The sequence below is a fragment of the Equus caballus genome, chromosome 18, assembly GCF_041296265.1.
Source record: "Equus caballus isolate H_3958 breed thoroughbred chromosome 18, TB-T2T, whole genome shotgun sequence".
NCBI lineage: Eukaryota > Metazoa > Chordata > Mammalia > Perissodactyla > Equidae > Equus > Equus caballus.
In genome coordinates, this window is record NC_091701.1 from 7482801 (window position 1) to 7626979 (window position 144179).

The 144179-nt window shown below is 35.4% G+C and overlaps 1 pseudogene; it reads right to left on the reverse strand.

Annotated features, from left to right (window-relative positions):
* Positions 1-5282: 5282 nt before the first annotated feature.
* Positions 5283-107002, reverse strand: LOC102147822 (elongin-A-like; annotated as a pseudogene).
* Between the last annotated feature and the right edge of the window lie 37177 nt (positions 107003-144179).

A 144179-nucleotide genomic window follows, 5' to 3' on the forward strand; every position in this document is an offset into this window, starting at 1 on the left:
ATGATTTGCAAATATTTTCTCCCCATTGGTGGGTTGACTTTTCATTTTGTTCATAGCTTCCTTCGGCTTGCAGGAAATTTTTACTCTGATGTATTCCCATTTGTTAACTTATTCTTTTGTTTCCCTTGCCTGAGTAGGCATGTACTCAAAAAGATGCTGCTAAGACCAATGTCAAAGAGTGTTCTGCCTATATTTCCTTCCAGGAATTTTATGGTTTCAGGTCTTACATTCAGGTCTTTAATCCATTTTGTGTTAATTTTTGTGTATGGTGCAAGATAATGGTCTACTTTCATTCTTTTTCATGTGGCTGCCCAGTTTTTCCAACATCATTTATTGAAGAGATTTTCCTTTCTCCATTGTATGTTCTTTGCTCCTTTGTTGAAGATGAACTGTCCATAGATGTGTCGTTTTATTTCTGCGCTTTCAATTCTGTTCCATTAATCTGTATGTCTGTTTTTGTGCCAGTACCATGCTCTTTTGATTACTATTGCATTGTAGTATATTTTGAAGTCAGGGATTGTGAAGCTTTGAGCTTTGTTCTTTTTTCTCAGGATTGCTTTGGCTATTCGAGGTCTTTTGTTTTCCATATATATTTTAGGATTCTTAGTTCTATTTCTGTGAAGAATGTCATTGGGGCTTGCCAATTGGTGCAGTGGTTGGGTGTGCATGTTCTGCTTCAGTGGCCGGGGGTTTGCTGGTTTGGATCCTGTGTGCAGCCATGGCATTGCTTGTCAAGCCATGCTGTGGCAGGTGTCCCACATATAAAGTAGAGGAACATGGGCATGCTTGTTAGCTCAGAGCCAGTCTTCCTCAGCAAAAAGAGGAGGATTGGTGGCAGATGTTAGCTCAGGGCTAATATTCCTCAAAAAAAAAAAAAAAAAGGAATGTCATTGGGATTCTGATTGGAATTGCATTGAATCTGTAGGTTGCTTTAGTCAATATGGATAGTTTAACTATATTTATTCTTCCAATCCATGAGCATGGAATATATTTCCATTTCTTAATATCTTCTTCAGTTTCTTTCAATAATGTCTTATAGTTTTCAGTGTGTAGGTCTTTCGCGTCTTTGGTTAAATTTATTCCTAAATGTTTTATTCTCTTTGTTGCAGTTGTAAACAGGGTTGCATTCTTGACTTCTGTTTCTGCTAGTTCATTATAAGCATATTGAAATGCAACTATTTTTTTGTGTGTGTGTGCATGAGGAACATTGGCCCTGAACTGACATCTGTGTCAATCCTCCTCTATTTTATGTGGGATAGCACCACAGTGTGGCTTGACGAGTGGTACCGGGTCTGGGCCTGGGACTTGAACTTATGAACCCTGGGCCACCGAAGCAGAGTACGTGTACTTAACCACTTGGCTAGCCCCTAGAAGTGCAACTGATTTTCGTAAGTTGATTTTGTACCCTACAACTTTGCTGTAGTTGTTGATTATTTCCAATGGTTTCCTGATGGATTCTTTAGGATTTTCTATATATAGAAACATGTCATCTGCAAACAGGGAGAGTTTCATTTCTTCCTTTCCAGTATGGATTCCTTTTATTTATTTTTCTTGCTTTGTTTCTCTGGCTGAAATCGCCAGTGCTATGTTGAACCAGAGTGGAAAGAGTGGGCACACTTGTCTTGTTCCTGTACTCAGAGGGATGGCTTTTAGTTTTTCACTGTTAAGTTTGGTGTTGGCTATGGGTTTGTCATATATGGTCTTTATTATATTGAGGTATTTTCCTTCTATACCAATTTTATTGAGAGTTTTTATCGTAAATAGATGTCCATAATGTTTTTATCATAAATGGATCTTGTCAAATCCTTTCTCTGCATCTATTGAGATGATCATGTGGTTTTTATTCCTCATTTTGTTAAGTGGTGTACCACATTGACTGATTTGCAGATGTTGAACCATCCCTGTGTCCCTGATATAAATCCCTCTTGATCATCTTGTATGATCCTTTTAATATATTGCTATATTCAGTTTGCCAATGTTTTGTTGAGGGTTTTTAAATCTATATTCATCAACAATATTGGCCTGTAATTTTTCTTCTTTGTGTTGTCCTTGCCTGGTTTTGGTATCAGGATAATATTGGCCTGAGAGAATGTGTTAAGAAGCATTCTGTCTCCTCCAATTTTTTGGAATGGTTTAAGAAGGATAGGTATTAAATCTTCTTTGAATGTTTGGTAATATTCTCTGGAGAAGCCATCTTGTCCTGGAATTTAGTTTTTGGGGGTTTTTGATTACTTTTTTGATCTCTTTACTTGTGATTGGTCTATTCATATTCTCTATTTCTTCTTGATTCAGTTTTGGGAGGTTTGATGAGTCTAAGAATGTATCCATTTCTTCTAGGTTATCCAATTTGTGGGCATATGGTTTTCCATAGTATTCTCTTATAATCCTTTGTATTTCTGTGGTATCCATTGTAATTTCTCCTCTTTTATTTCTAATTTTATTTGAGCCTTCTCGCTTTTTTTCTTAGTGAGTCTGGCTAAGGGTTTGTCAATTTTGTACATCTTCTCCAAGAATCAGCTCTTAGTTTCATTGATCCTTTCTACTATTTTTTTCAACTCTATTTCATTTATTTTTGCTCTAATTTTTATTATTTCCCTCCTTCTGCTGACTTTGGGTTTTGATTGTTATTCTTTTTCTAGTTCTGTTAAGTGTGGTTTAAGATTACTTGTGATTTGTTTGTTGTGGTGGGCCTGTATTGCTATGAATTTCCCTCTTAAAACTGTTTTTCCTGCATCCCACAAGAGTTAGTATATTGTGTTTTCATTTGTCTAAGGGATTTTTAAATTTCCTATTTGATTTCTTCATTGATCCAATGGGTGTTCAGTAGCATGTTGTTTAGTCATCACATATTTGTGCTTTCCCAGCTTTTTGCTTGTAGTTTATTTCTATTTTCATAACATTGTGGTCAGAAAAGATGCTTGATATGATTTCAATCTTCTTAAATTTATTGAGGCTTGCCTTGTTTCCCAATATATGGTCTATCTTTGAGAATATTCCATGTTCATTTAGAAGAATGTGTATTCTGCTGTCTTTAGATGGAATGCTCTCTATCTATCTATCAAATCCATATGATGAAGTTTTCATTTAAGTCCACTATTTCCTTGTTTACTTTATGTCTGAATGATCTATCCATTGATGTAAGTAGAGTATTGAGGTCCCCTACTATTATTGTGTTGCTGTTAATCTCTCCCTTTAGGTCAGTTAATAGTTGCTTTACATACTTTTGTGCTTCTCTGTTAGGTGCATATATTTTTATAAGTGTTATATACTATTGGTGTAAAGTCTCTTTTATCATTATATACTGACCCTCTTGGTCTATCTTTGTCTTTTTCATCTTGAAGTCTGCTTCATCTAATATAAGTATGGCAACACCTGCTTTCTTTTGTTTGCCATTTGCTTGGCATATCATCTTCCGTATCTTCACTCTGAGCCTATATTTTTCTTTAAAGCTGAGATGTGTTTCCTGGAGGCCGCCTATTGTTGGGTCTTGTTTTTTACTCTATCAAGCTACTCTGTGTCCTTTGATTGGAAAATTTAGTCCACTTACTTTTAAAGTGATTATTGATATGTTAAAGCTTAATACTGCCATTTTATCTCTTGTTTTCTGGTTGCTCTATATTTCCATTGTTTATCTTCCTTTGTATTTCTGACTGTCATTTCATTTTGGTAGCTATTCTGGATGTTTTCTCAGTTTTCTCTTTTTTAATGTATTGTGGCTCAGCTCTGATTTTTTTCTTAATTGTTACCATGTGGTTTGTATAAAAGATCTTGTAGATGAGATACTCCATTTTCTGATAGCCTCTTATCTCCTTTAGCTTAAGCAGCATCCATCCCTCTCCTCTTCCCCTTCTGAGTTATTCTTCTTACTAATTATTCCGTTTTGTGTTGTGAGTTTGTGACAAAGTTGAAGTGTGTAAAATTACTTTTGATGCTTTCCTTCCTTTTATCTTTTAAGTTTTAATTAACCATTTGCTACCCTGTGCTGATAGAGAGCTGCAGTTTTTTGATTTTATCTACTTATCTCCTTACTCAAAGCTTTTTAAACCTTTGTCTTTTGTTTCAGGTATGAGGGCAGCCTTAATCATTCCTTGTAGGGAAGGTCTACTGGTGTTGAACTTCCTTAGCTTTTGTTTATCTGGAAAAGCTTTTATTTCTCCATCATATCTGAAGGGCAGTTCCACTGGATAGAGTATTCTTTGCTGAAAGTCTTTGTCTTTCATTATTTTGAATATATCATTCCATTCTCTCGTGGCCTATTAGGTTTCTGCCAAGAAATTTTCTGAAAGCCTGATAAGAGTTCCTTTGTAGGTTATTTTCTTCTGCATTGCTGCCCTTAATATTCTTTCTTTGTAGTTGACTTTTGCCAGTTTTAGTATTATATACCTTGGAGAATGTCTTTTAGCTTTGATGTAATTAGGAGTTCCATTGTCTTCATGTATTTGTAAGTCTTGTTCCTCTCCCAGGTGTGGGAAGTTCTCAGTTATTATTTGTTTGAACAAGCTCTCTGCTACTTTCTCTCTCTTCTCCTTCTAGAATACCTATCATCCTTATGTTGCTTTTCCTAATTGTGTCAGTTATTTCTCAAAGCATTCTTTCATGTTTTTTTAATCTTAGTTCTCTCTCCTCCTCTACCTGAAGCTTTTCTATATTTCTATCCTCTTAGTTCTCTCTCCTCCTCTACCTGAAGCTTTTCTATATTTCTATCCTCTAAATCACTAAATATTTCCTCCATAATGTCAAATCTATTTTTTAAGGATTCTAGATTATTTTTGTCTCATTAGTTGTGTTCTTCATATCCAGAATTTCTGCTTGGTTTTTCTTCAGGAGTTTTGATCTCTGTGGTGAAGTATCCCTTCTTCTCATTAATTTTATTCCTGAGCTCATTGAACTGTCTTTCTGAGTTTTCTTGTAACTCATTGAGTTTCTTTATGACAGCTATTTTGAATTCTCTCTCATTTAGGTTGTAAATTTCTGTGACTTCAGGGTTGGTGTCTGGAGATTTGTAACTTTCCCTCTTCTCTGAATTGTTGCTATAGTTTCTCATGGTATTTGATGAACCAATCTTTTGCTGGTACATTTGTGATAGTGTCATGTCACAGATTCTACCTGCTACCACTGGAAAGAAGCAAGAGTTGTGTTTCTGATTCCACCCTATCTGCTGGAAGTTGTGTGAGTACAGTGGGTTCTTATTCCTGCCAGGAAATTGATTTCACACAGGCTCAGGGCTGCCACTGCACCGAGGCTCATTCCCACTTGTGTGTGTGCATCAGTATTCTAGGTGCTCACATCAGCTGAGAAAGGTTTCTCATGTGCATGTAAACCTGCTGCTGCATCTTCTTATGGTCACACTGGCCACTGTGCTCAGTGCTAGGGGCTTCTTCACAGTGGTCAAGCCTGGGCCACTCATTAGGACCACAGCAGCAAGGTGGGCTCTCCCACAGGCTAGGAAAGCATTCACGAACAGGCCTAGGTCTGCCACTACACTTCCCACAGTTGTGCAGAGGCCCATGCCCACTTTTGGGGCTGCAGCAGTACTATAGATGCTTGCTCCGGCTGGGAAAGCATTTTTGTCTGTGCACAGGACTGCTTGAGAAATGAAGGGGAATTCTCACCTATCCCCACAATTTCCCAGGGAGCCAGTAGATGTACCTTCAGATGTATAGCAGCATGGCTCTCTCAGGTGTCCTGTTGTGCTGTGTGGGTATCCTCTATTAGTCAATGAATGTCAATTTTGTTTCACTTCAAAGGGGGAGAGGTAATGGGAACAGCTCACTGGGACATGTTGCTGATGTCTTACATTTATACTTTTTATTAAATATTTTGTTTAAAGATAATTGTGGGTTCACCTGCAGTAAGAAATAATACAGAGAGATCCTATGCACCATTTACCTAGTTTTGCCCAATGTCAACACCTTGCAAAATTATAGTGCTATATTATAATCAGGATATTCTCATTAATACAGTCAAGATATGGAACATGTCCATCACCACAAGCTTCCCTTCTTTAACCACACTCACTTGTCTTCTGTAACCACCCCTACTTAAGCCCTGGTAACTGCTATTATGTTCTCCCTTTCTATAATTTTGTTATTTCAAGAATTTTATATAAATGAAATAATGTATTATATGACATTTTAGGATTGACTTTTTTCACCCACCATCACTATCTGTACATTCATGCAGGTTATTGTGTATATCAATCATTCGTTCTTTTTCATTTCTGAGCGGTGTTTACGTGATACAGATTTGTCAAAGTTTGTCTAAGCATTCATCAAATGAATAACTGGGTAATTTCCTGTTTTAGATTATTGTGAATAAAGCTCCATTCGTGCAAAGGTTGTTGTATGAATGTTAGTTTTCTGTTCCCTGGGATGAATGCCAATTACGCAGTTGTATAAGAAACTGTAAAATCGTTTTCCAGAATGGCTATAACATTCTACATTCCAACAAGCAAAGTATGAGTGATCTAGTTTTTCCATGTCCTTGCCAGTGTTTGGTGGTGTCACTATTTTGTTTTAGCCATTCTAATATCTGTACAGTGTTATCTGATTATAGTTTAATTTGCACATCCTTATTGGCTAACACTATTGAACATATTTTCATGTGCTTACTTGCCATCAGCATATTCTCTTCAGTCACACATTCTGTCTTTTGTATTCTTCTGTTTGGACCATTTGTTTTTAACTACGAGGTTTTGAGAGTTATTTATATATTCTAGATACTAGTTCTTTGTCAGATATTTAGTTTTCAAAAATTTTCTCTACCTATGGCTTGTCTTTTCTTGGGGAAAATTTTTAAATTTTTGTGAGGTATTGCTTATCATATTTTCCTTTTATGGATCATGATTTTGATGTCAAGTCTAAGAATATTTTGCCTAGGCCTAGATCATGAAGATTTTCTCCTATTTTTAAAAACCTTTTATAGTTTTATATTTTACATCCAAGTTTGTAATCTATTTTCAGTCAATTTTTTGAGTAATGTGTAAAACTTAGGTCAAAGTTCTGTTTTGTTTTGCATGTGTGTTGTTTTTTGTGCTACATATGTCCAATTGTCCAGCATTCCTTGTTGCAAAAGTTATCTTTCTTTCATGATATTGCTTTTACACTTTTGTCAGAAACTAGTTGGCCATACTTATGCGAGTCTATTTTTAAGTTATTTTTTCTGTTGCATTGATCTATGTGTCTGTCCACTGCCAATGTCACACAGTCCTGATCACTATAGCTTTTGTGTTAGTTTTCTGTAGCCACTATCACAAATTACCATAAACTCTATTGCTTAAAGTAATGTAAATTTATTCTCTCACAGCTCTGGAGAACAGAAGTCCATAAATACATATCTTGGAGCTGAAATCAAGGTTAAGCATAATTATATTCTCTCCAGAGGCTCTGGAAGATAATCATATCCTCGCTTCTTCTACCTTCTGGTGGCTACCAGCATTCCTTGACTTGTAGCTACATCACTCTAATCTCTGTTTCTGTAGTTACATCATCCCAGAATTACATTCTTTCTTTATCTACCTTTCTCCTACAACGACACTTGTGGTTGCATTTACTAACTGCTGGATATTAATTAATCCAAGATGTCACTATTAATACTAGTAATATTAATATTATTAATCCAGGATACTCTCCTCCTCTCAAGATACTTAATTACATCTGGAAAGACACTTTATTCCAATTAAGGTAAGATTTATACATTACAAGGATAAGAATGTGGATATCTTTGTGGAGAAGGGGGCATCTTTTAGCCTGCAACAGCTTTATGAGTCTTCACACTTGACCTTCTGACCTCCCCCACAATTTTTAAAAATTTTGTATTCTTTTATTTTTATTTTTTTTTGAGGAAGATTAGCCCTAAACTAACATCTGCCACCAATCCTCCTCTTTTTGCTGAGGAAGATTGGCCCTGAGCTAACATCTTTATCCATCTTCCTCTATTTTATATGTGAGACACCTGCCACAGCGTGGCTTGATAAACGGTAAATAGATCCACACCGAGAATAGGAAGTGACAAACACCGGGCTGCTGAAGCAGAATGTGCGAACTTAACTGCTGCACCTCCAGGCTTACCGCTTCCCTCCTCCTTTTTTAATATAACAATCTTAATTATTTCATTTACACTTTTGAGAACTGCATCAGACAGTGTGATAATTCTTGCCTAAATCATCAAATAAAATTTAGAATACTCGAGAAGAGAAGGAAAGCCTGTTGTACTTGCTGAGAATTTCACATGCTCTTTTTTCCTTTCTGATTTTTCAAAATTTCTCCTTTTATCATTTTCTTTCTGTTTAGAGAATTTCCTCATTTCAGCGTGACTTTGGTGAGAAAGTCTCTTAGTTTTCCCTCATTTTGTAGGTGTTGATTTCTCCTTCATTCCACGAAGGTATTTTCACTGAACATAGAATTTGGGGTTGACGGTTCTTTTTTTTTCATCAATTAAAAAGTCTTAAGGAATCCTCCATGATTTCTGATTTAAAAAAAATCTGCTGTCATTCAAATTGCTGTTCCTGTAGATAATATATTTTTTATCTGACTCCTATCAAATTTTTTTTCACTTTGCATTTTCATAAATTTGACTATGAATTGTCTTGGTGTAACTTTCTTTTATCTTATCATGTTTAAAGTTTTCTTAACTTCTTGTTTTTGTAGGTTTATATTTTTTGCCAAATTTGAGAATTTTTCAGCCATTATTTATTCAAGTTCTTGTTTAGCCTTGCCATCTTTCTCCTTTACTTCTGGGACTCGGATGACTAAAATGTGAGCTTTTCCCTCATAGTCTCACAGGTCCCTGAGACTAAGTTTATTTTTTTTCCAGTCAATTTTCTCTGTATTTCAGATTGTGTAATTTCTGCAATTCAACCTTCAAATTTGCTGAATTTCTTCTCTGTTCTCTCCAGTTTGTTATCCAGTTTGAGCCTATCTGTTTATGTTTGCCTTTTTCTTTTTTTGGTTCTTTTTTTTTTTTTTTTTGGTGAATTTTTAATTCTAAAATTTCCACTTGGTTTTCTTTATATCTTCTATTTCTTTCTTCAAACATTCTATTTATTTGCTGACATTTTCTACTTTTTCATTTGTTTCAAGCATGTTAGTCATGTCTCATTAAAACATTTTTATAATGGCTGCTTTAAAATATTGTCAGATAATTCTAATGTCTATGTCATTTCAATGATGTCATCTGTAGATTCTCTTTTCTTCTTCAGTTTAAGATCTTCCAGTTCTTGGTATGACGTGATATTTTATTGAAACCTGGGACATTTTGTGAGTTATAATTTAAGGCTCTGAATCGTTTACAATTTTATGTTTTAGCAAGTGTCCTCTGGCAGCACTAAGGTGGGTTTAGGAGAGATACTCTCTCATTATTTCCAGGTGAGGGGTAAAAAGCCAGAGTTTACAATCAGCTTCCACTGACATCAGGAGACGAGTTCCTTACTAATGCTCAATTGGAACAGGAGTTCAGGTTTCTCATTGTGCCTTTAACCTGGCTCAGAGTACTAGGGGCTGTTTGTTACTGCTTACCACATCTTTCATTGATACTCTTGAGCGGATGGCCTTGTTACAAGTGAAAGATGTAAATCTTCCCTCTCCAGGATTCCTCTCACACCACCTCAGTGGGGAGGATGAAGTTCATCTCACTACTATTAGATGGAGATGGACATCCAGAATCCCAACATGGTCTTGATGACAATACAGATGGGATAGTCTCATTTCTGGGTGGTGATGAAAGTTCTAGGCCTCTAGTAGGCTTCGTCTAGGACCATCCCTACAAGGACATGGAGGGGCACCTCATTATCACTATTTAGGAATGGAGTGTCTCCCCATCTGACTTCAACAGACATTGATAGGAGACATGCCTCATTACAGCTCGGCAAGGCTAGGAATCTGGGCTCCTTGCTTGACTTTGCTTGTGTGAGTATGGGTATGGTATGTGTGTGTGGTATTTGACTGGGGTAGAATGATCATTGTCTAAAAGTTTTCTGTCCTGTGTGCCTTTTGTTTTCCTGCTTCTTTGGCTAAAGACACCAGACTTTTTTGTTGAGGATCTTTTTTTCCTCATCTGTGCCATTGCTGTTTCTGGGTTGCCAGCTTCTCCAGTATCCAGTCTGGGATATATGTGGCCAAAAGGAAAACAAGGGAAATACTACTATGTTGTGACTTGAGTCCCTAGCTCGCTAGACACTTCACTCCACCTTCTTCACTCCACCTGTTTGTTTTATACATAATGACAAGGGTTTATGTTGTACTTAATGGAAGGAATAGAGAAAAGTACATGCATTGTATCTTCTTAAAAGTGGAAGTCCCCTGATTTTTTTAAGTTAAATTAAGTGTTTGTCAGGGGAGGGGAAACACTATTATTATGAACATTTCCATAATTTTTAATATATAATATTCTAATTTAGGTTGTATATATTTTGCAGTTATGGTTTTGATCTACTGTTTACTTAAAATAAATTAGGATTTTTTTTGGTTTACATTTTTCAAATAGTTGAGTGTTTTTACTCATTGACATTTTACCAATTAAATACACACTGATGATCCAAATGATATACTACTATGTCATTATAAGAAAGAATAAGTAAGACTTACAAGTTCTAATATGGAATTACCTTTGTGGTATTAATATGCAAATATAATGAGTTGAGTGATAATATTTTTCCTAAAATAATTTCTTAAAGTAATGTAGTTTGAACTATTTCTACTAAACTTTCAGCCAAAAAGCAACTAAAATTTTCTGAATATTTTAAATTTTTACTTGGAAGTATGGAAAGACTAAAAGATAGTCTAGGTAATCTGTCCAGAGTCAAAGGAAAAGTTAGAATCCAGAGTGAGGAGTCCTAAGAAGTTTTTGTTCTGAGGGCATTTGCTGATCTGACAAACATGAACTTTGTTTGCCACAAAGCTCACAATAATCAGATGTCAAACACCTCAGGCCACTCCAAGGAAGTTAGCCAATTGGAGATCCTCCCAGATCAGGCTGAAGACACAAAGGAACTGTAATGTAAGGTAAAGATGAACCATATATAAACTTCTCTCCATCACATCAAGAATTAGGAAGCATAAATACTGTGGCCCAGAACTGAATAGGATGGAAACAGCCATCCTGAGATATTATAAATGTAAACAGACCCTATGTGGTCCACAAACAGCAACAAAAATCTGAAACAAAAACAAAAAAAACTGAAGCCATGAATTTAGTTTAAAATATTTCAAGTGTAGTTCTACCAGGTGCTTGTTAGAAGAATAACTCAAATTGTGAATTTAGTTTTAGAGGGCCTCTGAAGCTTTAAAGATTATAGATAATTTTTTAGAGAAAGGAAAGGAAGTTTTATCCTGGGCATCAACCAACACAAATGATCTTTCGATGATGAGGGTACATGTAAGAAAAATATCTAAGCAGACAAAGGAAAAGCCCTAAGAGAGAGAATGAGAACAAGTTAATACACACATATGTGCACACAAACACACATAAACGTACATAGAGCAGAATGAGTGTTGCAGAGACACTGGCTATAAAATAGCTATGCTTGCTGTGTTTAGGGAAAAAAATGTTTAGCTTGAAAATTTCCCTAGGAACTGAGAAACTATAAAGTGTGATCAGGTAGGTTTGAAAAGCAAAAAGCCCAGTTGATCTTCTGAAAAATACAGTAGCCAACTCATAAACGGATGAGTCTGACAGCAGAATAAATAATGCTCATAAGAGAATTTCTGAAGATAAATCAGAAGAATCTTCCAGAACGCACCACAGATAATGAAAAGATAGGATAAAGATTAAGAAACATGGAGGAGGAAATGCAAAATGATTGGAGTAGAGAAGGAACTGAATAGAGGCAGTATTTGAAGATATAACGGGTGAACAATTTCTAGAAGTAGTAAAAAAATTAATCTAGACTTTCAACTAGCACCGCAGACTCCAACGAGGAGAAAGATAAAAAAACTACAATGAAGCATCTCTAGACAAAAACAAAACAGAATGTTAAAGACAGAGAAAATCTTAAAAGGAGCCAGAGATAGAAAGGCACATCCATTTTAATACAATGATAGAATAGCAACATTGATAAGAGGTAGCAAATAATAGAAAATATCTTTACTATCTTACAAAGAACTGCCGACATAAGATTTTATACCCAAGGAAAATTAGTCTTTAGTAGAAGCAACAAATTAAAGACAATTTCCAACCAACAAAATTAGAGAGTTTGAGAACAGCAGAGTCTCATTAAAAGAAATTTTCAAGAAGACGCTTTAGGCAGAAAGAATGTGATTCCAAATGCAAAACACATGATGTAAAAATAATTTGGAAGAAAGCTAAATTTATGATTAAATATGAATGAACATTGAGTGGATAAAACACAAGGAATAATGTCATGTGGAGTGTCTTAAAATAACTAAATAAAATAATTAAAATACCATTGGAATGATATAATTTGGCAATGGGAAAAATAGAATGGTTCCTTAAAGTCCTTAATCTGTCTGGAGGATGTTTAAAGTGTTGGTTAATCTAGACATAGCCAATTTAAGGATGTGTGTCAAATGTTCTAAGTCAACTACTGAAAGTATACAGTGCATAACTTCCAAATTATTAGAGAGGAAAAACAGAATAATAAAAGATTTAACGCAAAAGAAGTCAATGAAGTTTACAACAAGAAACACGGAAAAGTTGAAACAAATAGAACAAGCAAATAAATATAAAATGCTATGCTTATTTCTAAAATTTATCAGTAATGATGTTAAATACAAATTATATGTTAAATAACAAAGATTAGATTTTTGAAACACCAAACATGTGCTATTTAAATGAGATACATCCAAAAAATATGAGAATAAAAGTTTGAAAGAAAAAAGTTGAAAAAAGATAAATTGTGCAAATAGTAACTAGGACAAGCATGTACAGATTTATTAACTCAAATAAAATAGACTTTAAGGTGAAAAAGTAATGGAGATATAAAAATTGTCGATTCTTTGTAAACATTCATTCAATATAAAAAATAAATATTTTAATTTGCATGTATTTAATACCATGGAAAATTTTAATCCAATACTTAACAAAATTGCAAAGAGAAATAGACAAATCTATTATCATAGTAGAGGAGTTCATTAAACTCCTTTCAGTAATACACATAAAAAGCAGACAAAATATCAGCCAGTATATAAAAGTCAGTATAGAAGACAAATTTAGATTTGACCTACTGTGTGTGGATACATGTGGGTTAAATTGTTCAAAACTGAGCCCTTTAGGCTGGGCTTCCAGAGACATAATTTATCTTCTGCAGAGATCCATGCAAATAAATTCTAGCTGAAATGCTAAAGCAATCTATCCTGGTAGAGTTCTGAGGCTGGATTCTCAAGTCATTGGTTCAACACATCAAAGATTTATAAAAGCAGGGCTTGAACGCCAGCCTCCTGATCAAGTCAGGGATCATGTAACCATAAACACTTAAGTGGTAGCACAGAATTGGGAGCCAATGTTATCTCTCTTGTACTCGACTTCTAGAAGGCTTAGACCCCATCCCTTGATTCTTGATCAATCATGAAGCTTAAAAATCCCACAAACAAATTAGAAAATTCTTTTCCTGGAGTCTGACATATGGCCTTGTGAGATTCCTGTAAACTGCCCCCAGAATATGGCAAGTAATAGGGAATCTGCATATTTGCTATCTCCTGTTTCTGTATCTAAATACTTATTGCCCAGAAGAGGTATCGTGGGTGCTGTCTGCTCATTTGCCTTGTTTATTCAAAAATGCGTAGAAAACACATTATTTTCAAGCTCATACTAAGCATTTATGAAAATTGAGTATTATACTGAGTCATAAAACAAATCTTAGTAAATTTCAACTAATTTAAATCATACAGACAGGACATATTCTCTGATCACAATGTAACTGACATAGAAATAAAAACCTAAAAGATAACTAGAAAGATTCAGATATTTGGAAATTTTAAAACACAGTTCTAAATAAATGGTGTATCAAAAGTAAATTTTTGAAATGTTTTCAAGTGAATGATAAGAAAAAATATTAGAAATGAAAACTTGTGTGATACAGCTAAAAGAAATTAGAGAAAATAATTAGCCTTAAATATATTTATTAGAAAAGAAGTTAGTGTTGAAAACTAATGAGCTAAATATCCATTTCTAGCAATTATGAAAAGAACTGCAGTATAAACACAAACTATACACGAGATTAATAGAGTTAAAAATATAAATTAATGATACAGAAAACAAATATACAATGGAGTGGATCAGCAAGCCAAACGTAGAAATATTTAAAAGGGATAATAAATTGCAAGATTGCTCAATAACGAAGAAGACAGAAATAAGCAATGTCAGGAATAAAAAAATAGATATTGACAAAGATGCTGTGCATATTACAAAAGAGTATATTTAAATATTTTCAAGTTGATTTGAAAATGTACATAAAAAGACACACTCATAAAGATGTAAGTTACCAAATTGGACACAAAAATTATGATAAATTAACTTTCCCAAACAATCTCCTTCATCAAATGACTTCCATGGCCAATTCTATATAACATTCAAGGAAAAAATAATTCCGATCAGACATACATTTATTCTGGGAGTGGAAAAAAAATGTGAGACAGTTTCTTGACTCATACAATGAGGTGAGCATAATCTTAATACCAAAACTACATAAGGAGAGGAGAAAATTCAAGCAAATCTCACTTAAGAATGTATTAACAAAATGTTAAAATAGGAAACAGATCTAACAAATAAAGAAAGAGAACATATTGAAAAGTATGATTGTTTATTGGGGTACAATTTACAGACTATAAAACTTAATAATTTAACCATTTAAAATGGTACAAATCAGTAGCTTTTAGTACATTTACAGTATCCTGCCACTATCACCAATATCTCATTCCAGAACACTTTCATCATCCAAAAAAGAAAATTATACCCATTAAGAAGTCACTCCCATTACCCATTATTCCTCCAACTTCTGGCTAACAATAATTTGCCTTCTTTCTTTCTGGATTTACCTATTCTGACATTCCATGTAGACGAATTCATACAATATGTGATCTTTTGTATCTGATTTATTTTAATTATCATAATGATTTTGAGGTTCATCTGCTTTGTTTCATGTATTCATACGTTGTTGCTTTTTATGGCTGAATAATATTCCATTGTATAGATATACTGTATTTAGTTTATCCAATGAAAAATTTTTCAGACATTTGAATTGTTTCCATCCTTTAGCTATTGCAAACAGTGTTGCAAAGAACTTTCATGTACACGTATTTGTCTCAATATTGGTTTTAATTTCTCTTAAGTATACTCCTTGGAACAGAATTGTTGGGTGATATGGTAATTCTATTTTTAACTTTCTGAGAAACTATCAAAATTTTTGCACAGTGACTAAACCATATTACATTCCTATGAGCTATTCATGACTGTTCCAATTTCTCCAAAAATCTTTGCCAGCACTTTTATGTTACTTTTTTTTAAAAAAATTATAGCCAACCTAGTGGATGTAAAGCAGCATATCACTGTGGTTTTGATCAGCACTTATTTGATGATATTGATCATTTTTTCATGTGCTTATGCACCATTTGTATATGTTCTTTGGAGAAATATCTAATCAGATTCTTTACTCATTTTTTAATTGGGTCATTTGTGTTTTTGGTGTTGAGTTGTAAGAGTTATTTATATATTGTGGATACCGGACCCTTATCAGATATATGATTTGCAAATATTTTCTCTCACTTTTGCATTGCCTTTTCTTTTTCATGATAGTGGTTTTTGATGCACAAGGTTTTTAATTTTTATAAAATCTCACTTATCTGACTTTGGTTCATTTGTTGCTTGTGTTTCAAGTATTAAATCTAATAATCCATTGCAAAATCCAAGGTCATGAAGATTTACCATATGTTTTCTTCCAGGCTTTTATAGTTTTAGCCTTCATATTTAGATCATTGGTACATTTTGAGTTAATTGTCATATATAGGGTAAGATAATGGTCCAACTTCATTTTTTTCATGAAGATCATCCAGTTGTCCCAGTACCATTTATTGAAAATACTATTCATTCTCCATTGGATGGTCTCGGCACACTTGTAAATCAATTGACCGTAGATGTACATGTTTATTTATGGACAGTCCAATGTACTCCATTTATTTATATATCTATCCTTAGGCCAGTATCATACTTTCTTGATTACTCTTGCTTTCTAGTAAGTTTTGATATTGGGAAGTGTAACTCTTCCAAATCTGCTTCTCTTTTTAAAGATTTTTTTGAATATTCAGTGTCCATAACAATTGTATGTGACTTTTAGGAAGACCTTATCCATTTCTACAAAAAGGCCAGTAGGACTTTATAAAGCTTGTATTGCATCTGTAGATCAATTTGGTCGGTATTAACATCATAGCAATATTTATTTAGTCTTCCAATCCATGAGCATGAAATGTCTTTCTATTTATTTGTCATCTTTAATTTACTTCAACATTTCGACATTTTCCATGTACAAGTCTTTCACCTCCTTGCTTAAATTTATTCCTAATAATTTCATCTTTTTGATGTTTTGTACATTATGTTGTTTTCTTAATTTCCTTTTGGGATTGCTCATTACTAGTGTATAGAAATACAAATGAGTTTGTATGTTAATCTTATATCTTGAAACTTTGTTGAATCATTTAATATCTCTAAACATTGTTTGCTTGAATTCTTAACAATTTTCTCTATATAAGACCATGTCATTTGAAAATAGGAATAGTTTTATTTCATCCTTTCCCATTTGGATGCTTTCTAGCACCTAATTGTCTTGGCTAGATCTTCAAATATAACGTTGAAGTGGTGAGAACAGATATCCTTGCCTTTTCCTGATGTTGAGGAAAGTTTTCAGTCTTTTAACATTAAGTATGATGTTATGTTTTTCACAGATGATTTTTACAAATTGGTGAAATCCCCTTCTATTCCTAGTTCATTCAGTTTTTATCACAGAAAAACACTCTTGAATTTTATTAAATCCTTTTTCTTTATTACTTGAGATCATCATGTGGTCTCCTCTCCTTTATTCTATTAATATGGTATATTACATTGATTAGTTTTCTTATGCTGAACCTGTGTTCCTGGGATAATGCCCATTTGTTGTGAGGTATAATCCTTTTAAGTGTACTGGATTTGGTTTACTAGTATTTTGATGAAGGTTTTTGTATACCTATTCACAAGAGATTTTGGTTTATAGTTTTCTTTTTATGTCTTTGGCTTTGAGGTCAGAGTAATTTGGTCTCAGAGAATATATTAGGAAGTGTTTCACCCAATTCTATTCTTTCTGGAAGAGCCTGGGAAGAACTGGTGTTAATTATTATTTAAAAGTTTGATAGATTTCTCCATGGAACCGTTTAGTCTTAGGCATTTGTGTGTGTGTGTGTGAGGAAGATTGGCCCTGACTTAACATCTATTGCCAATCTTCCTCTACTTTGTATGTGGAATGACACCAAAGCATGTCTTGAAGAGCAGTGTGTAGGTCCATGCACAGGATCTGAACCCGCAAACCCAAGGCCACCAAAGTGGTGTGCAAACTTAATCACCACACCACCAGGCCATCTCCAGTCCTGGGCTTTCATTTGTCGGGAGTTTTTTGTTTACTGACATAATCGCTATACTCTTTAAAGACCTGCTCACATTTTCTATTTCTTCCTGAGTTAGTTTTGGTAGTTTGTTGCTGCTAGGAATTGTTCCATCTCGTCTAGGTTATCTAATTTGTTGGCATATAATTGTTCAGAGTATTCTTTTATAATTCTTTTTATTTGTGTAAATTCAGTAGTAATTTCCCCACTTTCATCCCTGATTTTAGTTGAGTCTTTTTTCTTTGCCAATCTGGCTAAAGGTTTGTAAATTTTATTAATCTTATCAAAGAACCAATGCTTGGTTTAATTAACTTTCTCCATTTTTTATTCTCAATTTTTTTTTTTTATCTCTGCTCTAATTTTCATTATTTCCTTCTTCTCTCAGCTTTTGGTTTAGTTTGTTCTTTTTCTGATTTTTCTAGTGTAAAGTTAGATTGATTATTTGAGATCTTTATTCTTTTTAATATAAGCATTTACAGCTATGAATTTCTTTCTTAGCATTGCCTTTGTTGCATCCCATAAGTTTTGGTATGTGATGTTTTCATTTTCACTGGTCTCAAGATATTTTCTAATTTCCCTTGTGATTTCTTCTTTAACCCAGTTGGTGTTTAAGAGTGTGTTATTTAATTTCCACATATTTGTGGATTTCCCAACTCTTACTGATTTCTAGTTTCATTCCTTTGTTATTGGGAGAGATAATTAGTATTATTCCAATCTTTATAAACGTATTGAGGCTTGTTTTGTGGCCTAATATATGGTCTTCCCTAGAGAGTGTTTCAAGTCCCCTTGAGAAATATGTGTATTCTGCTGTTATTGGTTGAAGTGTTCCATAAATGTCTATTAATCTGATTATAGTATTTTTCAAGTCTTCTTTTTCTTATTTTTTTGTCTAACCATTATTGAAAGTGAGATATTAAAGTCTCCAACTATTATTATTTAATTTCTCCAGACCATGATTTTAAGATTTTATCTTTGTTTTTGCCTTTCAATAGTTTGATCACAAGGTATTTTGGTGTGTATCTCTTTGAGTTTACCTTACATAGGCTTCACTGAGTTTCTTGGATGTGTAGATCCATGTTTTTCATCAAATTTGGTAAATTTTCTGCTATTATTTCTTCAACTATTCCTTCTGCCTTTTTCTTTCTCTTCTTCTTCTGGGACTTCCATTTTTGAGTATGTTGGTATGCCTCATGGTGTCCTACAGGTCTTTTTGGCTCTATTATTCTCTCTTCATTCATTTTTCTTTCTGCTACACAATTGACCTATCTTCAAATTCACTGATTCTTTCTTCTGCTTGCTCAAATCTGCTATTGAACTGCTACAGTGATTTATTTTTATTTCAGTTATTATACTTTTCAACTGCAGATTTTCTATTTGGTTACTTTTATTATAATTTCTATTTCTTTCTTTTTTTCCTATATTTTCTGAGACATTGCTCTCATGGTTTCCTTTATTTGTACTTGGTTTTCTTTAGCTCTGAGCATATTTTAAATAGTTACCCTAAAATATTTATCTAGCAAATCCAGTGTTAGGACTCCCTATGGGATAGTTTCTATTCTTTTTTTTTTTACACTTTATGGACTATACATGTTTGCATGTTTCCCAATATTCTGTTGAAAACTACATTTTTAATATTCTAATATGGCAACTCTGGAAATAAAATTCTCACATCTCCTTAGGATTCATTGTTGATACTTATAGCTGCACTTTGTTTAGTGACTTTTGAGAACTAATTTGGTAAGGTCTGTATTCTTTGTCATATGTGACCAGTGAGGCCTCTATTCTATATGCTGAGAAGTGAACTAGTGAAATTGACAGAGATTTCCTTAAAGGTTTGAACCAGAAAATTAAAAAAACAAGAAAAAATAATAATCTCCCAGTCTTTGCCTATTGTCTTTGTGTGTATTGAGGCACACCTGCAACACTCAGCCTGGCACTTTACAATTTTTTCTTAGCCTTCACTTCCTGCGTGTGCAGAGCCTGAAAGTGAACCAGAGGTGCAGGCCTGGAACGTCCTCAAATATTTTCAGATCCTGCATCCAGCCCTGGGCATTCCCGTATCCTTCTAGATTGTCACGTATATGGACCAGCTTTTCAAAGCCCTTATTCCCCAAATCATCTCATTATTTAGCTTTTCCTCCCACACTTTCCATTTGTTTATTGTTTGTCCCAACTGTTAACTCCTGCCCATATAGCAGCAGATGAAACATTTGCTTTTAAATGTTTTTCACAGAAACTCCATGAGTTGTTGCCTCAGCTCTGAGTGAGTTCGGATTTAGGCAAAATAAAGGCGAGCTCCTTGAGTGAGTCCTTCCGTGAACCACCACACAGCTCAAAGGAAACAAGCACAATTCTTTGAGAATAAAGTCCATTCTATTTCCTCCAGTACTGAGAACCTATACTGAGAACATAGGCTGTTGTCTTCAAGGGCACTGACAAAATAGGGAGAGGGCCACGTGACCAGGGTAAATTAAAAGGCCACAAAGATCTCTTACCAAGTTTCAGTTGTCTTTTCTTGAGTAACAATTGCCTGGTCACCATAAATTGTTTATTAGTTTCCAGAGTTCTTGTAAAGTTAATTCTGACAGCTTTTGCCAGTTTATTCATTGCCTTTGTGGTGGGATAGGTTTTTGGTGTTCCTACAGCACCATTTTGCTGATGTCATTAAATTATTGTTTTTTCAGTGAATAATTTTTAAATATTATCAAAATTGGTTCAATATCAAATATTTTGGGGTCATCTTAGGAATGAAAGAGTGTTTAAAATGACAAATATACTTAATGCAATTTGCTACCATGTTAGATTGAACGAGAAAAATAATGATGATATAAATATATTCCAAAAAGCTGTTGATAAAATTCAGTACCTCTTCATTGTAAAGGGATTTTTTACGATTAATAAGAAAAGAAATCTTTCTTTATGCACACACTCATACATACACATAAACACACCCCCTCAGCTACAATCATATGGATGGGACATTAAATGATTTATCCTTGAGTCAGGAACCTATGCAGTATGTCATAACCACTGCTATTCAATAGTTTCTGATCAACAGGGTGGAACAAAAAAAAAGACAATAAAATATATAAATATTGTAAACAAAAGAAGTAAAAATGTAACTTATTCTCTATTTTACTGTGTATATAGAAAATCCAAAGATTCTATAGATTAAGTGTAATAATTGATAAGAGATTCTCAGGTTTTCTAGATAAAACGTCTCTATGCAAAACCTGTTTTATTCCCATATACAAAAATTCAGCAAATGCACTTGTTGAGAAACTAATGTAGATTCTCCAACTGTTTCTCACTGATGCATTTACAACACTATATTGTAAAATCTTTACTGATGTAAGTATTGTAACTCAAAATGCAAGATACTTATCCTTTTCCAATGTTTTATATGATTCAATCATTTTTTATTAATTGCATAATCAAATAACCCAAAGACCTACTTATTACTTTCATTGAAAATCCATCTCTTTCATTTATTGGAATGTACTTATTAAATTAAATTGACGATTGTCTCAAATTTTTCTATTAATCAGTGTTAATCAGCACTTTTGGCGCGATCTGAAAAAAATTTGCGTTACAATACTCTTTTTGAAATCAGAATAATATACATATTTATTTAATCACCTGTCTTTATTATTTTTTGTTTTATTTGTATTTAATTTTCTATTATTGCTGTTTCTTATAACCAATTAATATTTTATCTAAAATAACTCAGTACATTATTGGCTTCATGTAACTTCTAGTGTCGGCTGATTAGCACATGTTTACACCTTGGGAAAACTTTTGACCCAACACCTTCATTATGTGCTATAGATTGATGAAGTAGCATAATCCTAGAAGTCATTCCTACACCTAGGTGACTAGCAATCACTTAATCCATACATGACAATGACTGCCATCAACATGAAGCAATTATCATTGAGCACAGAAACTCAAACATCATTAGCTTCAAGGTATATCTGCCCCTAAGGAAAGCAAGTAAAACCATAATGATACATAGCAGATTTGCAAAAATTAAATCTTTATAGCTAAGGGAATTCCCATGCACTGCTGGCACTGCTGGTGATGGTGCAAAGTAGCATAAAAATTTGGGGAAGCAGAATTCCATTACTTAGTAACCTTGAAGATAAATTTATCTTGTGACTCAGCGATTCCAATTTTTTAGTATATCCTTAAGATAACTATGCACATGGGCATCAAAAGACTCGTACAAGGATGTTTTTGGAATCACTGACTATGAAAGTCACCTCTAAAAGTAGTGTCTATCATCTATCAAATGTCTATTTAGATGGAACAGATGAATTGTGAAATCTTAAGTAGAGGGAAATGAATGAACTACAGCTATGCACAACAGCATGGATATGTCTTTCAAACTAATATTGAACAAAAGAAACAAGTTGAAATTGCATACAGACGATATGATTCCATTCCTGTAAATTTCAAAAACAAGCAAAATTAACCTATGTTGTTTAGGGATGCATTTATAGATGTAACCATTGTAAAGCAAACAAATAAGCTTTATATTATATCTCAGGATTGTGGTTTCTTCTGGTGGGTGAGAGGGAGGGGTTTATGATTAGATACAGTTATCAAGAGTAGGGGGAGTCTATGGTTCTGGCAATGTTCTATTTCTTTATCTGGATGGTAGCATGCATGTTTATGGATACCTGTTTGAGTTTGCATATCTATCTTATACACTTTTCTGTAAGTATATTTCACAATCAACACAATGTAAAAAATATACTCTGGGTATATGCTGATTCCACCATCTGCTCTCTTGACCTTGTGCACACATGTTGCTTCTAAACAACTCCGTATGCAATAGGCACCTAAAACTCCAAATCTGCTATTTCCCTCTCTAACCTGTCCTTCTCTCAGCCTTTCCTACCTCAGTCAATAACAGTATTAATTCAGACACTTGGGCTCAAATATATGGAATTATCTAGGATTCCTCCCTTTGAACTCATAGGATACTTCCAATGCACTACAAAATCCTTTTGGCTCTGCTGCTACTTATCATTTCACTGCTACCTTCCCTAAATCATACTCACGTGCCCTTATGTGATTACATTTTACCTAGTGAGTTATCAACGCACTGTATTTCTTAATTCATTTCTCTGAACATTTCTGTAACCTTAACATTGCTTTCCCTTGAAAAGACCTCATTTCACTTAGCCTTCTCAAAAGTTGAGTGTTTTCTTTTTATTTTTCCAGCTTTATGGAGATAGTTGATAGACAACATTGTGTAAATTTAAGGTGTAACAACTGTACAACATGATGATTTTATGTATGTATATATTGTGAAATGATTACCACAATAAGATTAGTTAACACATCCATCACCCAACACATTTCCCCTTTTTGAGTGTATGTATTTGGTGAGAACTTTTAAGATCCACTCGCTTAGCAACTTTCAAATATACAATGTAGTATTGCTAACTATAGTCATCATGATGTACATTAGATCCCCAGAACTTATTCATCACATTACTGGAAGTTTAAACCCTTTGACAACCTCCAGCCATTTCCCCCTCAACCTCACTCCTGGCAAACACCAATCTACTTTCTGTTTCAACGACTTTACTTTCTTTCTACATTCTACATATAACTGAGATCATACAGTACTTGTCTTTCTGGACTTATTTCACTTAGTGTAATGCCTGAATAGTTTATCTATGTTACCACAAGTGACAGGATTTTCTTCTCTTTCATGGTTAATATCCTATTTATATAGACATTTTCTTTATCCATTCCTCTGTCAGAGGACATGTTGTTGGTCTCCAGGTGTTGACTATTGTAAACAATGCTTCAGTGAATGTGGAAGAGCAGGTATCTCTTCAAGATAGTGATTTCAGGGGCTGGCCCTGTGGCCGAGTGGTTAAGTTCGCGCACTCCGTAGCAGGCGGCCCAGTGTTTCGTTAGTTCGAATCCTGGGCGCGGACATGGCACTGCTCGTCAGACCACGCTGAGGCAGCGTCCCACATGCCACAACTAGAAGAACCCACAACGAAGAATACACAACTATGTACCGGGGGGCTTTGGGGAGAAAAAGGAAAAAATAAAATCTTTAAAAAAAAAAAAAAAAAAAAAGATAGTGATTTCAATTCCTTCAGGCATAAATCCAAAGTAGGATTGCTGGATCATACAGTAGTCTATTTCTAATTTTTTGAGGAATTTCCATACTGTTTTCCATAGCGGCTGTACCAATTTGGATTCCCATTAACAGTGCACAAGTTTTCCCATTTATCAGCATCCACACCAGCACTTGTTATCTTTTATATTTTGATAACAGCAATTCTAACAGGGGTGAGCTGATATTTCATTATGGCATTGATTTGCATTTCCCTAACGATTAGTGATGTCAAGCACCTTTTCATGTACCTGTTGGCCATTTGTATATCTCCCTTAGAAAAGTATCTATCCAGGTATGTTGCCCATTTTTTAATTGAATTATCTGATTTTTGCTATTGAGTTGTGTGAGTTCCTGGTCTTTATTGCTTTTTTATTTGAGGAAAATTTTTGCTGAGCTAACAACTGTGCCAATCTTCCTCTATTTTATGTGGGATGCCACTACAGTATGGCTTGATGAGTGGTGTGAGGTTTGTGCCCAGGATATGAGCCTGCAAACCCTGGGCCACTGAAGCGGAGACCACAAAAGTAAACCACTACGCCACTGGGCCAGCCTCAGTTCCTTGTATGTTTTAGATATTAACTCCTTATTAGATATAAGATTTGAAAATATTTTTTCCCGTTCTGCAAGTTTCCTTTTCATTTTGTTGATCATTTCTTTTGCTGTGCAGAAGCTTTTTAGTTTGATGTCCTACTTATTTATTTTTGCTTCTATTACTTGTGTGTTGAGTGTTATAGCCAAACATTATTGCCAAGACCACTGTCAAGGAGCTCTTTCATTAAGTTTTCTTCCAGGAGTTTTATGGTTACAAGTCTTACATTTAAGTATTTAATCCATTTAGAGTTAATTTTCATAAGTGGTCTTCGGTAACTGGACCCAGATAGGGGTCCAGTTTCACTCATTTATATGTGGGTATCTAGTTTCCCCAACACTGTTTATTGAAGATACTATCCTTTTCCCATTGTATATTCTTGACAACTTTGTTGAACATTAGTTGACTGTATATGCGTGGGTTTATTTCTGGGCTCTCTATTATGTTCCATTGGTCTATATGTCTATTTTCATGCCAGTACCATAGTATTTTGATTGCTATAGCTTTGCAGTATAGTTTGAATTCAGGTAACATTATGCCTCCAGCTTTGTTATTCTTTATCAGGATTGCTTTGGCTATTTGGGGTCTTTGTGGTTCCAGAGAAATTTTAGGTTTATTTTTTCTATTTCTGTAAAAAATGTCATTGAATCATGATATGGGTTGCATTGAATAGACAGATGGCTTTGTGTACTATGGACATTTTGACAATATTAATTCCTCCAATCTATGAACATGGATATTTTTCCATTTATTTTTATGTATTTTTTTCATTTATTTATATTCTTCTTCAATTTCTTTCAATAATGTCTTATAAATTTCAGTGTACAGATCTTTCACCTCCTTGGATAAATTTGTTCCTAAGTACTGTGTTGTTTTTGCTGCTATAGTGAATGAGATTGTTTTATTATTTATTTTTCAGATAGTCCATTGTTAGTGTATAGAAACGCAACTGATTTATACATATTGATTCTGTACCCTGCAACTTTGCTGAATTTATTTATTAGTTCTAACAGTTTTGTGGTGGAGTCTTTACAGTTTTCTATATGTTAGATCACGTCATCTGAAAACAGAGAATTTTCCCTCTTCCTCTCTGATTCAGATTTCTTTTATTTCTTTTTCTCTGGCAAGGACTTTTCAGTACTATGTTGAATAGTTGTGAGAATGGGCACTCTTGTTTTGATCCCGATCAGAGGCAAAGCTTTCAAACGTTCACTATTAAGTATGATGTTAGCTGGGGGCTTGTCATATATGGCCTTTATTATGTTGAGGTACAGTTCTTCTATGCCAAATTTGTATACACTTTTTATCATGAAAAGATGTTTAATTTTGTCAAATATTCTTTCTGCATCTATCAAGATGATCGTATGATTTTGATCTTTCATTCTATTAATGTGATATGTCACAGTGATTGATTTGGCTATGTTGGTCCATCTTTGAATCCCAGGGATGAATCTCAGTTGACGATGGTGTTTAATCCTTTAAATGTGCTGTTGGATTAAGTTTGCCAGTATTTTGTTGAGAATTTTTGCATCTGTTTGCTTCAGGGATATTGGCCTGTGGTTTGCTTTTCTTGCTTCCTTGTCTGCTTTCAGTATCAGGATAATGCTGCCCTCATAAAATCAGTTTGGCAGTGTCTCTTCTTCTTTACCTTTTATAAAGAGTTTTAGAACAATTGTGTTAATTCCTCTTCAAATATTCAGTAGAGTTCATCTGTGAAAACTTCTGATTCTGGGCTTTTCTTTGTTGGGAGGTTTTTCTTTCTCCCAGGATATTTCTGAGTCAATCTCATTATTTATTATTTGCCTATTCAGATTCCCTGTTTCTTCTTGATTCAGTCTTAGTAGGTTGTGTTTTTCTAGGAAATTATGTATTTCTTTAGGTTGTGCAATTTGTTGGCCTATAGTTGCTTATAGTACTCTTTTTATGATGTTTCCTATGTTTGTGTTTCTGTTGTAACATATCCTCTTCCATTTCTGATTTTGTCTGCATACTCCCCCTTTTTTACCAGTTAAATCTAGCTAAAGATTTGTCAATTTTATTTATCTTTTCGAAGAACTAGCTCTTTTACTCATCTTTTCTATTGTTTTCCTATTCTCTATGTCATTTATTTATGCTCTAATATCTATTATTTCTTAACTTTTGCTAATTTTGGACTTAATGTATTCATCTTTTTCTAGTTTCTTGCTATGTAATGTAAGGTTGTTTTTTGAGATCTTTCTTTTTTTCTTGATTTATGCGTTTATAGCTATAAATTTTCCTTCTTGAACAGCTTTAGCTTCACTCTATAAGTTTTGATTTCTTTTCATTATATCTCAAGACATCGTTTATTTCCTTTATGATTTGTTCAGGTGTACATTGTTTAATTTTCACATGTTTTTCAGTTCTTCAACTTTCCTTCTTTTATTGATTTCTAATTTCATACCATTAAGACTGGAAAACATACTAATGTAATTTCTATGTTCTTCAATTTGTTGAGACATTTTTGTGGCCTAACAAATGATTGATCCTAGAAAGTGTTTTGTTTGCACTTGAGAAAAATGTGAATTCCTCTGCTGTTGCATGGAGTGTTCTGTATGTGTCTGCTAGGTCCATTTGCTCTACAGTGTTGCTAAATCCACTGTTGCCTTATTCATTCTCTGTCTGAATGTCCTATCCATTGTCAAGAGTAGGGTATTAAATTCTCCAACTGTTATTCTATTGCTGTTTATTACTCTAAAAATTTTACTTCTGTTCATATCTGCTTTATGTATTTAGATGCTTTGACATTGCATGCATGATTCTTTACAATTGTTATATCTTCTTAAGGAATTTATTTATTTATTATTATATAATGACCTTCTTGAGTCTTATAACTAAGTTTTGCTTAAAGTATATTTTGTCTGTAATAAGCATATCTACCCCTGCTTCTCTTGCTTACCATTTTCTTGATAGATCCTTTACCATCCTTTCACTTTCATCCTATGTGTGTCCTTAAAGCTAAAGTGAGTCTCTTAGAAGCAGCATATCATTAGATCTTTATTTATCTATTCAGCCATTAGAAGTTTTGCAAATGTTGAATTTAGCACATTTATTTTAAAGTAATTATTGATAGGTAAAGACTTACTGCTATCATTTTGTTAATTGTTTTATGCTTGTTTTGTAGAGCATTGTTCCTTTCTTTCTCTCTTGCTGTCATCATGATTTGATTATTTTTGTGGTAGTATTATTTGACTCTTAATTATAATGTTTTGTGTATCTACTACAGGTTTTTCTTCTACAGTTGCCATAAGGCTTACATAAAACATCTTATAGTTATAACATTCCATTTCAAGTTGATAACAACTTGACTTTGGTAGCATACAGAAACTTTATACTTTTACTACCCCTTCATATTTTGGGTTATTGATACTACAATTTATGTCATTTTATATTATGTATTCAGTAACCAAAATTTTAGTTATAGTTGTTTGTTTTCAAAATTTTTTATCTAGAATTAGAAATGATGTGTGTACCACCATTACAATATCAGAGAATCTGACTTTGACTATATATTTACCTTTACTGCCGATTTTTACATTTCTCATGTTTTTACAATGTTAGTTAACATCCTTTCATTTCAGCTTGTAGAATACCATTTAGCATTTCTTGCAAGGCAAGTCTAGTGGTGATGAACTCCCTCAGTTTTTGTTTGTTTGAGAAAGTCTTTACGTTTCCTTACTTTTCAAAGAACAGCTTTTCTGGGTTAGTATTCTTTGTAGACAAGTTTTTTTTTTTTTTCTTTCAACTCTTTGAATATATCTCTCTCCTAATCTGTAAAGCTTCTGGTGAGAAATCCACTCATCATTTTATGGAGGCTCCCTTGTATGTGATGAGTTGCTTTTCTCTTGATGCTTTCAAATTTTTCCCTTTGTCTTTGACCATTTAATTAAAAGGTATCTCAATGTAGCCCTTTATGGGTTCATTCTATTTGAGGTCCTTTGAGCCTCATGAATCTAGATGTCCATTTCTATGCCAATTTTGAAAATTTTTCATCTATTATTTTTTAAATAAAATTATTTCTCTCTTTCTTCTCTTCTTCTAGGAGTCCTATAATGGCTATATTTTCTCTTGATGGCATCCAATAAGTCTCATAGGCTTTTTTCATTTTTTTTCTTTTTTTGGCTCCTCTGATTGGATAATATCGGATGATATATCTTCAACTTCATTATTTCTTTCTTTTGCTTGGTTGATTCTGTTGTTAAAGCTTTCTATTTAAGTCCTCAATTCTCTTATTGTAATCTTCAGCTTTGGGATTTCTGGTTTTTTTGTGGTTTCTATTTCTTTGTTGAACTTCACTTTTTGTTCACTCGTTGTTTTCCTAATTTCATTTAGTTGTCTGTCTGTGTTTTCTTGTAGGGTTGGTGAACATACTAGAAAGAGTATTCTGAATTCTTTGTCAGACAGTTTATAGAGCTCCATTTTTTTAGTGTTAGTAATTGGAGGTTTATAACTTTCTTTTACGGTTCCTGATTTTTTATGATCCTTGTATCCTTTTGTTGGTATCTGCCCATTTGAGTAAGTGGTCTCATCTTTCAACCTTTATAAGATAATTATGGCAGTGAAAGATTTTCACCAGTCAACTCAGCTTGGGATACTGGATGGGTCAGCTGAGGGCATCTTCAGGGCAAGCAGTGCTTTCTATTGGGGTCTCTAGTTGGGAAAGGCCACTGCCCACATTCTGAGGTCAGGGGGCAGACGTGCCACTGGCTGGGCTCTGCAGTTGAGTGGGCCTGCTGGCTGGGCTCCACATTCAAGTGAGGCTGTTGGGTAAGCTTTCTGGTCTGGAGGAGCTGCTGTCTGTGTTCCATGGTCAGATGGGGCCACTGTCTTGGTTTCATAATCACCTTTGGTAAAGCAGTGTTGCCCTCTGTGTTCCCTGGCATGGAAGTGCCGCTGATTAGATTCTGCAATTAGACAATGCCGTTGGCCATGCTCCACAATTGCTCCTGTTTGAGTAGGCCCTCAGGCTGTGCTGTGCTATATAGTGCTGCTGGGTGGACTCTGTATTCAGATATGGCTGCAGGCTGTGCTTCACACTCAGACGGGGCTCAGACTGTGGTTTTTAATCAAGTGGGGCCACAGTCTGTGCCTTAACATTGGGTGAAGCTGCACCCTGGGCTTTGTAATCAGGTAGGTCATTGACTGTGCTCCACTATTGGGCAAGGTGGCAGGCTGGACTCTCTACTTCGGCAGGGACTCTAGCTGTACCCTAGATTTGGATGTTGTTACAGACAGTGCTCCATGATCAAGCTGAGTCACTGTCTAGGATTCTTGATTAGGTGGGGCTGCATGCTATACTCTGCAATATAGCAGAGTCACTGGCTGGGCTCCCTGCCTGGGTGAGACCACAGGATATGTAAGTGTTTTCTATACTTCTATCCATGGCCTGGTGGTAAAGCAGCTGCCATTTAAAAATATGCTGGTTTTAAATCACCCTCCCTTTCCTCTAAAACCAACCCATTTTGAATTGCTAGTCAGGAGACTATGCCACCCAGTACTCCACATTTATTTGCATTTCTTGGCTCATTCTCCTCTTTCATTGAAATTCTAACTCCTGAGTAAATGTTATTTTCTGCAACTAATCCTGTGTTGATTCTTGGTGATTTCCAAATATATATATTCAATCCCTCCTAAATTCTGGTCATCCAGTTCCTTAAACCTTTACTCTTGGGTATATGTTCTATTAGTTATACCTAGACATGCAACACACACACACGCACATATATATATATATAACACATGCAACCCCTCACAATCCCTATACGAATTTCTTTTTTGGCCAACATTTTCTAACTGTCCAGTTCACTCCGTCTAAGTACCTCAGTCTATCAAACCTTGGACACCAGAAGGAATCACAATTTATTGGTCTTACTACAGTTTCACTGTCATTCACCTCACCTCTCATCATTCCGTGACTTCCCTTCTTAATAGTTTAAGTCATATGGTCAATCATCATAATCTCTCCCTTGACTACAACCTCAACTTATCCTTGTCCCATGTTCATTAACCTGAAAAATTTCAATCCTTGTTAAATACAGTTCAAACTCTGGTGCCTAACAGAATCATCTGACTCTAGCTAAAGAAAAACTCACAATGATTCTAATTGATTTTACCTGAAGCACGTGGCCACTCATGTCAAGTGTTCTCCTAATTCTACCTCTATTATCCAGGTTCACTATACTTTCCATTCTTGTCTATGACTATTTCATTTATTTTCTTTTCTTCTCAGTCCTCCAGTACTTCCTCCTACTATCCTTACTCTTAGACATTAACCTTGTTTCTTATTTCAATGAAAAAATGAAAGTAATGAGAAGATACCTATGAGACTCTTTCCACACATGTAACCCCAACATATATCTGGATCCTTAAAATCTATATTCCTTCCTGTTCCTATGGTGAATCATCCTTGCACCTAATTAAGTACTTTTTCATACATTGCTTAGCAAATTGAACATTTACTTTTATAAAGTATCTTTTTAAATGTAATGTCCATTTTACAATTAGATTGTCTATTTCTCATTGATGTGTAGACATTATTTACACATTCTGAATATGAATATTTGTTTTAGCCTTTCCAGTCTTTCTGTATTATGCATCGAATTTCACAAATTATGTCTTTGGATAAACAGAAGTTATTAAATTTGATATAAAAAAATTACTTGTCTTCTCCTGTATGATTCATGCTTTTTGCATCCTGTTTTAGAAATTTTGCTTGTTTTGCCTTTTATAAGGAGATTTACAATCCATCTCAAGTTAATTTGGGGGAATGGTGTGAGATAGGGATAAAATTTCATTATTCTCCATATTATCCAGGAGTTCCCAACATTGTTTATTGACATTATTTTATTTTTACTTCTCTGAAAAGCTACCTTCATTTTAATTTATCTACCTATACCTGGATCTGTTTCTAATCTCTCCATTCTGTTCTGTTGGTCTAATTGCCTAACTTATGCCAGTATCTTTCTGTCTTAATTACTGTAGCTTTATGAGAAATTATTATGCTTTTTAAGACAAATCCCTCCACTTAGATCTTCTGATGAGTGTCTTGGCTATTCTTAGTAACTTTGCATTTCCGTATTGTACTGGATGCACATTATACCCTTTATCATGCCACTGTGTACCTTAGAGAGCTGATTTCTACAGATTGTAGCAGAAGCTTCCATGTCATCCAGCTTCTAGTTAGGTTTAAAGACTGGGAGGCATAACAGATTAGAGTGCAAGTGGTGAGCGAAATTAGGATCTTGATTTTCCCAGTTTCCTCTTTTCCAGGTTGTCATGATCTGGCTGCATCATTCCAACTCTGGCCTCAGTTTCTGTAGCCAGCCCTCTCGTATAATTACCTTCTTTGAGGTTGATTCAGTAACAGTTTCCACTCTTTTTGCCCTTTCAGGAAACTTTATTGGAGGAATAACAACATCAGCAGCAAATAAAAAAGCTCATGGCCTCAGCCATATAACTGATAGTGAAAATATATATGTAAATCAATTAATACACCATCTGTCTTTTTCTCTATGATTCATGCATTTTGTATTCTCACTTAAAAAAATTTTATCATTTTGCCAACTATATTTAGGTCTATTCCATGCCAAACTGATTTCAGGAAATGGTGTGAGGTAGGGATCAAGTTTATTTGTTTTCATATTATGTTCAATGATTGTAACACCACTTACTGCAAATTTGTCCATTTCGTGTGCGTTTGTGCTCTTCAACACCACTTTTGTCATAAGTTGTTTACATAGGCCTGTGGTTATTAGCATGGGTAAAACAGAAAGTCACAGAGGAGCATTGGTTAGTTATAAATAGGTGGTATAAAGTTTCAGGACAAGCAGACAGATGAGTGTCTATATGAGCACAAAGGCAAAAAAAGGGTGATGAGTTTTGAGAATTATAAATGTGATTATAACATAGGTATTTGGTATAAACTAATAAAAACGAAGTTGAAGTAGAGAGGTTTTGAGAGATTTCATGTACAGGTTCCTGATCAACTTATTCTACTTCTTACTACAGAGTAGTGTAACCCACTGTCTTTCCTTTTTGACATGACAAATTAAAAAAAGATGTGTATGTGAATATATAAGTTCCTTCTCCTTACTCTCTTATTTTTACTGATTTATTTTTATTTATTTCCTTATTTTTTGAGCCCTGAGCTAACATCTGCCACCTATCCTCCTCTTATTTTTTGCTGAGGAGGACTGGGCCCTGAGCTAACATCTGTGCCCATCTTTCGTCTACTTTATATGTGGGATGCCTGCCACAGTGCATCTTGACAAGCAGTGCATAGGTCAGCACCGGGGATTCAAACTGGCTAACCCTGGGCCACTGAAATGGAACATGCAAACTTAACTGCTGCTCCACTAGGATGGCCCCTATTCTATTTTATTTTTATTTGCATTAATATTTTTTGGCCTTACCTGAAATTTTATTGTAAAAGCTCCAGCGTTTTTGTGTACAAATTTTATAGGTCAATTAATAATGTAAAAAGTAAATTTGAATTGTCTCGAAGTTATTAAATTCCTAAATAAATTCTACATTGAAATAAATATAGTTTGTAGGAAAGGAATCAACATTTCAACCAGTGAGAATTAGTTTCAAGGCAAAATAGCTTAGCCATGTGATCATATGTCTGCCCAATTTTTTCAACGTGAGGGATTGGATGATTTGTTTGTGTGGTTATTTCTAAGATGATAAACGTGATTAGAATGAATTCTCCCTCTGGGTGTCTTTGTATGTCATAAAGCATAGAAACACTGACTACTATTAGAAAGTCAAAATCTATGAATAAATTCAGAGTTACAAAAAGGACTGGGCACTGTGAACATTTTATTATTCAATATGTTTTTTTGCTAGTGGCATATCTACTTGTTCCAAAAGATCCATGTTTCTCTAAATGAGGCAAACATTAAATATCTAATACTTCAAGCTTTTCTTTATACAAGCAAATGTTCTTAGGCACTTAACAAATAAAGAATATAGATCTTTGCCGAAAACATAAGAGCATGATGTTTTAAGGAAATACTTTCAAGCTTTGAAGGGAACCAGGGAACAACACAGTGGAAATATTGTTTGTCTTTTTTCTCTTTCTTTCTTTCTTTTTTTCTTTCGTTCTTTCTGGTGCACAACTCTCTTAAAAATTATTCTATTGTGTAGTACAGAGATTGTAACAAACAATTATGATTAAAAGGTGATCTTGAATTTAATTTCAGTGCAATAATGGTGAAAATAAATGGACTATTCCAAGAGGAAAACCTTGATAAAACTTAAAATGAGGCGTTGAGGCTATAAACACACTGCCAATGCATGTATATAAAAGAAAGTAATAAAGATTACTTTCCAAAATCATATATGGATGTACGTGTTTTTTGAATGATCTTGCTTATACCTTCCCAATTCTGTACTGTCACTGATAAGGTGAGGGATCAGGTGGGAAAGATTAGTAAGCTTTCATTTGTCCTTTTAGTTGTTTTTGTTCTACATCTGTTTTTCAAAGCTTCCAGTACTTCTAATTCACAATTTGCTTTTTCTTGCAAAACGTTCTTGCAAAGAGCATGAACTTTGAATGAGATATGGTTTCTGCCTTGTTATAACCTTGATTTTATAACCTCGACACAACCTTATGAAAACCACTTAATACTTCTGAGTCCCAGTTTTCTCATGTGTAAAATGAAGATTACTGGGGTTACAATATTTTAACATTATATTTATTATAATATTTTATAGTATTAATATGTAATATATATAAGTGGGGATTATAAAACAGTATTTAATATTTTTCAAAGATTTTGTGAAATGATATATTAAAAACTCCTGTCACATAATAATTCGCCCTTTTTTATTTTCTTTATTTATTTTTAGGTTTTTGTTTCTACTTCCCTCAAACAATCATCAATTAAATATGTCTAGACTACAGATTATATATATGTATTTTTGCTTAATTGATAACTGTCAACTGTAGTAGACTATGTCCAACAACCTAGGGAATAGGTTGTTACTGGCAGGGAATAACTCATTCAGGAAGAGAATAAAAACCTGAATTTAATGGGTTATCATAACAATGAAGAAACTGTCAGGCCTGACTCCCAAAGCAGCTCTTCATCCAAGTTCTGTATGCAGGAAAGGGAATGAGTTTGCAACTAACACCATTTTCAGTTTAAATTTCCATTTATTCGTTCTTCACACGTTCAACAAATATGTGAGTACCTCTCGAGACTCAGACCTTGGACGACAGTGAATAAGGCCAACTTTGGGCCACTTCTCATCATGGAGGAAACACAGGCAGAAAACTATATCTATTTAATTTCTATCAAAAGATATACCACTTACTATGGTGGATGTGAGTGTTTTAGTTAATTAAACTTGCTAGTATAATTTTGAGACAACAACTATTTTAGATCATCTTTATTAATCCTGAATTTTATTATATACAGACCTTGAGATTTTAAATCTCAAAGATTTAAATCTCAACCAACTGTTTGATTTTAAAATGTTTTTTTCTTGCCTTTGCAAAGTCAGTAAAAGCCACATAGGTTACTAGAAGAGGGCCAGAAAACTAACTCACATGGCAAATAGGTGCCCATGATGTTGAGCACATGAGCACATATGACCTGTAAAAGCCAAACACTGAGAGTGTGGATGTGATTCTTTTTTAACTAAGGAAAAATAATGAGAGATTTTATCATTTTAATAAGCACATTGCAAGGCCTGGAAAACTGAAGGGAATTAAAACTAAGATGAATTTTATGCTAATCTATTAAACACTGGTGGATTTCCCCAACACGCATATGCCTGCTCCCCAGACGTTGACGTCAGAGACTGTACAAGTTTATGACATTGCAGGATTAATTTGTACATTTTGAAGAAGGAGCTTGTCCATTTGTTACTGAGTAATTTGTACAAACATTGTTCTGTGATAATCGTCCACATTTTCAAATATTTTAGGTAGGAAATTTCACAAAGCTGAGAATAATAACCTTAGCTACTAGTTAATGATTGATTCATATTGTCTCTTTTTCTTCCAACTTTCATTCAAATTAGGTATCACTAGATTTATTTAAAGTCACTGTAACTTGTGTTAAAAGGTTGCTGTATAGATTGTGTGTGTGTGTGTGTATGTGTGAGGAAGAGTTTTGCTGAGCTAACATCTGTGCCAGTCTTCTTGTATTTTATGTGGAATGCCACTGCAGTGTGGCTTGACGAATGGTGGTCGGTCCATGCCCGGGATACGAATCTGTGAACCCCAGGTGGCTGGGGTAGAGCACATAAACTTAACCACTACACCACTGGGCGAGCTCCTAGATTTTCTTTTTATTCTGTAAATAGGGTAACTATATATCCTAGTTTGCTCTAGCCAGTTCCATTTTGCACTTGTTGTCCTGGCATTCTATCTGGCTTAGTACTTGTCCTACCATCTTTCACTATCAAAAGTGTCATGTTTTTGACCATAGGATATTTGGTCACCTTACGACAATGAAGTGTAATCCAAATCACATATTCTGGCACCTAAGATATTAATTAAATCTTGTGAACAGAATGTGTTAAATAACTAACAATCTTAAAATAAGGGTTCTTTAAAATCTGTAGAACCAAATTAGAAACTTTAGAACCAGACTATGAATAAACTTTAACGTGAAGCACAAAATAGATTGGCTTTCACATGAGGAAAAGCTGCAGGATTATATGAATTGAATAGTAAGATGTGATGTAATCCTATAAAGGCGATTAGATATTACATCTTCTGACTTTGTAATTGGCAAGCTGTGTGACCTTGACCAAATCACTTTACATGAGCCTTCTTCCTTCATCTGCAAAATGTAAAATCAGAGTGGCAATTTAAATATGAGGTGCTCTAAAATATCTTGTTTTAATCCTCATAACAACCAGTTGAGCTAAATTCTAGTATCCCCATTTTACAGATCAGTAAAGAGAGGCTTACACAACTCTCTTCACAATCACACATCTAATATGTGGCAGAGCTAGGATTCAAACCCAGTTCTTTCTGATTAAAAACTCCTTATTCTCTCCAGCATATATGAATCCCTGTCCAAAAATGAAATTAAATTATATCAAAGCATATCTTTATCATGCAAGTTATGCAGGTTTGTGCTACAATCTTTGGAGGATACAATGGTGCCTGTGTCTGTGCTGTTGCTTGCACCCTCCCTAGTTAGGGAATAAGACATAGTTAGTGAACAGGTAAAGGACAGAAACACATGAGAGTTTTACAAGCACAGAGGGTAGAGGACAACAAATCCTTGCATCCAGAGGCCAATGTGTGATTCATACACAAGAAAGGTAAATAAACATAGCTGGTAGGATTAAAAGTTCAGACCAGATGTTAGCATGAAATGAAAGAAGAATAGAACACCAGGGCCAAATTTGTATAAAACTCTCAATGGCAAGATTAATCTAAGAAGGCACACTAGTGTTTGTATTGTTTAGTTTCATCAGAAAATTTGAATTTAACAATAAACCAAGAAAAATTGTAACTTGATTTTCCTCTAATATAGAGTTTAATATGACCCTTGGAAATGATTTTCCTTTGTTGTTTTATAAAAGGAACAACATTCGTGTTGCATAAATTGGAAGAAGCAGCTATGTGGCCATCTGTGAGATAAGTATAAATTCAATGATCAAGCCATGTGGAAAAAAGTTAAAGCATTCTGTGTACATGTGTTCCTAAAGTGAAAGTAACTATCTGCCATTTTACACATACTTCTCAAGGTATTCATTACAACCAACAGAATATTTCTATCATATTTTATGAGAGAGGAAAGGAAACTCTCAGTGTGACTGTCCTCTCATTTATAATAATAATCCTTGTTGCTAAAGTGTGTGTGTGAATGTGTGTGTGCTAGGCATTACACTAGACACATTAGAAGACAAACTCTTTTAATTTGCACAACAGACTCTCAGAGGAGGTTAAATACTTTGCCAGATGAATTTAAAGAAAAAAGGGATTCAAAATGAGTAAGCCTGGCTCCCAAATCCATGTTCTTCCCCTGTCCTATGCTTCTCCTTAACTGTGAAATAATGGGATTCAGTTGACTGCTCCCACCTAACTTCTCACCTAACTTCTCACATCTGTTCCACCCCTAAATGCATGCCTTAAGTAGCAGTTTTAGATTTGTACTCTTCCCCTCTGTCTGTGTGAGTGTATATCAAAGAAAACACACATGCACACACACAGACGTGCGCACACAGAACGTTTCACTCTTTTCCCACATAGCTTGATCATTGAATTTATACCTGAACAGATAGCCACATAGCTTCTTCCTCCAATTTATGTAAAACAAATAAGTAAAAACAAACAAAAACACCACAAATCCTGTAACCTATTTCTTGATACAGTAAAGTCTCATGATGCAGATAACAGAATTTGATGATAAATTTTATTCCATCACATCACAATGCATAATTAGATGGATGTCATGGATCCTGCAGTTATCTCTTGTGGCAAAAGATTTTGCCTCAGTGTCTAAAGTGTACTTGATTTCCTGTTCTCTCTGGTTTGCTTTCTATATCCATATGAACTCCAAGTGTCCCTAATTCCTCATGGAGGTCTCTGACTTCTAAATTTTTATGCTTTTTAAAAATTTGTTTGAGACAGTATAACTGTTTTCAAATATAATATTCAGTCAAATATTCTTTTTACTTTCATGTGTTTTGAATTTAAATCGAATACTTTTTTGTTAAGAAACACAGCAAAACACAACTTTTATTTCTTTTTTTGTCTGGATAAGGTTCATTACTCTAGTATATTGTTTGTTAAACTCAGTTTTTAAATATCTGGATCCAAATTAGTTATAGAATTTGTAACAGAGGTTTTATTTTAGGAGATGAAGATGGATAAAACCAAACCTAGTAATATCACTTGAATTTCCAATTCTGATAATTCTGTTTTTTTAATAAGTACTCATGGGTCCAGAAAGCAGAGTTTTGTGGAATGAGCGTGAGCTTTGAATTCAGACAGAATTGGATTTGGATTCCAACGCTGAGGCTTAAGAGAATTTACTAAATTCCCCAGGTACTGTAACCTGTAAGAAGTCAGTTTTCTTATTTGTTAAATGGAGATAAAATGCTGATTTAATAGTAAGAAAATATATGATTCATGGCCTTGGGAGATGTGTGCTTAATAGATTTGCAATTGCCAAGTCAGGGAAGCTAGGTTTTGCTGCAAGAATGAACTATGAAATTTGTTTCTTCAAACAACAAAGGGTTATTTCTTACTCATATATCATATCCTCTGAAAGTGAGCTGAGTGCTCTCTCTCTGTCATCTTTGTTCCAGAACCCAGTCTGTTAGGGCAGCCTTTCTCTGGAACATTGCATGTCTCCATGGCAAAAGGAACTATAAATGACAATCACTGTCTATGTCTACAAACAGTTGAAATGCTGTTGTTGCTTCTGCTGACAAGACATGAGCAAAGCTTTGGAAGGATGAGGGAGTGTAATATTACCACGTGCCTAGAAGAGAAAGAACTGGAATACTGGAAGAGCTGTAAATATTTCCACATCCCTTTTCTCCCCCATCTCCTGATTGTAGGAGTAATAATAAGATGGATTCACAGTTATATAGACACCAACTACAACTGCCAGAAAGCTTAACTAAAAACCTCATCATTTCCACGTCTATATCAACAGCAACTCAGACTGCTTATGCACTACATTTTAGCTCAGCACACAATTTATGTTAAAGAAGAGATATTTGTGTATGCAATTCAACCTAATATAAACTTACAATAAAAACTAGGGTTTGCGTGACCCTAATAATGTACATTTTCTGTGTGCATCTCACTTTTCTTGATCATCAAAATTAAAAACTCTTGTGCTCCAAAGTGTACCATGAGAAAGTAAAAAGTCAAGCAAGAAACTGGGAGAAAATATTTGGAAATCATTTATCTAACAAGGGACTTATATCCAGAATATGTACAGAATGCTTATAACTTAATAATATACAAACATATAACACAATTTAAAAATGGGCAAAGGCATTCAATGTATGAATGGCCAATAAGCACATGAAATAGTATAAAACATGACTAGTTATTAGATAATTGTAAATCAAATTCACAATGTGATACCACTTCACATCCACTAGGATGGCTATAAATTTTTTTAAAAAGTAGAAAATAATAAGTGTTGAAGAGATGCAGAGAAATTGTAATCCTTAGAATTTGCTGATAGATATGTAAAATGGTACTATTATCAATGGTGCATTCGTAAACAGATTGATATTTTCCCAAAATGTTAAACATACAATTACAGTAAAGACCCAGCAATTCCCTTCCTAAGTTCTTACCCAAGAAGGTGAAAATATATTTCACACAAAACACATGTGCATGTGTGTTTATAGCAGCATGTTTAAAAATAGATGGCTACGGGAAAACTCAGATGTTCATCAACTGCTAAGTGGATAAATACAATGTGGTACATATATTCTTGGAATATTACGAGGCCATAAGTAAGGATGAAGTTCTGATACATTCTACAACATGAATGAACTTCAAAAACATTATGATAAGTCAAAGAAGCCGGTCCTAAAAGACCAGATATTGTATGATTCCATTTCTATGAAATGTCCAGAATAGGCAAATCTATAGAGGTAGAAAATAAATTATTTATTTCCTCAGGGTGGGATTTGGAGTAGGAAATGACGAGTAACTGCAAATGGGCATGATATTACATTTTGGAGTACTGTAAATGTTCTAAAATTAGATTGTAGATATGTTGACACAAGTCTGAAAATAAGCTAAAATCCATTGTACATTTAAAACAGGTAAATTACATGGCATATAAATTATGTTAGTACCCTCAAGTCAATTCTGAGCCCTAGCCACCCTGTGTACAGCACAGCAGAACTATGGTCGGTCTTTTTGTGCCATCCTCTCATTTTCTGATCCTATATCAGACAGTACTCTGCTGTTATTCATAGGGTTGTCATGCCAATTTTTTCTGAAGTGGGTGGCCGGGTTTTTCTTCCTAGTCCATCTTAGTCTGGAAGCTCCCCTGAAATCTGTCCACCATAGGTTACCCAGCTGGTATTTGAATATCTTTATAAAGCTGTTAAATCTACACAGGTTTCCTTTTGGGGGAGGAGATTCCTTTCTATCATATATTAGTAAATCTATTCATTAAATATTTATCATATTGATCTCTAATATTATTATGCAGATTTTCTTCACCCAAATTATTTGTGTTTAAAAACTACATTTCAAAAGCCACAAATGATACAAATTTCATCTGAATTTGTTGACCCAAAATAAGGTGATAAAAAGGAAACAGTTTAAATGAAATCTGAATTTATCCACAGAATATTATCAGCTTGCTTTCTGAATGTTAACATATTACTATTGAATTAGATCACTCATCATTAGCATGTTAATCAGAAATAATAGAGTACTGTGAATGGAAGCCCCTGAGGAATTCATGAGTCTGTCTTCAATATTTATGGGCACCTGCTGTGAATTTCGGAATCCTAGAAGGGAGAAGAGAGAATAATTCCTCTTTAATCAGTCCACAATCTTTCAAAGCATTTCTACCATTATTTTGAACCAGCTTCCTTGAGAATATTATTTCTAGCTTATCCCCCAGCATCAATGACAATACAAAATTCTCTTAAAACTGACCAACTATGGATTTTCAAAAAGTAAAGAACATAGCCCTCCAGATGTGGGTTATTTTGAATATATGACACCTACTTTGATTGCCATCTAAGTGAAAAAGATGCACGTGGAATCATACATCAGGAAAATATTGGCTGTGATTGAAAACAATGCTTCTCTGAGTATGTCACTGAGGTAATCTTCCTTTACATGTTTTTTTAAAGCAAATATTCCAAATATGAAAAAAATCTTTATTTTTCTGTTATTTATACCCTGGATGTCATTTACTCTGGCAAAGGATATTAGATAGTCATTAAATTTGCCTTGCCCTACATCACCTATATACAGGTTTTTAAAAAAATGTTTATTTTTTAATTTTAGTTTTAAAATTATCCTATGGTAAACAGAATATTTTTATATATTTTAACACACCCATAGATTCTTAGAAACTCCACCACAATCAGGAACCAAAACGTATTCATCACCTCAAAAACTCCCTCATGATATCCCTTAATAGTCGCACTACACCTCCCACTCATATCCCCTGAAAACTATGGATCTGTTTTCTGTCACATGAGTGAATCTTTTTGAGACCGCCACATAAACGTTAACATACAGCAGGTAACTTTTTGAAACTGACTTCTTTCACTCAACATAATGTCTCTGAGATTCAATTAAATTGTATACAACAGTAGTCTGTTCTTATGTCGTTCCTTGGTGGTACTCCATTGTATACATGCACCACAGTTTATCCTTTAAACAATGAAAGTCACTTAGGTTATTTCCAAATTAAGATGATTTTAAATAGACCTGCTATGAGAATTCATGTACGAGTTTTTGGGTAAATGTAAGTTGTAATTTCTCTTGGGTACATACCAAGGAGAGGGCTTGGTGGGTCATATGGTAACTGAATGTCAAATATCATAAGAAAGTGCCATCTGTTTTCCTGAATGGCTGTAACATTTTTCTTTCTCATCAGTAATTTATGAGAGTTCCAATTAATTTTCACCATCATTTCATCCATTCCAGCATTTGGTACTATCAATATTTTCCTCCTCCTGTTTCTTTCTTTCTTTCTTTTTTTTGCCATTCTAATAGCTTATGCATAAGTTAATCACTGTACACTGAACTTGATATCAGGATGTATGTGTGTTAGCTTTGCCATGAACTTGGCTCCCTTTCCCAACCTTGGTTTTTGTGTGTGTCAAATGAAAATTGAGATCTATTTTCTGGTTTGTGGAGCTGAGTTAGATAGATACAAAAGTATTTGAAAAAGGATAAAGTTTACATATGAAATATTCTTATTTTTATGAAAATCATTTGTATTGTAACTGTTAATTCTTATTTTAAAGTAGACAGAATATCAATGATTAACCTTTAAACATGTCTAATGAGGTTATGCGATTTTGTGGCGATGGATAATGGGAGGTTTGACATGATTTATCAGATTTTTATTAGGTTTTCATTGAATCTGGAATGAATAAATATTCTTAACATGTGTAAGCATCTAAACTGAAAGGTGTTAGATATGACTGTCAGGGGTCTGCAAGTTTTAAAAATTGGAAGTCAGAATAACAAATATGTTTAAACATTAAACAAATACAGAAATAATTGCATCTTGAGAGATCAGAGTTATATCATATATGCATATTACTCGGGGAAAACTGTGTACATGCTTTTGTAAAACTTTGATTCTGCTTTTTTCTTTTCTCTCCTTAAGGAAAATTTCTAAATTTCTGTGTTTTTCTTTAAGTTTATGTAGTTTTGTCACTTTCACAGAAAACATCGTTAGAAGAAATTTGTGACTTTCCAAACTGGGTTACAAAATCTGCTGCCACTTCCACTTGGGCATCACAAATGTTTCCAACATGCCATTTGTCTTATTACAAAGCTCATTTTCATTTTGTCAGAAATGACACACATCTTGGTTACAAAAGGTCTAAATTTTGATCAAAATATTAGAGCTCAGTTTTTCTTTATCTTATCCAGCCCACTGCCCTCTGCTATTTTGGCTAATGGCAAAAACCTTTGCTGCTCAAAACCTATCAAATATGGCAGGGATATAGAATAGAAATTTTTATAGAAATGTTTGATTATTGTAGCCACAGTTTACTTCCAATATTTGTGGGCAAACTTTCTGACTCAGATTGTCTGTATAACATCTTCTATCAGGCACCTACGCTGTTTTGAAAAAATTCTGGATTTAGAGTTAGAAGGTATGGTTTGAGGCCTGCCTCTATGATTTATTACCTGCTAAATGTTCATCAAATACCAAAATTCACATAAGTAAGAGTAATAACAAAACAATTATCATCTATTCCACAGAGCTATTGTGAGAATGAAAATGATATGATGTATATCAAAATGAGTTGTAAACTGCATTATTTAAAATGCATTTTTTAAAAATGTAGATATAAGTATTAATATAACATTATTGAAGAAGTCTACCATAAGCCTTAATTGCTCACTTGTTCACACCCATCTGCACTTCAATTCAAAAACTAATATTTATGAAGCGCATATTAGATGTCTAGTATGTTATACTCTTCAGTAGGTGATATGAGTTCACTTTTGTTGAAGGTGTTTCATATCTTAGTCTTGGGGGTTTGATGGTGGAGTTGGAGAAGTGCAGGCTGATGAAGAAGAGAGAAGAACTTCTCATCAAAACACAAAATAAATAAAGTATAAGCCTAGAAAGCTTTACATCATTAAGATGATTGCAAGAATAATACTTTGAGAATATTTATTTCTGATCAGGCGCAAACTCAGTATTATCCACCTACCTCACTCTATCTTGTTCTCCACTCTCTAAAACCCTCGGTGTGTGTATGTGCAGTAGGTTTGACCAAAACTAACATGATAAAAGCATTCCGATTGTTTGTTCCTCTTCTCTTCCAAAATCTTCTGATTCAAGAAGACTTCAAGATTATAAACAATTCAAATTCCTTAGGATCTCCAAAGTGTCCTCTTTGTTTACCCAAATAACAGTAGAAATTGGCTCTATGAAAAGTTAATATATATTCACATGAGCATTATCTTAATGAATAAAATGTTTGGGGTTGCAGTTTCAAAATCTCCTAACTCTCCTGACATCTCCAGATGTCAAAAAGAGTAATCAAATCAGGAAGCTCACATGCGAGGAAACAAACCTTGCCCAGAACAGTCTTACTGAGTAATGTAAGTTATCAGCCTTGGCAAGAGCCTGTGCTGTTTGCACAAAAGCAATCCATCCATTTGTAATCAATGGAGAGGAGAAAACAATAAACATGCAAATGTACTCCCACTCTTTACAAATAGATTTCTATACCTTTTCAGTAAAAGAATGGAAGAAATAGGAACAGAGAGACAAATGCAATGTTTAATAGGCTCTAGGATGAAAAAAGAAAACTTGAAAACCTATATATTATAGCCTGAAATTATTGCCTAAAAATATAGACTCTCAGAATAACAAATTTCTGCTAAGATATAATTCGTTATTAATCATTTGTTTCTATCATAAATTTCAGACAATAAAACTATCCTCATTCATAAAAGCTTAAAACAATAAAAGAAAATATAATAAGAATGATTAATATTTTAATCCTGTAAAACATATCCAAATTTAATAGAGAAATTTTAATACATATAGTGGCAAATTCAATAAACAAAATACTTACAAAATAGAAAACATACCTCCTTGATAAAGTCATGGAATGTGTGGAGTGTCACTAGCAGTCAAAAAATAATAATTTTGGCATGTTATTATCCACCAATCAAAGCAAATTTCTAAATAATAGATTCAAAAATGGATGCAATAAGGGAGTAATGTCAGCAAAATAGTGGACTAGAAAACTCCAAGCTCTTGTTTCCCTAACAGACACATCAAAGGAACAACCAGAAGCTATTTAAACCAAATTTATTAGAGGTTTGGAAAACAATCAGAGGTTTACAGCATCCAAGCAAATACCCAATCAAGAAAAAGTAGTTTTCGAAGTAGAAAGTTTTGTGGAATTTTTATTCAATTTGCTCTACCCCCTCCTTAGTGCAGTGCTAATATTGGTCCTTGGTGGCAGCAGCTGGCTCCTGTTATCCCCCCTTGAACTGGAGAGAACGGAAGAGATTTTATTTGAAAATTATTGTAGAAGTGTGTTCTAACTGGACAGCAGGATACCTAAAGAACTGAAGCAAGGGGATCAACTCTGGTCTGTATAACTCAGAAAACAGAAAGGAAAAGTGGCAGGCACTGCTCATAAAAATGATAAGGTGGCCACAGGTGCCAGGGAGAAGAGACTTGAGGTGAAGATATACAAAAGGCCATCAAATGCCCAGAGGAGAAGCTGGAAGAGAGAATTTCTGTTTCTCTTTGAGAAATTAGGACATTCAAAAACAGCTCTGTAGAGGAAGGAATATGGAAAGACACAAGGCCCAGGTACATATGCTCAGAGAAATACTGAGAAGACCAGTTTTTACCTTGGACTGATTCCTAGAATCAGATCAAGCTTAGCTAAAGGGTGAAGGAAGACCCCAACACAGGGCTGGTCTGCAAAGAATGGGAAAGCTTGCTGTTCTTTTTTCTTTGTGGTAGTTTTTTGCTTGTTTGTTTGTTTTACTTTATTTCAACTCCTGATACTAAAGAAACCTCTGTCCTTACACTGGCTGAACATGAACTAAAGGAATAGAGATTTCAGTGATCATGCTTGATCAGTAATAATCTTCACAAAAAAAAATATACGGGAGGCCAGCCCAGTGTCACAGCACTTAAGTTCGCACATTCCGCTTCAGCGGCCCAGGGTTTGCCAGTTTGGATCCTTGGGTGCGGACCTACGCACCACTTGTCAGGCCATGCTGTGGCAGGCGTCCCACATGTAAAGTAGAGGAAGATGGGCATGGATGTTGGCTCAGGGTCATTCCTCCTCAGCAAGAAGGAGAGGAGGATTGGCAACAGTTAGCTCAGGGCTAATCTTCCTCAAAAAAAAAAATGGGGGCCAGCCTGGTGGCGCAGTGGTTAAGTTCACACGCTCTGCTTGGCTGCCCAGAGTTCACAGATTTGGATCCTGGGCGTGGACCTATACAATGCTCATCAAACCATGCTTTGTCAGCATCCCACATACAAAATAGACTGACACAGATGTTAGCTCAGTGACAGTCTTATTCATCAAAAACAAACAAACAGAAAATTGGCAAAGTCTCAAAATAGAAGGACTAACATAGACTTTAATAGTGAAAACAAAACAAAAAATTCAAACCCTGATGAAGGGGGAAATCTGGTTTCCATAGTTAGCACATTGCAAGAATCAAATGCCCAATTTTCAAGAAAATTAATAAGGCATACAAAGAAACAAGAAAACACAGCTAATACAAAGGAACAAAATAAGTTGACAGAAACCATCCTTGAAGAAGCCCAGACATCTGATTGAATTGACAGAGATCTTTAACCATTTGTCCTATATATTATAAAACAGCTAAGGAAAAATGTGGACAAAGAAGTAAAGAAAACGAGGGAGACATATGAACAAAGTAAGAATACAATAGAGATAGAAATTATCAAAAGTAACCTAGGGGCTGGCCCTGTGGCAAAGTGGTTAAGTTCAAGCGCTCTGCTTTGGTGGCCCAGGGTTTGGCCAGTTCAGTTCCTGGGGGCAGACATGGGACCCACTCATCAGGCCATGCTGAGGGGGCATCCCACATAGCACCATCAGAGGCACTCACAACTACAACTACATACTGGGGGCCTTTGGGGAGAAGAATTAAAAAAAGAAGAAGAAGAAGAAGATTGGCAGCAGTTGTTAGCTCAGGTGCCAATCTTTAAGCAAAAAAAAAGTAGCCTAACAGAATTTCTGGAGCTTAAAAGTACAATAAATGAAATAAAATATTAACTAGAGATTTTAACAGAAAATTTAAGCAGTCAGAAGAAAGAATTAGAAAACTTGAAGATAGGAAAATTGATGTGAATGAGTCTGAGGAACAGAAAGACAAAACACTGGAGAATCATGAACAAAGCCCAAGTGATGTATGTGACGCCTTCAAGCTGACCACGCCATGTTTGAAGTCCCAGAAGAAGAAGAGAGAGAGAAAGGAGCAGAAAGATTATTTGAAAAAATAATAGCTAAAAACTTTATAAATTTGAGGAAAGACATAAATCTACAAATTCAAGAAGCTCAGTGGACTTCAAGTAGGATAAATTCAGAGATCCACGTTGAGATCTATTACAGTCATGCGTCCCTTAAGAATGATAATATGTTCTGAGAAATTCATCATTTGGTGATTTTGTCATAAGAAGATCGTAGAGTATAGATACACAGACCTAGGTGGTATAGCCTACTGCACATCTAGGCTATATGGTATAGCCTGTTGCTCCTATGCTATAAAACTATACAGCACATTACTGTACCGAATATTGTAGACAATTGTTACACAATAGTAAGTATTTTTGTATCTAAATACATCTAAACATAAAGACTTACAGTAAAAATACAGTATAAAATGTTGAGAATGCTATACATGTATAGGGTGATTACCATAAATTGAGGTTGCAGGACTGGAAGTTGCTCTGGGCCAGTCAGGGCGTGACTGTGAAGGCCTAGAACATTACTGAACACTACCGTAGACTTTATGAACACTGTATACTTAGGCTACACTAAATTTATAAAAAAAAATTTTTCTTTCTTCAGTAATAAATTAACCTTAGCTTACTGAAGCTTTTTCACTTTATAAACTTTTTATTTTTTTAACTTTTGAGTCGTTTGTAAAAACACAGCTTAAAACGCAAACACATTGTACAGCTGTACAAAAGTAATTTCTTTCTTTGTATCTTTATTCTATAAGCTTTTCCTATGTTTAAATTTTTGTATTCTTTTACTTTTTAAACTTTTGTGTTAAAAACTAAGACATAAACGCACACATTAGCCAAGGCCTACACAGAGTCAGGATCGCCAATATCACTGTCTTCCACCTTCACATCTTGTCCCACTTGAAGGTCTTCAGGGGCAATAACATGCATAGAGCTGTCCTCTCCTATGAGAAAAATGCTTTTGTTTGGAATACTTCCTGAAGGAGCTGAAGTTTTAATTACACCGGCATCACCACAAACACGTGAGTAGTGCATTCTGCTCCGATGTTACTACAGCTAAAAGGTCACTCGATGATAGGAATTTTCATCTCCATTAAAATCTTCTGGGACCACTGTCATATGTGTGGTCTGTTGTTGACTGGAATGTTGTTATGTGGTGCATGACTGTATAAGCAAACTGCCAAAAACCAAAGACAAAGAATCTTGAAAGCAGCAGGAGAGAAATGAGCCACCCCAATAAAGGGATTGCCAATAATATCAGATTTTTTTATCTTCCACTTTGGGGGCTGGAAGGCAGTAGGATTATATATTTAAAGTGCTGAAAGAAAAAAATAGGTCAACTAAAAATTCTACATCTGGCAAAAATGTCCCTTTAAAATGAGAGAAAAATTAAACTATCTCTAGATAAACAAAGGCTAAGGTAGTTCATCACCACTAGACATGCCCTATAGGAAAAGCTAAAGGAAATCCTACAAGTTGAAACAAAAGGGCACTAGATGGTAACTCAAATTCATGTGAAGACATCAAGTTCTGTGGTAAAGGTAAAAATGAAGGCAAATATAGAGGCTAGTATTTGTTATAACTTTGGGTTTTAGCTCCAATTTAAATTTTCTACAGGATTTAAATGTCAAATTCATTAAAAATAATAATAACACTATGTTATTGGGCATAAATGTGTAGAGATGTAATTTTCGACATCAGTAACATAAATGGGGGCACAGGAGAACATCTTTTGTTTGTCTTTGAAGTTAAGTTGGTATCAATTCAAATTAGATTCATGTAACTTTAACATGTTTTGTAGAATTTCCGTTTCTCATCAAAAAGTATCTATAGAATATACAATCAAGAAAATGAGAGCAAAACTAAACATGTCACTAACAAAACTAAACTAAACTGAATATCAATGAAGGAAGTAATAGAAGAAATGAGGGACAAAAAGATCTACATAACGTACAGAAAACAAATAGCAAGATGTTATAAGAAAATTCTTATTATCAGTAATTGCATTAAATGGATATGAATTAAAATCTCCAATCATCGGCAAGGATTAGTCAGACAAATCTTTTAAAAAATCCAACTATATACTGCCTACAAGTAACTCATTTTAGTTCTAAAGACTCAAATATGTTGAAAGTGAACAAATGGGAAAACATATTTCATGCAAACTGTAACCAAAGAACGTGAAGTTGACTACACTTATTGAAAAAAAGGACTAAGTTAAAAATTCTTACAGGATACAAGTAAGCATATTATATGTTGATAAAAAGATCAATAAACTAAGAAGACATGGAAATTATAAACATACATGAACAAAACTTCAGAGGCTCCAAATATATGAAGCACATATTGCCAGAATTGAAGGGAGAAATATATATTTCTATAATAATATTTGGAGACTTGAATACTCCAATTCCAATAATGGATAGAACATCTAGACAGGAGATCAATAAGGAAGTAGAGGCTTTAAATAACACTATAAACTAATTGGACCTGACAGATATATGTATAGAAAACTTTATCTCATAATATCTGACATTTTTCTCAAGTGCATGCTGAACAATCTTCAGTTTAGACCATACCGTAGTCCACAAAACAAGTCTTTAAAAATTTGAAAATATTTAAATTATACGAAGTATCTATTCTAAGAATATTGGAATGAATCTGAAAATAACAGAATAAACACTGAAAATACACAAGTAGAAATTAAACAACACATGGAAACAACCAATCAGTCAAAGAAGAAATCACAAAGTAAGTTAGGAAATACCTTGAGACAAATGAAAACAAAAACAGAACATACCAAAACTTATGGGATACAGTGAAAGCAGTGATAAATAGGAAAGTTATAGCTAGAAATGTGTATATGAACAAGAAGAAAGGTGTCAAATCAGTAATCTAAACTTACATCTTAAGGAGGTAGAAAAAGAAAAACAAACTAAACCTAAACGAAGCAGAAGGAAAGAAATAAGGATTATAGCAGAGGTGAAATAGATAATAGAAAATCAAAACCAGAAGTTTATTCCAGGAAAAACTCAAGAAAATCAACAAACCGTTAGTTAGATTGTCTGGGAAAAAAGAGGGAAGACTCTAATTACTAAATCAGAAATGAAAATGGAGATGTTACTACAGACTTTACAGAAATAAAATAATTATAAAAGAATACTATGGATAGTTGTACACCAGCAAATTGGATAACCTAGATGAAAAAGACAAATTTCTAGAAACACACAACCTACCAAGACTAAATCACGATTAATCGAAAACCTGAATAGACTTATATCTAACAAATAGACTAAATCAACATTCAACACCTCCCAAGAAAGCAAGCCCTGGTGCAGATGGTTCAGTAGTAAAGTTACCAAACATTTAAGAACTAACACCACTGTTTCTCAAACTCTTCTAAAAAAGTGAAGATGAGAAAATACTCCTAAACTCACTCATTAAGGCCAACATTACCCTGAGACCAAAGCTAGATAAAGATCTAAAAGAAAACGATTAGACCAATACCTCTTATGAATATTGATGCAAAAATCCTCAACAAAATAGTAGTGAATCAAATTCAACAGCATACCAAGTGGCTTATAAACCATGAGTACGTGGAATTTATTCCTGATTGCAAGAAAGTTTCAACAGGCAGAAATTAATTGGTGTGATATAAGACATTAATAGAATGGAAGGAAAAAAGGATCATCTCAATAGAGGAATAAAAAGTATTTGAGAGAATTCAACACTCTTTCATGATAAAAATACTAAATAAACTGGGAATAAAAGAAAAGTTCCTCGACATGATAAAGTCCATATATGAAAAACCCACAGCAAATGTCATACTTAATGGTGAAGGATGAAAACTTTCATCCTGTGATCTGGAACAGGAAAAGGATGTTGGTTTTTCCCGCTTGTATTCTACATAGCCTTGGAGGGGCTAACCCGTACAATTAGAAAAGAAAAAGAAGTAAAATTCACCTGGAAGGGCTAACCAGAACAATTAGGAAAGAAAAAGAAGTAAAAATTCACCTAAAGGGAAAGGCAGAAGTAAAAATATTCCTGTTCACAGATGACATGGTCATATGTGTAGAAAATCCTAAAGATTCCACACAAAACAAACAACCAAGAAAACCTATTAGAACAAACAAATGAATTCAGGAAATTTGCAAGATACAAAATCAACACACAAAATTACTTGGGTTTCTAGACACTAACAATTAGCAAGCCAAAAAAAAAAAAAATTAAGAAAACAATCCAATTACAGTACACTAATAAAGAGTAAAATACTTAAAAATAAATGTAACCAAGCAGGTGAAAGAGTTCTATGCTGAAAACTGCAAAATCTTGCTGAAAGAAATTAAAGCAGACATAAATAAATGGACAAACATCCCATGTTCTTGGATTGGAAAACTTGATAGTCTTAACATGACGATGCTGATCAAAGTTATCTACCGATTCAATGGAAACCCTATCAAAATCCCAATGGCATTTGTAGCAGATGTTTTTGAGGGAATTAAAATCTTCCTCTGTGGTCCACCTCATTAACTATTCTGCTAACAGACAATATTGATGCAAAGCTGAAATAATAAGATCATTTTAATAATTGTTTTTATTCATTTCATGAAATTTGTATTCCTTATCGAAAGCTGTCATTCACAAACAAGCAACTCTAATGCAATTTCACAAGAGAGTTCTGTCCAAACAGCAGAATAAATGTGTAAGTTACTTAGTCTAATAGTCTTTTTTAGGAAGCTGTATAAGGGGACTACACCCTATTTAAGGGTTATTTCAAATATTGCTACCTTAGCCTTACCCTCGTTTTTTTTTTTCTGTTGTGTAACTCTTCCTCTTAAATGCAGATATTCTGTTTGGTATTTCTCTAATCTTAGGTTGTTGGCCTTAAAAATGTCCCTCATTATTTTTTATTCTGCTCTGTTCCTACATTTATTTTCCACACGCTTTTCACTAAAATGTTATCAGCATTGCATCTTTCCCCTAATCCATTCTTTTCTGACAGGCAGCCACTGTTTCTAACCAAGCGTCCGGTTTCCTTTGGAATAAATGATCTTAAGTCAGTTATCCTAGGCTGAATCTGATTCACAGACATGTTTTGTTTTGCTTGAACATTTTAGTCTGCAAAACATTTTGCATTTTAATTAATTACCAACATAAAAATCTGGGAAATTTACATCAAATAAAGATCTCCAGTTTCTCTTGAAAAGGAAGGCCTGATAACAGAGGGTCCTTGTGGAAGCGGTTGGTCAGAGCTGAGAGGAGGTTGTCCTTTATATGTGATGCATGTTCTCTCCAGTGCATCTGGTTGCATCACACTGGCCTTACTTCAGCCAATCTGCAAAAATTGGTTGGGTTACCTGCCTCTCTGTGAGCACTTGACTTTTGTGAATTCCTTGCCAACTGTCTCTGAAGGGTGTTTAAGAAAGAATTCTCAGAATCACTGAAGCACTCTTGCCACCACTAGAATATCCATGGTTTCTTCAAAAGGAAAAGCAACAGCACTCATTTGAAGTTGTAAGTTCTTTTAAATTAAAAGATATACACTCAAATATACACACATCAACAGTGTCATTATTTTATATTTCCACTACATTTACTGTTATGGGATTATCCTATTGCACATGTAAGACTATTACATTTTCTCATGTTTTATGAGAGGTACATGAAATATGAACTTTGGTCTGTGGTGATAAGCTATGTAATAAGTTCAAATAAGATGCACTATGTTTTTGATTCATTTCTTTGATGTATTTATTGTCCTGGCTTTACCAATTTCATTCCTTTGCCCTTTGGTAAGAAAATCCCATTGTTGTGCTGCTGTTACTGTGCTGTTGTTAACATCTCACTTCATACCTCGTCGTGGTCTCTGCTTCATGCTCTGAGAAGAAATCAGTGAGTTTGACCCTCTTGAAGTATTTGGCTTGATAATCATATTCTATATGGTTTCAAGCTCCATTTCTCACCTCTACTTCAACTTAAGATTTTGAGTTAGAGATAAAATCATATAGGATCGTTAAAATAAACACGTCCTTAAAGCATACTGTGTCGGGAAAGTTTCACTGACACTTTACCTTCTCTTTGTACTGTTTGAATATTTCTGTTATTTCTCTGGTTATTTTTATGACTTTTCAGAGATGCCAAGTTAATGGCTCTTGAATCCCCTTAATTGAACATACTAAATATTATCCCTGGGCATTTTGAGAGGTAGAACAAAATATTGCCACTACCCATAGGTGATGACAATAAGAATAAATGCCATTAGATCGTTCTGGAATAAATTGAATCAGCCCTGCAATGCTGTTATTAAAAGATGTTATGATTGTGCATTGTACGATCTTCAGAATATAACTCTTTTTCAATGCCTGAGACCAGCCAAACCCTGAAAAGGATCCCAATCAAGATTTGAGACTGGATATCATGTGAGTTTACAAGCACCTGGTTAAATATAAACTGATTTCTTTAAAAAAATTATTTGATTTTCAGAAATTCTCTCTTTAGTTAGTATTAGAATTTCATAAGCATCTGCGTTCTAATGCTTGTGTGACATGAAGGTTATTTTATATCCAGGCTCTATTTTAATTTCTAAGAGTATCCAATTCATTTTAACAAATGAGGACATGCCTTATTTCAGCAATATATATCTAGATTGTGCTAAGTCTGTCTAAATCATGAAAAGTAATGAGATTGCTAAGGTGTGTATATGTGTTTGCATGTATGTAAATGTGCAAAACTAACTCAAAAAGCTTAAACTCTCATAACATGATGCATTAATGATCTATTGCTGTGCATATGATTGCCCAAAATGTAGTAGTTTGAACCAACCACATTTATTATTTCACAGTTTCTGTACATCAAAATCCAGGTGTGGCTGAGCTGTGATCCTCTGCCTCAGGGTCTTTCATAGACTGCGATCAAGAGGTCAGTAGAGACTGTGGCCCCATCTCAAGGCTTTATTGGGAAAGGATCTGCTTTCAAGCTTACTCATGCTGTTATTGGCAGGATGTAGTTTCTTGTGAGCTGTTGGACTGAGGGCCTTATTTCTTTGGCTGTTGACCAAAGGCTGCCTTCAGATTCTTCCCACATGGGCCTCTCCATATAGCAGCTAGCTTCATTACAGCCGGCAGCCTAGAGGGCCAGAGAGAAAGCAACAGATATAATTCACATTCTTTTATAAAACAATCTTAAAAGGGACATCCTATCACTTTTTTCTTATTCTACTGTTTATGGAAGCAAGTCACATGGTGTGGCTCACACTCAAGGGGAGATGATCACACAAGGGTGTGAAGATCAGGAGGCAAGGATCATTAGGACCCATGTCAGAAACTACCAACCACAGGTAACGTTTTTTTCAAATAGAAGAACTGGAGAATGTTCTAACCTTTGCAAATCTAATAGTCTGAGAGATATTAGTTTTTTATTAATTCATTCAAAGGCTTTTCTTGACCAGGCTGTTGACATGTATTGGAAAAACAAAGGTGAGTAGAACACATGATTCTTTTCTTCAAGAAGTCCATGGCTTAGGTGGGAAAGAGATATAGTAACAGATCATTATAATATCACACAAAAGGTACTATGAGAGAAATAGACACCAAAGATCAAAGAGGACAATATTCAAACTAACTTGGGGGTGAGTTGATGGGGGTTACAAAAGACAGGGAATACTTTGCAGGTGAAAGGGCAGTGGACTGGAGTCTTAGAGAAAGAGACAATTCATTTTACATATACATATTGAGAGAAAGGGAAGAAAATGGGCAAAGTCATGGTGTGAAAATACCAAGGTGTGTACAGAGAAATCCAAGTTGAAAACAATTCCAAGCTTTACAGAGTTGCTGGAGAATCAAGTACACACAAAGAATTGAAATTGATGAGGTAGTAGAGGGCCAGAGAACGGGGAGGAAGGTGTGTGTGTTTGTGTGTGTGTGTGTGTGTTTTGTGAAATGAAATGAGGTGGTGGAAAGTACCCAATTTGTAACGCCACCTAAGAGTTGGGACCATATCTTTTACACAATGGTGAGCCAAAGAAGCAGTTTAGATACCAGGATGGTCTAACCAGGATGATCAGATTTGTATTTTGACAAATAATTTATGTAGAAGACACTTCAAAAAGTGCTGAATTGTGCTACAGTCTCTGATGATTTTGTTTCTTTTCTTCATGTATTTGAAATAAACATAAAAAATCTAAACATCCTTTAACTTCCATTTACTTCAGTAGAATGTCTTGTTCTCCCCCACTTTCCTTGCATGCCACATCTTTGGGTTTGCCATTCCCTCCACCTAAAATAGCCTACAACTCTTTTCTTCTTTGAAGGGGCAGCCTTTCATGAAGATTAAAGGATTATGAATCAAAAAAAAAAAAACTGCTCTGCTTCATACTGGCTGTGAAATTCATCTTAGATTCTTCATCTTTTCGATGATGACAGATAATATCCACCTTACAGTATTATGAAAATTAAATGAGATACGTCACGCAAAATACCTATACCCATCTTTAATGCCTGGCAAGCAGCAGTAATCTCTTATTCATCTTTTAAGCTGCGTATCCCACATGCTTCTCTGATTTCCCCAGCCTACAAATTCTCCTTTTTGGGAGCACACGGAACATGCTCCAACTGCATCATAAATTTGGCTCGTATATATATATTTTTTTCTTGAGTATTTGTTGAATCTTTTGTGTACGTAGTTCATAAATATAAATTCCTAAAGATCTTATTTTATTTGTATTTGTATCTCCTTGATGGATCGCTCATACTTACCTTACATAAAATAAATTTGCTCTTTTTATCTCTCTACACAGATAAATGTATAAATGAAGAAATATAATAGAGACTGATGGATAGACTATAGGTAAATAATTAGATATTTAGATAGATAGTTTATTTAAAAATATGTATATATAAAATGGTTGCTATGTGCAAAGCACTGTTAAAACACTTAACAAATGCATATAAATGTGTTTGTTAGTTTACTAATTTCTTTCATTATCTAAGGGATTAGAAAAATATTAACTATTAATCCTGTGGGATGATGGCAGCCAATTTTTAATTCTAAAATGGAGTTTGCACTTTAAGAAATATACAATGACTAAACTCAATGAATATGTCCTGACCACTAAGAGAAGTATTTTCTAAGTAATTTTCACAACATTCCATGGTGAGTATTATTTATTACCTTTTACAGATTTGTGGAGTCTTGGACTGAAGGAGAGAAAAGGTCAACTCTTCTCCCATGACTTTGTGTCTCTGTTCTCCTATCAGAAGTGTAATGCCTGGGCCCGGTCAGTCTGATTGCAGAGCAGGATCATGTCTCTGAAGGTTAGACAAGACCACAGAGGAAGACATGAATGAAGGACACTGTGCTGCTCACAGCTGCTTTGTAGCGCCTATTGAGAGCACAGGTGAGACAAGCTCCTGTCTGCTCTGTGCCATGTGATCCTACCTACCAGCCTGGGCTTGGTATTGGAAATCAAGTGTGTACATTTGGTTTAGGTGGTTCATATATATCTTTTATTTATCAATTTTAGGATTATCATTAGATCAAGATGCAGATGCAATTGAAACAAGACAAATGCTATGAGGAATAAATTAACATGTGGGCAGATAGAGTAGTGAAATCTCTAATACTCTGAGAATCTCAGATGATGGGAATTTCAGAAACTGACAAAAACACAAGCGGGAATTACTATTGGATAAGAGCCCTTGGCAAAGCCCTTGTGTCATAGCTTATGAGGAGTATTTGTTGTATTTACGGATCAGGCAAGGCCAAGCACAACCTCTGGGTCTATTTGTGTGTATACGTTTAGCGGAGAGGAAGGTGGTGGAGGGAGTTGAAACAAACAAAACAAGATAAATCATATAACCTCAGGGAATTTGAATTCAGAAAACCTATATTTAAATTCTAATTCTCTTGCTTTCTAGCTATTTGGCTTTGGGCTATTTTTTTTTCCAACTTGATACTAATATCCGTCACTTGGAAATGAATGCAATTATGCCTACTTTGCAGGGTTATGAGTATTTAATGACCTGGAATATGTAAAATGCCTTGCACAGTGTGGGGCACAGACCAGACGTTCAATAAGAATTTGCCTTTGCTCTCTTCTACCTGTGCCGATCACATTGGTATCAGCCCAACAGCTGACTTTAGCACGGGAGAACTGCTCAACTGACATAGAAACTAGACCAGCTCAGTGGAATCAGTAGGTGGAGGCTTCATAAATCTTGTTTGGTGGTGACGGCATGATAAAGATTGTGCTATTAGCATCTCAGATTTGGATGCAGGGAGCCTTGGCTTCCACAGAAGTGTGAACCCAAGCGCTTCTGGCTCCCTTAGAGAGAGAGAGGAGGATGGGTGGAAGTAGTGAGGCTTTCCATGGTCATTTGTTAAAATGACTTTTTAATGATAGCACAAACTGTTTTCACATCTTAGGTACATAGCAGAAATGAAAACATAAATAAATCACATTCTTAAGCTCTTGGCACAAAACCAATGGAAGAACTAGAACTACTTAAAAATGAGAAAAAAAGATGTAAAATTTCCATTTAAATATGCTCACTGACTTTTCATTTGCATACAATTAGTTAACTAAAGAACAAACGTTTCCAAAGGTCAGAAGACTCCTTTTTACAAATGCAAAATTCCATTTTTATAATAATTGCAAATTTAAAAAATCCCTTATTGGTAATTAATGTAAGATAGACATAATGTGTTCTAAATTGAGACTCAGTGACTTCCAAAAAGTTTGGAGGAGAAAAACAACATTTTATTCCTCTCTGTTATTTTAAGGTGTTATGTTGGACCATTTACTGATATTTGACAAATGAAAATTGCTTAAATTATGTAAATATTGCTCAAGTTTAGCTTTGTTTCTAGCTCATTAAGAATACTGACCTCACCTGCCTTCATGAATAGCCTCACTGACTTAACTTGAAGTTTTACATTGTGTTTTGTCAGTAATTCTTCTTTGTGCCTTAATCATGTTGCCTCAGTTAGAGAGACCAATGATGCCAATCTCATCTTCTCCCTCCTCTTTTTATTCTCAAGAGTGCTTGGCATTAACTCATGGTTTTCTTCCTATGCTATTTCAATGCTTCTTAGATTTTAATTCGTTTGGAAAGGGCATGGCTTGTTATGATGGTGATGGTGTCTTTCTCTTTGTGGACTTTTGCTATGATGACCCCAACTCAGATGCACAATCCATTTTGAGAAAAATCTTGGATTATCAAGGTATGTTCTTTCTCCTGTAGTATATCAGGGATATTTTTACTTACTGAAGTCAGAGCAACATCAATTATCTTTCCATAGCAACATATAATTGCTATTTATTAGTGGATAATTGGGGAGAAGAGGACAATCAATTTAGAGCAAATGACTTATGTCTTTAATCTCTTTCTTCCCCTATAAAATGATAATGTACATGTCTACTTTAAAATGTTGGTGAGTATTGACACATGGCCTTGAATGCCAAAGGCACAGTGCCTGGTTAACAATAGATGTATAGTCTATTTTGGTTTAATTCTCTTTCCATGATGGCCGAATAAACGCAGACCTTCATGCCAAGAAAAGGGTTTGGGTGGAAGAGGAGGACACAAACATTAGCTTAACCCAAATAGAAATTGTTAGGACAATCATAAAGCAGAAAGGAGTAAAGTTATACGGACTTTGATTTCAGAATTAGAACTACAGGTAAAAATGTGTTAAAACAATGTAATGTTAGCTAGCATTTAAGTGTATGTTTTCTGGTAGTTGGCCCCTGGCTTTTTTCAGCAATTTAGAGGGGAATTATGCTAAATAAACCACATACGTTTTTAATCTATCTCAAGACATGAAATCAATATTTTCCACTAATCTAAGGAAGCATATATTTGAAAGCCACTGAATTAAGGAGTGGAGCCAACTTTTAAAATATCCAGATGCTTGAAGTTATTCTAGATACCTTATCTTTCATAGGATCAGACAGATTCCTTGATCTGAGACATTTATTCATTCCAGCCCCTGCCTCAAGGGGACCAGGTTGAGAGAAACAGTAAAACATCAGCTAAGTCATATCATTTATGGGCAAAAATGAGGTTTTGACTAAAGTAAAGAGGATAGTTTGTGCCTAGGTTCACCTGATTGAAATTATTTAAACAGTTTCAGAACATTTTCAACCATAACAGAAATATTTCACTAAGTATTGAGTCTTCTACTGTGGCTATTTGAAGACCAGCACATGGCACATAGTCAGGTCTCTCAACAAACGCTAACTATTCTGTGTCAACACAGTCAAAATTCAGAGGAGGATGAGCTGCGAGAGGAATTCATGAGGATCCAGTGAGCTGCTTCCGCAGGTTTCCTTAGACACTTATATCCTCAGTGAACGTGGCCTTTCCGTCTCCAACACCAGCTTTGGAGAACTGTCTTCTTCAGGCAGAGCATAGTTCTTCGTGAAAGCTCACCTAATTAGGTCATGTCAACACAAGATAATCTCCTTTTTTTTTTGGGGGGGGGGGCAGATTAGCCCTGAGCTAATTACTGCCAATCCTCCTCTTTTTGCTGAGGAAGACTGGCCCTGAGCTCACATCCGCGCCCATCTTCCTCTAATTTATATGTGGGATGCCTACCACAGCATGGCTTTTGCCAAGTGGTGCCATGTCCACACCCAGGATCCAAACCAGTGAACCCCGGGCTGCCGAGAAGCAAAACGTGGGAGCTTAACCGCTGCACCACCGGGTGGTCCCTAATCTCCCTTTTTTGATGTCAGTTGTGTCATATGAGATAAGCTTCTCATGGGAATGACTGTCTAATCATACTGACAAACCCTGGGGATTATAGAGGGTGTGTATCCCACAGGGCAGGAATTGTGGACACTATCTTAGAATTCAGTCTGTACCATAGATGGGGCACCTGACATTGCCTTCAATTGATGTCATTTTCATCTTTATGAGGTGGGCAGTTATAGGACCAGGAAAAGAAATTGAAGTTGGGAACTGTCTCTGTGCTAGTGATACAAAAATGGTTGATTTATTTTTCTAAAGGTGAAGCAGTTTTCATTTTACTGGGTTTTTGAGAGTTGAGCTTTACAAATACTTTAGGCATAACAAAATTTTGGGGAATATCCAGATTACATGAAAAAACAAAAAAAGCAGTTCTCAAGGGCATCAGGGTTTCTTTTGAACAAAGGAAAGGAGAAGAAAAAAAACCAGGGACATGTTACTAAGGCTAAAGGAATAAAAGCCAAAAATGAACAATGCAATTTCACAAAGGTGAGGGGTGCTTGTAGTAGCCAGGAGAGCATTAGAGCATTACATGAACATTTACAGGAGTGGTTGAGGATAGTCAAAACACTCACAAATAAACTGTAGTGAGCCCATTTTTTGGTATCTGACTGCTGACAGCTTTTTCTTTTTAACTACATTGAGTGCTTTTGGTTTTAGGTAAAATTGTGATATAATATTATATAAATTTCAGTTGCACAACATTATAATTCATCTGTATATACTACAAAGTGATCATCAACAAAAGTCTAGTTACCATCTATCACCATGCAATTGACCCCTTTCATCTATTTTGCCCATCCCCACCAACCCCCCTTTCCCTCTCTGTTCTTTGTATCTATGAGTTTGTTTTTGTTTTGTTTTGTTTGCTCATTTGTTTTGTTTTTTTAGATTTCACATGTGAGGGAAATCGTATAGTATTTGTCTTTCTCCATCTGACATATCACTTAGAATTATACCTCCAAGGTCCATCTATATTGTCACAAATGGCAAGATTTCTTTCTTTTTTATGGCTGTATGTATTTCATTGTATATATATATATATATATATATATATATATATATACACACACACACACATAATTCATATATATGTATACCACCTCCTCTTTATCCATTTATGGACACTTAGACTGTTTACACGTCTTGGCTATTGTAAATAATACTGCAATGAATATAGGGGTGCATATATATTTTTGAATTAGTGCTTTTGTATTATTTGGATAAATACCCAGAAGCAGAATATCTGAATCATACGATAATCCTATTCTTAAATTTTTGAGACATCACAATGCTGTTTTCCACAGTGGTTGAATCAATTTGCATTCCCACAAACAGTGTACAAGTGTTCCTTTTCTTCACATCCCTTTCAACACTTATTATTTTTTTCTTTTTAATAATAGACTTTCTGATAGGTTTGAGGTGATATCTCATTGTGGTTTTGATTTGCATGTCCCTAGTAATTGGTGATGTTGCACATGTTTTCACGTTCCTGTTGCTTATCTGTATGTCTTCTTTGGAAAATGTCTATTCAGATCCTCTGTCCCTTTTTTAATTGGATTGTTTGTTTTTTTGGTTGTTGAGTTCATGAGTTCTTCGTGTATTTTGGATGTTCACCCCTTATTAGGTATTTGATTTGCAAATATCTTCTCCCATTCAGGAGGTCGCCTTTTAATTTCCTTCTTTGGGCAGAAGTTGTTTAGTTTGATGTAGTCTCATTTGTTTATTTTCACTTTTGCTTCCCTTGCCTTTGGAGTCAGATCCACAAAACTATCACTAAGACTAAGACCACTGTCAAGGACCTTACTGCCTATGTTTTCTTGTAGGAACTTTATGGTCTCAGGCCTTACACTCAATTCTTTAAACCATTTTGAATTAGTTTTTGTGCACAGTGTAAGACAGTGGTCTAGTTTCATTCTTTTGCACGTGGTTGTCCAGTTTTCCCAAGACCATTTATTAAAGAGACTGTCCTTTCTCCTTTGTATATTCTTGGCTTCTTTGTCATAAATTAATTGTCCATACATGAGTGGATTTAATTCTGGTCTCTCAATTATGTTACATTGATCTGTGTACCTGTTTTTATGCCAATACCATACAGTTTTGATTACAATAGCTTTCTAGTATAGTTTGAAATCAGGGAACTGATACCTCTGGCTTTGTTCTTCTTTCTCAAGATTGTTTTGGCTCTTTGGGATCTTTTGTGGTTCCACACAAATTTTAGAATCATTTGTTCTAGTTCTGTAAAAAATGCCATTGGAATTTTGATAGAGATTTCATTGCTTTGGGCAGTGTAGACATTATAACAATATTAATTCTTCCAATTCATGAGAACAGAATATTGTTTTCTTCAATTGTTTTCATCAATATCTTATAGTTTTCGATGTATAGGTCTTTTATCTCCTTGGTTAAATTTATTCCTAGGTATTTTATTCTTTTTGATGCAATTGTGAGATTGTTTTCTTAATTTCTCTTTCTGGTAGTTTGTTATTAGAGTGTAGAAACATCCTATGTTTCCATGTATTGATTTTATGTCCTGTTACTATACTTATTTCATTTATTAGTTCTAACAATGTCTTGGTGATGCCCTTAGGGTTTTCTATATATAGTATCATGTCATCTGCAAATAGTGACAGTTTTACTTCTTCCTTTCAAATTTGAATGCCTTTTATTTCTGTTATTATTATTATTATTATTTTGCCAATTGCTGTGGCTAGAACTTCCAATACTAAGTTGAATAAAAGTGGTGAGAGTGGACATCCTTGTCTTTTTCCAGATCTTAGAGGAAAAGCTTTCAGCTCTTTACCACTGAGTATGACGTTAGCTGTGAGTTTGTCACATATGAACTTTATTACATTGAGGTACATTCCCTCTATACCCACTTTGTTGAGAGCTTTTACCATAAATGGATGCTGAATTTTGTCAAATGCTTTTTTGTGCATCTATTGAGATGATCATATAATTTCTATCCTTCATTTTGTTAATGTGGTATACCACATTGATCGATTTGCAGATGTTGAACTATCCTTATATCCTTGGAAAAAAATACCATTTGATCAAAGTGGATGATCCTTTTAATATATTATTGAATTCAGTTTGCTAATATTTTGTTGAGGATGTTTGCATTTATGTTCAGTTCATAAATGATATTGGCCTGTAATTTTCTTTTTTTGTGGTGTCCTTGTCAATTTTAGTATCAGCGTAATACTTGCCTCATAAAATGCATTTGGAAGCATTCCCTCCTTTTCAATTTTTTGAAAGAATTTCAGAAGGGTAGGTATTAAATCTTCTTTGAATACTTGGTAGAATTCAACAGTTAAGATGCCTGGTTCTGGACTTTTGTTTGTTGGGATGTTTTGATTACTGATTCAATCCTCTTAGTAGTAATCAATGTATTCAGGTTTTCTATTTCTTCATTATTCAGTCTTAGAGGATTGTACGTTTCTAGGAATTTATCCAGTTCTTCCAGGTTGCCTAATTTGTTAGCCTATAATTGTTTGCAGTAGTTTCTTATGATCCTTTGTATGTCTGTGGTGTCAGTTGTAACCTCTTCTCTTTCATTTCCAATTTTTTTATTAGAACCATCTCTCTTTTCTTCTTGGTTAGCTGAAGTTTTCCCAATTTTGTTTATCTTTTTAAAGAATTGGCTCTTAGTTTCACTGATCTTTTGTATTGTCTTTTCACTCTCTATTTCAATGATTTTTCACTCCGATTTTTATTATTTCCTTCCTTCTACTTACTTTGGGCTTTGTTTGTTCTTCTTTTTCTAATTCCTCTAGGTGTAATGTTATACTTTTTGCTTGAGGTTTTTCTTGTTTCTTGAGGTAGACCTATATTGCTATGAATTTGCTTCTTAGAATCACTTTTGCCGCATCGCAAAGGTTTTGGTATGTAATATTTCTGTTTTCATTTTTTCTATGTGTTTTTTGATTTCCTCTTTGATTTCTTCAATGACTCATTGATTGTTTAGTAGTGCATTGTTTAACTGCTGACAGTTTTTTAATTATTATCCTTTTCTCTTTTCCTTGTGCCCAATCTCTGGGAAAGTCGATAAGAAAGCCTTGGTGCTCTCTTCTTTTGTACCAGTGGAAGATTCTAACCACAGGAGTCCTACCTGCACATGAGAACTCTCACACCAGTCCCACCCCTAACCATAGTTATCACCCAGGCCACTCTCCTTTTCTTGCTCTCTCAAGTAATTTTGGAATTGCTTGAGAGGTATTCCCTGCTCTCCTCAGAGACCTCAATTATGTAAGTAATAAACCTTTTCATAGCATCTTGGTATGTGTATGGTGTCACCAATCTTGATGAACTTTCACTGGGGCTTCCTCTTGCTTTTCCAGGATGACCATAACATATGCATATGCACCTGAAATTTATTTGGTCAATTAGCATGTACTAGAAAGAAACTCTTCAGTTAAATCATTGTAGCCCATGTCTTTCTTCTGCCTGAAAAGCCCAACTTTCTTCCTCTTTATCCTCTGAATCCTACAACATGGAGATTATCCAATCATTTTTTAACGTTCTTCTCAAGGAGATCAAACCAATGATACAAATTCACGTTATAAGATACCATAATTTTAATCAGATTTATGAGGCAAACTTTAAAAAAAGGAATAAAATCCAGTTGGTATGAAATGTGGGCATTATTCATACAATACTAAGGGAGGTTTAAAAAGCTATAGGTCTTTAGGATATAGTTTAAAAGCATGCATTAAAAATCCTAAACAATGCATAGCACTTTGACTCAGAAATTTCAAATTTATGAATTTACAATGAGACAATAATAATAAGAAATACACAAAGATATTGGAAACTTTATATTGATTAAATAATATATGTATATACTAAGTTAGTGAGGTTAATACTACTAGAGACAGAATAGAGAAGCTCTATGTGACTTTAGTCTCACATTTAGAATGGAAATCAAGGTCTTGGTCTTTTCTCCAAATATGTATCCTCAGAGAAAAAATTGAAATAAAAGTATTCTCATGAAAATCCTCTAATAGTTAAATGCAAATATTTTAAAATGTATGAATCAGTTCAAAACTATTTTTAGTTTAAAATATTAGAAATCTAAAAAAAAAAAATGGAATGGAATTATCTTGACCTCTTTCTATGTCTGAGAAATTTGATTGATCAAAATTATGTTAACACTATGGTATATTATAAAGTAAAAATGAAAATTTTAATTTCAGTATAAATAGTCACATGTGGCTAGTGACTACCGTTTTGGATGATGTAGATCCTATGCTGTTGTGTGTGTGTGTTCCTTATACAGTCAGCCAACAAATACTTCCTTATTGCGTACTGTATACCTATCACTATGCAAGGTATATGGTCTTTCCAGAAAAGAATGTCTGGGAAACTACACACTCAATTGGCAACACTGGATGATTTGGGGTTATTATTTGTCTTTAGTTTTTGTTCTGCTAAATTCTGTTCTATATTTTGTAAATTAGTAGTTCTTAATGAGTCTTTGAAGTCCCCAAGACACTTTTAGGGGTCTTCAAGCTAAAAATTATTTTCATAATAAAATCAAGATGCTATTTGTGTCTTTCACCGTGTTGACATTTGCACTGATGGTGCAAAAATGATGATGGGCAAAGTTGATGGGCCTTAGCAGAAATCAAGCAGAGCAACCAAATTTAGTGCTAGTTGTTGTTGTGTTCTTCACCACCATGTACTTTCAGCAAAATTAAAATGCCAGTTTCACTTAAGAATATTCTTGATGAAGTAAAAAATAATTATTTTCAATTAATTAATTATGCCTCAATAGTACACATCCTTTTAATGTTTTGTGTGGAAAAATAGCATCAGGACACATGAAATATTTATGCTTTATGTTGAAATTCATTGGTTGCCTCCAGAAAAGAACTTGTGTGATTGACTTGCAACCTAAACTTGCTTCTTTATTTCATGGAAACCAATTTTTACCTGAAAGAATGACTAAGAGACAAATGATGGTTATTCAGACTTGGATATTTGACAGACATTTTGATGAAAATGAACATAGTGAACTTTTCACCTTAAGGACATAAATTGAAGTATTTTTGTCAATAATAAATTCCAAGATTTCAAACAAAAATTTGATTTTGTAAAACTTGTATTCGCCAACATGAATATGACAGTGTCACAATATTCAGAATTTTGCTGATTAGATTGGTGATGCTATTAATGATTGCGATGTTTTTGATATTGTATGATAAAATGTGTCAAAGTTTGGGAGATCTGCATAAATTATTGAATTGATATGTTCTAAATGACCAAATCAAAATGTTACAAAATCAGGCATGGATGAAAGAGTTATTCTAAATGCAGGATACACCAATTAATTTTAGTGTAACAGATTTCAAAATTTTTTAAAATGTTGTTAGATGCTGTCTCGTAACTAATCTTAAGAAACTACCTTTTGTTAAGTTCTAACGTAGTATCAAAGAAGGTTATTCACAAGTATCTGAAATGCCTATTCAAATAAATTATCTTTTCCAACCACATGTCTATTTCATTTGAATTTTCTTCATATACTTAGACCAAAAAAAAATACTGCAATTGGTTGAACGCAGATATGAGAATATGAATGTCTTCTTTTAGACCAGACATTAAAGAGATATGAAAATGTAAGCCAATGGCACTCTCTTCAATGAATTGTTCTTTTTTAAAATATAGTTATTTTTCATGAAAATATTATTAATAATATGTTTACCATTACTTTAAATAAATTAAATAATTAAATTTTTAAAATTTTACTTTCTAATGATAATATTGATAGCTATAAGTCACATAAACACTCTTCAGGGTGCTCAATAAAATTTAAAGAGTGTAAAGCTACCTTGAGACAAAAAAATAATTAGAGAAGCACTGTTCTAAATGACTAAGAAATAAAGGATATGATAAAAGTCATCTATAAATCTCCTCCTTTATGAAACCTTGTGCTACAAAGCCCTGCATGTAATTTCTGCTCTTTGCTCTCTTTACATCTCATACATATATCATGTTCCATGTACTTTTATGTCATTATGTCAACTGAATTATTAGCTCTTTGAGAACAGAGCCCAAAACTAACTCCTCATTTAACAGTGTGTCTGACAGCGCCTGGCAATGTGCCTGGTCTGAAGTGTTTGCTTACGAAGATTTGTTGAACTCAGTTAATCTTGGTCACTTTTTTTCGGACTTATTTTGACTATTTAATGGCCTATAGACATAGATGTAGTCTCAGAGAATAGGTTTACAATGGGGAAATACTCACTTTATCATCGATAGTTAACTCCCTTTTGTACTACTTTTAAAGAGAAAGATTGCATACAGAAGTCACTTATTCAAAGAGTATTTATTTGAGGTAATGACAGTAGCTGCAAGGTCTGTTGCTTCTTGTATTGCTCTGGCACAGCCTTAAAACTCAAATAGAGCAGTCTCCCTTTCCTGTGAGACTCCATTGCAAAACCCATCCAGTTGTCAATGCTGTTATACACATGACTCACATGAATTACCTCCATGCACACACAGCAATTGGAATACAGTGAGATGGCGTCATTATACAGCCCTTGGCATTGCAGGGTAGGTACAGTGGGAAGAATGTCCCCGTTGGGGTTCAACTGTATGTGAAATTAGGGTCAACAGACAAATGTCTGTATTTTCTATCTATCTATGCTTAAGAGGAGAAATGGTGAATATAATGTAATAAGTTGTTTGCTTTATATATAATTTTGTTGATAAAATAGGACCATCTCAGTGCTTCATTACAGGCTTGGGCACCCATGGTGACCACTTTCTGAAGTTTCATGACTTCAAGAAACATATATAGCAAAAAGAGAGAGAACTCTCATTTTATTCATCAGCAAGTGTAGGACCTTGAGATGAGATTATTGTGCATTATCCAAGTGGGATCAATTTAATCACTCCAATCCATAAATGTAGAGAACTTTTCCTGGCTATAGTCAGAATATCCTTTGAGAAGGAGAAAACTAGAGTCTTCAGGAAGGAATTTAGCCCTGCTTGGACCCTGACTTTAGCCCAGTGAAACCCATGCCACCCTTTTCCAGAAAGGTAAGACAATGCATTACTGTTGTTTTAAGTCACTAAATTTATAGTAATTTGTTACAGTACCAATAGGAAACTTATATACCCTCATTCTAGGCAGTTTATGCAAACCCTGTTATATTCTATCCAAGACAGTCCTACAAATGCAGCCATTAGCATTCATTTTTATCCCGTAGTCACCACAAACACATCTTAATTAATCCCTCCTTTTGACTGCCTCATGTTTGAGTCATGCCTTTGTTATTTTAACTTTTTTCCAAGTTAGGCAATATTTGTTTGTATGTCAATTACCTCTATTGAACCCTTTGATGCCAGAGCTGACACTTGGGTATCATTTTATTGTCAGGGAACGTGGAAAGATGCCTGGTAACTAATTTTAGTAAAATTAACTATCTCATTATTTAAATTTGGCATAAAAGTCAGATCTTCTGTATAAAATAATCTTTTTACATGCTTTTATTATTTATGAATATAATTTATTTTTTCTTATCCATGTGATAAATAATTTTTCTCTGATCTAAACTTCCTATAGCAGGTATTGTTTGTGTTGCTTAGTATTTATGTTATTTGTAGAGTTTTCTTTTTCTATTTGGCTCAAATCTTTTGATTCTCCAGCTAAAGACACAAGGATACTGGCAAATGTTTTAGTTCTCTTGAATTCTCCCACTTTAATGTTCACAGATGAATTAAATAACTTTGTTTAATGATTTCTACATGAGGGTAGGAATCATCCCAAGGCATTTTACTCATTATCAGGTCCAATTTAAAGGTAAAAAATTGTATTTTTTAGAGGGGATTCCTTATACCTTTGAACAAACCTATTTGATAAATATCCAATTTAGTATATGTTCAGTGATATAATGGCAATTCCTTAAGGACAGATGTTTAAAATATTATCTGATATTCAAAGAGGGAGGCACACAGCACATTAGGAAGATTACAGAATGAAAACAGTTACAATTGTAGGGGGAAAGCTGTCAATTAAAAATAGAGAAATGTATGAACATTTCTATTTATAGAGAACCTTAAGGTGCTCTACGTGCCTTACTAGTTGTAAGTAGGAGACACAGAAATCTATTAGCATTTTAAGAGGAAAGATGTCATATAGATGCCAGCTTACTGTTATAACTGACAAAGAAATTGAAGAAACATGTTTAAGGAGCTGCCTCACTCACTTAAGGGGTATGATCATTAGCCTCCTAATGAGTGCTTGTGAATTATGCAAATGTTCTTCATTATTGATATAACGTAGTCACTTCATTGGATTTTGATAACATGTCAAAACATCTTGAACCTCACCTATCCAAGGAGCTCAATTCACCACTCTTTCAGTTTCTACACAGCTCACTGGCACCCTAAAGTTGAGAAAGTCCAAAGTTTTTGCATCATATCTAAGCCCTTTCATAGTCAGTATTAATCTGCCTTCCCTGGGCTGGTCTCCCTTATGAGAAAGGGATACTTTGAGAAGGAAGGGTGTTCAGAAGTGGCACTTAGGTAGAGGAAATTGTCAGGTGCTAGAACAAGCCAGACACACTGTTTAGGGTGGTCCTTAAATAGACAGCATCTTCAAGGATACACATTTCATGCAGGATGTTTGCGTTTTGTGAAGGATTCGGGCTGTGTTATGATTACATTTTTGCCCCTTAACTAGTAACTATGTTCCTTCTGCACAGAGACCATACATTTGCTTAATATTTTTTTAAACTCTGAGATCGCCTAAACAGTGCTGTAGATATAGTAAACAATCAATGAACACCTGTTACATGACTTAGTTTACTTAGCCTATAGAAACTATTCTCCATATACAATTTAGGAAAGTTATTGTACTGAGATTGATATGTTTCTATGTCCATCTCTTTCAGTATGTATTTCATCTCAAGAAAGTACATGGAAAGGACAAGCTATGTGTTAGTAAATTGAAAGAAAAATTTATCCAGGAGAAAAGCATTCTAGACTACATTCAATACAGCCTAATTAAAAGCAGAAGAGAATAAATTGCTTTGCTAAGGAACACAGTAATACCTCACACGCTAACTTATAGGTGACCTTTGTTGATTGGTTTAAAATCTCTGGCTGTCACATTTACAAATGAACTCCAAAAAAACATAAAGAACAATTTGATGGCACTAACAAAGGGCAGGATCTATGATGACCATTGCCAGAAGAAGGGACATGGAATGATCCGCACATGACTCAGGTTAACATCACTTTAGTGCTGTGTTCATGTGTAACCCCAGGGAGAAGAGAGTGCTTATTATGATCTTGGAGGAGCATAAAAGGGACAATATAGTTTAAAGGGAAACAACTGGAGTGTGATCTAATCTCCATGTTCCAATTTACTTATGTATAAAACATGCATAAAAAATTAAACCTCACTGAACAGTTTGTCTGCTTTCTGTTCCTGGCATGCCTCAGCCCTACCAGAGCAGCAGTCCTGGCTTCAGAGAAGCCAGGGATGCCTTTAAATAATAAATAGATTATTTAGAGAACTGCTTTTATAAATTTAATATTAATTTGACTACATAGTGGTAATTATGTCTGAATCATAAATATATCCTCATGTTCAGGCCCCCCTGTTGATGCCACTTGACCCCCCCCTTAACTATGACAGCAGGGGTGGTGGAGCTCTGCACCAGTTTGGGGAGTGACATCAGATTAAATTAAGCACTCATGCATTTATGGATCAGCGTAGAAAAGCAGGAGTACATCCATAAGGGATGAATAATGAATCAGAAAGTCCCTCTGTACTTCCTTGGTCATGTGTAGATAATGCAAACTAGTGGCCCTGCATAAAACTCCCAATATGTTTATAATAACAAGAGAATCTCCTTTAAAATTTTACGTTATATGTTTCAATATTTTTGTAGAAATTATTCATCAGCAAAGGCATATTTTTTCTACCAGTATTATTTTCTATCAAAGACCTATTGTTGTTGTTATAAACTGAATTCTTCCTATGCACTCGGGACTGTGCTAAGCAAAAACAAAGAAACACCTCTCAATCTTTAAGAAGTGAAAAGGTCATATATGACCTCAAAAGACATTAGGATGACTACTATAAAAAAAAAAAAATAAAAGGAAAATTAGTGTTGGTAAGAATGTGGAGAAATTGGATCCCTTCTGCACTGTTGGTGAAAATGTCGAATGGCGGAGCTGCTGTGGAAACAGTATGAAGGTTACTCAAAAATTAAAAATAAAACCACAACATGATACAGCAATTCCACCTCTGGGTATATATCCAAAAGAACTGAGGCAGAATCTCAAAGAGATATTTGTACCATCATGTTCATAGCAGCATTATTTACAACAGCCAAGAGACGGAAGCAATCCATTTGTCTATCGAGAACTGAACAGATAAACAAAATGTGGTATATACATATAATGGAATATCATTCAGTTTTAAAAAGGAAGGAAATTCTGATACATGCTACATCATGGATGAAACTTGAGGACATTATGCTAAGTGAAATAAGCTAATCACAAAAGAACAAATAACTGTATGATCACATTCGTTTGAGGTATCTAGGGTAGTCAAACTCGGAAACAGAAAGGTGATGGTGGTTGCAGGGGTTGAGTGGAAGGGGAATTTGGGAGTTGTTAGTGAGTATAGAGTTTCAGTTTCATTAGATAAAAAGTTCAGAAGATTAGTTGCACAACAATGTGAATATATTTAACACTTTGAACTGTACACTTAGAAATTGTTATGATAGTAAATTTTGTTATACACTTTTTATCATAATAACTTTTTAAAAGTGTGTATTGATAATTAAGTCATATACACATGATACAATTAGAAAGTTAAATGATTGAGCATATGGTTAGACACTGTCTATACATAGTTGGTACATACGGAGCTAATACTTAGCTGATATGCACTGGGATCAGAGTACCAGCTGTTCTGATTGATCAGCTATTCATTATAAGCCATTCAATCTGGTTAGATGCTGCTCACTCCTTATCAGTACACAAACACACACACACACACAAATATTAAACATTCACATTCATTGTATCTCACTCTTACAGAGCTGGAGAAAAGAGGGAAGGAGGTAGCAAAAACAGAAATGGAAAAGCCTGATCCTCTCAAGTAAAGAAACAAGACCTGAATACATACATTCCCTAGGAGAATCTGCCTGTGGCAGGGTAAATGGATAAGAAATAGAGCCACCTGGTCTCCATTAGTCCAAAACACCAGGTGCCAGACATAGGGAGTTGAAATCACACTGGACACCAAGAGGGAGGGAAGCAAGACTAGGGAGTAAGGAGGATGGTTTGAGAGATTTTAAAAAGAGATGAAGGAGTGAGTGACCTCAGCATAATTGAAGTGAACTCTTCCCTTACTCTTTCTCCCTTAAGATACAAGGAAAAGGACCTTCATGAAACAACAGAGGACACGCATACACCATAGTAGACATCTGAGAGATCCACACAGCCATACATCTGATGGTTGGGGTACTGGAGCTCCCCAAGAAGCAGTGGAAGGAGGCAAGGGGAGCACCTCTTCCTCACAGGAGGCAGCGATCTAGGGTGTGGGACTTCACATGGCAGCCGGTACCTGAGCCTGAGAGGAGAAGTGTAGAAGGCAGCCCTCTACAGAAATGCTTCCACTCTAAGAGTTTCCTCACAGCTTGTGGAAATTCTCCACAATGAGGTAGCTAAGAAATTGTGGGGATGTCCACACCAAGCCAAGCAGCCCAGGTGGGCAGATAGTGAGTGCAGAGAGGGGACACAGAAGTGCACAACACTAGAAAAGCACCCCTCCTCCTCTCCAGTGTGGTGCACAAGCTGGGCCCATCAGCCAGAGCAGGGAATAGCTGCCAGAGTGCCTATGCACATGTGTGTAAAGCAGCAGCAGCCAGCATGAAGACAGACAGACCCTATTGGCAGAGCTCCAATGGACAGGCCTAGCTGCCAGGGGACATGGTAGTCTCAGAAAATACAGCTCCTGCCCTCCCAAGTGGTGGCAGGTGGAATCTGCAACCAGATATGTCCACTATGCAACAGAAAAAGTCTACCCCACCAAACAGCATGAAGAGGTATATTAACACTCCAGACCAGAAGGAAAATGAAAAGTACCCAGAAATCAATCCTGAAGTCACAGAAATTTACATCTAAATGACAAGGGATTCAAAAGAGTTATCATAGATAAACTCAACAAGTTACAACAAGACTCAGAAAGACAGTTTAATGAGCTCAGGAATAAAATTAATGAACAGAGGAATTCTTCATAAAAGAGATTGAAAGTATAAAAAAATCAGAAATGTTGGAGATGAAAAACACAATGAATGAGATAAGGGAAAATCTGGAGTCCTTAAAAAACAAAGCTGATATTATGGAGGACAGAATCAGCAATTTAGAGGACAAAAAAGTAGAAATGCTGCAGATAGAGGAGGAGATAGAACTAAGACTAAAAAGAAATGAAGAAATTCTCTGAGAAATATCTGACTCAATTAGGAAATGCCATAAGGATTAGAGATATTCCAGAGGGAGAAGGAAGGGAGAACGGAGCTGAGAGCTTGTCCAAAGAAATAATAGCTGAGAACTTCCCCAACCTGGGGAAGAGGCCAGAATTACAAGTAAAAGAAGCTAATATAACTCCTAATTACACCAGTGTAAAAAGACCTTCTCCAATGCATATATTAGTAAAACTGGTAAAAGTCAATGACAAAGAAAAACTCTTAAGGACAGTAAAGTAGAAGAAAACCTACAAAGGAGCCCTTTTCAGGCTTTCAGGGGACTTCTCAGTAGAAGCATTATAGGCTAGGAGAGAGTGAAATGATATATTCAAAATTCTGAAAGACACAAAGTTTCAGCCAAGAATACTCTATCCACTGAAATTATCCTTCAGATATAATGGAGAAGTAAAAACTTTCCCAGATAAACAAAAGCTGAGAGAGTTCATTGTCACAAGAAATGATCAAGAAGGCCCCATATCTCAAAAAACAGAAAGGGTTTATAAAGCCTTGAGCAAGGAGTTAAATAGACAAAATCAGAAAATTGCAACTCTCTATCAGAACAGGTTAGCAAACACTTAATTATAACATCAAAGATAAAGGGAAGGAAAGCATCAAAAATAACTATAATCACTTCATTTTAATCACAAATTCACAACACAAAATGGAATAAGTTGTGACAACAATAAATTAGACAGAGAAAAGGAAAAAGATGGAACCTGCTTAGACTAAGGAAATAAGAGGCTACTAGAAAATAGACTATCTCATCTACAAGATCTTTTCTTTTTTTAAGAGAGATTTACTTTATTCCAATAGGTCTGTTGCCCAGCAATTTAAAATGTGATTAGCCAGAGATATTTTCTTTATTTCACTTGCAAAGCAGTTATTTTAGTATCCTACAAGATCCTCAATATAAACCCCATGGTAAACACCTAAACAAAAAATCAGAACAGAGACACAATGATAAATAAAGACAAAACTGAGAAAATCATCAGAGAGAAACAGTAAAGTGAACTGGCTGTCAGAAATACATGAGATGAGAAACAAGAGAAATACAGAACAATCAAAAGATAGGAGATAAAATGGTAGCATTAAGCTCTCATAGATCAAAAATCATTCCAAATTTAAACAGATTGAACTCTCCAATCAAAAGACACAGAGTGGGTGCCAGCCGAGTGGCATACTGGTTATGTTCATGCACTCTGCTTCAGTGGCCCAGGGTTCACTGGTTTTGATCCCAGGCATGGACCTACACACTGCTCATCAAGCCATGTTGTGGGGCATCATACATACAAAAAAGAGGGAGATTGACAACAGATGTTAGCTCAGGGCCAAAGTTCTTCAGCAAAAAATATTTTAAAAAAAGAGTGGATGAATGGATTAAAAAACAAGACCCAACAATATGCTGCCTCCAGGAAACATGTCTCAGCTCTAAAGACAAACACCAGCTCAGAATGAAGGGACAGATGACAATACTCTAAGTTAATGGCAAACAAAAGAAAGCAGGTGTTATCATACCTATATTAGAGAAAGTAGACTTCACGATCAAAAAGGCAATGAGAGACAAAGAGGGACAGTATATAATGATAAAGGGGACACTCAACCAAGAAGACATAACACTTATAAATATACATTCACCCAACACAGGAACACCAAAGTATATAAAGCAGCTATTAACAAACCTAAAAGGACATATTAACAACAGCATAATAGTAGTAGGGAACCTTAACACCCCATTTACATCAATGGGTAGATCATCTAGACAGAAAGTCAACAAGGAAATGATGGCTTTAAATGAAAGACTAGACCAGATGGACTTAATAGATATATGTAGAACACTCCATCCAAAAACAACAGAATACACATTCTTCTCAAGTGCACATGGAATATTCTCAAATATAGACCACATGTTGAGAAGCAAGGCAAGCCTCAATAAATTTTAAAAGATTGAAATCATACCAAACATCTTTTCTGACTGTATTGATATGAAACCAGAAATCAACTATAAGGAAAACACTGGGAAAGTGACCAATATGTGAAGACTAAACAACAACCTACTGAACAACCAGTGGATTATTGAAGAAATTAAAGGAGGAATCAAAAAATATCTAGAGACAAATAAAAATGAAAATACACCATATCAACTCATATGGGATGCAGCAAAAATGATCCTAAAAGGGAAATTCATAGCAATGCAGGCCCTCCTTAACAAATAAGAAAAATTTCAAATAAGTAATCTTAAAGTACACCTAACAGAACTAGAAAAAGAAAATAAAGTCCACAGTCAGCAGAATGAGGGGAATAATAAAAATTAGAACAGAAATAAATGAAATTGAATCCCCTACTGCTCTCTCCCAAAAAACAGTAGAAAGGTTCAGTGAAACTTAGAGCTGGTTCTTTGAGAAGAGAAACAAAATTGACAAAAATCCTCAGCCCGACTCACTAAGAAAGAGAAAAGGCTCAAATAAATAAAATTAGAAATGAAAGAGGAGAAATTACGATGGATACCACAGAAATAAAAAGGATTAAGAGAGTACTATGAAAAACTATGTGCCAACAAGTTGGATAACCTAGAAGAAATGGATAAAGTCATAAACTCTTACAATGCCCCCAAAACTGAATCAAGAAGAAATAGAGAATTTGAATAGACCAATCACAATTAAAGTGATTGAAACAGAAATCAAAAACCTCCCCAAAAACAAAAGTCCAGGACCAGATAGCTTCCCTGGAGAATTCTACCAAAGATTCAAAGATTTAATACCTCTCTTTCTCAAGCTATTTCAAAAATTGAAGAAGATGGAATACTTCCTAACCCATTCTACGAGGCCAACATCATCCTGATCCCAAAGCCAGACAAAGACAACAACAAAGAAGGGAAATTACAAGCCAAAACCAATGATGGATATAGATGGAAAAATCCTCAACAAAATATTGGCAAACCAAATACAGCAATACATTAAAAGAATCATACACCAAGAGCAAGCGGGGTTTACACCAGGAACAGAGGGATGGTTCACCATCTGCCAATCAATCAATGTGATATGCCACATTAAAAAATGAGGAATAAAAATCAAATGATCCTCTCAATGCATGCAGAGAAAACATTTGATAAGATCCAACATCCATTTATAATAAAAAATACTCTCAATAAAATGGGTATAGAAGGAAAGTACCTCAACATAACAAAGCCCATATATGAAAAACCCACAGACAACGTTATGTTCAATAGGGAAGAACTGAAAGCCACCCCTCTGAGAACAGGACCAAGACAAGTGCGCTTACTCTTACCACTCCTTTTCAACATACTACTGGAGGTTTTGGCCACAGAAATTAGGAAAGACAAAGAAATAAAAGGTATCCAAATTGGCAAAGAAGAAGGGAAACTCTCGCTGTTTGCAGAGGACATGATTCTATATATAGACAACAGAAAAGAATCCATGGGAAAATTAATCAACAACTAGAGCAAAGTTGAAGGGTACAAAATCAACTTACAAAATTCAGTGGCATTTCTATACTCTAATAACGAGCTAACAGAAAGAGAACTGAAGAATACAATCCCATTTACAATCTCAACAAAAAGAATAAAATATCTAGGAATAAATTTAATCAAGGAGGTAAAAGACCTATATAACAAAAATTATAAGACATTATTGAAAGAAATCAATGATGACAGAAAGAAATAGAATGATATTCCATGCACATGGATCAGAATAAACAGAGTTAAAATGTCCATATTAGCAAAAGCAATCTACAGATTCAATGCAATCCCAATCCCAATGACGTTCTTCACAGAAATATAAGAAAGAACCCTAAAATTCATAAGGGCAACAAAAGGCCCTGAATAGCTAAAGCAATTCTGAGAAAAAAGGACAAATCTAGATGCATCACAATCCCTGATTTCAAAATATACTGCAAAGCTATAGCAAGCAAAAGAGCATAGTACTGGCACAAAGACAGAAACACAGATCAATGGAACATAATTGAAAGCCTGGAAATAAAACCACACATCTACAGACAGCTAATCTTCATCAGAGGAGCTAAGAACATAGAAGGTAAGACACAAAACCATAGAACTCCTAGAAGAAAATGTAGGCGTACATTTTTTGACATCAGTGTTAGAATCATCTTTTCAAATACCATGCCTATTAGGGTAAGGGAAACAAAAGAAAAAATAAAAAAATGGAGCTAAATCAGACTAAACAACTTCAGCAAGGCAAAGGAAATCAGGGAAAAAACCAAAAAGGGATTCCATCTATTAAGAGAAAATATTTGCAAATCATATATCAGACAAGGGGTTAATCTCCAAAATATACAAAGAACTCATACAACTCAACAGGAAAAAACAGACAACCTGATCAAAAACTGGGCAGAGGATATGAGCAGACATTTTTCCAAAGAAGATATACAGATGGCCAACAGGCACATGAAAATATGTTTAACATAACTAATCATCAGAGAAATGCAAATTAAAACTATATCACCTTGCCCCTGTTAGAATGACTATAATTACCAAGACAAAAAATAAGAGATGTTGAAGAGGATGTGGAGAAAAGGGAACCCTCATACACTCCTGGTGGGAATGAAAACTGGTGTAGCCACTATGGAAACAATATGGAGATTATTTAAAAAGTTAAAAATAGAAATACCGTACAACTCAGCTAACCTAGTATTGGGTATCTATCCAAAGAACTTGAAATAAACAATTCAAAGAGACTTACACATCCTTATGTTCATTGCAGCATTATTCACAGTAGCCAAGACATGGAAGCAACCCAAGTGCCCATCGACTGATAAATTTATAAAGAAGATGTGGTATATGTATATACAACGGAATACTACTCAGCCATAAAAAGACAAAATCGTCCCATTTGCAACAACATGGATGAATCTTGAGGGTATTATGTTAAGCAAAGTAAGTCAGACAGAAAAAGACAAACACTGCATGATTTGATTCATATGTGGAAGATAAACAAACACGTGGACAAAGAGAACAGATTAGTGGTTACCAGAGGGGAAGGGGGTTGGGGGATGGGCATAAGGGGTAAAGGGACACATATATATGTTTACTGACAACTAAAATGTACAACTGAATTTTCACAGTGTTACAAACTATTTAGACCACAATGAAATATTAAAACATTTTTAAAAAGTGATGAAGAGATACTGGAGAAGTTGTAATATGTGAGGGAACTGGATGAGAGAGTTGAGGAAATTGATGAAGGGAGGGAAAGACAAGAAAGAGAGGAAGAGAGAGGAGAAAGAGAGAGAGAGAAGAGAAATAAAGAGCATACTTTCCCCCTTCAGGATGTTTGAGAAACACAAAATCTTGAGGTAATGTGAGATTATGTTTGGCCACTGAAATATCATTCTTGCATATTTTACATTCCTCTGCCAAGTGTTGAAAGTATGAATTACAGGAACAAGCTCTGCATCAGCTGTGAATCCTGATACAAGTGGTCTAATAAAGAGGAGCCCTGGTTTTATAATCAAACAGACAAGGTTTGAACCCTCACTCCATATCTAATTACACAGTGACCTCTTATAACACCAAAGCAGGAGCCAAAGTCTTTCTTAGTCTTTGAGTTCCCATTTGACGAGATTATGAACAACTGAGGAAGTTCCCTTCTGTTACTACTATGCTGAACTTCTTTATCAGGGCAGTGTGTTGAGTTGTGACAAATGTTTTTTCTGAACTATTGGGGTGATCATATGGTTTATATTTTTTATATTTGTTAATAGTGTGATACGTTGCTTGATTTTCAAATGACAAATCAATCTTGCATTCCTGGAATAAACTATACATGGTCATTAAATCTTTTCCCTTTAATATATCATTGGATTTGATTTGCTAAAACTTTATTTAGGATTTTTACATTCATATTCAGGAGGAATATTAGTCTCTATTTTCCTTTTATTTTGGTTTTGATGTTAAGGTAAATCTGATCTTAAGAATGAAATACGAAATATTTAATCCTCTTCCCTTTTTTGGAAGAGTTTGCATACAATTGGTATTAATTCTTACTTGTTTGGTATACTTTGATCATTTCTTGTGATCTTTATTTTTCTTCTGCTTTCTTTTGGTTTAAGTAGGCTTCTTGCTCTAGATGTTTAAGATAGAAAATGAGGACATCGATTTGAAACGTTTTTTATTCTCTAATATTGTTGTTTAATGATGTAAAATTCTCCTATGAATTGCTTCAGCAGCAACCCACAAGTTTTAATACTGTACCTTTTTATTTTGACTCAACTCAAAATATATTCTAATTTCCCTTTTGATTTATTATTTGTCCTGTGGGTAATTTAGAAATGTGTTATTTAATTTCCAATCTTTGGGGATTTTCCAGAAATCTTTTGGTTATTTCTAATTTAACCCTAATGTTGTCAGAGAACATAATTTATATGACTTGAATCCTTTTAAATTTATTGAGAGCTGACATTTTTGTTCTAGAATATATTCTATCTTAAAAATATTTCATGAGCAGTTGAGATAAGTGTATATCCCGCTATTCTGGGATGGAGTGTTCTATAAATGTAAATTAGGTCAAGGTTCTTTATAGTGTTGCTTAAGGATTCTATACCACTGCTCAAGATCTGGCTGGATATAGAATTGTAGGTTGACATGTATTTTTTTCCTTTTAGTGTTTTAAATATCTTTCTCCATTATTATCTCCATTACTATCATGCTTTGCTTATGATGAGAAATTTGCTCTCATTATTACCCCTTTCCCTATGAATATAACATATTTTTTTCTCTGCTTGCTTTTAAGATTTTCTCTTTTTTATTAGTTTTAAGCAATTTTATTACAATAGGTTTTGGTGTATTTTTCTTCATAAATATTGTGCTAGGGTTCATGAAACTCCCAGATATGTGGGTTAATAGTTTTTATCAAAATTTTGAAAATTTCACCGTTTATGTATTCAAATAATTTTTTCCCAACCCCTTGAGGACTCTATTTGCATGTATATTAGGCTGCTTGAAGTTCACTTACAGCTCAGTGAAGCTTTATTCATTTCTTAAAATTATGTTTTTCTCACTGTGTTTCATTTTGTATAATTTCTATTAGTATGTCTTCATATTCACTACTCATTTCTTCTGCAATGTTTGATATTTATTTAACCTCATTAAGTATATTTCCATTTTGGACATTAAAGTTTTCATCTTGAGAGATATGTGTTAGGTCTTTTATATCTCTCCTTAATCATCTGAATGTATGGAATATAGTTATAAATATTTCATGTCTTTGCATGCTAATCCTACCTGTCAGTCTAAGTCACTTTATTTTGGGGTGAAAGTTTAGTTCTGAGCTAACATCTGCCATCAATCCTCCTCTCTTTGCTGATGGAGATTGGCCCTGAGCTAACATCCGTACCCATCTTCCTCTAGTTTATATGTGGTACACCTGCCACAGCATGGCTTGATGAGCAGTGCATAGATCAATGCCCATGATCTGAGCCGGCAAAACCCAGCTGCTGAAATGGAGCATGCGAACATAACTGCTACACCGCTGGGCTAGCACCAATCTGAGTCATTTTTGATTTTTGTTTTGTCACATCAGTAGAGGTCATATCTTCTAGCTTCTTGCATGCCTGATTATTTTGATTGTGAGCCAGACACTGTTAATTTTAGCCAGTTATTTGTTGGATGTTTTGTTTTCCTATAAACGTTATAGAGGTTTGATCTGGGATGCAGTTAAGTTACTAGGAAATAGTTTGATCCTTTCAGATTTCGATTTTAATATGTGTTAGTTAATAATGTACATGGGACAACAAAAGACCCTGAATAGCAAAAGTATTCCTGAGAAAAAAGAACAAAGCTGGAGGTATCACACTCCCCCATTTCAAATTATACTACAAAGCCATAGTAAACAAAACACCATGGTACTGGCACAAAAACAGACACATAGATCAATGGAACAAAACTGAGAGCCCAGAAGTAAACCCACACATTTATGGAAGGCTAACATGTGACAAGGAAGCCAAGAGCATTCGATGGAGAAAGGAGAGTATCTTCAATAAATGGTGTCGGGGAAACTGGACAGCCACATGCAAAAGAATGAAAGTAGACCATTCCCTTACACCATGCACAAAAATCAACTCAAAATGGATTAAAGACTTGAATGTAAGACCAGAACCATGAGACTTCTAGAAGAAAACATAGGCAGTATGCTCTATGACATTGGTCTGAGCAGCATATTTTCAAGTCCCATGTCTGACCAGGCAAGGGAAACAAAAGAAAAAAATGAACAAATGGGACTACATCAAACTAAAAAGTTTCCGCACAGCAAAGGAAACCATCATCAAACCGAAAAGACAAGCTAACAATTGGGAGAAGATATTTGCAAACCGCATATCAGATAAGGGGTTAATATCCAAAATATACAAAGAACTCATACAGCTCAACAACAAAAAAAACAACAATCCAATTAGAAAGTGGGCAAAAGATCTGAACAGAGATTTCTCCAAAGAAGATATACAGATGGCCAACAGGCCTATGAAAAGATGCTCAACATCCTTAGCTATCAGGGAAATGCAAATTAAAACTACAATGAGGTATCACCTCACTCTGGTCACAATGGCTATAATTAACAAGACAGGAAACAACAAATGTTGGAGAGGGTGTGGAGAGAAGGGAAACCTTGTTCACTGCTGGTGGCAGTGCAAACTGGTGCAGCCACTTTGGAAAGCAGTTTGGAGTATCCTCAGAAAATTAAGGATAGCTATACCGTATGATCCAGCTATTCCACTGCTGGGTATTTATCCAAGGAACTTGAAAACACAAAGGCATAAAAATACTTTCACCCCTATGTTCATTGTGGCCTTATACACAATAGCCAAGACTTGGAAGCAACCTAGGTGCCCATCAAGGGACGAATGGATAAAGAAGATGTGGTATTTATACACGATGGGCTACTACTCAGCCATAAGAAATGACGAAATCCGGCCATTTGTGACAACATAGATGGACCTTGAGGGTATTATGCTGAGTGAAATAAGTCAGAGGGAGAAAGTCAAATACTATATGATCTCACTCATAAGTAGAAGATGAAAATGAAAAAAAATGCATAGCATTGGAGATTGGACTGGTGGTTACCATTGGGGAAGGGAGGAGGGGAGAGGGCAAAAGGGGTGATCAGGGTCACATGTGAGGGGATGCACTATAATTAGTGTTCGAGTGGTGAACATGCAGAATTCAAAATATGATGTACACCCAAAAAAATTAAAAATAAACGTCAAAGTAGAGGCTGGCCCAGTGTCATGGTCATTAAGTTCATGTACTCCATTTTGGCCGCCCAGGGTTCACTGGTTCAGATCCAGGGCATGGGTCTAGCACCGCTTAGCAAGCCATGCTGTGGCAGGCATCTCACATATAAGCTAGAGCAAGATGGGCACAGATATTAGCTCACGACAAATCTTCCTCAGCAAAAAAAGGAAGATTGGCAGCAGATATTAGTTCAGGTTTAATCTCCCTCAAACAAAGAATCAAAAATGTAAAAATAACACCCAAAGAGACCATAAGCAAAGTTAAAATATAAACTATTGACTCAAAGAAAATATTTGCCACATAGTTACCAAAAGAAACTTATGAGAAGGTGTTCAACCTAACTGGTAATCAGAAAACATAAATTATATTGAAATACAATTTCCACTCAGATTGTCAATGAAATTTTTTGATAGTATTCAAAGGAAAAAGACTTTACATTTACTGGTAGTAAGGGGGTAAAGAATACTGGCTCTTGAGCAGTTGCTATCAGAATTGAAAATCTACATCTCTTTATCCAATAATTCCACTTATAGAAATCTATCTTTCAAAAATAGTCATATGTGTGTAGAACAAAGATTTGTATACACAGTTTTATTATAGCATTGCTTATAATACGAAACAAAACAACCAACAATCATAACAACCCACAGAGGAAACAACCCAGTTATCCACAAATAGGTGAATTATTCAAACACTTTATAGTGCATTCTCATGATTCAGCATCATTCAGTCTCTAAAGAAATAAGATGGCTAATGTTAGCTAACATTTATTAGCACTCAATCCATGCCACACACTGTTAAGTGCTTTGCATATTCTTTTATAATTTTGTTTTCTCTAAATCCTGAGATGGGCACTGTTATTATTCCTATTTTATGGGTAAAAAAATAGAATTTAGCAAAGTTAACTAACTTACCAGTTTCCATAGTTAGTAAGTGGTAGAACTGGGCTTTGAATTCAGGCATCTGATGGCAGAGTGGAAGCTATTCACTGCTAAGCTATGCTATCCCAGTGACACTACTGTACACGATATTTTGTAAAGTGAAAAAAGCAAGTTGCAGAGCAATGCATACAGAATAATCCCATTTTTGTAAATATGTCCTTTATATCTGTGTTTGTTTGGCATGTGCGTTTGTGTGTGTGCCGTTGTCTTCTGAAGTGAGATTAGAGGGATGGAATGAGGAGTTCCTTCTATGTTTAATTTTATACTATACTGTTTGGTTTTCAAACTAAGGGACACATTTTCTTTGTATTAATTTTCTAATTATAATGGTGAAAGTTCTTTATAATTCTACTTCCCAGAGAACCATAGATGTGTGTGTATTTTAAAGTTATTTTCCTCTGCAAAGATCTATACACATACTATATTCAGTAACGGGGTCATACTATCCATGATGATTTGTCTCCCCCACAGAGAGTGTTATAATGCTATTTCATACAGTTGTCCCCCTTTACCTGTGGTTTTGCTTTCTGTGTTTTTATTTACCTATGGTCAATCACAAACCAATAATATTAAATGGAAAATTCCAGAAATAAAAAATTCATAAGTTTTTAAAAAAAAAAGAATGTACTGAGTGGTATTCAGTATTATACCCAATGTCCCATGATGAATGAAGTTTGACATTTTTCCTCCTGAAAACAGACAAAAACAATTCATAGGATGGTGTGAGTACCATGTACTGTTTCCTCTGTTTATCTTAGGTGGCTCTTTTCCAAGCCTTGGGATGCTTTGTTTTGTTTTGCATGAATGCTCTTATCAAGACTCTGCTGAAGAGGAGAAATCTTGAAGATCTCCAGAATTCTCTCTGTGTGCAGTTTCTTTCCTTCTGGTAACCTGTCTTGTAAATTTTAGCTGTGTTAGTTTTCCCAGACTCTCAGATATATCTCCTTTACCCAGGTAGACTGTCTGATTCTATCTGGGTTCCCACCAACCTGTGCCCATCTTGGAACCTTAACCATTGGACTCTAGATTAGTGTACATGTATGGAAGTGGAAGAAGAGAGATTTTCAGATTTAACCCCTACAAATAGGTTAGCAGCCAGCAAACTTTGCCATTTTTCTTCAGTTTTTTTTTTTTTAACTCTACTTCACTAAAAAAGTTTACTTAATTCTTGGATATTCCAAAAATCCCAAACATCCACTTTTCACTTTCTCCATACTATGAACTAGTTTTTAGAGATTATATATGAGCCAAAGCAACCTTATTTAACCGGAGAAGTGGGATAAAAGGAAAATGATAAGGTATGTAAGTGACTAGTCACAAACTCCTAATTTAAATGCATGGGCAATGAAGCAAAGAGAATAAGAAAAATGATGTATGAACAAAATAAGTATATAAATAAAAAGATACAAATTTCATAAGGGAGCTAAGAAGAAATTCTAACCTGAAAAGTACAATAATTGAAATGAAAAACTTATTAGAGTGGTTGAAAAACAGATTTGAGCAGGCAGAAAAAAAAAGGACCTGCAAACTAGAAGACAGGTGAAATTATTGAGTTTGAGGAGCAACACAGAAAAAGAATGAATAGTAAGCAGAGCCTGAGGGACTTGTGAGACATCTTCAAGCAGATCAACTCATACATTATGGGAGTTCCAGAGGGAGAAGAGAGAAACTAGCAGAATGAATATGTGAAGAAATAGTTGCCAAAAACTTTCAAAATTTGATCAAACACATGAACATATACATTTAAGAAACTAAACAAACCCCCAGTAGGATTACGTCTGCTAGATCCAACCTAAGACACATTATACAAATGTTGAATGGCAAAGAGAAAGAAACGAACCTGAAGGCAGCCAAAGAGAAGCAATTAATGAAGTACAAGGGATCCTCAATAAGACTAACAGCTGATTTCTCATGAAAAACCTTGAAGGATAGAAGTTTGTGGATGAAATATATAAAGCACTGGCAGAAAAAGAAAAAAAGCAGGCAGGAACTCTATGAGATGCAAAAACCATCCTTCAAAAATGAGTGAGAAATTAAGACATTCACAGAGGAACAAAAGATAAGGGAATGAGTTACCACTACACCTGCCCTACATAAAATTCAAAAAGGAGCCCTTCAGGTTGAAATGAAATGACGCTAAACAGTAACTCAAAGCTACATGAAGAAATAAATATCTCTAATAAAAGTAAATACATGGGCAAGTATAAAGATCAGTATTATATTTATGAGTTGTAAAAAAATGCACTTTTTAGGTCCTACAGGATTTAAAAGACAAATGAATAAAAATAATCATAAATATGTTATTGGGTACACAATATTTAATTTGTGACAACAATATTTGTGGAGGAGGACAGAGATGCATAGGAGCAGAGATTTTGTATGCAGCTGAAATTAAGTTTGAACTACTTTGTTATAAATTTAAAATATTAAATGTAACTCCATGGTAACCATAAGAAAATATCTAGTCAGCCCAGTGGCACAGTGGTTAAATTCATGTACTCCACTTTGGTGGCTTGGGTTCACCAGTTCAGATCCTGGGTACAGCCTACACACCATTTATCAAGCCATGCTGTAGTAGGCATCCCACATATAAAATAGAGGAAGATGAGGACAGGTGTTAGCGCAGGGCCAATCTTCCTCAGCAAAAGGAGGAGGATTGGCAACAGATGTTAGCTCAGGGCTAATCTTCCTCAAATATATATATATAAGATATCCATTAACTAAATGAGAAGGAAAACAAAAGTCTTCCCTCCAAAAAGGAAATCAAATAAACACAAAAGAAGGCAGTAATGGAGAAAATAAGAGACACAAAACTACTATAAAATATATAGAAAAAATATGTTTTAAAAAATCTAACCAGAGGAGTAAGTCCTTCTTTGTCAGTAATTACTTTAAATGTAAATGGATTACTTCTCTATGCAAAAGTCAGAGATGGCTAGTTTCTAGTCTGACATGTAAGAAGCATGGAAATTGCCACTCCAATCTAACAAGTAAAAAGCTGAACCAACTAAAAACTCAACAATATTTCTTAGACCTGTCAGAAAAGTGAGTTCAAAGGACAAACGACTGTCACAAAAAATAGAGAGAGATAAGATAACACAGAGAATCAGAACATACTGGAGCAGAAACCCTATGGGAACCAATAGGAGAAATGAAACCTTGAACTGTAACTGGGAAATTGTTGGAGGCTTAATGTGAACAAGTCTGAGGGTAAAAGCTCCAGGGTGACCCAATAATAGGGAGGCTTCACACTTCTGTGAGTTTAACCTCCAGGAACTCTATCAGGTTCTTACAGTGAAGATCTGAGAAAAATCTTCTATGCTTCAGGCAGGGGGAGGGGAAAAGTAGCTATTTTGAAATCAGTAACAGAAGGATAGCTGGAAAAAATCTCAAAATACTCAGATTAACCATCATACTTCTAAATAAAACATGAGTGAAAGAAAACAACTCTGAAGAAAAATTTATCAATGATTTTGAACTAAATGAAAATGAAAATAACTTATCAAAATTTGTTATTGCAGTAACATCAGTGTTACTCCAGTGTTATTGCAGTAAAATCAGGGCTTAGAGGGAAATCTATAGCATTGATGCATATATTAGAAAAAAGAAAGATCTAAAATAAATAATCTAAAATTCTAACTTAGGGAACTAGAAAAAAAGCAAATCAAATCCAGAGTAAACAAAGAAAAGAAATAATTAAATTAGAGCAGAAATCAATGAAATTGAAAACAGAAAATCAATATGGAAGATCAATAAAAAAATGTTATTTGAAAAGATCAATAAAATTGATAAGCCTCTAACCAGGCTAAGAAAAAAAGAAAGAAGACACATCACCAATATCAGAAATGAAAGAGGAGGCATCACTACAGAGTCCATGGACATTATAATGATGATAAAAAGAATATTATGTTGGCCAGCCAGGTTGTGTAGCAGTAAAGTTTGTGCACTCTGCTTCAGCAGTCCAGGGTTCACAGTTTCCAATTCTAAGTGTGATCTAGCACCACTCATCAAGCCACACTGTGACAGCATCTCACATAAAATAGTGGCAGACTGGTACAGATGTTAGCTCAGGAACTATCTTCCTCAAGTAAAAATAGGAAGATTGGCAACAGATTTTAGCTCTGAGCCAAGCTTCCTCACATACAAAAAATATATATCATGAACAACTCTATGTCCACAAATTTGTTAACTCTGATGAAATGAACCAATTCGTTGAAAGACGCAATTTCCCAGAATTCACACAAGAGAAAATAGATCATATAAATAGGCCTATATCTACTAAAGTAATTGAATCCATAATTAGTAACCTTCCAAACAGAAAATGTCAGATCCACATGGGTTTACTGATGAACTCTATCACATAATCATGATAGAAATTACACTAATTCTCCACAACCTCTCAAGGAAGATAGAAGCAGAGGGAATACCAATACTTCTTAACTCATTCTTTTAAACCAGCATCAACCTAACACCAAAACTAGACAAAGACATTACAAGAAAGTAAAACTACAAACCAATACCTTTCTTAAACATGGATGAAAAATCCTACACAAAATGTCAACAACTTGAATCCAACTATGTATGAAAAGAATTATACAACAGAGCCAAGTGGGATTTACCCCAGGTATGCAAGGGCAGTTAAATATTTGAAAATCATTAATATAACCCAACACATCAACAGATTAAAGAAGAAAAATCATATCAATAGATGCAGAAAAAGCATTTGACAAGTCCAACAGCTACTCACGATAAAAAAATCTCAATAAGCTAGGAGTAGAGGGGAACTTCCTCAATTTTATAAAGAACATCTCCAAACACACCTACAGGTAATATCACACCTGGTGATGAGAAACTAGAAGCTATCCCATTAAAATCAGGAACAAGGCAAGCATGTTCCCTCTCACCACTCCTTTGTGATATTGTACTGGAAGTCATAGATAATCCAAGAAGATAAGACAAAACAAGACAAGGATAAGAAAGGGAAGGGAAGAAATGTATACAGATGGGAAAGCAAAAAGTAAACCTGTCTGTGTTCATAGAGGACGTGACCACCTATGTAGAAAATTCAAAATAATTGACAAAAAATGCTCTTAGAATTAATAAGCAATTACAACACTGTTTCAAAATACAAGATTAATATGTAAAAGCCAATTGCTTTTCTATATACCAGCAATGAACAAGTGGAATTTTAAATTAGAAACACAATGTCATTTACATCAGCACCTCCAAAAGTGAAATATTTAGGTCTAAAGCTAACCATATATGTTCAAGATCTATAAGAGGAAAACTACAAAACTATGATGAAATAAATCTAAAAGAACTAAATAAATGGAGAGAGATTTCATGTTCATGAATAGGAAGATTAAATATTGTCAAGATGTCAGTTCTTCCCAACTAGATGTATAGATTCAATATAATCCCAATTAAAATCTCAGCAAGTTATTTTGTAGATATTAATAGACTGATTCTACAGTGCATGTGGAAAGGCACAAGACATATAGTAGCCAACACAGTGCTGAAGGAGATCAAAGTCAAAGTATTGACACTATCTGACATCAAGACTTACTAGAAATGCATAGTAATCAAGACAGTAGGGTATTGGAGAAAGGCCAGACAAATAGACAAATTAAACAGAATGAAGAGTCCAAAAATACGCCCAAATAAATATAGTCAACTGATCTTTGGAAAAGGAGCAAAGGCAATACAATGGAGCAAAGATAGTCTTTTCAATACATGGTGCTAGAACAACTGGACATTAACATCAAAGAAAAAAGTCGTATAGACACAGACCTTACATTCGTCACAAAAATCGACTCAAAATGGATCATAGACCTAGATATGAAACACAAAGCCAGAAAATTCCTGGAAGATAGTATAAAAGAAAATCTAGATGACCTTGGGTATGACAATGACTTTTAAGATACAATACCAAAGGGATAATCCGTGAAAGAAGTAATTGATAAGCTAGACTTCATTATAATTTTAAAAACTCTGCTCTATGAAAGATACTGCTGGAATGAAAAGACAAGGCACAGGTTGTGAGGCAATATTTGCAAAAGGTGTATTTCATAATATGTTGTTATAAAAAATATACAAAGAACTCAAAACTCAACAATAAGAAAACAAGCAACTGGCTAGCAGATTTCTAAAGATAACAAACAACTCTCTAGCAAGGGTAATTTTCAAAGACAAATCAACAGATCCAGAACCCACCTCCTCACCATCATCTTTATCAGGCTTTCACTCCCTGGGCCACTATCCACCTGCCCTAATCACCCCAGGGCCAGGTACAAAATACCTAAGGACAGTCCCTGTGCCCCAGAGCCCACAGAAATGACTCCAACTAGCCAATCCTAAATCTGCTTGTCCTATCTCTCCCTTTATTTCCTGAGGAAACCACAATAAATTCTCTTGCCTGTGGTTCCTGCCTCTCCCTTTGCCTCCAGACAGACGCTTATGCTTCACCATGTGCCCTATCTGTGGCGTGGCATGCCTTCTCTTGAAAACTATTAGTAACAAGTTACCTTTTCAATGGTGAACATCTCCTCCTCTGGATCTTGGCCTTACTATACATCAAATTTTCTACTAATACACTATACTTTAAAACACATTTAAAGAAGAGTTCACACCAACCTTATCAAACTCTCACCAAAATAGAAGAGGAAGCAACACTTCCTAACTCACTTTATAATCCCAGCATTATTCAGAAGCCAGAAAAAGACATTGCAAAGAAGAATATAACAGACCAATATTCCTAACAAATATAAATGTGCAAATCCTAAAAAAACAACTAGCAAACTGAATCCAACAACATATTGAGGAGATTGTATATCATGACCAGATGAAATTTATTCCAGGAAGCAAATTCAAGAAAAGAGAATCAATCAAAGTAATACACCACATTAATAGAATTAATGGAAAAACAAAACTCTACATGATTAAATTAGTTGATGCAGCAAAGGCATTTGATGAAATAAAATACCTTTTTATGATAAAAACACTCAGAAAACTAGGAATGGAAGTGAACTTCCACAATATGATAAGAGGCACTAATGAAAACCCCACGACTAATATTGTACTCATTGGTAAAAGACTGCAATATTCTCTAAGATCAGGACCAAGACCAGGATGCCTGCTTTCACCATTTCTATTCAAAATTGTACTGGAAGTTCTAGCCAGGGCACTTAGAAAACAGACAAAATAAAAGCAACCAAGTTGGAAAGAAAGAAGTAAAACTATATCTATTCACAGATGGAATGATCCTATATACTACAACAAACCCTAAAGAATCCACAAAAAAAGCTACTAGAGCTATTAAATTTAGAGGAGTGGAATGATACAAAATCAAAACACACAAAAAATCAGTTGTGTTCTTTTGCTCTTACAATGAATACTCTGAAGAGGAAATTAAAGAGCAATTCCATTTAAAATATCATACAATAGAATAAAATATCTAGGAATAAATTTAACTGCAGGGGGAAATACATGTACACTGATAACTGCAAAACACTGCTGAAAGAAATTAGGGAAGACCTAAAATTAATTTAAAGGTACCCTATACTTCATGGGTAGGAAGGCTTAATATTGTTAAGATACCAAAACTACCTAAAGTAGCAATCTACAGATTCAGCACAATCCTTATCAAATTTTTGGCAGCCATTTTTTCAGAAATGGAAAAGCTCATTCTTAAATTGATATGAAATTACAAATCAAGTGTACATAAAATGATAAAATCAAACAAAATATACATTCAATGGAATATTGTTCAGCTATATAAATTAATGAAATTCTGATGTATGTTACAACGTAGATAAACCTTAAAAATATGCTAAATGAAATAAGGCATACACAGATGAATAAATATTGTATGACTTTACTGATATAAAACATATAGCATAGACAAAATTCATACAGATAGTAGATTAGAGGTTACCTGGGGCTGGTGGGAGAGGGCAATGGATAGAGTTTGTGTTTGGAATGATGAAAAAGTTTGGGATTAGTGGTAATGGTTATACAGCATCATGATTGTAATTCATGTCCCTGAATTGTTCACCAAAAACTGATTACAATGGAAACTAATATGTTATATACACTAAGTAAAAAATGTAAACAAACAGACCTCTGTTTAAACTCTTGCTAGTCTTTGTTGCAATTTTAATATTAGTCTCAATAAATTTAAGAAGATCAAAATAATACCATGCCTCTTTTCTGACCACAAAGGTATGAAACTAGAAATCAACTACAGGAAGAAAATCAGAAAAGCAACAAAAATGTAGACATTAAACAAAATGCTACTGAACAACAATTGGGTTAATGAAGAAATCAAAGGAGAAATAAAATATTCATGGAGACAAATGAAAATGAAAATATACATGCAAAAATCTGTGGGATACAGCAAAAGCAGTTCTAAGAGGGAAGTTTATAGCAATCCAGGCCTACCTCAACAAAGAACAAAAATCCCAAATAAACAATCTAACAGCACATCTAAAGGAACTAGAAAAAGAACAACAAACAAAGCCCCAAATCAGCAGAAGGAAGGAAATAATAAAAATCAGAGCATAAATAACTGAAATAGAGACTAATAAAACAACAGAAAAAATTAATGAAACCAAGAGCTAGTTCTTTGAAAAGATAAACAAAATTGACAAACCCTTAGCTAGACTCACCAAGAGAAAAAGAGAGAAGGCTCAAATAAATAAAATCATAAATGAAAGAGGAGAGACTACAACAGACACCTCAGAAATACAAAAGATGATAAGAGAATACTATGAAAAGCTATATGCCAACAAATTGGATAATCTAGAAGAAATGGATAAATTCTTAGAAACATGCAACCTTCCAAAACTGGACCAAGAATTGGAATAGACCAATTACCAATAAGAAGATCGAAACAGCAATCAAAAACTTCCCAAAAAATAAAAGTCCAGGACCAGATGGCTTCCCTGGTGATTTCTACCAAACATTCAAGGAAGACTTAATACCTATCCTTCTCAAACTCTTCCAAAAAATTGAAGAGGAGGGGAGGCTTCCTAACTCATTCTATGAAGCCAACATTATCCTGATACCAAAACCGGACAAGGACAATATAAAAAAAGAAAATTACAGGCCAATATCACTGATGAACATCAATGCAAAAATTCTCAACAAAATACTAGCAAATTGAATACAACAATACATTACAAAGATCATACATCATGATCAAGTGGGTTTTACTCCAGTGATGCAGGGATGGTTCAACATAGACAAATCTATCAATGTGATACACCACATTAACAAAATGAAGAATAAAAATATAAAAATCACATGATCATCTTGGTAGATGCAGACAGAGCAGTTGACAAGACACAGCATCCATTTATGATAAAAACTCTAAATAGAAAATTATAAAAGGAAAATACCTCAACATAATAAAGGCCATATATGACAAACCCACAGAAAATATCATTCCCAATGAGAAAAACTGAAAACTACCCTCTAAGAAAAGCAACCAGACTAGGATGCCCACTGTCACCACTCTTATTTAACATAGTATTGGAAGTCCTAGCCAGAGCAATCAGGCAAGAAAAGGAAATAAAAGGGATCCAAATTGGAAAAGAAGAAGTAAAACTGTCCCTCTTTGCAGATGACATGATTTTATATATAGAAAACCCTAAAGAATTCACTAAAAACCTTTTAGAAGTAATAAATGAATGCAGTCAAGTTGCAGTATGCAAAATCAACATACAAAAATCGGTTGCATTTCTATACACTAACAACCAACTATCACAAAGAGAAATTAAAAATACAATCCTATTTATAACTGCAACAAAAAGTATAAAATACCTAGGAATAAATTTAACCAAAGAGGTGAAAGATCTGTACAACGAAAACTATAAAACATTGTGGAAAGAAATTGAAGAAGACACAAAGAAAAGGAAAGATATTCCATGCTCTTATATTGGAAGAAGTAACATAGGTAAAATATCCCTACTTCCTAAAACAATCCATATAGATTCAATGCAATCCCTATCAAAGTTCTAACAATGTTTTTCACAGAAACAGAACAAGGAATCCTAAAATTTATATGGAACAACAAAAGAACCCGAGTAGCCAAAGGATTCCTGAGAAAAAAAGAACAAAGCTGGAGGTAACACACTCCCTGATTTCAAAATATGCTACAAAGCCATAGTAACCAAAAAAGGATGGTACTTCTACAAAAAGAGACACACAGACCAATGCAACAGAATTGAGGGCCCACAAGTAAACCTACACATTTATAGACAGCTAATATTTGACAAGGGAGCCAAGAGCATACAATGGACAAAGGAGAGTCTCTTCAATAAATGATGTTGGGAAAAACTGGACAGCCACATGCAAAAGAATGAAAGTAGACAATTATCTTACACCCTGCACAAAAATCAACTCAAAAGGGATTAAATACTTGAATGTAAGATCCAAAATCATGAAACCCCTAGAAGAAAACATAGGCAGTATGCTCCTTGACATGGATCTTAGCAGGATATTTTCAAGTACTGTGTCTGACCATGCAAGAGAAACAAGAAAAAAATGAACAAATGGGACTACATTAAACTAAAATCTTCTGCACAGCAAAGGAAACCATCAAAAAATTGAACAGACAACATACAATTGGGAGAAGATATTTGCAAACCATATATCAGATAAGGGTTAATATCCAAAATATACAAAGAACTCATACATCTCAACAAAAAATAAAACAACAACCCAATTAAAAAATGGGCAAAAGAGTTGAACACAGATTTCTCCAGAGAAGATATATGGATGGACAACAGGCATATGACAAGGTGCTCAACATCATTAGCTGTAAGAGAAATGCAAATCAAAACTGTAAGGAGATATCAGCTCACTCCTGTCAGAATGGCTATAATTAACAAGACAGGAAACATCAAGTGTTGGAGAGGATGTAGAAAGAAGGGAACCCTCTCACACTGCTAGTGGGAGTGCAAACTTGTGCAGCCACTGTGGAAAACAGTATGGAGTATGCTCAGAAAATCAAGGATAGATCTACCACATGATCCAGTTATTCCACTGCTGAGCAATTATCCAAAGAACTTGGAAACACAAATGCATAAAGATATATGCACACCTATGTTCATTGCAGCATAGGTGCCCATCAAGGGACCAATGAATAAAGAAGATGTGGTACATATACACAATGGAATACAACTCAACCATAAGAAATTATGAAATCCGGCCATTTGTGACAACACGGATGGACCTTGAGGGTATTACGCTAAGTGAAATAAGTCAGAAGGAGAAAGTCAAATACTATATGATCTCACTCAGAAGCAGAAGACAAAAACAACAACAAACAAACACATAGCAGCAGAGATTGGATTGGTGGTTATCATAGGGGACGGGTGGAGAGGGGAGGGCAAAAGGGGTGATTAGGCTCACATGTGTGGCAATGGACTATAATTAGTTTTTGGGTTGTGAACGTGATGTAATCTACACAGAATTCGAAATATATTGATGTACATCTGAAAGCTATATATATATATATATATAATCCAATGTTATTGCAATAAAAAATATTTGGTTACTTAGCTTCTCTTATTTATTCATTTAAAAATTGAAATAACGTTTTCTCCTTATATGCTGAAAGACATAAAGTAATTCAATCACATAGCATATGCAAGGTGTCTAGCAGAGTACCATGGTATACTGGATGTTCCATATATAACCATTTACCTTCTTCTCTTTCCTTACTTTCCCACTTTTATGTTTTTGCATCAATTGGTTAATTTGTTTTTATAAAATGACTCAAACTTCCAGTACCTTTTTTGAAATGAACTTTGTTGTTGTTTTATAGTAGTTTTAGATATTTTTTCAAAGATGTGAAGAGAGTTCCCATACAACTCACACCCAGTTTCCCCAATTATTATCTTACACTGTTACATTTGCCACAATTAGTAAGCTAACTTTAGTTCATTATTACTAACTAAAGTCTGTACTTCATTTAGATTTACTTAGTTTTTAATCAATGTCCTTTTTCCTGTTCCAGGATCTCATCAGTATATTACATTATATCACTTACTCATCATGTCTTCTTAGACTCCTCTTGGCTGTAGCAGTTTCTTAGACACCCTTTGTTCTTGATGACATTGATAGTTTTAAGGAGTAATGGTCAGGTATTTTGCAAGACAGTCCTCTATTAAAATGTCAGGTTTTTTTTTTTAAGATCGCATTAGAATTTTAGATTCGGGGCATGAAAACTGAAGACAAAAATTGCCATTTTCATCACATCACATCAACAGGGCATCACCACGACTCAAAACAGTCAATATTAACGTTGATCACCTTGCTAAGGTAGTGTTTGCCAGATTTATCTAAAGTTATTCCTATCCATCATTTCGATACTGTACTCTTTAGAAGGAAGTCACTATGTGCTGCCCACATTTATGAGGTTGGGAGTTATGCTTCACCTTCTGGAGGATAGAGTATCTACATAAATTATGCGGAATTCTTCTGTATGGGAGATTTGTTATTTCCCTTCATTCATTTATTTATTCAATTATTTATCTATATCAGTATGAACTCAAGAATATTTATTTTACACTGTGAATGATAATCCAAGACTACCTTATTTTTTCATTGCTTGAATTTATATAGCTTTGGACATTGAGAGCTCTTTCAATTGGCTCCTGTATCCCTTTAGCGTACTTCCATAACTGTGTTTATTTGAACAATTTCTTACTCTCTGGTATTACAAGATGCTCCAGGTTCATCTTGTCTATTACCTGTTCCAGCCCTATAGTTAACAATTTCTCCACAGTGAATTGATTCTTTCTTTTTAGGAATGGTATTAGAAACGAAGATCTGGGCACTAGGTATGCTCACTGCTATTAAGGTATCATTTCTTCTAGGCTCTCAACTGACAGGGTGACAACATAAAAGTATATATAATAAATAACCTGTGTATACACATGTATCTATACATAAATATTTCTTTGTATATATCAATTTGTTTTAATATTAAACAAAACATGTTTATATTAATGTCACCAACTCTAATCCATTATCATACGGATAATTCTAGCCATTTCCCTTTGCTTAAAAGTAATTTTCCACCCCAACAGCATGAAAACAGTTTCACACCATCTGCCATCCATTACATAATTTCTCATTTCCAGTATAAACGTATAGTGGTTTTAGAATTCTTAACCCATACCTCTGTAGGAAATAACTTTATCAACTAGAGCAGTGCTTATGTAAGGTTACATTTATCTTTAATATTATTTAATATTACACTCATTTCCTAAGATCTTACATGCCATTTTTACCCCTCACCCTTCTAGTGAGATTGCTTCATACATTTGTAATATAATACTGTTACATCCATTTGTCACAGTCTTTATTCCACCCTTGAATTTCTCAGACTTCTAAATTATAGTGCATAACTTGTGTACATTAAGTTTCACTCTTTGCCTTGTAAAATCCTATAAGTTTGGAAAAATGCCTAGTGTCAAATATATACCATGACAATATCATAAAGAATAATTTCAGCATCTTAAAAATTTCTCTGTGCTTCTCCTATTTAAACCTCCATTGCTAAGTGTGTGTCCAACGCTGACCTGTGTAATCTGTTAGGAATTTTGGCATTTATAGAATGCAATATAAATAGAATCATACATTATGTAGACTTTCACATTGATGCTTATCAATATGCATTTAAAATTCATCCATATATCTGCATGACTTAATGGTGTATTCCTTTTTATCACTGAATCACACTCCCTTGTATAGATATCCCAGTTTGGTTATCTATTCAACTATTGAATGCCATCTTAATTGCTTCCAGTTTTGGGCTGTAATGAATAATGCTGTTATAAAAATTTGCATGCAAGTTTTTATGTGGATGTTTATTTTCAAATTATTTGGGTATATACCTAGTAGCATGATTGCTAGTTCATATGGTAAAACTATGTTTGGCTTTGTAAGAAACCGCCAAAGTTTTTTCCAATGTGGCTGTACCATTTTCCATATTCACCAGCAATGAGCAATGGTTACTGTCGCCCCTCATCTTTGACAGAAATTGTTATGATTAAGATAGTATTGAATCTATAGATCAAGTTTAGAAGAACTGACGTCTTAATAATATGGAGTCTTCTCATCTTTGAGAACAAAATCTTTTAATTTCTTTAAACCTTTGATCTTCTATCAGTGTTTTGTAGTTTTCAGCATACGGATTTTATATCTATTTCAAAAGATTTATCTCCATGTACTTCAAGTTTTGGTACTTTTATGAATAGTATTTTTTAAATACTAATTTAAAATATTAATTTCTGGTATATAGGAAAGCAATTGGATTTTATAAACCAACCTTGTGTACTGTGACCTTGCAATACTCTCTTATAATATTTTTGTAGATTGTTTTCGGATAGTCATGTTATATCCAAATAAAGACTACAAGTAGATTTTGATACTTTAAATTTTTATTTTTAAAGATTGGCACCTGAGCTAACAGCTGTTACCAATCTTCATTTTTTTCCTTCTGCTTTGTCTCCCCAAATTCCCCCAGTACATAGTTGTGTATATATATATATTTTTAGTTGTGGGTCCTGCTAGTTGTGCTATATGGGACACCACCTCAACATGGCCTAATGAATAGTGCCATGGCTGCTTCCAGGATCCGAACCGGCAAAACCCTGGGCCGCTGAAGCAGAGTGTGAGAAGTTAACCACTCGGCCACGGGGCCGGCTCCAAAACTTTAAATTTCTTATATTTTCACACTTTTATTTTATTTGAGAATGTAGTATTAATAGTATTAATATCAGTAATAATAATATTTAGAACCTATAATATTTTTATGCCACACTATTATAAACATTCTCCATATGTTAATTTTTCGTGTAATTTCTTCTATTATAAGTTCTCTCCAGTTTTTACTGTGATTATATATTTAAGTAGCAGCCTGGAAAAAAACAATATATGTGTTACTGCTTGCAAGTGAATAATTATTTGCCCAACTCTGATTCTGAGGAAAGTCCAATCATTAAACCTCCACAACACTTCAATTCTCAAACAAGTTTCCTAATATTAGCTCATTTTTATTAATATATATGTTTTTATTCAATAGCCATTTTTCATGCCTACTATTTTTGAGGCTTATTAAAATATATACAATATATAAAATATTGTATTTTCAGACTGTTTCCAAACACAGGCAGGTTATCAGCTGTAAACGTGGACATTCTTAACATTTTTATTTTAGCCTGATTTGATCAAGGTACTTTGACTTTTTGTTAAATAAATGTTTTGAAACTTCAGAAATTTTAAAATCTCTGTTCTTTGCAACTAAGCTAAAATGTATCTATGATTCTCAAAATGAAAACAACACAACGGACATTACCTTAAAAGAATTAAGAACAATTTACTGATTATTTTGTATATTATGTGCTGATGAACCTACAAGTGACATGTGGGAAATGCCATTTAAAGCAATGGTGTTAAAGAAAATCGTTAATTCAAAGTAAATTGGGGGCTGGCACCATGGTGGTGTGGTTAAGTTCGTGTGCTCCACTTAAGTGGCCCAGGATTTGGCTGGTTCGGATCCTGAGTGCAGACAGGGCACCACTCGTCAGACCACACTGAGGTGGCGTCCCACATAGCACAGCCAGAGTCACTCACAACAAGAATATACAACTAGGTACTGGGGGGTGGGCTGGGGGAAAGAAGAAGGGGAAAAAAAAGATTGGCAACGGTTGTTAGCTCAGGTGCCAATCTTTAAAAAGAAAAGTAAATTAGGACCCAAGAAGCACTTTCTCCAAAATATCCTTGAAAATTAATCACTAAAGAATCACACTTCTAAGTTTTTCATTAGTGTGTAAACTGTCTTCCTGAATAGATTTCCAGGTCTAAAGGAAACATGGTATTTCATTTTGTAGTTGCTAATACCATGTTCGTTAAAAACAGGGATTCCATAAATGTTGATTGTGTGGCTGTCGAAGGAGGACACAAGAAAGTCACTGGCAACAATTTGTAACTTGTATGAATATCATTCCACTAACTCAGATACACAAGGAGCATAGCTTTCTCTATTCATCTATTTAATTTGACTTTATTTATATTTTCAGCTTTTATTTATTTTGAGAGAGAGGAACACGTGGAACAAAAATACGTCTGCATCATAGAATTCATTCTGCATCCAGTAAGTCCACTTGTTCTTCTTCCTGGGGTGAAGACAGTGCTTTACCCTTTGGTTGGAAAGAGGCAGGAAATGGATTAATTGGACTGTAACCTGGGTAATGGAGTGTCTGGCAAAATTATTGATGCATCTTGGGGAACTTCTCTAACTTGGCACAATCGGTTCCCGTTGGCTATAGCTTCTCTGACTTGTTTTCCTTCACTTTAGGTACTTTCTGAGAGGAGTCCATGTCTTTACTACTGCCTTTAGAATTTTTTTGTAAGTCCTTTTTCTCCAAGTCCAGTGACTAATGTTTTAACAATCTTTAGTTTTCTTCTGGCACTGGGCATGGCTCAGGTATGCCTCAAAAGACACTGAGCTGCTTGAGTTCATCATCCTTATCTGCCTCCTCAACTTCAGGGAGGGAGCCCACTGACCTTCTATCCAAATTAGAAGTTTATAGTTTTCATTGTTGAGTTTTTAGGTGGTTAGAAACCTTCTCTTTTACCTTGGACACATCCTCTGACCCCCGCCCCCCCCCCCCACTTTTTTTTTGAGGAAGATTATCCCTGAGCTAACATCTGCTGCCAATCCTCCTCTTTTTGATGAGGAAGACTGGCCCTGAGCTAGCATTCGTGCCCATCTTCCTCTACTTTATATGTGGGACACCTACCACAGCATGGCTTGCCAAGTAGTGCCATGTATGCACCGGGAATCCGTACGGGCGAACCCTGGGCTGCCAGCAAAAGTGGAATGTGTGCACTTAACCGCTAAGCCACTGGGCCGGCCCCCACCTTTTCTGTGTCTATGCTCTCTAGACTTTGTTTTTTGGGTTTGGTTCTCTCTGAGACTTTGTGCTTTGGCTTTTTGAGGTGGTTGTCTGAAGCAATGTCCAAGAAGATAAAAATTTCTTAATGTTGCTGACCTCTCTTTCCTTCTCTTTATTGACACCCCCAGAGGTTGGCTTCTCCTTCGTACTGTCCCCTGAGAGAGACTTTTGGTTCTCTTCTTTGGAGATGGCCTTGTGTGATTGCTTGCTGATCAAAGCAGAGAACTTCTCACTACCCTTGGCATCAACGGGAGTTTTTCCTTGTGGGAAGACTTGGGCTCCTTGCTTTAGCTCTCACCCACTTTCCTCTTGGGTTCACTCAAGTGTGGCTTTTGACTGAGTACCAGTCTGTCCTGAAAGGTGGTGGTGTGGCCAGGCTTCTGACATGGAACAATGGGCTCCTGGTCTTCCCCCAGGGAATCTGTAATAGTCCATGAACATTTTATGAGGACTGGTAGATGATGGAGGTGTCCAAATATGGCTGTAATCAGAAAATACCTGGTCTGGAGAATAAGAGTAAGAACAAACTGGTGAAACTCTATTGCATCTCTTTTTCACGTCTCTCCTCTCATGACTGAGGAACTTTGTGAAGTCTCTCCACCTCTGAGAGATTTCTGGGTTTTTTTTCTGTCTGTCACCAGGGATCAACTACTGTAGTCTTTCTAATTTTCTTGGTAGCCCCCTTCCATTTCCTCTTCCTTCTGAAAAGCATTCCTGGGGCACTATCAGGAATTTATCTTTTCCACTGTGTCACTCAATCTTTGGCAAAGCCCCCGATGTGATCACATTTTCACAAGCTGTTTACTGTCATCATGATTTCATTCTCTGCAAGAATGGCTACTGTAACAAGCAAGATGATGTGTTTCTTCAATTATTTCCGTAGTTTCTTAGGAACCAGATTCGCTGCCAGGTGTGCTTACAGCTTCTCCACAACTTGGGGTGCCAATACCACCACCAGTACTGTCAGTGGTGGGACCTCTTTGCTGGAACTGCGTCATTATAGTACTCCAACTGCAGCTCTGTTCTCCGTTCATTCCTGGAGAAGACCAAGGTGTGACTGGCCCCATCTGGGCTTCACATCTGGGAGTTCACATGCCAGGAGCACATAATGGAAATACCAGGAGAAAAAGAAAAAGAAAAAAACAGAAGAAATATTTGAGTAATAATTACTCAGAATTTCCCCAACTCAAAGTCAGAAACCAAACCACAGATCCAGGAAGCTCAGTGAACACGAAACAGGATAAATTCTTCATTTCTGTTATAGTGTTTTTGATCTCTAGCATCTCTTTCTGGTTCTTTCTTAGAATTCCCCAGTCTCTTACATTATATGTATGTTCTTGCATGTTTTCTACTTTTTACATTAGAGCTCTCAGCATAAGTGCCTCTCAGGAACCCCCACCCCCACTTTGGTGGGACAGGATGACTGGAGGGAGCTGTATTTCTTTTTCTCTATGTGAAAGGCTAGAGCAGGCTAGAGTTGGATATTTCCCTTCCCACAGGTCTGTTAGGCTCTGAAATACACTCAATAGGTTAGGAACTGGAAAACAATTTCCCTTGAGGGCAGATCTTGTTAAGAAGAGCAGAGTGCTCTAGCTTATTTCCAAATGGTCACTTTTCCTTCCCCCTTCCATAATCATGAAGGGGTTTTTCTCTGATCTTCACTGTGAGAACGCAGTAGAACTTTAGGAGGTAAAACTCACAAAGTGTGCATCCCCACTGGAGTTTTTAACTCACAGATTTTCCACACCAAGCCTCCAGCAAATTGCAGTTTAGGTTTTGCTACGCAAGCATTACCTCAGTAGTCAGATACTACCTCAGTAGCTGACATCATCAGCTTATGTTCTCGAGAGGCCTAGTTGTGTTTTGTTCCTTTGAGAGCCCTTGCATAATATTCTCCTGTTTCTATCTGAATTAAGTCTAAGATAATTTCATGTGTGTGTAACCTTGACAAAAATAGCTGGACGCTATCTTGCTGACTCAGGAAGAAGTCAAATTATGTTGACACTGAGGCTGAAAGGTCCATAGAATGCTCAGTACAAAATCCAGAATGACTACGATTGTGTGTGTGTGGCAGATGGTAGAAATGAGTGTTCTGGAGAGGAGGAAGAGAACCCTGAAGTGGTTAATTAGACAGGATTCTGGAAAGCTAGGCTACAACAAGAATGCAGAGCAATTTGGACCTGTGAAACATTGGGACACTGTCAAAGTTAGTCTGCCTACTTAATACCTCACATAAGCACCAAAAAGTGTTTACAAATCCATCTTTCCCAACTTTCAAACCAAGATTCTTTCTATTATTCTGTATTTTCTCAAAAATTATTGAATTTAGCTTTTATCCCATTTTTAACGGCAAGAGAATCCCCTAACAAAACTGCCAATTTTTCTAAATAAGTGATATTTTCAAATTCCGTCAGTATGGTGAGTTGTATCCATTTATGTGGGAGCCTAATGTGCCCATTCTTCGGGCTACCCATCAGTGAGCTTGACTTCAGAAGATTCTGAGACACTGAATAGATACAAGCAAAAGCCTGACTTGAAAATGGGATTGGGTCTTGTCTGTGGTAATTAGTAGGGTTGATGCATCAGGCATGGCTGATAGAAGAATTTGCAATGAAATCTTGGAATGAATAAAGGATTTAAAGAAAAAGAACTATGTACAACATTCAAATCCCAGCTCCACCACTTACCAGTTAGTTCCAAACAACAAAAACCAAAACCAAAAATATAAAAATGATCTGCTCCTCAGAGTCTATTTAATGAGGATGAAAAAATAATATTCACCTTTACTTTACAGGGCCATGCATCTATTATAAATAAGGCATATGTCAGGAGCCAGATTCATTTCTTATAATTTCAAGTTCTGAGTAAATAAAGATAACATTTGCCTTTTAGCTGGCTATAGACTTTGAGTTAATAAAAGATTCCCAATAATCCAATTTTCCAACAATATATTTTATCAACATAAACAAGGATGGGCATGGGGATTCTACACCTACAGTGCTCAGCAAATATTTTTGGTTTAAAATAAATTGAACACAAATTAAAGATATAGGGGCCAGGATGGTGGACTTTCATAATTCCATTCATGAGAGAAAATAGAGTTGTTTATTAACTATGTGTGGACTAATACTGCCATACAGGGAAAAAAAGTCCTTGTAAAGCTAATCTAACAAGCTAAAGCATATTTATTCATTAGAAGTCTTTGATGTCATTCCTCCAACAAGCTGAAGATGCTGTACAGGAAATTTTTAAAGCATGGAATAGTCAAAAATAGCACTGAAATAGTTGGACAAAGAAAGTTGGGAAGGGTAAATCAGTGATGATTAAGAAAAGTTGGGAAGAGCAGGCCACAGCAACTTTTTAAAATTAATTTTATGCTGTGAACTTTAACACATACAGAAAATTCTATGAACATATATCTGACCTAGCAAACTGCTCTAAAGTTAATAGACACTTTATATAACTGCCTCCATCAAGGGAAAGAGCATTGTCAGCGCTGCCAGAGGCCTCTGAATACCCCTTCTGGATCACAATTTCTCCTCCCCTGGAGGTAGCCTTATCCCACCTGGAATGGAAATCATTTATTTGCTTTGTAATACAGGCTTACCAACATATGGTGCATCCACAAGTGAAACTATTCAGTTTTGCATGTTCTTGAGTTTTATATAAATGGAGTCATGCTATGTGTATATTTCCATATTTTAATCAACATTAACATGTTAAAATATCACTGTGGACTCATGATGTATTTTCTCTCCAAAAAATAATATATATTGATTAGCTCTGTCCACTGACAATGCCTAAAATTAATGACCAAGTCAGTAACAATGAGCATCCCTTGCACTTAGATAATATATAATATAATATACTATTCTACCTAAAGGAACAAAGATCCACCTCTTAGATAAATGGCCAATTCCAGATCTAGAGAAAGAAACGTACTAGATGAGCCTGGAATGACTTGTTACATCTGAAAACGAGGATGCTATGGCACAGTGGGAGGGGAAAGCACGTGCAGGGCATGGGAATGAGGAGGAGCTTGGTATTTTAAATGAATTCAGGAATAGATAAATGGTGGATGCATGGATGGATGGATGGAAGTTTGGATGGATGAATAGTTAAATGAATATATACTCTGTTAAACTGCATTGTAGTCTTCGTTTGAGCCTGTTTATCCTATGAAGATTTTAAGCTACAGGTGAGATTTTTACCTAGTCCATAGAGATTTTCCTGATTTCATTTGGTTCCATTTGGTTCCAATTTGGTTGACAGGTATCAATTCTATTCACATAATCAGAGCAACTGATTCATGAAAAAGAAAAATCCTAAGAATTAAGAAATTACAGCATAAAACATATCCCTAATATTTCCTAATGATTATTTTAGGAAGCTATGGTCATTAGTTGTTGTTTTGCTTCACCTAACAAAATTAATTCTTTATGCCCAGTGATGTAACACCCTTGCTTAAAACCTTTCAATAGCTCTGCACTGCCCACAGGCTATGATTCAAGATCCCTCCGTAGCTCTGATTCTCTGGATCCTTCCCACCTCTGCTGTCTCATCTTTCTTCTGCCTTACATTTTATTGGTCAGAAACTCCACACCACTTTATTACTTCCCTGTGTATGCTGTGTAATTTCTCTTTTCTGTGGTTTTGATGGGAATCATACCCACTGCCCTCTGGCCCTACCCTTTGTCCCAAATAGTTAACTCCTAACGTGCCTTTAATTTGCAAGACAGGCTCCTGTAGGAAATTTTGTCTGACCCTTCTGGTTATTGCAACTTGCCCTCAGAGATGCTGTTTATTTTTCTAAAACCTAGAAAAGGGTCTAGAGTGAAATCTTCAGGAAATATTTATTATGTTTTGTAACTAATGACACATAGCTTTTGTTTTTAATTTTGAAAATAGGAAGCCTTTTATTATTTGAATCAGTTGGTTGCCTGTAAGGGATATTTATTTAAACGTATACATAATTTTACATGGATTCCACACATATAACTGTTTACAATATAACTCAAGATTTTTTAAGTCATTATATCTAGGAAAACCCAGGATCTCAGATTAAGAGAGCAGACTTGTTTACAGGAGCAGAACTGTAAACAAGCCCTTGAATTAGGATTAAGCAACTGTTTGGCTAGGGTTTCTATACATGAGCCTAGGATGAGTCCTTAGCCAGAAAAGGCACATTCCTGCACAACCATTTAGACAATCACCAGAAGCCTTCACATAAAACAATTGCTTTGGGTAACATAAAGCAAAGTAATCAGCTTGATAATTTATCCTGAAATGGAGTAAATCAACTACATTTTTGGGCATCCTATAGCCATAGATTGTAAGGCTTTTTCCCGTACCCTTAATTTCATACCTTCTTAAGCCCAGTGAGAAATCTCAGTTGAACTAGTTCTTTTTTCCTTTCCGGTAGAATTTATTATAATTGTTTTTATTGAAATTTGTTTTACCTCCTGAAGTGCTATGATATTGACTGTGTGTATCAATCAAAATTTTATTGCATTATCTTGTAACCTTTTAAAATAATTGATCAGACAATAAAAATAAAACTGGATGTTAATTATGTTGAGGAAAGTTTTACTTCCTCTTCAACATGATACATTTTTCTTCCCTGGATGCTTTGAGATTGCTAAGAATAATTTGATGATACCAATAATAAATTTGGGGAACTTTGTTGAGTAGATATAAAATGACAAAGTTAACTGCATTTATATTAAAGCATTTTCCTGCTCATCAGAAGTGAGATGAGAAAATTAATATGTAAACCATTAAGTTATACCCAGACGTATTGTGTTCTGCAACAGAAATAGATATTTGGTGATGTTATCACCAACATTTTATTGCAATCTAAAAGAAAAATGCTTTATAAAAATTACTTGACTATATTCACAAGATGTTCATTAAAATATTATATATTTGAAAAGTATAACTCATGAATTATATGTTACCTTATTTTCTATGTCCTTTTTATGTCTTTTACATATTTTCTACATTTTTTTTCTTTTCTTGACTGTTTTGTTAAAGCATTTTCATTTGCAGTGGAAGAGTGTATAAACTGATTCATCAGGAAAGTTTTGATTATTGTGATTATTTTGTTTTTAATTCTTAGCTACCTTGACAGTAAAATTATATTCTGGAACTAAATGTTATGCTTTTTAAAAAAATTAAAAAATAAAACCACAATTTCTTGCTCCTTGGAGGGTTTTATGTTCAAATCAGATAGAAGGGAGTTCAACATAACTGAGGAAGTTATAGGACATTTCTGGGCTTAAAGTTTCCCATTTATGAAATTAAGATATATTAACCCCTATCTTAGAGTAGCATCATTGTGAGATTAAGTGGACTCTTCTGTCCTTCACCAGATTGTTACGTAATGTTTTTGGTAATGTTACAAAACACAGTGGCTTTGGGATCCCATCCTTCTTGACTGTTGAAAACCCATTTTCTACTAGGTTTCACAAAACCATACATTTCTGGGTACACCTTGGAGACAGGCCTAAATGAAATCTAGTTATTGTTTACACCTTGACCATCCATCTGGTTCTGGGGACTGATCTTTTTCATCTTGGCAGTTCTCATTTTGCTTTGCTGTGGTCATGTCTGGGAGTTCCTGGACTGAACTTTCTGTAGGATATTATTGTTTTTCCTATACTATTTCAAAGCTTGGATGGATAGTTTGTCTCATTCCAACAATATCAGCTGAGATCCTGGAGGATCTTTTGAAAAAGACTCAGTGATAATGGAAAGTAAAACCTTCACAGTAGTTCACACAAACCTAGACGATACAGGCTACTACACACCCAGGCTATATGGTACTAATCTTATGGAACCACTGTCATATATGAGATCCATGATTGACTGAAATGTTGTATGCAGTCCATGCATGACTGTACATAGTCCAGCATCATTACTTTCCTAAATGATGTCATGTGTAAAACATTCAAATTCCAACCCAGGTTGAATCATAGTAAACTCTTTATAGCTCCTTTTCCCAATCGCTTCCCTGACAGAAAAAAAGAAGTATCATTCGTGACCTTCTCTAACCATTTCCATCTCAGCTTCTCATTTCCCAGGATTAACTGCCCAAACAAGAACATACAAACACGTCAAGATCTTGCAATACGGGTCAGAGTGAACACTATGTGTCAGACAAAAAAAAAAAAAAAAATCCCTACCAAGTAGACCAAGACTTAGCTGTAACAATTAAAACATATGTAAAACTATGTACCTCATCAAATCACATCTGACTTAATAATAAATTTAGTTTTATTGCTTACTAGGTAGAAACTGCTTATAGCTCCTATGCACTATTTTTCCCCTCCACCATAATCTACCAATATATATTTCAATTAAAACTTAAGGTCTTAGTTTCAGGCTGATCAACTTTTATATGATTAGCAATATTATTTGTAACACCCATAACACAATATTTTGGTAAATAATAGGTACTTATTTGAATAATATAATGATAGGTATTATAATTTTATTTTATATTTAAGTAAGAGGTCTCTTTGTTGTTTGGTCTTTTTTTAATTTAAAGAGATAGGAAATGAGATATGCTTTAATTTTTAGCAGAAAATGTGGATTTCTGCATGCTCTTGGGGATGGTTTACTCTGGGGATCTCTTTCTAGGCTGTAGATTTTAAATAAAAGGGGTGTGGGGTCAGGATTGTAACAACCTCTGGGAAATCAGGCTGGAAATCAGCCCCACCTAGAGGGGTTTAAAGGGAGGAGAATACGACTAACAAAGACAGAGCTAGAGGAAAAGTTTAGGCAATGAGGAGTAAGCATTTCTTCATCAGCTAAAAAAGCAGTATGCGGCTAGAAAAGGATGACAAACAAAAAGGCCTGTAAAGACTGAGGGGGAAAAGGGCAGGTCAGGTGTCAAAATGTCCCAAATTGGACAAGAGAGAGAATGCAGGACCCATGTCAACAGAAACGCATTCTGGATTTCCAAGCTAGAGTTTCCTTCTGGGTTTCCCATTTGAAGAGGACCTGATCCTACGTGAGGTTGGCAGGAGACAGGGGCGAGTTATACAGTTCCCACGAAGGGGGTGGGCCCCAGAAGCTGGGAAATTCTTGAGACCACAAATGTGCACATCGGTTTGATTGTCACTTACTACCCTCAGGTCTCTACATTTTAGCTCTTACTGCTTCTAGAATTATTTTCAACATTGGTTCTCTACTATTAAAGTATACAAGATATTTTGCAAAGTAATTTGTAAGACAGCTCTTGAATAAAATAAAGCTTCAAATTTGGCAATATTGCTATCTTCTAGAAAGTGAATGGATGGAAAATATTGTAAACTATATATTTTTATAGTGTGTGTATTTAAGTGCTTAGATTTAATCTCCAAACGGAGTAAAGTTAAGCTGTTCACTTTGATTTAGGTTTAATTAATAGTCTTCAGTCTTTCATTTAGAGAGAATTTTATTATTGATCTGACAAAGTATTTGTGCTATTTAAGTGTTTTGTGGGGAAAAACAAGACAATTAAGCGGGATACGTTGGAACCACCTCGAAAATTGCTTGCCAAATTGCCTTACACACAGCATAAAGGTTTGAAATATAAGGAACTCAGAAGCCTACGCCAAACAAAGATGACTGAAAAGTCTCACACATAACATAAATCACATGGAGGCAATCTGAGATTTTTTAACACTGTTTTCTTCTGCTTTACAGTGTTTAAATATATTTGTACACTTCTTTATCAGTGTTCCTTTTTCAATTTTTGATTCTTTCTAATTTCTGCAGAGATTAGGCAGCACCATATTTTCTGCATGATTTTAATGTCATTTTTGTAAGTGTTTTGCATAAAAGCTTGGTGATTTTTAAAAAAGTAAAGATATGATGTTAATGATTAATTATGTATTCACATTTACAATTCTCAGTGTCTACAATATAATGTTTTTTGTCAAATTTCTTTTATAGACTTAAGTACATTTTGAAAGCTTTCTATTTGCATGTAATGCAAACGGTTTTGTTTTTAAAGAATTTCGATGTTAGTTTTCAATGCTTTTTTATAAATGACTCCTTTTTTTTCTAGTCTATTTAAAATATTCTTATTCCCACACTTGAATTTTGATGGGCATTAATTTTGTCCTTGCGTAATCACAGCCATGGTAATAATAGTTTTCAGGCATTTAACACTTTGTAGTATATAAAATGTTTTTGTATTATCTATCAATTTCTTTTATTCATACCAGATGTGAGTCAACAAAGATTGTGGCACGTTGGCATGTATATCATTGATTGATGTAGAAGACTTTCACCTGCTCCCTTTTTCCTTATATTAATATATGATATTTATATACGTATATCTAATATATAATATATAAAAATATATAAAAGCATTCATGCACACTCACTCACACAGTTCATGTTTTGATATCTTGCCTAATGTTAGTACAATTCCTTGTTTGATCTTGTTCCAATTGTGTCTTTTCAAGTCTGTTTCTAGACCAAACTTGGATTAAGTTAGAAATTTCTAGGTATCATCCAGCTCTATTTTTCTGCCACCAGGAACCAATGATCAGAAACTCCTTTCACTTCTTTCAAATTCGAATAGCTTATGATTCATTATTTTCTTTCCACTCATTTTTTTTAATCAGATGTTGGACAACTTAATCAGTTAGTTCTTAGATGGAAGCATCTTTATCAATGAATGAAAGTCCATTAGCAATCTTACCTGGAGCGTTAACAGTTTTTTGGCATTCCTTTTGTCTTTTGCAGGTAACTTCTTTGTCCTAATTAGATTTCAGAATTTGAGCTGGATCTTTTAAACTTTACAATACTTATTTGGTATGTGTATCACTCAGAGTTCTATTTCAATTTCAGCTCCACCTTCTCTGTGCTGACTTTACTTTTAGATAACTTATTGCTTTCTGACAAGACAATGGACATCAGTTCCATAGCATACAGTTTCTTATCTTCAAGGTCCACAAAAAAAAATGCAAGCATACACCATCTAGAGAAGTCAAATATAGGGGCCAGCCCCATGGCCCAGGGGTTAAGTTCATAGGCTCCGCTTCAGTGCACCAGGGTTTCGCGCGTTCCAATCCTGGGCGCAGACATAGCACCGCTCATCGGGCCATGCTGAGGCTGTGTCCCACACAGCACAAGCAGAGGCACTCACAACTAGATATACAACTATGTACTGGGAGGCTTTGGGTAAAGAATAAAAAATTTAAAAAAAAAAGAGAAGATTGGTAGCAGTTGTTACCTCAGTTACCAATCTTTAAAAAAGATAAAACCAAAAATCAAATATGTCCATGCTTGGCACTCATTACTATGAAACGGGGCATATGACCATTCTTGGCCAATTGCAGTTGCCTGGAAGATGAGATTGGCTTATGCCAATCAGGACCTCCCCCTGCAAACTGGAGAAGGATCTGCCTACCCCAACTCTGGTTTGAGAGAAAGAACGGTGGCACACTGTTTGGCTAGGTTGAAAAAGTAACAAATGCTCCACATAATCATACATTTTTTTTTCCTTTTAGACTAAGTTTTTGATGTTTATCAATGAAACAAAGTGCTAATTTTGTGGCATAAATTTTCAAAGAGAAATCTATTGAAAGATGAACTCAAAGGAAATATATGACCTAATATGCAACTGTGCCAGAAATGGGTAACATTCATGCTTCCTCTTCTGTAGCACTGAGTTGCCCCTGAGAAGGAGATTCTCAGTTAAGAGATCAATTTCCCAACTCTCTTTGCATGTAGGTTTGGCCCTGTAACTAGATCTCACCTGTGGAATGCAGCACAAGTTATATATGCTATTGTAGCTGTGGGGTTTTTAAGAACTTTGTGCTGTCTCTATTCTCTTAATCTGCCATCTGGATGTGAAAAACTCTAAAGCACTAAAATATTTTAAAGCCATAAAATGGAGTGGCCTGGGTCTCTGAATCACCATATGGTGGTAAGCCACCTCCACCAGAAACACCTGCAATGAGCTATTACATAAGGGAGAAATAAACTTATGAAAATAGGGGGTTTAATTATTGAGTAACTGCTGGTACTCTAATTAATACAAAATCAAATGAAGATGGAATAATTTCTATACCAGCTATTTCTAAGTATCATTGTTCATTCTGTTATTAACACATTACTGGGAGAATGAACAAGTAGATGGACCTTATTTCTTTTCACAATATTTTTTCTTTTGAAATGGAAATGAATCCAATTTTAAAAACTAAGTCTCTGGAGGATAAAAATATAAGTTTCTTTTTACCATGCATCCCATTATAAATAGAAATTACTATTTAGAATAATTATCTCAGCATTCTACCCACAAGCAACTTAAAATTGTCTCATCTCAGTTTAAAGGAAATTCCAGACAGATGGCAGAGGCCTACAAGTGAATAGGGTTTGGATATGTGCAAGGAATTGTGAATGATTATGACTCAGGATGTCTTGAGCCTCGACTATGAAAAGAGAAGTTTGAGCAATGATGCTGCAAAGTTGGCAGGGGTCAGATCATGAAGGGCATGAAGACCAACTTAAGGAGTTTAGATATACCCTGAACAGAACGGAGCCACTAAAGGATTTTGAACAAAGGAGTCAGGATTTTGTTTTAGTAAGGTCACTCTGGGCTTTGAGTAAAGAATGGCTAAGTAAGTACTTCTCTCTGAAATAAAATTAAAAAAAAACAAACAAGAAAGGGAAAATGCCATCTATGAGAACTATAAAAACCCACCCAATTGCAATCCATAATTTAAGAAATTCTCTCAACTGTAGTGAAAATTGGTCAAGTAAGGCAACTGAGAAGAAATTCATGCCACAGAGACTTTAACACAGATCTCCAAAGGTTATATGCATATTAGGAATCCATTGTTAAGATCAACTGGTTCTGGGTGAGTGGAAAAAGTTTCCAGAGCTTTCCAAACTTCTCTTTTGAAACTGCAGAGGAGCATGAAAGTTGTAGCTGAATAAAGAAATAGGCAGGCACTACATTTTTACAAGACAAATTTTGCAGGAAGGAGGATAGCAATTACTTCTCCAGTTGTGTATCTTATTTTGCTAAAGACAAATCAGTACTAAATGGTCTCATAAAGGACTTGTGAAAGGTAAGGCATCATTTCTACCCAAGTGATTTCTTTCTGGCCCAGAGAAGACCCAAGCCCATGGGGCTGACTCCTGATAACAAGGGTTCAGAGACAACGGAACAGAATCCAAAAGTCTCTGGGCCCGATTAATTCCCTTAGACTCTTATTCACTGTGTCATCAAATGAGTGAGGCATAAAAGACACCCAAAATATATAATAAACAGACATGTATGAGCATGGAACCCATGTAAAGATAGTGCAAAAAAGGTGATTAAACAAAAAGACCACAAGATATAAACAAGATAAATTATACTATCAAGTCAAAGTGTAATATGCACAATATTGCTTCACCCAACCTGCCTGTTACTGAGAGAATTGTTTTGAGAGAGGCCATACTGGAGGCAAAAAGCCCAGTTAGGAGACAGTTTAAGTAAACTGGACGCATCCTAAACTAGGATGCTGACAGTGAAAATTGATACAACAGTGCAGATCACTGTTGTCTTCCTTTGTCTTTCAGCTTTTTTGTGTGCAAAAGACTTGGGTTCATATCTGCCATATTCTCAGGCTCCAGTTTCACAAGGGTGCAATAAGAATAAAGAATGTTCAACCCTTTGCCTGGGCAGCTTGAGCAAAATTTAATTAGTAGGCAGTTTAAAATAATAAACCAAAGAAAATTTAGGGTCTTTATGAGTAGGGGTAATTCTCTGATATGGTTGTCTCACTTATGACAAGAAGAATTACAAAATGATTTCTATGGCCCATCCTTCCCTAAATGCCCTGACCAATAATGAGGGCTATATCTTTTTAATAAAAGATGCCCCATTCCAAAAATACTCCGCAGTATTCTTAGAGAAACTCTTCTGTTTTGAGATTCATTTAATAATCTGTAAGGTTTGGTCGATAATTTTCTGAATCTTTTTGAGAGAAAGAAAGTTCCTCCTAGATAATATTATTAACTGCTGATTATTTTGCCTCCCTCCAACTACAGTTTCTAGGGTGGTCCAATTATATTTCCTTTATTGAATACTTATGGGCTGGCTAATTTCAGAATTCAGAATTTTTAGTCGCTTACAAAAGAGCATTATACAATTTATTTTGTGACAAGCCATTAGGGTCTGGAGCAGAATCTCATATTAGAACTTGTTAATATTTCTCCAGCAAAACAAATTAACATGCATTCTATGTAGGATAAATAAGGACTATAAATAGCTTGCATCATTTCAGGTCAGGTGTTAACATAAAATGAGTTTGCAGCGAACTCTTATTGGATTTTTAAAAATTATTACTATGTGATTTTGTAAACACAGTTGGGAAAGGTATTATAGATCTGTTTCACGCAAACCTAATGTGGCCATGCCACTCCTTTGCTTCGAATCCTTCAGTGGCTGCCAATTACTACATGATAAATATCAAAACTCCTAAAACGGTAGGAAAGATTATCTGTGATCTGATTCCATCTTGCTGAGCCAGAATTATTTTCGACCAATTCTTGCTTTGAAGTTTATATTTTAGCAATAAGAAACTTCTTATAATTCCTTATATGAGTTACTCCTTATATTTCCAATAAAAAAGCATACTTTTTTATCACTTCCTTTGATTTGCTTTATGTGGACTGCCAATCTTAGCTCTCATTTTTCTTTTGCTACATAACTTCAGCACATATATTAAGGGTCATCCGGATATCAGTGTCTCCAGTAAAGCTGCCCTGACAGAGCCCCTTGCCATTCACCCATTCTCTTTACTACTCCCCTACCCACTCACACACATACATGGCACACTTTTACATACACAGGAGCCCAGGTGAGTTCAGTGTCCCTATCCCTAATCTGTCATCATTTGTGAGTAAGTGAATGGGTTTACTATAACAAGAAAAATTTTGTGCTTCTCTATTCTATTGTGAGGAAATGTAGAGAGAAGAAATGCCTTTGCTAGTGTCTGCAAAGGTTGCCACCACCCCCCCCCCCCCCCCAGGACTCTTGAGTCATTTGGACAATGTTAATTGCCAAACATTACACTGGGCTCATCAATATGTTGCCTGTGTGAGCGTCCAATATATATACCAGCAAGTCTCTGAATCATCTAAGCGCTTATATCTTTAAAAGTAGCTTACGTTAGCAATAACTGTCTCACAGAAGACATTTCTTTAGGATAAATGAGCAGTTCTCGTTAATGGGATTTTTCTACCTAAAACCATCAGCACCACCAAGCAGGTCATTTGTCTCCCCAAATACCCTATAGAACAACTGTCATTGTTTAAATGCAGTGCATTTTAAATAATTGAGTTTTAATTTCAGCAGAGTTCACTGAAAAACACATCAATATGACTATGTAGAGCTGAGACAATAGGAATTGGGTGTAAAACACTTCACATGTCCGTGTTTTCATTTGGTCTATTATCAGCAGAACGAGCATGGCCTGAGCTATGTTTTAGTGAATGAAATGTCTGGTTATGGAGTATGTTCAAGGTTTAGAACAGTATAATTTTGTTTGGTTTTGCTTTAGGTCTACCTGGCCAGCTCTGACTAAAGATCTGATGACACAACCTGAGGCTAGAAAGCTATGGTTAATGGGTGAGTGTTTTGGATTATACACCCCTACTTTGCTCCTTGCCAGCCTAGGACCCTGACAAAGTTATTTAATGACTTGTTCCTCTCCCTTTCTCCCTCCTTTCCTTCTTTCTTTTATTCAAAAAACATTTTTAGCACTAATATGTCACAACGTTTCAGCACTAGAATTCCAAATTCAATTAAGATGTTGTCTCTGCTTTCTAGTAGTTTATTAGAAAATTAGGAATAATCCTAGCTAGTTCACAGGATTTGTTGATCATATGATAAAATATGTGGACCCTAGGAGGTGCTTACAAATGGTAGCTCCTTGTTCCTTTCTCTCTCTCTCTTTTTTATCAGTTAGGATGTTTGATATCTTAGCAATTTTTTAAAACTTTTTTAGGCCTCAAAAGAGGAAAGATATTACTCAGATTTCTGTTAATTGATGTTTTGGTAGAGAAAAATGATTGGTTGGGGGAGATGAGTTTAACATAATTGTTTAGTATCAAAGATACTAAATGTCTTATCTCTATGACACTAAATGTCTTATCTCTAGACATTTAGTTTTTATCCATGAGATTGGGATCTAAAGCTTTATCTCATAAGATCTCAAAACTGAATGGGTCTTACAGAATTTTGCAGGGGAGGACACTGAGACCCACAGTGGACTTGTGAGGTAAAGAAAACGAGTGATTCACAGCTAGTCAGTGGCAGGCTATAGGGTGCTTACTCTTTCCCTAGTGCAGCTAGATTACACTACGTCATCTGAAAGTCAGTGAAGTAAACCAAGATAGGGAGAGGAGATGAGTAAGGAGGATTTGTTAGATAAAATTTGAAGTCCATGAGATTGGAATCTATATGAGCAACACCAGGTGATGCCAGGTCACCAGGTGATACTGTAGTGAGCGTGACTTCAGAAGAGAGAATCTCTATTATTATTACACTGCCATGAATTATAAATTCCTGGATACATAGGTAATTTACTAGCCAAACAGAGGCCAGGGCCAGTTAAATGATTTCACCAACAGGGCCTCAATATTTAATTTTTTTCCAAAGTAGTGTTAAGTCTATCCAAATTTTAATTGAGCTGTATCTATAATATTTTTAAAAAACAGGTGATTATTTAAAGTGCTGTGTAATGCAAAAGGCAGAGGATGAGCGGCCTGATGGAGGAAGCCAGGATTTAGTCTACGGTGGTTGATGCGTGGAGTTGATCTTCATTATCTGACATGCTCAGCGCATCATTCTCACGTTCTTTTCCTGATCCCTAAAGTAAACTTTATGGGCTTCCAGCTCAGCTTCCAGTCAGACTCAGAAACACACAAAAAAATTTTGTAGCTATTAGGTAAATTGAGAGATACTTGAGTTCCACACAAAGTGAGATTACGTCTGTGGATAAGAAGAGAATTGCTGCAAATTAAACTTTCTAATTTTGAAGATACTTGAAAGCATAGTGGAAGCTACTAAAGTCAGTTCTGAAGTGATTTAAGACATTGAAATCCCAACCTCCTCTTTCTGCCCAGTAAGCTTTGCAGGCAGCAACAACACAGTTTCAAGCTATAAAGAGGAGCAATGTTTAAGTGTTTGTTCTAACTTTGCAAAAAAATTGTATTTCCTTGTCAGTACCATTTTTATTCAGACAGGATAGAGCAAGAACACACACACCCTTTTTCATAAGGGACTTGTTCCTTCCTACATGGGTGTTTGTGTGAGCTCTTTCCTCGACCTGGAATCCTTTGGCTTCTCTCTCCACATTTGTCTTTATCTCTTCTGTTCTTCTGTGATTTCTTTCTCCTTTGACTCCCAACATCATTTATAAAGTCTGCTCTACTTCTTTAAGGCCTTATTCATTTACAGTCTTGAACTGTCATCTGCATAGAGACAATGAAGAGGGAGTAATTTGAAACATGAGATGTTTACTACATTGTGATTCCGCTTCTAATTAGCTTTTCCAACCTAAATTTTTCACCTCCAAGATGATAAAAGTGTATGGATTAACTGTGGGGTAGGAGGAGTAAGTGAGACAGTGTTTATCTGTGTGTTCATGAGTTTATTTTACTTTTCACTTGTGTATAATTTTCGAGGGAAGGGAAAGTTTCTCTTGGCCATGTATAGAGTACCTGCAGTTCTAAGTTAAAAAATGAATGCTTAATAAATATCTGAATAATTTACTTAACTACTCTAACCCTGTGTAAAGTTATAAAGGTTTACCTGTACAACCTTACACCACCTCAACTATGAATCTGAAGGCCAGAAAATGAGATGTACATCCATTACCTTAACCTGTACCACCACTTCACAGCCCTTCTTTCTTTCACAGGTAAGAGTGACTGGAAGATGCACATTCCTGCCCTTAGCCTCCTTCCTAACATTAGAATGCAAGGTGAATGGATCCAGGCTGTATAATTTGCTTTGAATAATAAATCGCATTCACATGCATATATCCAGTAAATGCTCTTGGATGATAATGGCATTGATAATGACTCACACCAAAAAACCATTGAATGCAAGCTGGAAGGATCAAGTTTATGAAGTAAAATTGAAAGAATTAACATGCTTATTCTGGCCTAACAATAGCTAGGGGGAAACTATCCTTGAGCATTCTTATTCCATTCCATTTCTGTGTGTATCTGGTACTTGTCGCAACAGCCCCAGGCACGTTACAATGAGGAGAGCAACATATGGCATTTGAAGAGTGTCGATGCCAAGGAGAGAGCATGATTTACAGGGGCACTGTCAGGGGAAGTAACAGAGCAAATACTCATGCTAAGATCAGGAAATTTATTCCAGAAGATAGTTAGATCCTATTTCTGTGAAGTCTTTCCTTTTCTCATTATTTTTATCATAATCTCCTTTTTCTACTTTCTTTCTTCATTTTTAAACATGCTGCCTATTGAAACAGGCTGTATTGCCTAAGGATAATAGCTAAAGTTCTGTAACTTCCTGTAAAACAGATTTTGATGAGATTGAAAGAAACACAGACAGTTTAACGTCTGTTGAAACATTGCTATGTAATGAGCAAAGGGCAGACAAACAAGTTATAAATGATCAATTCTAGTCCAATAAATTATTTGATGTCATATAGAAAGAGAAAATATAAATGTTGGCTCATTTTTTTAAACAACTAGATACATTCATTTGGATATATACTCATGATTATTGGAAAATATTGATAGTAGTTTTAATCCTCATAGAACCCTAAAATTAATTTAGACAACTCTTTCCTTGGTAAATATTAAGACAGTGTTCTCACTCAATATTTACAAGAGCATGCCTTTTTGTCAAGGAAAATAAAAGTTTTAGAAGGGAATCCAAAATTTGGGAAATCATATTTTTTTTAATCTCACTAGAAATTTCTCAGAGCTCCATGGAAAACAAGGCTGTGTCCTAAAGAGTTTAATTAGAGTTGTGCTAGAAAGAAGACTCTGTGACAAAAAATGTTTGGAAAAACAGCTTGTTCCATGTGTCTCTTGGAGATGCTTGCTTAAGAATGAGGTGTCTCCAGCAACTGAATAGGCTTATTATAGGAAAAAGGAATGGCTGTGGTCATCCCATTCTATTCGAGAGTTGTATTACTAGGACATCAAACCTGAGAGGCAGGTTCTTTTTTATAAAATGTAGATAAAAAAGATCAACTCTGGGGGTTTTGAGATATTTAGAGAAACTGTAACTGTGCAATCATATATTAGGCAGATAAGAGCTGGAGCCTTTGATTCTTCTTTGTAAAATAGGCACAATAATACTTAATCCATAAAGATGTTTGGGGGAATTATTTTGACAATATATGTAAAATACCGTTTAAGTGATGTTTCAGATGATTCAAGGGTTTCACTACTGGAGATGTTTCTGGCCTTAAGTTTTGAAAATAAGCTAAATGACGTATCTTGTATTTAGATATATAAAAATTACATATCTTTTCTTCTTAGGAAAAAACAGTGTTATTTCTGATCCATTCCTTGGAAAAGAAGGCTGTGAGTTAATGTATACAATACAATTCAGATAAAGCACTTGTCTATTTAAAATGTCTTGCTAACTGAAAAACTTCAGCAAGATTAACATTTTAACTGACAGCCAGGAGTCTGCTTAGTCACAGTTCAGGGCTGATTTGTTAGCTGAAAACTATCGTAACCAATAATAAATACTCCTACAAAAAACAGTCTTGAATATATAGGATCTAAATATGCATGAGGTCATTTTGTTTCAAGCATCATAACTCAGACTAGCATCTAAATTCTTCATGGAGATTACATTTCATTTGTCAAAGTTTGTAGGACAGAGCCAAAATTGTCCAGTTCTATTCAGAACCAATGAATATTTTATATTAGTTCATCTGCAAGTTGGAAAAGATTACATCTTGAGGACATTAAAATTAACAAGAGATTAGTGCACAATAACAAAAAAGTAGCTTCACTTTGAAGTTAAAATTATGGGAAAGACTTTGTTCTTGGCTTGGCAACCTGCCAACAAAGGCACAACCCTGTTCAAGGCTGCTCTACCATGTTATTTTCCTCAGGCCATAGGTCAACAAAATTTTATCGTATTTATTTAAATAATAAGTCTGGAAATTGTTTATTTGATGAAATGGCTGCTTTTCTAAAAGGTGCTCTGGGGCAGAAATGATGAGGCTCAAGACAAGATGAGCTCGTCTTCCATAATTACACAGGACCCCGAGAGGGAGAAAATTTCTAGACATTGAGAGTTCAAATTTTGGTGTGTACTCCAAAGTGTGCTTTCTTTCTTTGAAATATCAGGATGAAAAATATGGTAAAAGGCCCAATGACAATAAAGTCTTGAAAGCAAAACTGTTTGATTGCTCATGCTAATTCAATCTGTCGTTTGCTCAAAGGAAGAATTTATCTTAGAATTTCAAATGACAGGACCAGGTTAAGAATATTTTGGAAACATTAATGATGCGGGGTCGGTGAGCCGAGGAGTCGAAAGAAAGATTTCTTAGACTCTCAAGATCTGGCAGTAGTGCTCTTTTATTTAGAGAATAGTATAGAATAGCATGGGGACAGGACCCATGGGCAGTCAGAGCTTCTGCTGCCGCTGCTTCTGCTGCCCCCGCTGGCATGGGGACAGAGCCCATGGGCAGGCAGAGCTGCTGCTGCTGCCCCGAGCTGAGGGTTAGGGCTAAATTTAAGGCATGGGTATGTGAGTCATCTCTTTAGGAGACAAAGAAAAAAAAGTTAAAATGGTACCAGTGCCGGTAGGGTCCAGCCATTGGGCAGTCCCACAACTTTTAGATAAGAATCAAACCGGATTGAGTAAATGGCAGAAGTCACCGCTCAAATATTATCTCCAGTTAAAGACAAAGGAGGATTTGGGGGTGGGGGGTCAGTTACATGAGGTTGCCAGACAGTAAACAACTTAAGTTCTTGCCCTCCCCATTAAGAGTTTCCAGAGATAAGGCCATCCCCCCTTCCTCCTGGTGCAGACAGGGAGGCATGGAGATTTCCTTCACAAATGCAACTGTCTCTGATCAAAGGGCAAGTAAATTCCACTCCTCGGAGCCTGCTTCTTATCTGTAGTTTTAAAAGTAACTAGCCTAAAAATCCTCATCAATTAAGACCACTCAAATGCCTTCAGTGAAGTGGAAGTAGCATGTCAGGGCAACATTTATTTCAGTAGCAATTTCAAGAGGCACATCTAGAGCCAGGAGACTTTTCAACTTTTATATTCATGAGAAAATAAGAGATGTATAAGGCATCACTCAAAAGACCCAAAGTCAAATCAAGGTGTGACATTGCTCCTAGTCAAATCTGGGAGCACATTGTTGACTTTGTGAACTTGGTTTCTTCCTCTGAAAAGCAGTGATAATAATATTTCCTGGGTCAGGTTGCAGATTAGATGTGATGATTTAAGCACAGGGCACAGAGTAGGTTATTCATTGATAGCGCATGTACAGTCCAAAGCATTTCACTGGTGGTGAAATATTTGAATTGGCTTCAGGAGTACATTCTCTTTGTAGATCTGAAGTGTGTATGTGTTTACCTCTGAGTGTGAGTGTGTGTGTGAGAGAGAATCAAAAAGAGAATACAAAGAGAGAGAGTGTGAAAGCAAAATGCTCAGCTATCGTCTCAAAACTCTGGTTAAGTAGGATAGAAATGTGAGCTGGGTTTCTCCTCCTGACCCATCATCAGCTCCTCCCAGGTCCAAACTTCTGATGGAGATGGTGCAAATCAGTGGTAGAAAGCACTACTTCTCTAGCATCGACTCTTCAGCCTGTTCAGCCAACCCTGGGACCGGGGGTGGAAGTCTTCTTTCTTCTCCCAGAAAGGGTTTTTAGGCTTTTGGTCCTTGTGACTGCAGAATAAATTCCACTATAAATTTCAACTCTTGTATACTTTAAGCTACTAAATTTTAGTGCACATTGATCTGGCGGGATCTTCAGTTTTCGTTAATAATAATATAATTCTGAAAGACATACCAGCACATACCAACTTCACACATCTACTGGTCCCAGAGGCCTCAGCTGAGTGGGAGGAGGACCACCATCCCCAGGCTCCCAGGGATTCAGGGAGCCTCACAGTGATCACTCACTAGTTCCTATGAGCAACCTTGCACCATGCTGAGTCTGCCCTGCTCTGCAGCTTCTGCTCTGGCTTCTGCTTGTCCCCATGGGCTGCTGGAAGTGCCGTTGAGAGAGACGGCCCATCAATGTCTGTGCCAGTAACCAGTTGCTAGATCCCAACAAAGCCTCTGAGTCTTGGTGAGAGATGGAAATGGAGATAGTGCTCAGGACAAAGTTGTTCTGTGTTCTCCAGTGAAGAAGCTGAGGGGCGGGACAGTTTGGGCACATTTTGTCTCTTGTTTCCAGAAGAATTTCTGTATACCTAAAGCCTTTCATACTTTGTGTGAATATCTCCTCCAATCTCTTCTTTCACCAAGGGGCTCAAAACCAATTCAGATATCTCACCTCTAAGAGATAGATGTTAATACCTATCTCATTGTGTTTCTGTTAAGATAAAATGTGATACTCTGTGGAGAATTTCTGGAAGAGTGCATGGCACATAGGGAGTGCTCAATAAGTAGAAAATAAATTCCCATCATTGTTACTAGGATCATTATTGGCACCAAGAAACAAATTTGTAGGGGGGGTTTGCTTTTATTTTTGTTTATAATGAGAAAGTAAGACATAATATAGTTAAGAATACAGAGGAAAAAATTGGTGTGGCACTACTTGGGAATGTCCCTAGGGCATCTCGACAGACTCTCCAATGTTTGGATCTTATCCTTCAAGTTTTTTTTTTCTGTTTGAGTCTTTTTCAGGATTACGTTTCTGAAAGGGTGGTAGAATGAGTTGCTAAGAATGTGCTTTGAAGAAGTGAGAATCTTCACAGTGAATTATTTAGATTTCTTGAGAGTGTGAGATAAGAGAAAGTTGCAGAGCAGCAGTGAGGTTAATGATATCCTGTCTTTTGCATATAGAATGAGCATAGTTCACCTCTCACATATTGGCTTTTTATGTCAGATGTCAGAAATATGTTTAATTTTACTCAGTGTTTGATCTCTATCAGGAGACTCATGTCAACATAAAATTTAGGGCCATTATTATCCTGAAATTGCAGCTAAGAGACTTCATAACTTTGTTTCCTACCTTGCAGAATAGAATTTTCTTTTATTTTTCTCTTTTTCGTTTTCACGTTTGTCTAGAAATGTCTTTATTCTGTCCACATAAAGCAGTGACTAAAACAGTGGAGTTTCCCATTTGGTTGCACAGGATTTTGTCCTCCTGGTGATGACTATTTTCTGATTTGCTTCTAAATGTTTCTTAGCACGGTGATTCCCAAACCATGGTCTTCATATACTAAATGTGCATGAGAACCTCTGGAAAGTTTGTTAGGATATAGATTGCTAGTCTTCAATTCCAGAATGTCTAATTTGGTAGGTCTGGAGTGGAGCCTGAAAATTAGCATTTTTAGCATGCTCCGAAGCAATGCTGCAGCTGTTGCTCCAGTTATACACTTAGGGAGCCACTGTCCTAGAGGACGTCTTTCTGGCTGTGCCCTTCTGGAAACAGCAGCTAAAATGCTCAAGTTTCCTTTCCCAACCGATAACACATGCCATACTGGATTTTGGGTGCATTTGCACTTCTGTTTCTCAATAAAATGCTTTGGTAATGCACAAAGTTTGAACTGTTTGTTCAGAATAAGGGATAAGGAGTGATAAACCTTTTCTACAAAAATTTGGATATTAATTATTTTAATCTTTGTGGTTCACATACATCTCTGTTGCAAATAATTCATTCAATTGTGGTGTCAAAACAGCCATTGATGATATGTAAACAAATGGGAGTGTCAGTTCTCCAGTAAAACTTTATTTACAGATACTGACATTTGAATTTCATGTACATTTTATGTATCCTGAAATATTGCTCTTCTTTTGATTTTGTTCAACCATGTAAAAATTTTAAAAATCCTTTTTAATTCTCAGGTTATAAAGAAGCAGAGAACAGGCTCACGTTTCGCCCACAAATTTAACTATGCCCACCCTTTGGATAGACCTTGATACCCAAAGCATCAAATGATCAATAAGATGCCTTTATATTACCAGCATACAGAGGATGGTCATGAAGCCCTGCTTCTTTTGTCCTTTACAGTAGGAGTTTACAAGGACCAAATGGGTTGCATCAGAATCAGCTGAGAAGACTATGATATTGATAAATTCCCTCTTTGCCACCACCCTCCAACTCAGATTCTAATTTATTAGGGTTGGAGGGAGCTGGGACATATGCTTTTCAAACAAATAAACAAAAACCTAAAGGCATGTGTGACTTTAATGCTCAGGGGGTTTGAGGTACTTGGCTTTGTAGTATCCAGCACAGTCCTGGGCGGAGTGGATCCTTGATGGATATTCAACACAAGGAAATGCGTCCTGATAGAGATAGTCTTAATATCAATAAATAAATGGCAGCATTCCATTTTTATGTAAAAATATTGTCCATCACTCAAGTCACAAGAACACTTTTGTTATCTTTATCTTTTTACTTTAACATTCTTTAAAGTCTTGCGTAATATTTTTACTTCCCCAAATCACTGCATTACCTCTGTAGATCTGTCTCAGGGGGAACTTAAAGCTCCCAAGAGATTTGTGTACCAGGCACTTTGTTGGAGGGTGATGAAACATTTTATATTTTCAGTCAGATTTCTTTTCTAGGACTCTGCGTTATAGTATCTTACAACATAAGACAGGAGCCAAAAATAAAGTGGATTTTGTCAATATGAACCTAGCTTGGGACACAGAAATTCAGCAGAGCTGATTGAACTAGTAACTGTTCACATCTGAGTGGAATTAAACTTAATCTACCCATTGACTTTTAATCTCCAATTAAAAGTAAGCTTTGGAAAACAGATTCAGAAAAAAATTGCCAACCTAGGCTGTTTATTTGACAATGATTGTGAAATTTGTGGCAAATACTGACAGAAACAAGTTAACCTGACTCCATACTCTGAGTCAGGGTGTTTGTACCAAGAAGGACGGCTCTGCTGAGTAAGTCTCTTTAAACTGCGAAAGACAGACCAAAGGAATTTGAAGCATAACGATGCATGTCCTTGAGAGAATGCATTAATTAATGATGGCAAAGTAATCTCACGCTAAAGTAGCGCATTATTGTTAAAAGTGTTATTATAATTGAATTACATGTTCTGTGGGAGAGGAAAAGAACTCACTCTGAATTTACAATTAATTGTCATTCTATAAAGCCTCCAACAGTGTCACCAATCCTGGAACTCCTAATGAATATGAGTTGAAGATGACAGTGGAATTTTTTTCCTCCACGGAAGCCTCAAAATCCACCAGGAGGATGAGTTAGCAGTGGCAATTCTAATCTTATTTGGCAGCCTCTAATCTTGGAAATAGCAGTGACCTGGGTGTTAGGAGTCATTTAATAGCCATAAACATTGGTCCTTCTGTATACCAAAGTTTTCTCATACAGAAGATGGAGCTAACCCATCTGCTCTTCCGACCTTCAGAGGTTGAGGATGAAATATAAATCTAAAAATTTATTGTTATTATTATGTAACTCTTCCTCAACTGGTTCTGTTTTGGGGCCTGAGTCCTGGATGCAATATTTGGGATGAGGCATCCTTCCTGATGAGGCCAAGAATGAGAAAAGATAGAGGCTGAGAGCCAAATTCCTCACACAGATGTCAAGGCTAGCCAAGCCAGGCAAACCACAGTTAGGTGTTTATGTCCACAAGAATGGCACAGGCCCAAAGCTGCGGGACAAAACCCATCAGTGAGCATGTCAGACAGCTTAAGGGTATGGAGTTGGAGCAAAAAGAAAATTTGAACAAAAAATGGAAAGTGTTCTACTCATTTTCTTGCACTAATATTAAAAAGAGCATCTACGGCATGCACTCATTTACTTTAACTTTGCTAACGTTGTCTGGCAGCCCCATTATACCACAATCTCTCTTTTCATGAAATCCATCATTATCTGCTGTCTCACATGTGCAAACATGGAATCCCATAGATTTTTTTTTCTTCTTTTTGTTATTGTTTGTAGTGGTTTGTGTTTATTTTACTTTATTTTTTCATACTGACATTTGGTCAGGTAACAGTAAAGACAGTAAAATGCTACTAGACCAAAATCTGTTTTTCCCTTTCCCTGTCTCATGGTTTATCACATCTCTCCATTTATACTTTTAAGTATATTTCTATCTTTTGACATGATTGCATTTTGCTGAATTAATCTAAGATATTCTTCCAATGCTAAGAAGATCATATGCTGTCAAAATTTCATTTGCATTCTAAGGAAGTGATTTGGTTATTCTCCACTTAAAGAAAATATATGGCTTTCCTTTGACTTTAGAATCAGTCACATCAGGGTTCAAATCTTCACTTAGCTTATTGTTTGCAGCACAGTATTGGGCAAATTACATATTTTCTCTGGGTTCTAGTTTTTTTACCTGTAAAACAGAAATAGGAACATCAACTTCATAGATCTGAAATAAAAATAAAATCACCTGATACTTTAAAGCACCAACCCTAGTACCTTGACATAAAAAATATTCTAAAATATTCTTTAGGAACAAAAAGATGGGTAGCAGATTTCAGTGTCCACTTTTCAGAAAGAATGTCAAAAATGAAAGAAGATCTTTTTGTTATTTGTAACCACTAAGTATGGTGTTAAATGAAGAGAAGGCTTTTCTATCTTCTATGTCAGGGTGTGGCTTGCTAGAGCCAGAGGGTGAGCAGCAGTTTTCTCTCATTGTTCCTGGAATATGGTTTGTGTGTTCCAAACTCCAGTCCTTTCTGCCCAGCAAAAGCCTACCTGAACTTCCAGTCTTGGTTCAGTCTCATCTCTTCCAACAAACCTTCCTTCAGCATCTATGGCTTCAGCCATTTCTCTCATCTTGGCCCTCTTTAGTGTATGTTTTATAACATATTGCCATGCTAGTTATCAGTGGTTCCCAAATATTGGTCACATCAGAGGAATCACCTGGCTCTTATTATAAACGCAGATGAAAATTTTGTTAGAAAAGAACAGAACACAATCAAATAAATTTGGCTCTGCAACCAGCAGGGTTCATTCATGTCTCAACAACCTTCTCCACAAACTGAAGAGGTTTTTATTTGAGACCTGAAAACTGTATGTCCAGTAAGCATTTCCTGTGATGCCTATGCAGCCACAGATTTGGGTCCCTTAAGTGGATTTAAATGTTAATGCCACTTCTTCTTCTTAGGCTTTTAGAACATGTGGGCAGTTTGCCATCCTTTACTCCTTCATGTCTACACCCTGTCAACCATGAAGTAGATCAATGTTGTTCAACCCAGTCTACAGATTAAACTCATCTGGAAAGCTCCTAGCATGTATGAATGTGTGGGCCCCATGCATAAAAATTAAATCAGAATCTGTACGGTGGGATCCAGCATTCCCTGGGTGATTCCAGTGTGCAGCCAGCGTTGAGTGGTTATTCAGTAATTACCTATTGATTTATTCATTAGGAGAGTGATTCATGGGAAACTATGTTGAGCTGGGCTGGGGTAGAAAGAGGAATCCATTCTCTTAGTAACGGCCAAGCAGGCTAAAATAAACTGAAGAAAAGAAGGTGGTAAAGCAGTTCAAATTAGCAATATTAAGATATGAACAAGGGCTACTGGTTATTGGCTGCATTTCATTGGCACATACTCTGCTCTCCTCACTCTCATCTCAAAGTGACTGGATCGTTGCCTTCCCCATCTGTGTTGCTTCACGTCACCACCTAAAGAAGGAGATCTTAGAAGTGGCAAGGATAAAAGCAGGTTCTCAAAATGGATCTTTCTTCCTTTTCTTGTTACTTCATTAATGCAGAACCAGGCTGCTTTATTCCTTCAACCAAGAACGATTCCGAGAAGCCAGAGGAGCCAGGGTAACAACTCCAAAGGGAAAGAGATTGGATTAACAGAGTTGTCTGGGTATGGGATTCCAGGTTCCAGCGAAGTGGGGAGGGAGAGAAAGTCACTAAAGATTCTAAGCTGTCCAGTCAAGTTTGCCACAGTAGAAAATAGCATAAAGATTTTGAGTCTGACACACATGAAAAAGGAGAGTGCAAATGCTTAGGGTTTTTGGTCTAGCCGTGAAAGATAACAAGGCAAAGATGTTCACTTTTACTACTGTTATTCAAAATCATAATGGAAGTCCTGGTTGGTGCAATAAGGCAAGAAAAGGAAATAAGTGACATACAAATTGGAACAATTAAATTACTGTCCCTATTGCCAGACAAGAAGATTGTGTATGTAGGATATCCCATGAAACTTTTAAAAAAATTATAAGATTCAAAGTTAATAGAAAAAAAATCTATATTATTTATATATACTAGTAATAAGAAATTACAAATAAATAAGATATAATATTTTTAATAGATTCAGAAGTATTACTTTTCAAATCATAGCTAAAATTTATACTTAGCTATCAACGGAAGAAAACATATTCAGATTCTTTATGCTGAAAACTACAAAAAGCTAATGAAAGAAGTCAAAGAAGATCCAAATAATTGGAATACATATCATGTTCATGTATTGGAAGACTCAACATTTTAAATATGTCAATTTTGCCTAAATTTATCTATAGATTTAATGGAATTCCAATGAAAATCCCTGAAGGATTTATTGTAGATATAGACAAGATGGTTCTAATATCTATACAAAAGGCAAAACAGAATAGCTAAAACAATTTTGAAAAAGATGAAAACAACTGGAGCAATTATATTGCATTATTTTAAGGCTTACTGTAAAAGTACAGCAAACAAGACGTAGTATTTGCAAAGAAATAGACATATAGATTGATGGACTTAAATTAAAAACATTGAAATAAAGTCCTGCAAAAATATGGTCAATTGACTTTGACAAAGGTGCAAAGACAGGTCTATGGAGCTATGGAGCCTTTTAACAAATGGTGTTGGAATAATTAGATAGCCAAATACAAAAAAGTTACCTTGATAGATATCACACCTCATATAAATACCAATTCAAAATTAACCATAGATCTAAATATAAAGCATAAAAGAAAGCAGGAGAAACTCGCTGTTATCCGGGTTAGGGAAAAAATGATATGAATGCAAGAAATGCAAGAAAAAACAAAAAAACACAGTTAAAAAATGAGCAAAATACTCGAACAGCTGTTTCACCAAGAGGATATATAGATGGTAAATACACAAATGGAAAAGATGGTCAACCTTATTAATCACAGGGGTAATTCAAATTATAGCCACTATTAGATATCCCTGCTCACCTGCTAGAGTGTCTTTAAGCACACACACACAAACACACATACATAAAATACCAAGTAATGACAAGGAAATCTCATACTTTATTGATGGGTATGCAAAATAGTAGAACCACACTGGAAAATAGTTTGACCATCTCTTATAAAGTCTAACATACATTTACTGCATGCATTCGTTGATGCATAACAAGTTACTCCAAACTTATTGACGTAAAAGAACACATTATCTCATAGTTTCTGTGTCTCAACAGTCTGGACACAACTTAGCTGGGTCTTCTGTTTAGGTTTCATAAGGCTGTAATCAAGGTATCAGCTGGGCTGTGTTCTCATCCTTAGGTTTAATTGGTGGAGAATCTACTTCCAAGCTCCCTGGGTGTTGGCAGAATTTATTTCCTTGTAGCTGTGGGACTGAAGGTCCCAGCTTCTGGATCACCATCAGCTGAAGGCATCACACAGTTCCTAGAGGCTGCTGGGATAGTTTCTTGCCATGGAGGATTTCCATACATGGCTGCTTATTTCATTAAGTCAACAAGGAAAGTCTCATAGCATGACATAATCACAGGACAGAGCTCCCATTATCTTCATCATATTCTGTTGGTTAGAAGCAAGTCAAAGGTCCTGACGCTCAAGGGATTGCACAAAGCAGTGAAGGTCCAAAGACGACGAATACTGAGACCCACCTTATAGTGTGTTCATCACACTGTAGGATCTAGTAAGCCCACCCCTACGGATTTATCCTAGAGCAGAGGTCACAAAAATTTAAAACATGTAGTGAATAATTTAGGCTTTAGGTTTCGAGGATCATAATTTCTCTATTGTAGCTATTGAACTATAGCCTGAAGGCAGCCATAAAAAATATGTAAACAAATGCACAAGGCTGCATTCCAACAGAAGTTTATTTATAAAATCAAGCAGTTGGCTGAATTTGGCCTGTGGGCCATAGTTTTCTGATCCTTACTCTAGAGAAATTAAAATTTATGCTACAGAAATATCTGTGTACAAAAATATATGGCAACTTTATTCATAATTGCCAATACTAGAAACAACCTAAATATCCTGCAACAGGTGAATGGATAAGCAAACTGTGGTACATTGATACCAAGGAATACTACTCAGCAATAAAAAGGAGTAAACTCTTGATATACCTAACAACTCGGATGACTTTCAAAGACATTTTCAATGGCATTACACTGACTAAGAGAAGCGAGTCTCAAAAGGTCACATACTGTATAATGCTATTTACACTTCTCACAAAGATCAAGCTATAGTGAAAGAGACATATCAGTGTTGCCAGCGTTAGGAGTAGATGGGGTGCAGTTGTGAGAACAAAGGGATGCTGTGAGGTGGTTTTGTGGTGATGGAATTACTCTGTATCCTAATTATGATGCTGCTACAAGAATCTATACACTTCTTAAAATCTGTAGAATTGGACACCACAAAGAGGCAAATTTGACTGTTTTTATTGTTAACTTAAAAATAAAATTTAAAATTTTCAGCACTTTTTACTCTGTTCTAAATAAGTTTCTTCAAAATTGTATGTTGGCCTCTGGGTCAGAAGTTTGCATAAATAACTGTGGAGCTGGGAGGAATATCATCATTTTTATTTTGAGGGAGGTGGGCGAAAGTGCTAGGTATTTAAGCTTAAGGCAGCACATCTAAGTCCATATTGTGAAAGAAGCTAATACCTTCCCATTCACCGCGCAATATCATCCATGCAACTTATTCAACTAGTTTGGCTCCAAGTTACTTTTCCAGAGCACCTTAGGCTAGCATATTTCCTCTGCTTAAAACCATCATTTCAAGTTGCTCTCAGGGTATTGTTTTGGAGATTGCCAGCTACCTATGACCACCTTGGCCCCTTTCAATTTCTTCTTTGTGATAGCAAGTCTCTCCATGTATCAGGACCTCAGGTCTCCAATCTCTGAAAGGCAGGAGTTCAACTAGATAACTTCTCAAGTTCCCTTTATTAAGAAAAATCTGAAATTCCAGTATTACAGGGACATTATTACAGGATAATCTAAATGTAAGCAAGTTCTGGTTCCAACATTTCCTGAGGGTTTCATCCCAAGGAGTTCCCAGAATGTAAATATTAACACAATAAGTTCCAAGTGTAAATAATGACTATTTTTCATTTTTAAGTATTCTTAACATGTTTGTGTATCACACCATCTAGAAGTGCTGAACACATCCTTGACCATGCTTTCTTCCACTTTCGGTACTCAGAAAAATGTAAGGGTTCTTTCTCCATCCACTCATGAAGCCAAATGTGGGTTTACAGCTGTTGATTAAAACTTTAATTTTCCCTTAACCCCTCAGTAAATATTGCTGAGCTACCACCATTTGTCAGACACTCTGCTAGATGCTGGAGCTGCAACACAAAGCAGATATGTGTCTACTGTCATGGAGATCATTGCTGAAAAGTGGGGCAGATCTTTATAAAATAATCACCAAAAAATTTGAAGCTGTTATCAGAAGGGAAAACAAAAGCTATTTCATGTAATGTATTATATTTTCCAAAGTTTGTAATTTTTTATGGGAAACAATGGCATACATTTTTACTTCTCTTTGTCTAATGAGGAAGTTCAGCTACAAGGAGATTTAGGGGCTTGATGAAGCCATCACAGATGTGAAGCCAAGCCTTTCTCTTTCCTAATTCAGGCCCCACCCACTCTGCTACAGCACCATGACCAATTCCAGAGAAAGAGAAATTGAACATTTACTTATATAATCATACGGATGTTTTGTAATGATTGTGTTATGTCAATGAGTCAACATCAAATATGTCAGTGTCAGAGACACTAAACAAAAATTGGCAGGCAAAAAGGTGATTCAGGCAGTCAATTCCAGATGTTCACTTTGGCCAGAAATATATTCTCAGAGAATCCAGAGAGAGAGAGAGAGAGAATTAAAAGAAAACTGGCCTTTACAAAAACGTAACATAATAATTAGAATTATAAAGATTACTTTCATTCTTTCTCTCAAGAAAGAAAAAAAAAAACACTCTTCAAATCAATTCAATATACTCTTGTCATTAGAGAGCATTTAGCAAGCTCCAATATTTCAAGCCAGATGGTATTCCTCAAGGATGAGAGAAAGAAGATTTCTAACTGTAACCTAAATAAATATCGGTAATTTTCATCATCATTATATATGTCTTTTCTCCCTAACCAAGGAGTTAAATACAATAATGACTTATGTATAATTAATGTCATTCTTAATTCTCTAATCTTAAGAGAGGTTTATTCACTGCAAAAATTGCATTTTTCTACAGACTATCTTTCCTCCTAAACTAGCCTCAAGAATAAGCTACTATAATTGAATGCATAAATTCAGGTTATTTTTTTTACAGTTATTCTTTTACAGTTCTGAAGTCATCAATTTGTGTATGTTACAAAGAATACTATATAATTACAGTATCAAGATCTTAAGAAGAGCAGTCAGCTGGAGTTTCTTCAAAATATGTGTCTGAATGTGACCAAGACATTTAATATCTGATAGTTTACCTTGAGAATTGTGAAGATAAGGTATAGAGAGACTGGCCAATAGGCCATGCATACACGCATACTAGGACATGCATCCTCCTCAGTAGGATGCCCTGGGACATCAGCCAATAGTCAGCAAATCTTCCCCCAGACATGGCTACTACTTTCCTATCATGGACTGAGGCTGTGGGGGTAGAGGCTCTACTCACTGAGCCTCCACCATTTGCCATCTGTGTACTGGGGCTTCACAAAGTTAAAATACTAGGAAAAGCAAGAACCACCAAACTATTCATGGCCTCTAGTACTGTATAATCTGTGGAGGAGGCCAATAAGACAAAAGACAACCATGATGCAGAAAGATGTGTGATGTTACTGGGGTCTGCACAGAGAGCAGGGGCCTAACTAATTCAGACATTTGGGGAATATTGCCAAAGAAGCCTGCAGAAGGATGTCACACTTAAGACCAGCTCTGAAGAATGGGCCTGAATTGAAGGGAATACTCAGTTTGGTAAAGTATAGGATATGAAGCGAGTAGAAGCAGAAATCAAAAGGCCATTAGGGACTCTATCATATAAAGGGACTTGTTTGTGTGTTTAGGAATCTGCATTTGGTAAGCAATGTAAAATCATTGAGGAATATTCAGTAGGGAAAGGACCTAGTCAAAAGTCTCTGGCGTCCTCCTGCTGACCATCTTTGAGAGCAGTTTCCATAGTCATAAAGTCTTACAGGTGAAATAGGTCTGACTGTGCTTAAATAATGTCAGAGAAAAAAACCACAAATTGAATCAAAACATATTAACGTGGTAGGATGATATGACCACAAAGGGATCTCAAGGATGTATACCAGATTCCAGGTTTGGGAGACAAGTAGAAGAGAGGACATAGAAGAGTGTGTGTGAGAAAAGAGGATTTTAGAGGAAATGATAATTTCACTTGTGTATATATTGTGTTTGTGGTTCCTTTCAGATATCAAGGCAGAGTTGTTCAGAAGCTGGATTTGATTCTAAGGAAAAAGAGGTGATGGAAGAGCTATATTTGGGAGTCAGGAGTCTTTGGTAAATCAGAGATCACGAGAAAAGATCTAATCATTCAGGGAGAGTGAAAATTATATATAAACCCACAGTGTCTCTGAAACTGTGGTGCCTGGACCAGTAGCAGCAGGAGCAGCACCTGGGAACTTGTTAAAAATGCAAATTATGGGCCCCAGCTCAGACCAATTGCACCAGAGATTCTGAGGGGAGCCCAGCAACCTGTGTTTTAATAAGACCTCCAGGTGATTCTGATACACACGACAGTGTGAGGACTGCTGATACAAAATTTATTTGCAGGTCACAGGTATTTTGAGTATTTGATGAAAGCTATACACTTTCTTGTGAACAGGGTGAGCCTACTTTATTAAGTAAACACTTTACATTCGATATTCAGGAGTTTAGGAAAAGCCGAAACTTTCAAAGACACTTAGATGCTTTATGAAACATACAAACCAGACTTAGTTCTATCAGAGCATCACAATATCCTTGCATTGGTCCGAAAAGGCTGCCATAACAAAATGCCACAGACTGGGTGGCTTAAATGACAGAACCCATTTCCTCACAGTTCTGGAGACTAAAAGTGCCAGATCAAAGTGCCATCAGGGTTGTTTTCACACCTCTCCTCACAGCTTGTAGATGGCTGCCTTTTCTCTGTGTCCTCATATGGCCTCTCCTCTGTGTGCCCAGAGAGGGAGAGAGAGAGAATCTGCTGTCACTTTGTCTTCTTATAAGGACACTAGTTCTATCTGATTAGAGCTCCAACCTTATAAACTCATTTAAGTTTAATTACCTCGCTAAAGGCCCTATCTCCAAATACAGACACATTTGGAGTTAAGGCTTCAGCATATGAATTTGGACAAAATTCAGTCCCTAACAATGCTGAACGCAGAATTTGAGTTTGAGGACTCAATTTCAGCTGTGAGTCACAATAAGAATTACAATGGACTTCTGGAAAAAAGAGATTTTCTCCCTTTCGTTGTATATTTTAATCTGAATTTATCAACAGGAAATACTGAGAACCATTTTAACACCATATGAGATGAGATTGCCTCGGAATGGAGGAGTAGATTTTAATGAAGTGGAGTCAAGAAATGGAAAAACAAAAAAAATTTGGTGTTGGAAAAATATTCGGGTTCTAGGTCAAATCTTAACTGATATTTTTAATCCGATAAATACTTCTCATTTTGGCTTAGGAAATTCAGGTTGTTTTTCTCTTACTTATAAATAAAGAATTCAAAGGCAAGCAGGATTGTCCCAGAACATCTTCAGGGGCGCTTCCCTGCCCCTCGCAGGATGCACAATCTCTCCGTTTCCTTTCGTCCTGCATACCCACTTCATTCTTTTCTCTCTGCAGACCAGCTTATTAGCTCTTTCATGCATATGTTGGAAAATGGACTTCACAGAAGTACAGTATCTTGCTGCTCCCAAACCAATAACCAACCGACCTAAACCTCGGTGTCCCGATTCCGAATGTCTTAAATATAAAATCTCATTAGATAAAACTAGCTCACGAGTCCATTTTGGTCTTGGGAACTGCAGCGATATAAAAGGCCATCCTTCTAGAGGATTGACTCTGTTGTTAGAGGAGTTTGAGTCTAAGTGGGAAAGAAAACCCTGAACGTGTGAAAGGCAATCATGCTGTTACCAGCTCATCATCTGCCAGATGGGAGGGGAATTCGTACTGGAAGCTCTCTCCAGCTCTGATCTGGTATGTTGTTCTTGTTGCTTACACTTGATAGAAGTCGTTCAGCCAGTCACCTACATGTCTTTTAGTACTGGAAGTCTAATGTGCAGAGATACAAAAAAACCATCAAAATTATAATTTCGAAATGTTGAGTTTCCATATACACCAAAAGATATAACACAAACTGTATTTTGCTTTTTAATGAGAACTAAGTAGTTTCTTCATTAAGTTTTTAAGTAAAGGCTTTGCTTCCCTAATTATAGGTTCCCTTAAGGTAAGAAAAGAGAACACTGAATCACAGAGTTGAGAATAACTAATAGAGTAAAAGAAATTCCATGACATAAAAAACCTACTGATTCAGTACCCAGAAAATATTGTGTAAGAATAGTCAGTAGCTGCCGATATGTTTATATTTTAGGGATATGAGCATGTGATGAGGACCATATCACCTGCAGAGAGACAAAACAAGTGTGAAATGAGTTACTCAAATTGGATATCTCATTAAAGGGAAGGGAGGGATAGCGAGGCCCTGCAACCCACTGTCTCCGGACGTGAATTGCTCAGATATTACAAAATTATACAAGCAGATTGTTCTGGTTCTTGGTTGTGAGGTCCCAGGAGCAAAGCAGGAAATTGAAGCTTTAAGCTATATCCTCATAACTTCTCCAAGAGCAGCAGATGATTAATTTCCTTTACACTAATGTTCATGATGGCAAACAGACAGTCTCACCAGGATCCAGGAAAGCTGGGATGGGACACCATATCCACAGTTAAGTGTGTGAAATTCTAGAAAAAGCCTCAGCCATTCTCTTGGTTCTAATACTGTTAGTCTAAAGACAGAAATCCAGCAGAATATCACTACCTCTTAATTGGGACGCCTACATTTTAAAAATTTAATAAATGTTTCATTATTATAAAAATTTTGTCAACATAAAAAAACAGAAGAATTAATCCTTCTCCCAACCTTTATCCCCAGAATTAATTCTGAAAGCTAAGCTCACTTACTATTTTTAATGTAATCTCTCAGAAATTTTCCACACATGTACTTACATATATAAGTGTTTGATAATTTTATTTTCCTTCTTGCTTATACTTTTTAATTAGTGTTTCTTGGAAGCATATAAATTCTCATTCTTTTTAAATACTGCAATATTCCTATCATCAAGTTTATATACTAACTATTCTTTTCTTTATTAACATTTAGGTTATTTCTATTTTGGTTTGTTTTATTTTTTGTACTTTTGTTTTTTTGTATTTAGTGTGATGGGCAGTTCTTCAAAAGACATTCTTTTAAACAAATTTTTGTATCACACAAAAGTGCATATTGAGAATAAATTCTTAAAAATGGAATTGAAAAATCTTGATGAGCAATGCCAGATTGCCTTATACCCATATTCAATAACAATATATGATGTGCCTGTATTCACATCCTGTTATAGTTTGGACTGTTAGATCTACCTTGTTATCTATGTTATTTAGATCTGCTATTTGCTTGCTCATGCTTTGCTACTAGATTCATAATGGAGTTACATAGGCAGGCTAATTACTCATGGTAGAGTTGTACTTTTAACTATTTTTCTTTTAATTTATTGGTATTTTTTATTTAAAAATTCTGATGCAATGACCTATGGGGAATAAAGACTCATGGCATTTAGATCTTTAATAGTTATAACATGTTTTACTAGAATAAAGCAGTGGCCACTGACATTTTCTGTGAAAGGCCAGATAGATAGAATATATTGTAGGCACTTTGGACCATATGGTATCTGTAACAATTGCCCAACACTACTTGAATCAAAAAGCATACTCGTGTGTTATTTGCATAATTATCTTGCCTTTTTTATTGTATTTTAAATATTTTTGTTTACAGTTTAATATTTGCTTTTAAATTTTATCATGTGTTTTTACTTTGTAAGACTCACAGTCTATTCCTTTCATTTTTCAGTTGATTCTTTCATAACTTTAAAGTATATGCTTAAGCATATCTTTCTTGATTTATTTTAAGTAGTATTTGTTGACTTTGGAATGAATAATAAGGAAAGAAACAAACTCATACCAGGTCCCTCTTCTGTCTTTTTTACTTCTTGGTTTGACTACTATGACAAAAAATATTGTGTTGTATAACATAATTTCCATGGCTTGTTATTGTACTTTAATTATACATTTAAATTCATTTAATTTTCAACACACTTCTCTAGATAAAACCTAATAGTCTAGATTTCAAAAAGAGCCAATTTTAAGAAAAGAATCGTGGGTGCTGTGTTTCTTACATTCTTACATTTTTGAACAATTCTTGAACATATGGACAATGCTCTTTCTCCATTTCCATTTGAACAACAAAGTTGTAAGTATCAAATTCTTCACTCACACTTTCTTCCCACGAAGATTTTGGGGACTTTCTTCCATTGTTTTCTACATTGTCTCCTATTGTTGCTGGAAAGTCTGTAGCTAACCTGAATTGTTCACTCTTCTAAATTATTTGATGTATATATTTTTGGTCTGGATTGAAAGAGAATGTCCTCTTTTTGTCATAATTTTTGTAGCGTCAAATGGATGTATCTTAGGTTAATTCTTCTTTATCAATTTTTCCTAGACGTGGTACACACTTTCAATCTACAAATTCAAGTGTTCTTTTTCTCAAGAAGTTTTCTTCTGATGTATTTTTAATAGTTCTATATTTTATTTGTTGCATTCTTCCATTTCAGGGATAACATGTTGGATTAACATCTTTTGCTTTCACATCTGTCATTTTTTCTCCTATTGTTAACACTCTATTTTCTTCTAATTTATTCTAATAGATGTTAACAAGACTTATTTTGTTATATCATTAATGCTCTTTTCAGCTGTAACTTCTTACATTTTTTGTTTGTAAGGTAGATGTTCATATCAATGGATTGATTTTTCTATTTAATTCTTTCCTGGTTTGTACCAATTGCTATTTCCATTCTTCTGCTGTATTATTGAGCTGTTTTTTAAAGGGCATAATTTATGTGATTTATTTGATATAATATAGGAATGTTTCTTTGACATCTACTTTATGACATAATTCTTTTGATCTATATCCATTTTATGCCTTGACTTGTCACCCTTTCTCTCTTTTCTTCTACAATTTGTAACCATAAACTTCACTCGGGTTCTGTTATGATTCTTATTCATCTTTGAATGAAACACGTGTTTTGTAGAACAGCTATTTCCTAAAGAATCTTTTAGGGAAGGACTTGAGATATGGGCTGGTGAGGTGGACGGTTTGAATTCTACACTTCAGATAATTTTCTGGTGAATTCTTCTATTTAGGATATGGTAGGGGTTGTGGGTCCCTATGTTATTCGTCTCTTTGAGGTAATAAAAATGTCTTGATGGCTGATTGTGTAAATCTATATGGCACAGTGTGTTTGCGTGCACTAATTTTTTTTTTTTTTTTTTGAGGAAGATTAGCCCTGAGCTAACATCTGCTGCCAATCTTTCTCTTTTTGCTGAGGAAGACTGGCCCTGAGCTAACATCCGTGCTCATCTTCTTCTACTTTATATGTGGAATGCCTACCACAGCATGGCTTGCCAAGTGGTGCCATGTCTGCATCTGGGATCTGAACCAGCAAACCCCAGGCCTCCAAAGCGGAACGTGCACACTTAACCACTGTGCCACCGGGCCAGCCCCAACGTGTGTGCTAATTTTTTGTTTATGTCTACTTAAGTTAGTGAAATCAGTAGCTGCTTATCTCTTTTCCACCCACTATCTGTCCTCTAGGCAGCCTCAGACACAGTCTTCTTCTGAACAGAGGACAGTTCAGTCTAATGCCTCCTTTAGACTTGTCCACTGTGACTCTCTGAGGTGTGCAATGTGGTTAGGAGCACGCTGCATCTCCAACACTCTCCAGACTTGAATGTCCAAAGAAAAGAACTTTATTGAGCCTTTCAGAATAAGCCCCCAATTTTGAAGATTTCAGCACATGGCTCAATATATTTAAATGTGACAGGATATTAATAACATCTACTTGCCATTTCACCAAATCTGTGTAGAATTTGGAAAGTATTCCACATATTTCATTTTATGAAGTTTTTTTTTTTTTTAGTATCATTTCAGATAATTTCACTCCCAGCTATAAAAACGAAAGGGGAAGGTTGAGGTTGAAAGTCATTTGGTTTTAGAAAAGAAAGTAATTAAGGTGTCCTCCTGGACTCTGCCATATTAACCAGATGTCCTTTGTCAGTCAAATGCCTGCATGTGAAATACACCATTGTGGGGCCATCAGAGCTCCCTAAGAGGTCTTTTAAGTGAGGAAGGAGAAAAAGGGAACTCCAAGCTGTAGTTACAAGGCCCCTTTTTACATTTGCAAACAGGAATTCTCTCCTTGAACTTGACGAAATTTGCAGGGGCACCTCAGTTGGGAGTCTTGGAGCACAGCGCCATGATGTAACATGTAAGATGTAATGCTTTGATAATTTTAATTGCATAGTTTCCTATGTTATGCATTTTTTCTTTTATGGATTGAATTATTTGAGGGTAGCATTTTTTTAAATCTTTCTTTATTTTACAAACAAATAGGACAATACCTGGCACTGAGTAAGTGTTATATTTCTGTTTTCCACTTGAAGTAAAAATTGAACGTAGAAGTTTCGTCTCATTGACAAAATAAAGTTTATTCAGAGCACGTTTGTTAAAAGTGAATGCTGTCAATACAAAACCCCTTATGTGAAAATTTATTTGATTTAATTTCCTATACAGTATATCCTACAGCAGTCTTATTTGCTGCTTGCTCCTGTTCTTCACGATGTCCTAAGATTGGTGGATCCAAAGTTTTAGTCATTGTTTCTCCTCTCACTTTTAACTATACTTACAGCCTAAATGATCTCATTTGGTCCCATGGTTTTAAACATTATCTTCATATGTGGATTCCAAATTTACATATCTATCATAGACTACTTTCCTGAACTGCACACTATACGTCTACCTCATATCAATGCAAATAATCCATAATCAAAATTAGGATGAGTTTGTTATGAGCCAGATCTGAGCACTAGCCTGGGGCATTCCTTCTTTATGGAAGGAGGGGCACCAAAGAAGTGGGATGTATAGAGTGGTTATATACCATCTTGGAACAAGAGCATACATCACATATGATAGAAACGTCCCTTTTACAATAGTCAAGAGATTGCTTAGCTGGCACAGCAGATCAGTGAACACAGCAGGTGGGTGGTCACAAGGTGAGCACAACAGGTCAGTAATTAATCTTTAGTTTAGAGAGAGATGAGTATCCTAAAAGAAAGGCCGATACAGGGAATCTACATCCCTGTTTTTTTTTGTTTTTTTTTTAAAGATTTTATTTTTTCCTTTTTCTCCCCAAAGCCCTCCTGTACATAGTTGTGTATTCTTCGTTGTGGGTCCTTCTAGTTGTGGCATGTGGGACGCTGCCTCAGCGTGGTCTGATGAGCAGTGCCATGTCCGCGCCCAGGATTCGAACCAATGAAACACTGGGCCGCCTGCAGCGGAGTGCGCGAACTTAACCACTCGGCCACGGGGCCAGCCCCTCTACATCCCTGTTTTTAAGGGCATAATTCTTGTCTTTGGGACATAGTAAATATTTAAAACAGATGTACAATGCATGCTCAACAGGCCATGTCAGGACCTTTTGGAAAAACAAAGTCAGGCTGAATTAGTTTTAAACCAAATGCCTTCCTCATATACTCCAATATATACTGTTGCTTTTCATTTATTTATCATCCCCTACTCAAAGTCTTCATTTGCATGTACAAATCATATCTCAAATCTAAAATTTTTAAAACTGACTTCCTGATTCACACTGGCCCCCATGCACCCACCAACACACTCCACCTTGATCCTTCTCCATCTCAGTTATTAGCAGCCTGCCACTTGCCCAGGCCAAAAGCTGAATTCTTTCTTTACTCCTGTCTTTCTCTCATATCAAATTTTCAAATTCTTTAGGAAATTCTGTTAACTCTATTTTCAAAATATATGCATATTCTTACTACTTCTCATTGCCTCAATTGCTATACAGGAGACATTGAAGTAGCTTTTTACACACCTTCCTATTTCTTTGTCTCCCTCAAATCTATTCTCAACCGGCAGCCAGAGTGATCCTGCTTAAACAAAGGTTAGAAAAATATCATTCAATCTCAAAACTCTTCAATGGCTGCCCATCTCACCGACAGCTGCTAGCCTCTAACCCTTAAAAAAACAATGTGTATGTTTTCATACGTAAGGAATGGAGAAGAGTCACATGTCAATCTCCTAAATCAGATGACTGCAGATTCTTGTGTCCAGTGACACATGTCAAGGCGGAAGCATGTGGCTACTAGTCTATATACTTATTAGAGTTGGGAACATAGGCTTTGAGGTCAGACTCACTGGGCATGTTGTCTAGCAGTATCACATTCCAGGTGAGAGGTCCTGAGAAAATTACTCAAGATGGGAATAACATCTCACAAGAATTAAATGAGACTAGGTGAGGTCATTTGTACAATTTAAAGTAAAGTGTACAAGTCTAGCATGTAGACCAATCAATATTTTCTCTCTATTAAGCACTTTTTAATAACTATGAAATGCATAAGACCCTAGATTTATAAAACAGAGGCAGTATTTCCACTAGGAGATGATCCTAAAGCAGTTCAAAAGCAACAAGTCAAAGAGAGAAGAGGCAGAACAAACTCCCTCCTCGGGTTTGTCATTCTCTGTCACAAGCAGATTAAGTAGAGACTTGAATGGGCATAAACTAACCACATCACAAGGTTCCGGCTTGAAAAAGGCAAAGACAGAGAAGTACTAAATCCTTCTAACCCAGATGGCTTTGCTTTAGAGAACAGCTTAAAAAATCCCAACAGGCGAAGTAACTAACTCTTACACAAAAAGTCCATTTTCGTCTATAATCCTTTTATTCTTCGTTTCCTCTTCCTATTTTTATCCGTTGCTTTAAGCTCTCCTATTTTTGAATATGATTAATCATCAGTGGGGAAACAGAATTTTATTTTAGACAATTGGCGAGCTGAAGCTATCTGAAATTATGAAACATTCCCAAACTTTGAGCATGAAGCTCACACATGCAATTTTTTGTAGTTGTTTTTGTGCTTGGGGCTTTTGTTTTTTTTTTTTTTTGGTGAGATTTATATAAAAATTTTCCTCTTAAGAGCGTAAAGGAACTAAATTGTTATAATCTATACTCCTGTCATTGTCCTTTGTGATTCTAGATGCTCTCCCCAAGCTTATTACTCAGAATTATCAAAATAGTTAAACAGAACAAGAACTAAGTGGAACAGGTCATAAGAAGGTGGAGAATCTGTAATGGATTTCTCAATTTCTTCATTGCATGTGCTTCCTGGAAATATCTCAGAATTATGGAAAACAGAATACTTAGTTAATCAAATCATCTAGCTAATAATTACTATGCTCCTCCCTATTTATTTGACTTTATATTCTAAATTAACCTCATTGCTTCAGGCATAATAGGCTCCACACTGCTCTCTCTATATGCCACACTCATTTCCTCTTTGGCTTCTGCTCAGCATGGCCTTTTCTTGCCACATCCTGCCATATATAATTCTCTGATCCCTCCAAAATTCATTGACTGTAAACTTTTCTCAACTTCCATTGCATATAAATTGGTGCAGATGCTGCATGGATTGGGCAAGAGGTTATCATATCAAAAACATGGAATGATGTCAATGTGGTTATTAGTTAGGAAACTGATTTGGTTGTTTCCTCACAAAGGCCAAATATCAATAGCTTTAAAGATAGATGCTTATTTCTCTCTCCATCAAATCAGTCCAGACACAGAGTGTAGGGCTAACATGGAGGCTTCACGTGTTAGGATTCCAGAATTCTTCAGATTTGTTGCTCTGCCAGTCTCAGTATGTAACTTACATCTTTTGGAGTAAAGTGACTGTTCTGGTTTCTGCCACAACACATTCAGGCCAGCCAGCATTGCATGGTATAACTCCTTCAGAAGTTACTCATCAAGTCCATTCATTGGAGCATTGGTAAGAACTCGGATGCATGACCAAACCAAGCCGCATGGAAGTCTTTAATTGGCTGGTCACATGTCTACCTGGAACCTGGGATTCTGACTATATAAAGAAGTAGGAGAAATGAATATTGAAATACCAAATACCATTCATCTTCCCATCAATACAATTGGACACTTGGGAGAGAATGTTTTAAGCTCTCCTATGCAAGAGTCCAGCATATTTTGCAGTTTTGTTTCTGTTTATTGTGAATAATTTATTTGGCACTCTAGTCTTAAACACCGATCACATGAGTTTTTTTAGCATGGACTGGCATCTTCAAATCCCATCAAACAGGAGTGCTGACAAGTCTGAGTTCCAGAAACTATAGTGCTATGGGCCAGCAGATGGCAGATTTTACCATGGGAACCATGATACCTTGGTACCCAACCAATTAGCCTCTTCTAGCTAGCATATCTCTGCAAGACTACATAGCAAGATAAACTATTTCAACTTGCAAAATTCTCTCTCTTCCGGACATATGGATACTCAATCAGTCTACCATAACCCAGTTCCAAGGGTATATCCTCTGGTGGGAAACAAAATCCTGGTTTCTCATTTAATCTTGCAGAGCTAGCTCAATTCTCTATCCAGAATTTTTGGACTCCAAACACACTAAGGCATTTTGGTGGTAGATAAGTTTATTACTGATGTTTGGAAACCTATTATATATCACTTCTTCCCCAACATACCTGTGCTCTACCCAAGGAGACCAATAGCCATGGAAGTATGATGAATTGACCTTCACTGGTTGTATCAATCTTAAAATAAGAAATGTTATTTTAAGTACGTATGTCTCATCTTTCCCAATATGTTATAAGCTTCTTTAGGAAAGACTGTCCCTTATGCTATAAGCTAGACTGTTACTAGTTATCAGTTAATGCTTACGATTTGAATATTTCATTTATACTTTATGCATATGGCCATATGACCAGTATACAATAATATAATATACCATGTAGCGAGTATTAAAGATAACTGTGTTAGCAAATTTGATTTTCAGAAAGATGTTATGATTTGTCCATCAGCACCTCAAGTATTAAGACGAAGATGCAAGGTAACAACAAAGTGATATGCTCAAGTCCATTCTGAGAGTACATGGAGAAGGTCTGCTTAAGTGTAAAGCCTATGCTCGTTACCACTGCACTACTCTGACACTTTAATTTAGTAAACCAAAATATGGTTCCCTCTACAATTTATTCTAAATTTTATTTAATATGTATTTCATTTAATATGTATTTATTGGCTTCAAATATGCTAGGTTC